This window comes from Dipodomys merriami, unplaced genomic scaffold (genome assembly GCF_024711535.1).
Source record: "Dipodomys merriami isolate MVZ:Mamm:240054 unplaced genomic scaffold, mDipMer1.0.p SCAF_21, whole genome shotgun sequence".
NCBI classification, from domain to species: Eukaryota; Metazoa; Chordata; class Mammalia; order Rodentia; family Heteromyidae; genus Dipodomys; species Dipodomys merriami.
Window position 1 is genome coordinate 5,989,173 of NW_027203493.1, and position 144,179 is coordinate 6,133,351.

At 35.9% G+C, this 144,179-nt stretch overlaps 13 protein-coding genes and 1 pseudogene across 17 annotated transcripts; all 14 read right to left on the reverse strand.

Moving 5' to 3' along the window:
* Nucleotides 1-13,322: 13,322 nt before the first annotated feature.
* On the reverse strand, nt 13,323-22,483 carry LOC138834205 (olfactory receptor 4C11-like; annotated as a pseudogene).
* A 402-nt stretch (nt 22,484-22,885) lies between these two features.
* On the reverse strand, nt 22,886-23,830 carry LOC138833894 (olfactory receptor 4C15-like). Its single transcript, XM_070032320.1, has one exon. It carries the CDS (start codon nt 23,819-23,821, stop codon nt 22,886-22,888), a length of 936 nt encoding a protein of 311 aa, XP_069888421.1. The 5' UTR covers nt 23,822-23,830.
* An 8,925-nt stretch (nt 23,831-32,755) lies between these two features.
* Nucleotides 32,756-38,319, reverse strand: LOC138833709 (olfactory receptor 4C15-like). Of its 2 annotated transcripts, XM_070032001.1 has the most exons (2): nt 38,306-38,319; nt 32,756-33,677 (listed from the first exon to the last, which is right to left on the reverse strand). In XM_070032001.1, the coding sequence occupies exons 1-2, from the start codon at nt 38,317-38,319 to the stop codon at nt 32,756-32,758; spliced, it is 936 nt and encodes a 311-aa protein (XP_069888102.1). The 2 variants fall into 2 exon arrangements, with proteins under 2 accessions (XP_069888102.1, XP_069888101.1); XM_070032000.1 differs by lacking the exon at nt 38,306-38,319 and having other exon boundaries at nt 32,756-33,691.
* A 5,934-nt stretch (nt 38,320-44,253) lies between these two features.
* LOC138834206 (olfactory receptor 4C6-like) lies at nt 44,254-45,183 on the reverse strand. Its single transcript, XM_070032954.1, has one exon. It carries the CDS (start codon nt 45,181-45,183, stop codon nt 44,254-44,256), a length of 930 nt encoding a protein of 309 aa, XP_069889055.1.
* Nucleotides 45,184-50,508: 5,325 nt separating this feature from the next.
* On the reverse strand, nt 50,509-51,444 carry LOC138833710 (olfactory receptor 4C3D-like). The gene has a single exon (XM_070032002.1). The coding sequence runs from the start codon at nt 51,442-51,444 to the stop codon at nt 50,509-50,511; it is 936 nt and encodes a 311-aa protein (XP_069888103.1).
* An 8,536-nt stretch (nt 51,445-59,980) lies between these two features.
* LOC138833896 (olfactory receptor 4A15-like) lies at nt 59,981-62,066 on the reverse strand. Of its 2 annotated transcripts, XM_070032321.1 has the most exons (2): nt 62,055-62,066; nt 59,981-60,904 (listed from the first exon to the last, which is right to left on the reverse strand). In XM_070032321.1, exons 1-2 carry the CDS (start codon nt 62,064-62,066, stop codon nt 59,981-59,983), a joined length of 936 nt encoding a protein of 311 aa, XP_069888422.1. The 2 variants fall into 2 exon arrangements, with proteins under 2 accessions (XP_069888422.1, XP_069888423.1); XM_070032322.1 differs by lacking the exon at nt 62,055-62,066 and having other exon boundaries at nt 59,981-60,925.
* A 6,291-nt stretch (nt 62,067-68,357) lies between these two features.
* Nucleotides 68,358-69,305, reverse strand: LOC138833711 (olfactory receptor 4A5-like). The gene has a single exon (XM_070032003.1). It carries the CDS (start codon nt 69,303-69,305, stop codon nt 68,358-68,360), a length of 948 nt encoding a protein of 315 aa, XP_069888104.1.
* Nucleotides 69,306-76,335: 7,030 nt separating this feature from the next.
* On the reverse strand, nt 76,336-77,283 carry LOC138833712 (olfactory receptor 4A16-like). The gene has a single exon (XM_070032004.1). The coding sequence runs from the start codon at nt 77,281-77,283 to the stop codon at nt 76,336-76,338; it is 948 nt and encodes a 315-aa protein (XP_069888105.1).
* Nucleotides 77,284-86,368: 9,085 nt separating this feature from the next.
* LOC138833897 (olfactory receptor 4A15-like) lies at nt 86,369-87,289 on the reverse strand. The gene has a single exon (XM_070032323.1). The coding sequence runs from the start codon at nt 87,278-87,280 to the stop codon at nt 86,369-86,371; it is 912 nt and encodes a 303-aa protein (XP_069888424.1). The 5' UTR covers nt 87,281-87,289.
* Nucleotides 87,290-91,303: 4,014 nt separating this feature from the next.
* On the reverse strand, nt 91,304-93,197 carry LOC138833713 (olfactory receptor 4A5-like). Of its 2 annotated transcripts, XM_070032005.1 has the most exons (2): nt 92,299-93,197; nt 91,304-91,337 (listed from the first exon to the last, which is right to left on the reverse strand). In XM_070032005.1, exons 1-2 carry the CDS (start codon nt 93,195-93,197, stop codon nt 91,304-91,306), a joined length of 933 nt encoding a protein of 310 aa, XP_069888106.1. The 2 variants fall into 2 exon arrangements, with proteins under 2 accessions (XP_069888106.1, XP_069888107.1); XM_070032006.1 differs by lacking the exon at nt 91,304-91,337 and having other exon boundaries at nt 92,274-93,197.
* Nucleotides 93,198-103,246: 10,049 nt separating this feature from the next.
* On the reverse strand, nt 103,247-104,553 carry LOC138833714 (olfactory receptor 4A5-like). Of its 2 annotated transcripts, XM_070032009.1 has the most exons (2): nt 103,655-104,553; nt 103,247-103,259 (listed from the first exon to the last, which is right to left on the reverse strand). In XM_070032009.1, the coding sequence occupies exons 1-2, from the start codon at nt 104,551-104,553 to the stop codon at nt 103,247-103,249; spliced, it is 912 nt and encodes a 303-aa protein (XP_069888110.1). The 2 variants fall into 2 exon arrangements, with proteins under 2 accessions (XP_069888110.1, XP_069888109.1); XM_070032008.1 differs by lacking the exon at nt 103,247-103,259 and having other exon boundaries at nt 103,630-104,553.
* An 8,574-nt stretch (nt 104,554-113,127) lies between these two features.
* LOC138834207 (olfactory receptor 4A5-like) lies at nt 113,128-117,640 on the reverse strand. The gene is made up of 2 exons (XM_070032956.1): nt 116,732-117,640; nt 113,128-113,148 (listed from the first exon to the last, which is right to left on the reverse strand). The coding sequence occupies exons 1-2, from the start codon at nt 117,638-117,640 to the stop codon at nt 113,128-113,130; spliced, it is 930 nt and encodes a 309-aa protein (XP_069889057.1).
* An 8,642-nt stretch (nt 117,641-126,282) lies between these two features.
* On the reverse strand, nt 126,283-127,224 carry LOC138834208 (olfactory receptor 4A16-like). Its single transcript, XM_070032957.1, has one exon. The coding sequence runs from the start codon at nt 127,222-127,224 to the stop codon at nt 126,283-126,285; it is 942 nt and encodes a 313-aa protein (XP_069889058.1).
* Nucleotides 127,225-127,235: 11 nt separating this feature from the next.
* LOC138834209 (olfactory receptor 4A5-like) lies at nt 127,236-137,285 on the reverse strand. The gene is made up of 4 exons (XM_070032958.1): nt 136,400-137,285; nt 135,148-135,179; nt 134,341-134,446; nt 127,236-127,345 (listed from the first exon to the last, which is right to left on the reverse strand). The coding sequence occupies exons 1-4, from the start codon at nt 137,283-137,285 to the stop codon at nt 127,236-127,238; spliced, it is 1,134 nt and encodes a 377-aa protein (XP_069889059.1).
* Nucleotides 137,286-144,179: the final 6,894 nt, after the last annotated feature.

Below are 144,179 nucleotides of genomic sequence, written 5' to 3' on the forward strand. Positions count from 1 at the left end.
CTACATGTAGTTAACCAATTTTGCCAGCACCATTTACTGAAGAGGCTGTCTTTCTTCCATTCTATTGTTTTAGCTCCCTTATCGAAGATTAGATGGCTATAGGTCTGTGGGTTCATTTCTGGATTTCCAATTCTATTCCATTGGTCCTGAGGTCTGTTCTTATGCCAATACTAAGCTGTTTTGATTACTATGGCTTTATGGTAGAGTTTGAAATTTGGTATTGATATTCCTCCAGCAGTGTTATTTCCGTTGAGGAGCATTTTTGCCATTCGGGGTCTTTTATTGTTCCATATGAATTTTTGGATTGCCTCTTCTATTTCCTTGAAGAATGAGGGTGGAATTTTGATAGGTATTGCATTGAATTTGTAGATAGCCTTGGGAAGTATTGCCATTTTCACGATGTTAATCTTTCCAATCCAGGAGCATGGGAGGTTTTGCCATTTTTTAAGTTCTGTGTTGATTTCCTTTTTCAAGATTTTAAAGTTTTTATCATAGAGGTCCTTCACTTCTTTGGTTAAGTTAATTCCTAGGTATTTTATTTTTTGTGGGGCTATTACAAATGGAGTTGCTTTCCTAATTTCAGCCACACTTTTCTCATTGTTGGCATACAGAAAAGCCATTGATTTTGGGGGGTTAATTTTATACCCTGCTACTTTGCCAACCCCTGCTTTCACTATATTTGATGTCAGTATAACTTATGGAGGAGATAGGGAAAAACAAGTCGTTTAAGGATACAGGTGGACCTGTTGCAACAATGAGAAGTACAAGGTCATGTCGAAAATGAGCTTTACAACGTTGGTGTGAGGGGGGAGGGGGGAGGATTGGGTTGGGGGGGTGGGGGGGAGGTAGGGAAGGGATGTGAAGGGTAAACAAAGGAGAAGGCTGCAATGCTTGATAAGAAATGTACCCATTATCCTGCCCATGTAATTGTAAACCCTCTGTACAGTATGTTCACAAAAAAAAAATAAAATAAAATTTTAAAAAAAGGAGTCAAAGAGAAAGTCAACAATCAAAGTCAACAGTCAAAGAGAAACAGGAATTGTGTGAGCAGGCTGAGAACAGACAAAGAGAAACACAGGAATTGCATGAGCAGGCTGAGAACAGTCAAAGAGAACTACAGGAATTGCGTGAACGTGAGGAAGCTAAGCAAAGAGTAATACAGGAATTGAGAGAGTAGGATGAGAATATACAAAGATCAATAGAGGCATTCATGGACTCCATAAGCAGAGAGCAGCAAGAAGTCAGGAAGACCACAAAGGGAATGCTGAATGGAACCCAACAGAGGGAATGGGAGTCCAAGGAAACCATAACCAATCAACTGTGTTTTGATAATAAGCACTAAACACCAAATTCAGAAAATAAAAAAGTTCATACAAGATCTAAAACAAAGCTCCAACAAAGAATTTGAAGCCATCAAAGCCGACCAATTAGAAGGAAAAGAATTAAAAAACAAAATACAAAGTCTGGACAGTAGGTTAGACAATGCAGAAGATCAAATCTCGGGGATTGGAGACAGCCTAGATATTATAGAGAAAGAGCATGCAACTATCCAAGACAAATCCAAGAAATATGACAGATCTATTCAACATCTGGAAGACACCATCAGAAGGCCTAATCTGAGGATAATGGGGGTAGAGGAGCACCTAGAAACAGAAGTTAATGGTCTAGGAAATTTGTTTAACAGGATCTTAGCAGAGAACTTCCCAAACGTGCAAAAAGATAGGCCTATTCAGATATAAGAAGATTTTAGAACCCCAAATAGACCAGACCAGAACAAGACATTGCACTGTCACTTTATAATCCGCACACAATCAATTCAGACTAAGGAAAAGATCCTTAAAGCTGTCAAGGAGAAAAGATCAATCACCTATGAAAGGAAACCAATTAGAATCATCTCAGATTTCTCAGCAGAGACAATTAAAGCAAGAAGAGTCTGGAATGATGTATGTCATGCCCTAAAAACAAACAACTATCTACCAAGAATACTGTACACAGCTAAACTCTCCTTCATAACCGAAGGTAAAATAAAAACCTTCCAAAGCAAAGAAAACCTGAAACAATATATCTCCATCAAATCAGCCCTACAAAAGATACTAAAGATGTCCTACACATAGAAAACCAACTAGACCACAATAAAGGCCACGAAACCACACCCAAACTGAGAATCCAAGAACCATAGGAAGAACCCAGTTGCTGCAGCCCCCAAGAAGGTAAATAACATGGCAGGAACTCCCAAATCCTCTCAGTCCTAACTCTCAACATTAACGGACTTAACTCTCCAATTAAGTGACATAGACTATCTAGTTGGATTAAAAAGCAAGATCCTTCTATCTGCTGCCTTCAGAGTCACACATTGTCCATAAAAACAAACATATTCTGAAAGTGAAAGGCTGGAATAAAATCTAACAAGTGAATGGCCCCCATAAGCAGGCAGCAGTCGCAATCCTAATATCACATAAAATAGACTTCAAATTAAAATTAGTGAGAAGAGATAAAGAAGGTCACTACATACTAATTAGGGGATATCACCTCCAGGAGTATACTACAATTCTAAATATCTATTCGCCAAACAACAGAGCACCCAAATTTATCCAAGAAACACTACTTTCCCTAAAATTTCACATAGATCCCAAGACATTATTTGTCAGAGACTTTAACACACCACTATCTCCACTAGATAGATCAATTTGGCAAAAACTAAACAGGGAAACTAGAGATCTAAACAACTGCATAGATCAATTAGATTTAACAGACATCTACTAAATATTTCACCCAGCAGCATCAGAATGCACATTTTTCTCAGCAGCACACAGAACATTTTCCAAAATACAATGGACAAGGGTCTCATATCTAAAATATACCTGGAACTCAAAAAATTAAATCCCCCAACAACAAATCCTCAAAGAAACAACTGCCCAATAAATAAGTGGATTAAAGGCTTAGAGAGAAACTTCTCTGAGGACAAAGTAAGAATGGCCAATAGATACTTGAAGAAATGCTCAACCTCTCTAGCCATAAAAGAAATGCAAATTAAAACAATATTGAGATTCCACCTCACCCCAGTTAGAATGGCTATAATCAAGAACTCTAATAACAACAGCTGCTGGAGGAGATGTGGACAAAATGGAACCTTACTGCATTGTTGGTGGGAGTGTAAACTTCTCCAACCATTTTGGAAAGCAGTATGAAGGTTCCTCAAAAGACTCCACTTAGAGCTCTCCTATGACCCAGCCATCCTACTTTTGGGTATTTACCAAATGATCACAAACAAGACCATACTAAAGCACAACTATGTTTATTGCAGCATTATTTACCATAGCTAAGATATGGAACCAACCCAGTTGCCCCTCAGTAGATGAATGGATCAAGAAAATGTGGTATATATACACAATGGAGTTCTCTGCCTCCATCAGAAAGAATGACATTGCCCCATTTGTTAGGAAATGGAAAGATTTGGAAAAAATTATATTAAGTGAAGTAAGCCAGGCCAAAGAAATATAGGTCCCATGGTTTCCCCTATTCCCAAAAACTAGTATATGTCTGAGACAAACAGAAACTGTCAGACAAGCTGATATTAGGCGAAATGGACCCCAAGATAAGGATTCAAATGTTTTTTTTCTTTCTTGCGATTGTTTCCAACATATTTATAAGATGATTTCTTTGTTGCTTTGTATGTACCTCCCCCGGGGTGTAAGGCCTGCTTTCACTGTATTTGATGTTGATATAATTTGTGGAGAGGAAGGGAAAAAACAAACTGTTTAAATAAGGTTACACGTGTATGCATTACAACAAGATGTACAAGATGTTATGGCAAAAAATGAACTTTAGAACTTTGGCAGGGTGGGAGTTGTGGGTGTCGGGGTGGGGGGTTGATAGGGTGGTGTGGGATGGGGGGGCGGAGGGGGAAGAGATGGGGAAACAAAGGGGAGGCAACATTCCTTGATAAGAAATATACTCACTATCTTGCCCGTGTAATTGTAACTCCTCTGTATGGTATTTTCACAATAAATAAAATAATATAAAATAAAATAAAATATCTAAGAATTAACCAAAGATGTGCAGGATCACTATCATGAAAACTTTACAAAAATCTTTAAAAAATACATTGAAGCAGATTTAAGGAAATGGAAAACATTCCATGATTCCAGATTGGAAGAATTAACATTGTGAAAATGGCAATTCTGCCCACAGCAATTCACAGACTCAATGCAGCGCCCATCAAAATCTCAAAAACATTCTTCAGTGGTATGGAGAAAGTAGTCTAAAAAATTCATATGTAATAATTGGAGATACTGAACAGCAAAAACAATTCTTAGCAGGAAGAACAATATTGGTAGACTATAAATACCAAACTTTAGCCTCTATTTCAAAGCCATAGTAATAAAAAACAGCTTGGTACATGCACAATAATAGGCCTGAGGACCAATAGAATAGAAGACCCAGAAATGAAACCAAAGACCTATAGCCACCTAATATTTGATAAAGGTGCCAAAACATGGGTTGGAAGAAAGAGCCTTTTCCACAAATGGTGCTGGGAAATTTGGCTTTCCATTGGCTGAAAACTGAAACGAGAACCTTATGCATCATCCTGCCACAGAATCAATTCAAAATACATGGAAATCTTCAATGTAAGGCCAAATATAATGAAAATATTACAGGAAGAGATAGTGGAAACTCTAGGGCTCTTAGGAACAAGTCAAAACTTCTTAAGTAAAGATTCAGAAGCACAACCATTCAAAGAAAGACTGGATGAATGAGATTGCATGAAATTGAACAGTATTTGTGTGGCAAGACATAGCTAGCAAGATAAATAGAAAGCTTACAGAATGGAAGAAGATCATTACTAACTATGCATCAGACAAGGACCTCATATCTAAAATTTACTTAGAGCTCAAAAAAGTGAATCCCCAAAATAAACTCTCAAAGAAATAACAATTCAATTAATAAATGGGCTAAAGACTTAAAGAGAGACTTCTCAGAAGAAGAATCACTAAGAGACAATGAATAAATGTTCAACATGTCTGGCCATAAAAGAAATGCAAATCAAAATAACACTGAGTGAGATTCCATCTCACCCCAGTAGAATGGCCATAACAAGAATACTAACAATAACTGATGCTGGTAGGGATGTGGTCAAAAAGGAGCTCTACTACACTGTTGATGAGAATGTAAACTTGTTCAACAACTCTGGAAGCAGTATGAAAATTTCTCAAAATACTAAACATAGAGCTTCTGTATGACCCAACAATTCCACTCTTGGACATTCATCCAATAGAACACAAATAATGCCATACTAAAGCACAACCATGCTCATTGTAGCATTGTTTATCACAGCCAAGATATGGAATCAACCCAGATATCCCTCAGTGGATGAATGAATCATGAAAATATTATGTATATACATATAATGGAATTCTGTTCTTCCATCAGGAAAAATGATATTGTACCATCCATAGGGAAATGCAAAAATTTGGAAAAAAATTATTAAGTGAAGAAAGGAAGATCCAAAGAAACATAAGTCACATGGCTTCCCTCATTTGTGGTAGCTAGAATGTGCCTATAAATCTACAAGTAAACACACTGAATTGTTCAAAATAAACTGAGACATGAAAAATTATTCAGGTCTCTAAGCATTCACACAGTGAGACCAAATGAGGATGTTCTTAGGAAGGAACACAAAGGTGCTGAATATATGTGTGTCTGATCGTATAAAATAATATTTATCAAAATGAACTCCATGAAATGGAAACGAGGGTTTTTTTCTTTGTCTCTTTTTTTGCTTTGTTTTCCTTTTGTCTTGTTTGTTCACTTATCTGCCTTTGAGAGGACAAGAGGTAGCATAGAAATGGAGGGACAAAGGGTGAACAAATGAAGGAAAGATACTAGACACTATGTTGAAAATGACCTATACTATTTGTAAGTGGGGATAAGAGAGAAATACTGAGAGAGAGTGAGGGAAGGGGTGACATTGTTCAAAAAGAAATATACTCTTGGCAAAGAAAATTGCTAACAGGATAAATAGCCACAGAATGGGAAAAAGATTTATTTAACCATAATTCTCTGTGCATCATCTTTAATATTATTGCATATGAATATCAGCACTTTTGAAATTCTGACTTTTGAGTATTCATGTCAAACACATCTTCAAATTGATTTCCTGTAGGAACAATTTTTTTATTATCATACATTAATTGTACAAGACGGGTGTCATTGTGACATTTCTACACATACACAATCTCATTTCCTCAGTACTCTCCCTGACCCCTTCCTCTTTCTTGAAACAAATTCAACATATTTCATTATTCTATTTTTATATTTGCAAACATATTTATCCTCATTCACCATCCTTCCTAGCCCAAACCCCTCCTGAATGCATTCACCCACCCCACCCAACACAGACTGTTTTCATTTCCTGTCATTCATTTTTAATGTGTATCAAAACCAATCAAAGGGATTTATTATGATATTCACTGTTACATTTTGCTCAGAATAATCCTCTCTATTGCTTTCTCTCTCCTCCCACCTTTATTGATAAACCTCATTTATATTCTGTCTTCACACATAATTTCAGTGTATCCCAAAATTACTCATCCTCTTACTTGACCCTTCTCCCTTTTCCTTCCTCCATCCAAATATCCTATCATCTAAATAAGACATGTGATAACACTCCCCGCTGGCTTTTTGCCAGCCATGACTTTTGTCTGGACTGGCCTGGAGTAATGATTCCCCTATCTTTGTATCCTGAATAACTAGGATTAAACACATATACTGTAACACCCAGGATTTTCTCAATTTGTTTTATTGAGTTTTTAAGTTCTAACATTTCTGTGGTGTCCTTAGATCCCAATACTCTTTTTTTTTAATTTTATTTTATTTTATTTGAGAACATACTGTACAGAGGGGCTACAATTACATGGGCAGGATAATGCATACATTTCTTACCAAGCATTGCAGCCTCCTCCTTTGTTTACCCTTCACCTCCCTTCCCAGCCTCCCCCCTCCCCCCACAATAGATCCCAATACTCTTGACGTTGCTCAGACATCTTGTTGACACATCTTGAATTAAATGTCTTCTTTTATTCAACTATTGGTTTAAATCTTCATTGAAGTCACTTATTTTGTCTGTGAGTGTGTGCAGGCACTAGGGCTTGATTGTAGGGACAATATGGCTGGTACTCTATCACTTGAGCTACACTTCTAGGTTTGGGGTAGTTAATTGGAGGTGTGTTTATGGATTTTTCTGCCTGGACATCCTTTAAACTGTTGTCAGATTTCAGCCTCCTGAATAACTAGGATTATTCACATGAGCAATTAGCACCTGGCAAAAACCACTTATTTGTACAAGAAGAATTTTAAGATTTTATCTGGTATTTGAACCATTTTAGGTTTAGTTATAGAGGCATTATGAGCTTTTGAAGGTGTTGTATGTCCTTTCTTTTCTTCATTCCCTGTATTTCTATGTTATATTTGGTACAACTTGGGATGAATAACTCTTCTGATGCTTTTCAGCTGGAGATGAAAAAACATTGGTATTCTCTTTAGGATTTTCTAAGCTCATTATTCTCCATTAACCTTTTCTCTCACTGTTTCCCATACATAATTTCTTACCAACAACTCTCTGCAAGACTTCTCTTGCCAAGATGACCTACATGAAAGGCATTAGAGTTTTTCTAGTCATTTCCATTTCAAGAAATTCTGGTAGTTCTGAATATGAAATACACTTTTCTCTTCCAAAATAACAATGATGACTTTTCACATCCTTTGTGCTTATATGTAACATATGTTGACTTCAAACAAAAAAAGGATTTTATTCTAAGACTTTTTTTCATTCCATGTCTTGCCTTTACTAAAAGTGAAACTTTGAAAAGCTTTGGCTAATTACCTTTTTGTCTGTACATTTTTCATAGTATGTGAGAACAATGTAAATGTAAGACATGATGATATATTAAAACAAATCTACTTTTAATATATCAATATATCTTACATTATAGATATAAGATAGATATTCTATTTTAATGTATTAAAACTGCATAATATCATCATTTAATAATGTTTCTGAGATCAAATGGTGGACATAATCAATCATGTTCATAGAAAACTGAAAGAAAAGAATTTTCTACATTCCCGAAAGAATTTTAAAAATAATTACATACAATATCTGCATCCTAAAAGTTATGAGTTTGTTGCAAAAGGAATAATGAAACAGGTTTCCTTAGTTAGATTTACTGTCGGGCGCAAGTGTGGACATTGGAGAGAATGGAAAAATGACAAAAACATTCCAAGTTACATCTAGAATGTTCATCAATATTTGAGAAAGAAATTCAGGCATTACAGCAAAATATGAAAATTCCAGTGACTATCTGTCATAGCACTATTACGGAGAGTTGATATGGTGGTATACACTACTGCTCTAGCTCTTGAGGAAAGAAATATCTGAAATGACAAACATGTTTAGATATTTAGCTCTTCAGGCTATCAAATGCTGAAGTCTAAACTGATAACTTTCCTGTATACAAAGCCTTGAGCCGAAAATACTCAAAGAAACAAGTGCCTGGACATTTCAAAGAAACACTGAATGCTTTCTCTCCTAGAATATAGCCTTGGATTAAAAGTCTAGCCATGTAGAATAAAATCCCCTGCTTGGATATGATAATGAGATGGGCTGCTTTTGCTCTCTTATGGATGTTTGAGCCCCAAACAACTTTGAGTTCTAAAACTTTGAGTCTAAAATAGGCTCACAACAATATAACAAAAGACTGTAGGAAGGCAGCTAGGTCTGCCCATTTGAAATGTAACATTCATATTTCAAAAGGCTGCTTAATGAAAAGATACAACTTTAACCTATTTCATATTGAAAACTGCAAAACAGTGAGTTTGTTAATAGGCAGTGGACATATGCCAAGTATTTCTCTAGGGTGTAATTGGTTGGGGTCATAAGCAATACTGAGATGACGAAGATGTCCTAGCTAGAGATATCTTGCAACTCCAGTTACTGATCCTGGCTCATGCAGCAGAATAGGGAAAAGTACACACCCAGAGGTGTCTAGTTCACTGTGGTGGTTAGCTTTCCCTTGGTCTCTAAGGCTGATGCAACACTTAATTACTCAAAAAGTCTGCTGCCAAAACCATTTTCACACAAAAGGGAACTTTGTTTGGAAACTCCCCAGTGATAAATTTAAGCTGCCAGCAGTTTTTGGCAAGGAAATTCAGAACTGAATTTGATTACTGAACAGCAGAAAAATGGCTTCTACTGGAAAGATGACAATTTCTGAAGCCATTCTCAACATACTTGTATGCGACTGCTGACTCCAATCGTCTGTCCAGTCACAAAACCTCTTTCCTTGTCCCCATCCATGAATTCATGATATGAACTCTCTCCAGGCCATTTTGTTGATATAATGCTTCCACATTCTCACTCATGTCTGTGGGTCCATGGGAATTTTCTATTGTGTGTATATGGTTCTTCAGAGTATATCTTGCTGTATTTCTGTAGAGCAAGTTTTCAAGCTCTGTAACAAAGAAGAGTGAAGAGTATGCTCTTGTCTCATTCTTGGCTTTCAATGAAATTCTTTCATTCACTCATTATTGTTAGTTGGCTATGTATTTGTTGTATATGCCCCTTATTTTGTTGAAGTAAATGCCTTTTATTCCCAGTTTGTTCATGACATTTATCACAAAGAGATATTGACTCTTCTTAAGGATTAAGGAGTTTATACTTGTGACCTTGAATTTCTAAACAGGTGTTCTACCACAAGACAAATCTCCAGACATTTTTACACTGTTTCTCTTCCTACCTGAGTTCATGCCACCTATATTTATGGTTGCTTGGAAGTTAGCCTAAGGATAACAGGTGTACATCATGGCAATCTAGCTATTGACATGAACTTCTTTAACCAGGCTGGCCTTGAACTGCTGTCAGCCCTATCAAATGACAGAATATGGTTTTTCCTCATGGATGAATAAAATTCCACTCCCAAGGGTGTTTCCATGCATGACTCTGGTCAATAATGGAGCAAATAACATGAACATGCATGTGCTCTTATTTTGCAAGCTTTGGGATAAATGCCCAAGAATGGTAACATTAGATTATGGGTAGTACATTCCTACCCACAGCATAATAGGGTTCTTTTTCCCTGAATCTTGCTAGTATGTATTGTTCATATTCTTCATGATGGCCATTCTTACTGGAATGAGATGAAAACCCAATGTTATTCTGAAATACAATAACCATTGTTGTCTATGTTACATGCTTTTGCTTTTACTGTTCATCCTGAAAAATGAATTTCTCAAGAATATTGTAGCATTGGAAACCTGAGAACACAGGATGATTTTAAGATCATTCTTGTCTTCTAGCAACAACTTATTTGAGCAGAGGATGGTGTCAAAATGTTAAACACAGATTAATATCCTATCTTCAAGACAATTGCCAATTGTCATGTTATTTATACTTACTATATTTTTTCCTTCTAATCTCTCCTTATTCCTAAACTTTTCCATTTGCTTGAACTTTTTATGAAACCCTCTTATTATATATTTTTGTTGTTCGGGGTGGGGTGGTCATGGGTCTTGAACTCTGGGGCTGGGCGCTGTCTCTCAGCTCTTCAGTTCAAGGTTAGCACTCTACCTCTTGAGCCACAGCGCCACTTCCAGTTTTCTGAGTGATTTATTGGAGATAAGAGTCTCACAGACTTTCCTGCCCAGGCTGACTTTGAACCACGATCCTTAGGTCCTGAGTAGCTAGGATTACAGGCATGAGCCACAAGTGCCCGGCTTCATTGTACATTTTAAAGCTAATAAATCATAAGAAATTTGAAATATTTATCAATAAATGTTTTAAACTAATGAAACATATTCATATATACATGTGACTATATTAATATACATTATACATGTGTGTGTATATATATATATATGTGTGCATATTATAGGGACAGCCAGCAACTAATATTTGAAGTAAAGTCAGGATGATGATCAAAACTGCTTCTAGGCTGCTGCAGCCCCCTGTGGTAATGAGATCAACTCCTGACTACAGATGGAATAAAGTCTGGAGAGGATACAGAATAGACCATTCACACAATATTGAGCTAAAACCTAACACTGTTCAGATTTTCAGAGAAAAAAAAGAAAGAGAAAATAACTACTAACTTAAAGGCCAAAGGAGAAGCTATTACAAATAACTGACACATTACAACTAAAACTGCAATTTTTATTTGAAAGGTAATCAATCACATTTGCAGGAAAATAAGCTAAGCCAATGTCGTGATAAATATTCAGACAAAGATCTGTTCTTAGAACAATGTAATATTCCTAAATAGTGACAAGAATAACTACATAGTATCCCTATCCCTACTGAGATTACAATTTAGTAATGATTTCTATCTCAACTTTCATTTTCTCTAATTCACTTGAACACAAGGGGGCACACAAATCATGTAGGAAGTGAAGTCACAAATCCTGGAGCCTAATCAAGACCAATTTTAACCTCACCAAGGAGGGTTTATAAATTTACCATTGTCTTCAGAAGTTGTTAATAGAGTGTGTGATATTTTAACCAAGATGTGTTCTTTCCTATGAGTTTTATTTGGAGACCATATAACCAATCTCCCTTTAAGGTCATGACCTGAATCTCAAATGAGTTCTTGAATTTACTACAGCATCAGATTGCAGGTCCACAGTTCATTCATTCCTTCACAATCCTAAAGGACCATTTCACATCTTTCCTGGAATTTCTAGAACATTGTACTGCAGTTTAGACTTTTAATTGCTTGTTCTAGTGGAAGATAGAGGCCAATGTTGATTTTAGGTGAAGGGGTAGGAATGTCAGAGCCACAAATGAGTTGTGTTACTGTATCAACAACCTAAATTAAAGATTGGAATCAAAAGAGAAAAAAAGAAGGAAGACAAGGAGTGAGGAAAGGAGGGAGGCTGGGAAAGAAGGGAAATGAGAAGGGGATTCAATAAGAGACCTGAAATCATTGGTTAAACAATTTTTGGATACCTCTTCAGCAGTTGATTCTAATCAGAGAGGATATACAGCTCTTGACTAATCAGAAAGGTTATCTCTTTCATGGCTCATGGAGTCTTAAGGTTTCATTGTTTCTTTGAGAACAACATAAATTCTCTCTAATTTTACTCAAATTTAATAATTAGGTGAATTTCTGTCACTCACTTATCAGGCTAGACACATGACAATGAAATGCTTTCACCAAGTTTTTATACTCTCTGATAAGTCTATACCATATCATAGGGATAGACGAATAGAGAGAGGAATGTAGGGTGAATGTATACCTTGAATGTACATCTGTCAAAATGGAATCTGGAAACTGGAAAGTAGGTGGGAATGGAATAAATGTGCTGAAGAGAAGTATGGAAAGGGTGATGATTGAATAGCTTTGTATACATATTTAAAGATAAGTTTAAGAATTAATTTAACAAAGTTATTCCATGTTAATGAATCTTGGATTGCAAAGATTTTAGGTTACAAGTTATATGATCAGGGAATGCCTTTGTGGTTTCCAAATCTGAATGGACCAAAACAAAGTGCTATTAATTATAGTTGTCATTCTTAGATTTGACTTAGTGGATAAATTTACAGCACAGAAGTCATGTTCAAAAATGACAATTATTAATTCAATCAATTACATTACATTAAGTATATACATACCTATTACTCTTACACTATGCCAATAATTCATATTAAATGTTTATTCTATCTGTAAGCAGTATTTTTGTACAAATATGTCATTTGGATTTATGAACTAGAGTTTGTACTTACATTTTAAATCTGTGCTAAAACACTTTGAGAATATTAAATTAAATAAATCAGCCAGATATCAGTGGCTCATGTCTGTAATTCTCACTAATCAGAAGACTGAGATCTAAGGATCGTCTCTGAGATGTAAGATTCTACTCTGGCAACACTTGCCCATGTCTGAATTATTTATTTATTTGATTAATTTAAAAATATTCATGTATTTGAAAAATACATAATATCATGTTTTCTTTTCATTTTCTTGTACAAATTAAAGGAATAATTCTTGGTGAACATGGCATTGAAATCACAAGCTAGGCACTGCAATAATGTGACAGAATTTGGTTGTGGGATGATGAAGTCTCTGAGTGTACATTTTAAGTATAGCTAAAATTGTCCTAAAAACGTAAACCACAGAGTAAACTTTCTCACATGAACTTGAAAATGCAAAGTTGAGATGCACTAGTTCTCAGTTTTTGATTCCTGGGTGTTCCCAGAAAATCTAATTTCTCTCATATTCATACAACACTAAGTTGCTACCAAAACATTCATTAAAATCCATCAACTGAAGTCATGCTTTCCTACACCATAACTTTCTCATGGCATTTTTTACTTCTGAATTTCTCACAGTATAGATCAGAGGGCTGAGCAAGGGTGTTCCAATAATGTAAAACACAGCTACAATCTTGGCTCCTGGAAATGTAGTGACAGGGTGAGTATAGGTGAATATGCATGGAACAAAGAATCAGACAATAATGACAATGTGGGAGGTACAAGGAGAGAGGGCCTGTCTTCTTCCTTCTGCACTTGGATTACTCAGAGAATGTAAAATGAAAATGTAGGAGATAAGAAAATTTACAAAACTTACTAGGCATATAGCTTCACTACTAAACACAATAAGCAGATTAATGGTGTAAGTGTCCATGCAGGCAAGTTTCAACAAAGGTTTCATGTCACAGAAAAAGTGATCAATAATATTGGGGCCACAAAAGCCAAGAATAACTTTGCTGAGGTCACATTCACTAGCATACCGCACACACATGGGCTCATGATGGTTGTATACTACAGGGATTTACAAATGGCCACGTAGTACATTTCCCCATTTGTTAGGAAATGGAAAGGTTTGGAAAAAATTATATTAAGTGAAGTAAGCCAGGCCCAAAGAAACATAGGTCCCATGGTTTCCCTTCTTTGCAATATCTAGTATAGGTATGAGTCAAGCGGAAAAGGTCAGATAATGTGATGTTAGGAAAATGAACCCTTAAATATGTATTTTAATGTTTTCGTTTCTTTCATGCATGTGTTTCTAACGCATTTATAAGATTATTTCTTTGTTGCTTTGTATGTCCCTCCCCCACAGTGTAACCCCCGCTTTCACTATATTTGATGTCAGTATAACATGTGGAGGAGATGGGGACAAACAAGTCGTTTAAGGATTCAGGTGGACCTGTTGCAACAATGAGAAGTACAAAATGTCATGTCAAAACCAACTTTACAATGTCGGTGTGGGGGGGGAGGGGGGTATAATTGGGTGGGGGGAGGGGGGAGGCTGGGAAGGGAGGTGAAGGGTAAACAAAGGAGGAGGCTGCAATGCTTGGTAAGAAATATATGCATTATCCTGCCCATGTAATTGTAGCCCCTCTGTACAGTATGTTCTCAAATAAAATAAAATTAAATTTAAAAAAAAATGGCCACGTAGTGATCGAAGTACATGAGGATGAGCACAAAGATCTCCATGTACCCAAAGAGATGCCCTGAAAAGATCTGAGTCATGCACTCGTTGTAGAAAATGGTCTTCTCAGAAATGGAATCCACAATCAACTTGGGTGCTGTGGTTGTGGAGAAGCAAGCATCAGCCAAGAGGAAAAAGTACATGGGACTCGCCAGTGTCCGGCTGGTTTTAATGCTCACCATGGTGAGAGAGTTTGCCAGCAGAGTTATAAGGTAAAGAATCAAGAAGATGCCAAATACTGCTTTCTCCTTTCCGGCATCCTGAGTTAACCCAAACAGAATGAATTCAGTCACACTCTTGTTATTGATGACCTGATCAGCAGCTATAGGGAGGACATAGGTGACAAATGTGTAATTTACAAAAGAGAAGAAATGATACTTGAAGGAGGATTCTGGGCTAATCTAATGAATAGCTGGGCTCTCTTCACTGTTATGCAAAATTTAACTGCCTTATAGTTGAACTAGAATCTGTAAGAATTTTTGTAAATCTACACACACCCAGGTTTCTGCAAGTCATCTGTCAACACACAGCTTTGACAAAACTATAGCATTTGAGGAATACAATAATTACATGACCTTCAGCGATGCTGATTCCTACTTGATTGGGAAATGAAGAATTTTTCTTGTGCAGACAATTTGTCTGCTAGAAAACATAAACTTCATGTGGTTAATATAGAATGCAAATACTTGCTGTACATAACTCAAATTTTTCAGAAGAAGTTGAAGTTTTTAGATATACCATATGCACATAATAATGTATATTCATATAGTAATCTCTCATATAGTTGTCTCTGCTCTGAAATCTGAAAGACATTCCCATATGCTTAAACAATAATATTATCAGAGAATCCTTGCTGATGGAAACCTCAGTGGAGTTCACAAATATTTTTGTTTCTATTTTCTCCAAGGCCGTTAGTATCTTGATGATACATGTGTATCTTGTGTCTGGCAGTTTACTAATGGTCATAGGATAGCAAGTGCTTGATAATAATTTCATGTTGGCATACTTCAGTAAACCACTCTTAGTTTAAGTACAAAATTAAATTACTTCTACTAGAATATTGAGTTCCCCTGTGAATTGGACATAATATAAATTTTCTAATATGTCAGTAACAGTGGTTGTTTTACTGGACAGGCCATTTGTAACATATTTCGTGAATTCCCAGGATTGTCAGTCAACACTATTTACATTTGGAAAAATATGATATTATGTCCCTAATAGTAGACATGTAGTTTATGTGATTCAAATCACCACTTCATATTTTAATTTATAATTCTGAGTTCAACCTGTTACAATGATTATTTTTATATTGTCACAACTTCCATAATTTTATTACCAATGTAATGCTGTGAAAGCATGGAATTTATTGTGAGAAGTATATTTAATCATTTGTTCATGAAGATATGTACATTGTTTTCAATTTTTACTCTCGTGGATAATGCTATATATAAAATTTTACTAGCTACCCTGATGCAAGAAATAATTATCATTACTGAAAAGTATATAAAGTACATAAAATATATTCACTATTTAACCAAATAAGAAGTAAAATGCTGTATTATTCATACAGATAAATAATATGAGGACTCTGGCTAGCCATGTTCCAAGAACATGTCAGAAAAGCTTGGAAAAGGCATTTATCCATAATTCTATTCTTGATCCTTATAGAAAGATAACAGACTTCAAGTTAGGCATTTTCTCTTCACTTTCCCATCTCTCCTTCTTTTTGTCTCCTTTCTGTCACATGGAAAGGACAGTGGGGACTTGAGACTTATGGTGATTTATAAATACACCAAAATGATTATTTTGGTTTTTAAATGAAACTATGGAGATGCTCATCATGGCTTTCAAAATTTGCTTCCCTGTGCTACATCTTGGCGTCCCACTGTTCTCATGGCTCTGTTCATCCAGACTCAAACCAGGCCTGATTCTTTCTGCTCCTCATAAATACACATCAACAGATGCATAAATTCTCTGGTTTTCTATATCTCATGGAATCTGTTGCCCTTTCCTCTGCTGCAACTTCCACTTTCCATCTTTATCAGCGTGTGTGAGAGATATATGTTCCTAACAATATCCTTGGATCCTTTTAATGTCATAGTGTGTCTCCATTTTATTTTGTACCTTATAAGGCTAGGAGATAGAGTTGAGCAGAGATCAGAGAATATCTAGATCCAGATCCAGCCTTATGTTCCATGAAAATCTCTCTCTAAAACTCCATCTTCACTGCAAACTCTGTCACTCCACCCATCCTGGTGAGCCAGCACAGTCTTAGAAATCCACATACAGGTGGCAAAGAAAAACAGTCATGTTCTGGTCGTGTAGTGACAACTAATGAACAGTATTTTCAGGACTAGTCAATGAGACAAGCATCTTATACTGAAAAATAAGAAGTGAGGAACAAACAGAGAGTTTAAAGAAAGGATTGATGAGGACAGAGACAAATGCAATACAAAGTATTATTATTTTGAACAAAAAAAAAATAGTAGCCGGGTGCTAGTGGCTTATGCCTAGCTCTCAGGAGGCTAAGATTTGAGGATGGCAGTCTGAAGCCAGTTGAGGAAGGAAAGTCTGTGAGACTCTTATCTCCAATTAACCACCAAAAAACTGGAAGTGGAGATGTGGCTCAAAGTGGAGATGTGGCTCAAAGTGGTAGAGTGTTAGCCTTGAGCAAAAAAGCTTAGGGACAGCACCTAATCCTTGAGTTCAAGCCCCACAACTGACAAAAAATCATGGAAGATGGATTAGAGGATGAGACAAGGAAAACTGCTTTATACAAGAGTGAGCAAATAACCTTGATAAAAATAAAAGAGCATTTTCTTCTGGTATAAAGAGGCTTTTTTCACTACCTTACATATGTAACAGTAACATCACCTTGACAATAAAATAAAATTAAAAAGAACCATAAAAAAAGAATTTTGTTCCTCTCTTCTCCATTCTTTTTTTTAAAAGCTCAACCCCATAAAGCAGCTGTAGTGAATAGGGTGATAATAACCAAGAACAGTATCATCAATATGCAGACAGTAAGTACCATCAGCATCAATGCAAACTGACTGCCCAGGATCATTGTGTGTTGCTCATTTCCTAATCCCAAATAAAAGTGCTATAGTTATTGAATACTACTTTCACTGTGCCTGTATGTAGATCAGAATCAGGCTTGACATATCAATGAAGACAGAGATTAATCCATAAATATTGGCATCTTTCCATCATTGGGAGGAATACAGAATCATATGGCAGTGAGTGTCCCAAGACCCACTCATACATGGGAAGGAAGAGAAAGGTAATAGCTTACTTGTGCTTGAAACTTACCTTTGGTCTTCTAAGTGAAGAGGTGAAATCCATTAAAGAATTCATGGTTTCCTTGCTGGCTTTGGAAGTCCTTTGAAGATGATTTTTGGAGGGGGGTACTAGGGCTTGAACCTAGGGTGTCAATCATTCAGTTTTTTGCTCAAGGCTGGCCCTCTGCCACTTGAGCTATGCCTCCAGTTTCTGAAGATGAATTTTTAAGTAACCCTGCAACATGTAAATATTATCATAGTCTCTCTACTCTTGCTTTCTTTCACAGAACTTCTGGGAGAGATGAGATACTTACAGACTGACAGTCCCTCCTAGAAAAACTGAGTTAGACTCTACCTAAGTGTCTTAAATACTGGTATAAGACTTCTACTTCTGTTTCTAGAATCTTCTGACAAGATGAAAATACCCTCTTCAGTAGGGAGAAACACCTCTGAATTTGTCTCTACTGCTCTCACAAATATTCTCTGATAGAACATATAAACTAAACACTCATTTTTTCTTCTGTCATATATGAATAGATCTTGCATAGAACTTCACAAATGCTCAGAAGAAGAAAAAGTCCAACAGTTCACTTCCTATTTCAACCTAAAGGATATGCTAAGTGAGCTAGTTACCACTGTGATCCCAAGACCACAGTAAACCACAGAAGAACTAATCCCAGGGAAGGCTGTGAACAGAGAGATTCTGTCCCTGAGAGCCCATTCCCCACCTGTCCTAGAGCACAGCTGGCATTTATGCTACAGGGTGTTCATCCAGTCATGCTTCTTCCAAGTTACTTTGAGTTGTAGACTGTTAACTTACCCACAGCTTTAAGCCAAATCATTTGATTTGGTGTAGCCAAGCTCTAAGGCTAGGTAAAGAGCCAAATCAAAATGGAAGAATTGATTTCTACTTTTCTTATTTGTCTTTCTGTAACTTTAGTCACCTCTCCTTTCCTAGTTTCTACTTGCTGGAAAATTGATCATTAAATACATTAATAAGTCAAAATTGTTCATATTTATGAAAGGTCATTAGTCAAATATTAGTGGTACAAAATAATGTGGAGGAGTATGACATTATGACATTTTCACATGAGTATGATGTGCTTTTTTTCTCTACTACACTTTTTTTGCCCCTTCCCCTTTCTACTGATTGTTTCCTTCTTTTTTTATTAATGTGCTTGTGCTTGGCCTTGGGCTTTACCCCAAGGCCTAGGTTCAGCCCCTGAGCTTTATAGTTCAAGGCTAGTACTCTACCATATGACCCAAAGCTCCACTTTCATTTTTTTTTTTGGTGATAAGAGTGTCATAGACTTTTCTGTCCAGGCTAACTTCAAACTATGATCCTCATATCTCCACCTCCTGAGCTATGATTACAAACATGAGCCAGCAGCACCTAGCTAGCATCCCTTCTGTTTTAATGTGTTCTTTTTGTTATCTAGATTCCCCATGCGAGAGAAAATATCAGTTGTCTTTCTGAGTCTGGCTTATTTGATGTAACATAGCTATCTTTAATTCCATCCATTATCCTGAAAATGACATAATTTCATTTTTATTTATGTATAATACTTCATTTCATATGTGCATCTGTAATATTTTCTTCATTCATTCATCAGTTAATGAGCCTAGGTTTATTCTTAGAATACCTTTTAGTATCACTAATTGCAGCTCAAATTACTAATGAAAATTTGTGTTATATCTGGTAAATCAGTAGAGAAAAGAAAGATAAGCAAAAATAACAAAAGAAAGAAACGTTTGAATATCTTTTATTTTTTAATTGACAGCGATCATTCATGAACAATTAAATGTAGCATTGTAGCAGTACAATAGTGAGACTATGCCTTTGTGACTACTTTCACAGCAGAAGGTATTTATCCATTTTACTTACATCTTCAACAAACTGGCTCATCTTGATTTCTTTGTCTTCTGATGTACAGTATTTGCTTTTACTGTAAATCACTCACTTTCAGAACTATTATATTTCTTTCATACAGTTGCTGTGTGTTTGTGTGTGTGTGTGTGTGTGCACTCATATGCACTAATACTAAGACTTGAACTAAGAGCCTAGGCACAGTCCCTTAAGACTGGTGCTCTACTATGTAAGCCACAGCTCCATCAATGGCTTTTTGCTGGTAAATTGGATAGTGTTTCACTTTCCTGCCTAGGCTGACTCAAACCACCATCCTCAGATCTCAGCCTCCTGAGTAACTAAGGTTATAGGTAGTACCTCGCTCTCTTGTTGAATCTTTTGATTTGTGGATGCGTTGCTGCAATCTTTCTACATTGACCTTCACATATCATTCTTCCTGAGCACACATTGATTTCTGTGTGCAAATTTCTGCATTATGTAAGGTCGTGGTTATGTTAAGAGGTTTCATCCTATCAACCTCTTCTTAACGTATCTTATTTAGAAGTAAGATTATATTCACAAGTGTGGGGCTTAGGTTCATCAACATATTTTGAGGAAAGACAATTCTCTCTCATGGAAAATGGAGGCAATATTCTATTTTATTGGATTCAAAAGAGCTTCAGAATAAAAGTTTCTTCACCAAGAGTAGTCTTTATTTATGTGTGGGATGAGAAAATGAACAGAGAAAGGGAATATTCATAGAAAACAATGTCTGGATTTGTTATTTTTCTTTTTTAGTATAGATGGAGAAAACTTTATAGAAACAGATAATTACATTTTGTATTGTGTCAAAATATATAAAAGTATAAAAATGTATCATCATGATAGGCTGGCTAGTATCAGCAGTATCAGCTAGTATCAGCTAGTAACAGCAAACATTTTGCCAAATAAATCTCTAGTGAGTTTGTGTTAGTGATAGCTCTGAAGTTTGTTATGAGAATGTATATGGATTCTTTCAGGGAAAGTTAAGTTCACTAAGTCCCTACTTTATTGATTACATCAATAAACCAAAGGGAAAATTATTTCCTAATATTTCCTACAACTCAGATAGATAGATAGTAGATAGATAGATAAGAAGATAGATGCATAGATAGATACATGGCTCTATATATTGATTTACACCAATACAGAATAATATAGAGATAGAAAGATAGATAGATAGACAGATAGATAGATAGATAGATAGATAGATAGATAGATAGATACATACATACATACATACATACATACATACATACATACATACATACATACATACATACATACATACATATATACATAGACAGATAGATTTATATGATTATAGAATGATAGGTAGATCAATTATCCATATAAATTATATAGCAGACAGAGAATGATGAGTACTGTTAAAACTAAAGTTTGTGTGGAAGATGCTCAATGAAAGCAAAGGTAGAAAGTTTATTTTAAAAATATAGACAAAGGAAAGTACAAATAAGTGAGCCATCATTATATTATAAATATATAATATTCTATAGACTCTAATCTTAATCCCTGTGGTCTTCCCCAAAAAGATAAGGGAAATTTATATTTCTTTTTTCGTGTCTACACTGAGGAACAAAACTAAGAAAATGCTTTGTTTTATTTTGAAGGTAGCACGTAATATTAATTGATAAATTTATTATTTAGCATTTTTGCCCACATTATATAATTCATGAGTATTTTATTAGTGCGTTTATAATAAAACAATCGGATTTTTTTTCAGGTCATGGAGCCTGAACTCTGGGCCTGGGTGCTGTCCCTCAGCTCTTCAGCTCAAGGCTAGCACTCTACCACTTGAGCCACAGTGCCACTTCCAACTCTTTCTGTTTATGTGGTGCTAAGGAATTGAACCTGGGGCCTCATGCATGCAAGGCAAGCACTCTACCACTGAGCCACCTTCCAAGCCCCACGATTGGATTTGTTTATCTAAATACATTTATGGAGCCATATGGCTATCTGGAACAAACAAACCTTAAATAAGACATCTAAATTTGCATTTTATAATGCTATGACAAAGAAATTGAAAGCCCTTAGTGTAAACAAGTTTATTCTTTTTAATGACTAGGATCCTATATAAATTAAGATGTCCAGTTTTATTTATTTGTTTTAGTCATTCAGTGTGTTTACTTGAAGATTTATAGGCACATGCTAGTTACCACAAATGAGGGAAACCATGAGCTGTAACCCCTCTGTATATCAACTACACAAAAACAATAAAAACAAATAAACAATTTTATTCTTGGAGCCACAGTGCTGTCTGGAACTAACAAACCTTAAATAAGGTAGCTAAGCTTAACGATCTATGGGCATTGATTATTATTTCAACAGAATCTTTTGTATTTACACAGTCCAAGGCAAGAAAATGAAAAATATCATCCAGGAAATGGAATTGTACACTCCTCTTAAAAATCTATGCTTCAATTTGTGGTGTCTCTGGCTATAATTTCTCTGTAAGGAGGGAATTCACCTTCAATCTGGTGTTGCTGAGATAGCATTATTTCAAGAGGTTCCTCTGATTGTATGCAGATAATACATATTCATTTCTGGCTCCCTTACTGGATCTGCTCTACATCTTTTCTCATAGCACACTGGTGCTGATGGTATGATTAACTGACAGGACAGCAGCATTTCATGCACAGGACTGGGATATCAGATTGTATTTCTTGAGGAATTCAAGAAGAGAATCTTGAGCTCTTCAGCTTCATTAAGAAGAAACACTGTACCCGATGATCTATCATCAAGTCGTGTACTACAAGATCACTCAAAGTTGAGGTTCTTTGAGTTATTGGTGTCTGCCTGTTCTCAATCCTCATGGTTTTCCATCAGTACAGAGAACCCTTTTGTATTTCCCCCCCACTTAAAAGTTTGACTACATTTCTGATCCTCATAGCAAACATAGATTTGCTTCCACTCACAAACATTTTGGAAAATCTGAGGTGAATGGCAAGTAGTCAGGTACATAGCCTCTATTTTCATTCTTTCTTGAGTTACCAGAGAAGAAATTTTCAATTGGGTTGTCTTTAATGTATGCTTATCTAGTTGCTCAAAGGGGAGGCCTGAGGTGAAAATGAATGCAACATTTCTACCCCTCAAGGAGAGATTTTTCTATAGAATTTTCCTCTAGAGTACATTCTTTATCATGGAAAACCCACAAAGTGTACATCGAAAGCATTTTGACATCTTGAAACACAGGTTTCTTTATTTTAAAATAATGACTATTTTTCGTCATTCACTACTACCAATTTCATCCACATTTTCCTCATGGCATTTTTCATGTCCTTATTCCTGAAAGTATAAATCACAGGATTGAGTAAGGGAGTTAGGATGGTATAAAGTATGGCCACCATTTTGTCAGAGGAGAAGGCAGACGGAGGCCTTGCATATATAAATATGCACGGGACAAAGAACAAAACCACCACAGCAATGTGCGATCCACAAGTAGACAGAGCCTTCCGCCGCCCTTCAGCACTGTGAGCTCTCAGAGAAAACAAGATGATACCGTAGGACACAAGCAGCAAGGAAAAGATAATAATGCAGATAGACCCACTGTTGGCCACCACCAATAGACCGAAGACGTGAGTGTCAGTGCACGCAAGCTTCAGCAAGGGGTACAAATCACACATGAAATGATCAATGATATTGGGACCGCAGAAGGGCAGCTGGAGAGTAAAGAGAATCTGTATGATGGAATGCAGGAAGCCACCAGTCCAGGCTACCCCCACCAGAATGCCACAGAGCCTCCAGTTCATGATGGAAGAGTAGTGCAAGGGCTTGCAAATGGCCACATAGCGGTCATAGGCCATGGCAGTGAGGACAATGACTTCCACAGCAGCAAGGAAGTGCTCAGCAAAGATCTGTATCATGCAGCCTTCAAAGGAGATGGTTTTCCTCTCATAGAGGGAGTCTGCAAGCATCTTCGGTGTGATGACAGAGGAGAAGCATGCATCCAGGAAGGACAGGAAAGTCAGGAAGAAGTACATGGGGGAGCCCAGCAGTGCAGGGCTGCAGACAATGGTCACCACAATGAGCATGTTGCCCCCGACTGTTGCAATGTAGACAAAGAAAAATACAACAAAGGCTATTTTCTGAACTTTAGGATTCTGTGAAAGACCCAAAAGGATGAACTCAGTCACCAGGCTCTGATTTTGCATATTCCTCAAGGAAAGAGCAAAGATAATACAGTGATCGTGTCAATCTGGAGTTATCTAAAAACTTGCTTCCATGGTTTATAAGGTTTTAGGCATCATAAGTTGGTGCATCCTCATGCAGACTCATCTTCAGTATTTATTTGGCATTGAAAATATAAAGAATAGAAATATATTGAGAGTGGTACTTAGGTATCATGGAGAATGAAATTAGACATTACTTATCAACACACCAGAGTAGCCACCTTCTCAGTACAGAGCCCGACAGCATGCACATGCAGTATTGGAGAAAATTATTTTTTTATTTCAAGGGTCTGTTTTGATCTGTCATTGTCAATGTGTTTCCTGAGCTCAGTTGTTGAAAAGTGTTCTGGTTATGATGAAACAAAGATTATTGTCTCTTAATTGACCTGCCAACAGCATAGAATGACAGAGGAATAGCACCCACCATCAATGACAGTCAGGGGCCTTGTTTAGCAGCAGTTGAAGAATTTAGGAATAGTTCAGAAGTCATGTGAAAATTCCATTCTTTAACTTCTATAAAACTTTGTCACACTGTGGGGGAAGAACACACAAGAGAAAAAAAATCATATAGTACATTTTAGATGCAATGAAAACAATAGCAAGAAAGAAAAAACAAGCTGTGTCCCTACCTTGGAGTTCATTTTACTTAACATTATATTATAAAGTCATATGTACATAACTTTTGACCTTTTCTGCTTGTCTTTGACTTATACTAGTTATTGAAAATAAGGGAAACCATGGGACCTATGTTTCTTTGGGCCTGGCTTACTTCACTTAATATAATTTTTTCCAAGTTTTTCCATTTCCTAACAAATGGGGCAATGCCATTCTTTCTGATGGAGGCATAGAACCTGTTTTCACTGTATTTAACATTGGTGCCCTGTATCCTGTATATACATTTTTCTAACTTGGGGAGGGGAAAGGAAATAACAAAATGCTGAAACAAGGATACAGGTTGACCCATTGTAACAATGAGATGTACAAGACACTATGTTGAAAACAAACTTTACAACTTGGGGTGGGGATTTGGGGAGGTTGGGAGGGAAGTAATAGTAGAGGAAAAACAAAGGAGTAGGTAACAATGTTCGATAAGAAATGGACTCATTACCTTACTCATGTAACTGTAACCCCTCTGTACACTAATTTTACAATAAAAAAAAGTTTGTCACAAAATGGGCTAAAATGAGCTCATTCTCTATAAAACAGAATATGACTTGGAAAAGAATCTAGCCTTACACTTAATGCATAAGTACTTACCAAGTTTGAGATTTCAGTTAATTCATTTGTATACACTTGCTTACCACACAGTGTGCTTAGTTATAGATTTATGGCACATTCTAGCTACCACAAATTGGGGAAACCAGGCCACCTGTTTCTCTAGAAATGCATGTTTCCACCATGACAAACGCTGGTAAGTGGTTGTGGTTGTCCTCATCTTGTCATTTATTTGCAAATGAAAAATTGTTTGATGGATTGCAATGCATAAATGGCATTTTTTGCATTCACAAATTAGAAGATTTAATATTGTTAAGATGGCGCTACTCTTCAAAGCTATCCAGAAAGGTAATGTCCCTATTGAAACTTCAACAAGCACATAAATGGCATTTTTAATGCTTAACACTTTTAAATGTCTTTAGTAATCCCTATATATAATGTTTCTGCCCTCAGACCAACCTGCATATACTCCTATTTCAGATTGCCTCATGATTAAAAAAAAATTAAGAAGTAGAGGTTGGGGCTGGGAAGGTGGCTCAGTGGTAGAGTGTTTGCCTTGCATGCATGATAACACCACATAAGGAGAAATAAGCTGGAAGTGGTGCTGTGGCTCAAGTGGTAGAGCACTAGCCTTGAGCTGAAGAGCTGAGGGACAGGGCTCAGGCCCAGTTCAGGCCCCACAACTGACCAAAAAAAAAGAAAAAAAAGAGGTAGAGGTTGAAAAAAAAAGCCTGTACTATTCTAATAGGCCTTATCTAACTTCTTAATCTGGTAGATTTTAAGGACAATACCATTGTTGAATTAGATTAGATGCCTGTTTTTCAAATAAAAGAATTTCCAAAATTCATTTTAAGAGACTATAGTGTGCTTGTGGTTTGTGATGACATGTTTTTAATTTCAGCCATTTAAAATGCAATTTTTCTGATAGTGCTGAGTTCTCATTGATTTAAACACAACACATAAAATTTTAATGGTGGGAAATAGTTAAAAAGCTAGTCAAGAGTAATGTATCCATTAGCATACCAAAAATCCTGACAAATATACCCATGATAATCTTAGATAACAAGGTCTTATGAAGCTGTCAATGTATTATATTTAAAACATCGACTAGCCAGCTGGCTGCCAGTGGTTCACACTGTAATCCTAACTACTCAGGAGGCTGAGATCTGAGGATCATGGTTTAAAGCCAGTCCATGAGACTCTTATCTTCAATTAGTCACAAAAGAAAGCCCGAGTAGAGCTGTAGCTCAATAGGTAGAGCTCAATTTTTGCACAAAAGGAGCTACCAACAGACCTCAGGCACAGAGTTAAAGTTCTCAGGACCAGGTTTTATAAAAAAGCATCTACTGTTTTATTTCACTTAATCTAAAATTTCTCCAAATAAAACATCAAGTAGAAAGAAAAATGTGTTTACTCTCTGCTATTGCAAAGATCGCAAACAGTTTCATGGTCTAATAGTCATGTGCCATTAAACAAACCACCCTGTTCCCAAGCTCTCTGATTCCACAGATGTATATGTGTTTTATGTACTTGTTCTTTTAAGAATAAAACAAATACTGTAGCCATGCACTGCCGGCTCATGCCTGTAATCCTAGCAACTCAGGAGGCTCAGAGCTAATGACTGTGGTTCAAAGCCAACCCCAAGCAGGAAAGTCTGTGAGATTCTTATGTCCAAGTAGGTACCAAAAACAGTGGAAGTGGAGCTGTGGTTCAAGTGATAGAGTGCTAGCCTTGAACAAAACATCTCAGAAACAGAACCCAGGCTGTGAATTCAAGCTCAGGACCAGCATACAAAAGAAAAAAAGCAAATACTTTGAATATTGAAATCATCATTATTCTCAGCAGTCTTTATATGCACAAAGATGAAAATTGAAAATGCATGCTCTAATAAGTACATCCATCCTAAAATTGCACTGTAATTGGTTCACTCAAGTAATAGTTTAGGAAAACACATCAGAAAATAATTCCAGAATCCTAAATATGCTTGTATTGTTTATACTAATAACATGAACTCTAAAAATTTATCTAAACATCAGAAGAGATGAAGACAATTTTATATTGGATGCAGATACATTGGCAATGATATTGAATAATGAAAATTGTATATGATAATATGTGTATGTAAATTTCTTTTTTTTTTGTTTTTGTTTTTTTTTTTGTTTTTGTTTTTTTTTTTTGTCGGCCGTGGGGCTTGAACTCTGGGCCTGGGAGCTGTCCCTCAGCTCTTCAGCTCAAGGCGAGCGCTCTACCACTTGAGCTACAGCGCCACTTCCGGTTTTCTGGTGGTTTATTGGAGATAGGAGTCTCACGGTCTCTCCTGCCCGGGCTGGCTTTGAACCGCGATCCTCAGATCTCAGCCTCCTGAGTAGCTAGGATTATAGGCGTGAGCCACCAGCGCCCGGCTAGTGTATGTAAATTTCTATCACATGCTGTTATAAGTAAAAATATACTAAAATATAAATGACCAAGTTTTTCAGAACATACTGTGATAAAGCAGAAGATCAATATTTAAATATAACTTTTTAACCTACAAACAAACAGATAAAATTCGACTTTTCATTTGTAATATGTATATCATGTTGCCATTATCAAGATACTTGAAATTAAAGGTCAGGATTTAAACCTGGAGCAATTTTCTTTCACCTAAATTTCATTAAAAAGATGCAGTATTTGGACATAATTCACAACATCTTACAATAAGAATATTAACTATTGCAAACCTTCCATAAATAGATCATATCATGGACCAAGTTCCTATTTCCCTATACTCTGATAAGAAAAATTTCACATCTATAGTCTCTTATAAGAATGGTTTATTAATTACATTGCTCCCAAAACATCCTATGGCCTTACTTTTTTCAACAGTCCTATCTTTGAATATGATAAAGCTGTGCCTGAGATTGTTCTGAGTTCCTGGAGCCTGAACTCCGAAATGAGCTCTGCACCGTCTTTTTGGTGGTAATCTTGGGGAAGTCCTTGTTTCCCTACTATCTTCCTGTACCACAGTCTCCTTTCCATTAGTTTCAGCAACAGAAATAACTTCATTCTGCAAATCACAGAATTTCTGTGACATATTTAAAATAGTCTGAGTTATCAAAGAGATTAATGGTAAGTTTAACATAGCAAAGTAGTGTTTTATGATTATATATCAAGCAATAAATTTCAGATGAATTTATATGTGCATACTGGTCACATTTACATGCCATTTACAAAAAAAGCATTTTTTAAAAACAATTTCTTTTGCCAGTCCCAGGGCTTGAAACCTGGGCTTGGGTGCTGACCCTGAGCTTCTTTTGCTACAGGCAAGCACTCTACCTCTTGAGCCACAGTGCTACTTACAGTTTTTGTTTTATGAGTAGTTTATTGGAGATAAGCCTTTCTTGCCCAGGCTAGCTTTGAAACACAATCCTCAGATCTCAGCCACCTTGAGTAGTGAGGATTACATGCATGAGCCAACAGTGCCTGGCATAAATAAGTATTTTTATTAAAAGTACTATTTGTAATTATGATTTTTTAAATTCTTTTAAGTTTTTGTACCTTTAGTATAGAATTATTATTCACCAGTGGCAATTGAAATACAGTCCTTTTCATGACTACTGAGTCTTCAGATCCCAAATCCTTTTCTCTCCCCTCAGTGCTATTCTACTGATTTCTCTAAACAGCTCAACTTTATACTTTGACTGCATATGAAATGTGGAGGAGAACATATCCTTTCTCTGCTTCTACTGGTGTTCTTCTAAATGAATTCTGGAATGTCTTCTTTTCTGTTGTCTTAGTAATTTTGGCTTATGATTCGAATAAAGAGCAAGTTACAACAATTAACACTTGTTTTTCTCAACAATGCTGGGGCAAGAATCTTGTCCTATTTATGAGAACAAATACAGTTGGTGAAAATTAAGTGAACTGGAGTTAAATGAAAATAATCTACTCTGTGACTTGAATCATATGTTTTTGCCTTCAATGTCCTCTTCTTCAGTATCATTTATTAATGGGGTGATGTGAAAAGAAAGATTTGAACATTCTTGATCAGTGTCTCTGAATGCTACAGTAGAACTTGAATCTACTATGCTCTAATATCTATATTAAACTTAGTCTAAAATATCAATATGAGAGGATGACTAGAAGATAAATTAGAAAGAAGGGATGACGTTCTGTTTGAGAATGCGCATTAAAGTACTCGCTTGCATTTTTATATTTGGCTTCACTTTGAAGGTAAAAAGTTAAAATAAGTTTCATTTCATGAAACTTGAAGAGACAAATGGTTTTAGTGTAAGAGAGCAATAAAGAAGAAAGGGATGGAAGGAAGGAGAAAGAAAAGAGTTGGAGAGAGAGAGGGAGAAAAGAAAGAGAGAGAAAGAAAGAAAGAAAAAGAAAGAAGGAAGGAAGGGAGGGAAGAAGGAAAGAAGGAAAAAAGAAAGGAAGGAAGGAAGGAAGGAAGGAAAGAAGGAAGGAAGGAAGGAAGGAAGGAAGGAAGGAAGGAAGGAAAGAAGGAAGGAGGAAGGAAGGAAGGAAGGAGAAGGAAGAAGGAGGAAGAGGAGGAAGGGAGAGAGGGAGAAAAAGAAAGAAAGAAGGAAATAATGGAGAGAGGGAGCCAGGGAGGAAAAGGAAAGAAAGAAAGAGGAAAAAAGGAGAAAGGAAGGGAGAGAGGAGGAGAAAGAAAAGTGGGAGGAAGGCAGGAAGGCAGGAAGAGAGGGAGGAAGGAAGGAAGGAAGGAAGGAAGGAAGGAAGGAAGGAAGGAAGGAAGGAAGGAAGGAAGGAAGGAAGGAAAGAAGGGGAGGAAATGGACTTGTGAAATAACTATTATTTTGCTATCTATTGGGCACTATTTGTCAAGTATTATTTTCTGATACCCAAATATGTCATTTTGTTCATTTCCATATCCATTGATTTTAATAATACCTGTTCAATAAAGATGAAGAGCCTCAAGGCCAGAATTTATGTAACTAACTCAAATATACCAAAATATTGAGTAAAAGAGAATATACCAAGAGATTAAGTAAAAGACCCAAGTATTGCATTAAAATAGTAGCCTGTCCATAACACATAATACACACACACACACACACACACACACACACACACACACACACACACACACACACACTTTAAATCACTTAATCACAACTTAAAATCAGATCTGAAAATTCCATTAAAAAGTTCAAGTTATAAATCTCACCACATATAATTTCTGGGAACAATTTGATGATAACCATCTATACCTTCTATGGAGAAAAGTTCATCCAGTGCTGAACAAACTGATCTTCATCTTCAACTCCTATTATATCTAAGAGAGATGAAGAGCATCTCTGGCCATCAAGTTGGAGAATGTTTGCTCTGCTTCTCCAGCATTGCCATTGACACAATAAAAGAAAAATGAAGAAGCAAAATTTCCTCCTTGGTTTCCAACTGTTATTAAAACTTTTCCCAGAGAGGTCATGCACCTGTAGAATTGATTCTCAATTTCCCCATAGAGTTTGGAAATTTTCCTTCAGCATGACTTTTTAAGACACAATAATTGTGTCAGTGCTTTCATTTGTTGCAATGATTATAAAATATTGATAAATAACTGATAAATAAATACTGATAAATAACATATAGCCTTTTATCTTCTCCCCTCTCATATTCAATAATACAACATGACATTGTGAAAGTGCATGGCACTTTTAAATATCTTTGATAATCCTGAAATGAATCATTCCACACCTCTGATTCACCTGTATTTACTTCTCTTTCAGATAATACCAGTATCCAAAGGAAAACATACTGAATGGCGGATTGTAAGAAGACAAAATACTTATTTCTGTAATAAACTGCTGCTGTATCTCCACTTTCTCTTAATGTTAGGAGAGTAATAAGATTTTTTTCCTTAAAATACTCCTTCCATCTGATAGAACCAAATCAATAATTTCTTTTTCCTGTACAGAGATTGCAGCTTTACTGCTAAAACTTCAGCATTGCAGACTACAATGTGTTCACAGATTATAATTTTAAGTCTGCTAAAAGCTGATAGTCTATAATGCACTGTGTTGTTCTAGATTGAACTCTACTAACTTGAAAGGTCAGTGGCAGGAAATAAAAACATATTTCAACATAGTGGATAGTAACATATTTGTATTTGTTTATGGTTATAACAAAAAAATATAAGAGCAAAATTAAGGAAAAACTAGGAGAATTTTACTGGGATTGTTCATATGCAAATTATGTGTCTTCTTATTTCAATAGTTTAATGGATATGTCACTTTGTTGATTGCTTCTTTTGCTGTGCCAAAGCTTTCTCATGTAATGAAATCCCAACTATGTGATAGAAATAATATAATGTAAATTGTATTTACAAATTACAAATTGCAATTTGTAAAAGGGATCTGTAAGCTACTAGGGTTCTATTCAGAATGTCTTTTAACATGTCTCTATATAGACAGAAGGATAGATAGATAGACAGATAAATATATTAATATATATTTATTTATTTACATATGCATTTACATGTAAACATACATAATGCATATATGCTTGATATATATCTATATAAGTGTGTTTCCCTATGTTTTAATACAATATTTTCAAAGTTCCAGATTTTACTTAAATATATTTATTCATTTTAATACGTTTTTGTATGGTCGAGGCCTTAGAATCTACTTTTAATCTCCTACTTGTGGATATCCATAATATTAAATTATTAGCCATTTTCATGCTGATATCCTATGAGATATTTAAATATTTTACTGTAAATATTTTTTGCAGAGGCCAAATGACAATTTCAGTTTTAGAAACTTTATGAGTATGAGATATAAGCCGTATGTAAATTTGAATGCTTTATTCAGTGAAAATTGTCCAATGAGAATTATTTTATTAGGGTACAATAAGGCCAAGAAACTAAAAATCTCCAGTAGATTAAAAATATAATTCTCCTTTGAAACATGCTTTTACTTCTATGATATCTCTGGATTTTATTTCACCTTTAGGGATAGAAAAAGTCAGCTCACTACATCTTTACCTGAATGTGATTTTTCTGATAATGTGTATCTTGACAATCCATCATGGTAATACTTGTCACTGATGAATCTTTTCTACAATCCTCAATACCTTTTCTCCAAAAGATGGTTGAATGAAGTGATCACCTGACACACGACAAATTCTGGTACACTGAAATGGGAGAACCAACTTCTATCTCTGAAATAATATAAGTGGCTCAAATTCTGTAGCAAGTGGCAATGGACACATCTCAAATGATGAAAACATAAGACACAGAAATACCTGTACACTGTGAATATTCTTTCTGTCTTTCCTACATTCTTGTGGGTTTTTATCATCTAAGACACTGAGATCACTACCCTGAATCAAAATGTATTTCCATTGGAAAAAGTTGAAGCTTCTGTCTCAATGCCTTAGATATTTTGTCTGTCCTCTATAAGGTTTTCAAAGCATGAAGTTCATCATCAACAATTCAGCAGCAAATTTTTTCCACTCTTTTTGTTGGTTTGTTTGCCTAGTGGATTTTTCAGTAAGTTTAAAAATTCAATTCCCTCAATTTCCTTACAAACATTAAGCTGCAGATATTTGCTATAAAAGAAAAAGCATCATTTTCCCACCTCATGACTATAGAACCGAATTCTTTCCTCTGATAATGACCAGCTCATGGCGTTTTTATCTAAGACATTCTTATTTCTTTAGTCCTTACATTATTTCACAGTTTAAAGGTTTTTATCTTTCATCAGAGACCACTATCAACCTCTTCCACGTTTTTCTCATGGCATTTTTTACTTCCTTATTCCTAAAAGTGTAAATCATAGGGTTGAGCAAGGGAGCGAGCATGGTATAAAATATTGACACCATTTTGTCAGAGGAAAAGGAAGTTGGAGGCCTTACATATGTAAAGATACACGGGACAAAGAACAAAACCACCACAGCAATGTGAGATCCACAGGTAGACAGAGCTTTCCGCCGCCCTTCAGCACTGTGAGCTCTCAGAGAAATCAAGATAAAACCATAGGAGATGAGCAGCAAGGAGAAGATCAGAATGCAGATAAATCCACTGTTGGCCACCACCACAAGTCCAAACACATGAGTGTCAGTGCAGGCAAGACTCAGCAAAGGGTACAAATCACAGATGAAATGATCAATGACATTGGGGCCACAGAAGGGCAGCTGGAGAGTAAAGAGAATCTGTATGATGGAATGCAAGAAGCCACCAGTCCAGGCTACCCCCACCAGAATGCCACAGAGCCTCCAATTCATGATGGAAGAGTAGTGCAAGGGTTTGCAAATGGCCACATAGCGGTCATAGGCCATGGACGTGAGGACAATTACCTCTGCACCACCAAAGAAGTGTTCTGCAAAAAGTTGCACCATGCAGCCTTCAAAGGAGATGGTTTTCCTCTCATAGAGGGAATCTGCAATCATCTTCGGGGTCATGGCGGAAGAGAAGCATGCATCAAGAAAGGACAGGAATGCCAGGAAGAAGTACATTGGGGAGCCCAGCAGTGTAGGGCTGCAGAGGATGGTCCCTACAATGAACATGTTGCCTCCGAGAGTTGCAATGTAGACAAACAAAAACACAACGAATAGTATTTTTTCAACTTTTGGGTTTTGTGAAAGCCCAAGAAAGATGAATTCAGTCACAATGCTTTGGTTTTTCATGATTCACAGGAAATGGGACTCTAAAAGGGTGATTTTGCAATTCTGCAACTATGATAAAGATACACTTTAAGTTCAAAATAGTGTTATGATCAACAGTACAGGGCACGTAGAGGCAGAATTATGTCGAATGCTTGTATTATCAATGGGAACACAAAATTAGGAATTTAAGAAACTAGCCAATTAAAACTTGGTCAGAGTTGAGGTAAAGATAAACTATTGAATACTTTAATTCAGTGAGATCTTTTACATAGAGGTCTTACAGAGGTGGATAAATTCCATTTTGGATGTAATGAATGATAATTTACTTTTGAAATTCTGAAGTGAAATGTTGACAAACATTCTGAAACATCTTCCACACCATGAGATAATGAAGACTGTAATTAGCCATGTCTGCCATTTTGAAGGAACAGGTTCAAGGGTCACTAGCAAGCCAGCTTTGATCTGGAAAACATCATACCTACACACAGAAAAAGAAATTATGAGGCAATTGAAAAATCACAACCACTCTTAAAAATTTTTCTTTAAAAATCTACACTGGGTCTTTTCATGAATCAGCTTGTTTGTTATAAAGGAAAAAGATCTACATAAATAATCCTAGTTACAAACAGCACAAATATATACTAAATATTGAAGTTTGTTTTTTCATTTACCATTTAAAAACTAGAACCAGAACACATAAAAATGCAAAGGCTACAGCCAAGTGTATTCATAATGACTAAATGAAATAATGCTTGGAAAGTAATTATAGTACACAGGACCACTGATGAGGAACAGTCTAGATACTCTAATCCCTATTTATTTGTGAGATACTCATGCCTTAGAAGGTTATGCTAAAGCAAACAACAACTGCCTGAACTGGGAAGTTAAACAGAACTTCTGTCCCTATACTCAAGTCCTTCCCACTAGACCAAAAAGGAAAAAAGAGTAGGATTTTCACCTTCTCTTTAGAGAAGGAGTTGACTTTCTAGAGTTTCCATCCAATTATGAATATTAAAGTCTCTGGTTCCTCTGTGTTTTAGTTGGGGCATCTTGAGAAAAAAGAATCAGAGAAAATGATGGAGAATCAAAAGGTTATAGGAAAATAGTCACAAATGTAAATTGATAATAACCAAGTAGGCTAGTGAAAGAAAAAAATGATTTTTTTGTTTGGGTTTTTTTAACTGTATTTTTTTGTCTTTTCTTTTTTGGTACTGGGGATTGAACCCAGGACATTGCACTTGATAGGCAAGCACTTTGTCCCCCAAGATAAGTATTCAAATTTTTTTTGTTTTTTTTTTTCCTTTCATGCAATTGTTTCTAACATATTTATAAGATGATTTCTTTGTTGCTTTGTATGTCCCTCCCCCACAGTATAACCCATGTTTTCACTGTATTTGATGTTGGTATAATTTGTGGAGGGAAAGGGGAAAAACAAATCGTTTAACTAGAGATACAGGTGGACCCATTGCAACAATGAGATGTACAAGTCATTATGTCGAAAAACGAACTCTACAACTTTGGTGGGAGGTGGGGGGAGGGTCGGGTGGGAGGAAGGGAGGAATATGGGAAGGGATACGAAGGGGAAACAAAGAGGAGGCAACAATGCTTGATAAGAAATGTACTCGTTATCTTGCCCATGTAATTGTAACTCCTCTGTACGGTATTCTCACAATAAAAAAAGAAAAAAATGATGTCTATCATCCAGAATAGTAGCTATATCAATCTTCTGACCATTATTTATATGATGTGACTTAGTTTGGGTGAATATAATTCCTCAAGACACATACTGTTCACATTTTTGTTACTTTCTTAAAAAGCAGATATGTTCATCTCCCAACATTATACTGAAGGTCAAAATATGAAAATATGGCTTATAATAGTGTACCATTACCAACTTCAGTTATGATATCACATATAAAAACCAGTTCCCTCACTCATAGTAAGATTTTTCCATTCATCTTTCACTGGTAGATGTGGCTTCAAATAGTGCTTATATTCTGATGTGTTTATTTTGATGAAATATATCAGCCAAGTAGGATATGTGTATGTATAAAATGAATAATGATGTTACTCTGAGAAATAAACTTCTATGAATTTCAAATCACAGTTGACAGAAAAAATTAAATTGATAATAAAACAAATGAATGTGATTTGTACATTTGTTTCTGTCTTACATTATTTTTTTTGTATTCTTGTCATGCCCTCTCAGAGGCTGGAAAAGTATTCAACCACTAATATATTCTGAACCCTTTCTCCTGCTTACTTTAAAACAAGCATTGCTACTGTGTTCTCAACTCCATTCCTACATGGTATCTTTAGTATAAACCCAAATCATGTGCCAACAAGCACCACAAAAATAAGAATATAAGGCAAATTCTAGCCTCCAAGAAAAATCAAAACAAAGCACCAATGTAATCAAGATAAAAGAAGGACTACTCGCCATGAGTTCTCCTTTCATAAATTTAACAAGAATGTCTCTGCATAGAGATCTTATGAGATGGTAATAAAAAACATGAGAGCTCTCAGAAACACAGAAGACAAGAAGAATGCATAAGCTGCTACCAGTTCAAGTCCAGCCCAGGCAGAAAAGTCCACAAGACTCCATCTTCAAAAGAACCAGCAAAAATCTGGATTTGAAATGTGGCCTAAGTGGTAGAAAAGCAGCCAAGCAAGCCTGAGGTCCTGTTTTCAAATAGTGATTCTGGTTAAAAATAACAATAAATAATGAAATATAAAATAGTTATATGAGCATTTAGAAGATGAAGCACTTGTATAATAAGTGAAACAAATAAGATAAAAGAAATACTCTAACAAGGCTGATCATTTGAACGAACAATTAATTCAATTTGGCAAGGTTTAAGGCAACATATCAAAATGGTAGATATTTAATTGTGATAGCTCTCTGTCTGGCATCATAAGAATATTTAAAACTGAACAATGAAGCTCAGAGAAAGAATGTGAAGTTGCAAGGCTACAATCAACAGGCTAAAGCAAAAAGTCTTAGAATGAATGCTGAAGTTATTCTAAGCTTTTATCAATGATCATGTCATGTCCCCCTCCCTCTGTGCTTCTACTTTGACATGAATTTTAAGTCCATATTCTCATATAGGTAGCAACATATTCTGACATCTTTCCTAGACTATCACATAGACTTTTATTTCTTCTTAACCAGGTTATTTAATATGCTGAATCTGCACTGGAGGTCACTCAGGGCCTCTCAGTATGATCTGCAGACCAAGGCCCATATCTTAGACCTGGGAAGTTTCCCTCCCTGGACCCCAGTATCTACTTTTCCTATTATTTCCATCTCATTAGTTCAAGTAACAAAACTGACTCTGGAAAATCATAGAATTTGTTTCCATTGTTTTTAAATGTACATGTATATATATATATATATATATATATATATATATATATATATAAACACAACAAAACAAAGCTAAAACAATGATTTAGTGGTAAGGTTATCCTTTTAAGCAGTGTATTTTGCAAAACTGTTTTCAAGCAAGTAAATCTCATCCTTTTGAGTTGTGCACCCATATTTAGGCCTCAGAGTCACATCTGCATACAGTTTATTAAAGAATATTATGACACATTAAAAACTAAATTAAGCCTGGGCGCCGGTGGCTCATGCCTGTCATCCTAGCTACTCGGGAGGCTGAGATCTGAGGATCATGGTTCAAAGCCAGCCCAGGCAGGAAACTCTGTGAGACTTTTATCTCCAATAAAACCACTAGAAAGCCAGAAGTGGCGCTGTGGCTCAAGCGGTAGAGTACTCGCCTTGAGCTGAAGAGTTGAGGGACAGTGCCCAGGCCCAGAGTTCAAGCTCCATGACCGACAAAGAAAAAAAGTAAAAAAACTAAATTAAAATCTTATAAATAATTACTTTCTCTGTTAAGTTCCTTAATTCCATCTATTCTTTTTTTTGGGGGGGGGTTGCACTAATATTATTTAATCCACTCTATTTCTGATACAGAATTATTATTCATTAGTGAAAGGTTTATTCCTGCCTGTCTAGATAAGCATATTCCTCTTGGTGACTATTTGGGAACTATGTTCTCTCTGCAGCTGGGTACCACTTCCCTCCTTTAATGATATTCCATTATTTCTGTTTCCATTTGTCTTTCTTGACTGATACCTGAACCTTGTCATTCATTGTTCTAGTGTTTTAGGTTAACAGCATTAAAGCAAACAGTGCTTCATCTTTTCTCAGTTTTCCTGAACAACTATGAGGCAGATATCTAGTGTAATTTATAACATCAAACCCAATTAACAAAAGTTCAGCAGGCCTAGTTACATTAGAAGGCTCTACTGTGTGACTGTGGTCACTCTCTTACCTTTCATGTACTTCTCTTGGCCACTTGTTAGTTTGTAGAAATTGAAAGTGCTACATTGTGCTTCAGTAACTTCACCATAGTACAACTTGAATTTGCTTTTAACACCAACATTCTTCACATAGCCTCTGAAAGTTCCACTGTTAGTCTAAACTGTCAAGAGGAAGAGGAAGATGTGTGTTAGAAGATGGCAACATGAATGAGCTGTTTTGAAAGGACATGGAAGGGAAGTGGGGCCACATTATTCACAATTGCATTTCTAAGTTGTTTAACTTTAAGTTGAAGATAACAGCCTGGAGACAGGTTTAACTTCATTAAACTCCAAGGAGTAGGAGCTCGCAATCACCCCACCACTTCACAGATTTGATTATTTGGAATGGTGTCTGTTGTTTATTTACACTTACTATGTATCAGGTGCTATCATATGCACTACATGTATACCATGTTATTCATTTCTCTCCTTCCTTGGTAAAACAATCTCTACAAATCTTGATCTTGATGAAAAAATTCTATATCTTGATCTTTAATAAATAAATTCCCATTACATTTGAAGAGGAGTCTGAAGGCCAGAAGATTATATAATGAGCCCCAGTGCTTGGAGTTATTGAAAGGCTCAAGCGTAGTATGAGTCACTTGAATACCATACCCACACTGAGTCATATTTTAACATTGTGTCAAGAATGCACAAATATGGAACCCAGCATATATTATTTCCTTAAAATACAAATGATGGCAATCACCTACTTTCTGCTGAGAAAAGTCCATTCTGTGTCTGGCCACACTGTGAAAGGTGTTTCCATGTCTTCTTTCTCATCTCAGACAAGGACAGTGAGCATCTCTGTTAATATTTGCACTGCTATTCAAGGGATGTATTCAGAAGAAACTGAAGAAGCCCAAAGTTTCTTCTTTGACTTCCTGCTAGAATTTAAAAAGGTTTCCCGGAGAGTTCATGAACCTGTTAGCCACACCCACCCCAGGACTTGGAAATTTTCCATCAGTGTGATGTCTAAGACATAATTATGTGTGAATGTTCCCTTACTCAAGTGTCTACCAAACTTGGATGTCCCCAAACAATTAAAGGGTTTATTTTTTTTTCTTTTTAAACTTCTCCTACATTTCTATTGAGAGATTATTTCATTTCCTGTCATGTCCAGCAATAGGATGCTGTGCACAATGAATGGGAATATGTTTCTCTTTGCAGGATTCAAGATAAGACTGAATTAAGAGCAGAGTTCTAGGATAAGGTGGCATCAATCCAAAAGGGAACATATATTGTTTAGGAGAAGTATGGCATTATCTAAAGAATAACATTTACATTTACATGTAGAAACACTTACATATTGACCAAACTGTCATGTTTTCTGTAGTGTATGAACAGACACAAACCCAGCTAAGTTGCAACGTTGAACAATTTAACCAGTCTTCATACAGTCTAGTCATCTGTAGTCATCTTAGAATACTCTGTTCAACCATTGAAATGGTATCTCTGTATTTCCTTAGAACAAATTATTCCACTCCAATTTTTCGGTCAGTCATGAGGCTTGAACTCTGGGCTTGGGCTCCACTCCATTTTAAACCACTTTTCTTTATACTGCACAATTTATCAGATTTCCTGTGTGTGCTGGCTTCTTCTCACTCTCATAGACACTCACTTAATAATTATCACTCCTACCAAACTGATGACAAGCTAATACAAGAAAATGGGAACAGTCATTCTTTAACTGGTCATGTCAAATTGACGGGTTTTATAACTGAAGTCCAGAACTACACAGCCTCTGGCCAGGACATCCCTTAAACTATTTGCCATAAGCACTGCATCATTCCAAAAATGAGTTGCTTTCTGCCATATCTACATTATTGCCTTCCACACAATGCTACCACCACCCAGTAGAACAGAAAAAAAGATTTGTCCACCAATACTGAAAACTTCCCCATATGTGCAGTTCAGGCTTGTCATGACCATGGTTTAAGACCAACACAAGGTTATGTAAAATCATCCTATCCAATTTCAGCAAGACAAGGCAGGAACGCCAGGCAAGTCAGCATTATAGTAAAATGTCCTTGAGAGATCTTGAAGGTGGTAAGTGCACTACTCCTACAAAACTACATGGCAATTCAGCATGGAGATTATGACCATGAAGGAGTGACCTCCCTGGGTGCCAGCAGGAAGGACACAAAGGATAAAACATGCTGTGACCACCCCACCAACTGCAGGTCTATAAGCCCTAGCATTTCAGTCATTGGTAGGTGAAAAAGCTCATGAGGAGCTCACGCACATGGTCAAAATCAGAAGTCATCCAGAGCCCATTGATAAGCAGAACACTGAACTTTTCATATGTTACCCTAAATCTATATGCTTATAGAATTCTAGTAACCAATGTAATGTAACCTTATGGAAAAAAATGATGAACTAGCCTATTGGAGCCATTTGCATGATTAAACTGAACTCTTTCGATGATATTATTGGCTACAGAGCCTGGTGTATCTTAGGTACAGTAGCAAGAAGCTCTGAAGACATCTGGTTGACCTCATGAGTAGGATGTTACATTGGAAAAAGTGCAGAGGGGATAATCTGGGATGAAATCCATTCAGTCAAGTCTTGGCTGGAATAACCTATGTGGAGGCACTGCCCAGTCCCTGACACTGAAAGAAAACTTAAAATTTTCAACATAATCCAGGGTTTGGAGTCAAGAACAGTCCCTCATGTAGTCAAGTCTGAGGTCAGAACTGCTTCAAGTATTGGTTCTTCCATTCTTTTAACATGTAGTGATTTAGTTGTATAGATACCAGCAGAATGTAGTCTAGGTCTATGGAGCAAAAGCTCTGTGGTAAGAACATTCCTGGTAAATAACAGGACCAGAGAGGCAGCAGCATGAATGGAAATGTCCCATTGAGAGATCAGGGATGTAACTGGGTAGCCAGAACCCAGCTGTCAGAACTTGAGTAATTGTAAGGGTTTAGCTTCTACTCTAAATGATATGGATAGATGATATAATCTGACTTAGAGTTTGAAAGACATTTCTGAGTGCTGTGCTGAGCTCGAGTCTTGCAGCAGGCCATACTAAGAAGAAATTCTGCAAAGAATGTGCGTAATGAACAAAACTACTCAGCATGAATTAATTCAAGAGAACAAAGAGAAGAACCACTGGAATCTACCAGATCATTAGTAATTTAATAATTTCATTATAGGTAGCAGAGTAGTTCTTACCTATGTATAGAAATTAAAGCCCTGGACCTACATTTGACACTCAAATTTATCAAGCAGACTATAAATATTTAAAACTAAGCATCTCATGGTCCTTTCACTTCCTTAGTTTTGTAAATGACTTAATTTTTAATGGTCTGTATTCAGTTTTACACAGCCCAAAATTATCATACTCTGAAGGTCATTTTCTTCCTGTTTAACATAGGCAGGGTTAAAAAAACATGAAATGAATTCAGGTACTTGACTCTAGAACACAGTTATAGGAAAACCAAGATTGTGTTCACTTATCAATCTAGCCATGTGTTGAGATATTTAATGGGATTCCTGAAGGCATTGAGAAGTCCATGTAGGAATCCAATTTTAATCCTGTTCTAATGGAGTCAGATAGGTGTCTATGCCCTTTGCAAACCTGGAACATATTCCCTGATCAGAGCTCCACTCAGCCTTCCTATCCCATCCCACCACGCATCCTCTTATAGCAACTCTGTGCACTGACAGTGTGCACCATCTTTACTTTAGGCTCCTTTCTGAACAGACCTGTCTCTCTTTTACCTTGAGCCTTCTTCCTCTTGACACGCTCATGGATGGTTCTGTCCCATCATTGAAATATCTCCATTTACAAATTCTCCCACTGAAACCCAGCCCCTTCTGCCTAGCTTGAGTCTCCTAGTTTGCCATGCTCTACTCTACTGCAGTTTTCTGAGAACCAGCTACTGCTGCATGAGTCTCTAGTTTTCAGTTTGTAAGTTGTCTCCTGCAGTAAAATATAAGCTCCAAAGCAAAAGGAAGAGATCATGCTTCATTCACCACTCACTGCAAACCCAGCTCCCAGAAGGGTATATGAAGTTCCATATAAATACCTTCTCTTCAATGGATGAATGAATGTTCAATGTGTTTATTGAACATATCTGGAGATTAGTAGAATAGATACCCACTGAACATAGATAATTTATTTAAAAATAAAAGTTATTATTTAAAAATTGCTCTACAGTTTTTTAAGGATACAGGTGGACCTGTTGCAACAATGAGAAGTACAAGTTGTCATGTCCAAAACGAGCTTTACAACGTCGGTGCGGGGGTGGGGGAAGGGGGGAAGGAGAAGGATTGGGATGGGGGGGAGGGGGGAGGCTGGGAAGGGATGTGAAGGGTAAACAAAGGAGGAAGCTGCAATGCTTGGTAAGAAATGTACGCATTATCCTGCCCATGTAATTGTAACTCCTCTGTACAGTATGTTCACAAATAAAATTAAATTAAATTAAAAAAATTGCTCTAAACACTGCAACTGATCCTGTAATAATTAACATCACAAATAACAACCATACTTATTTTAATAAGAAAGCAGAATGTTAATAAACTGCTTATAAGTTTGCTTTCCCTTAGGCCATCAATATCCTTCTGCTTTAAGAAAAAAACAGTGAAATCATGGAAAAGAAATATCCTTTGCATTTGAAACCCCAAATTTCACATAAATTATCGAAATTATTCCCCAAGTCTGTGTAGTGTTCTCATCCCATAGTAAATGCATAATTTCAAGATACAATATTTTGTGTATACATAGTACACAGGATTGAACCCAGAGCCTCTTATGCTAACACTAGACAAGTGCTGTATCCCTTGAGCTACATTCCTCAGAACTTATTTTTATGTTTCTTCTGAGACCAGTCCTCACAATTTTGCCTGAGATGGCTTAACACTCCTAATGTTCCTGCCTCTGTGTCTACCCAGGAGTAACTGGGATTACAGGATATACCACAAGGGGTCATTGAAAATTTTGGTAGGGTGGTAGCCTCTCTTAACTCCAAGAAATGGAAACGAGGGCTTTATTTTACTGTTTGAAGTTCCCCTCTTTCCCCTATAATAATTTATTCCCTTTTGTCATTGTTTTTGATTGCTGTACCCTTTGTCTTATATACCAGTTTATCTGACGTGGAGAGGGGAAGGGGAAACACAGAATTGTTGGGACCGAGGATGAACCAATTCAGTAGTGATACTCACTAGACACTGTTTTGGGAATGAACTGTACAACCTGGGCAGAGATGGGGATCAGAAGGGGAGAAACTGGGAGAGATTGACAAAGGGAGTGACACGGTTCAAAAGAAAGATACTCAATATATGACTTATACAACTGTAGCCTCTGTGTGCATCACCTTTATAATAAAAAATTTAAAACTATAAGCAAATAAATACATAAATGTCACACATAAGAAAATAAGATTGCTTCTTAAAAGAATACTTGGCAGTGTTCCACCTGAGCAAAAATTGTAATTCCTGAAATGTGTTTTTATTTCTTCTCTCCTCTTCTTCCTTTATAATTCTCTGAAAATATTCTAAGGCAACAAATCCCTGTGAATATTTCTCAAACACATACTAGGTGACTAGGTTTTGTTTTTGTTGTTGTTTTTTGGCCACTGGAGGAGATCTGGCATGAATGAATAAATACAATCCCTGCTTTCACAAGAGCTACAATTTTGGGGAGTGAAGAATACAAAAGTGAAGGAATATTTTACAGTATAATTTGTGATCATAAATTGTAAGAAAATAACTTAGATGGTGTAGAGGTAGAAAATAACAATAGGGAGTGACTGGAACCATCAGGAAATCTCTCTCTCCTTCTCTATCTCTGTCTCTCTCTTTCTCTCCCCTTTTCAAGAAGAGGTTCATCTGCAAGTGTCCAACAATGACATGAAATTAGTCGGGAAACTCCTCTGAGAGACAGCATTCCATCAGAGAGAAAAGAAAATGCAGGAACAACCATAAACTAGGCACAGGCAGATACACACATATACACATATGTTATATACACGGATATATACACATATATATAATATATTTTTGAAGTATGCTTAGAGCCTTGTGAGAGTTTGTAGAATGAAAAGTTTTGCTGACATAGGAAGTCATCTGGTTAGTCAGAACACTGTGGTGTGTTGACTTGCTTTTGTCCTTAAAAGTTGCCATGGATGGCTGTGTGCCCAATGGGTTGAAGCCACTGGAGAAGGTAAGCTTCCCCTGGATTCATAGGAAAGATGGGTTCACTGGCATGTAAGTTAGTGACTGCCCACAGTCCTATGTTTCATCCAGAATTTCCTCAGGGCCCTTTTCACATCTGCATTCCTCAAGGTGTAGATCAGAGGATTTAACATCGGTTCCACCACAGTAAAGGACACAGCCATTGCCTTGTCTATGGGGTAAGTGACCACAGGCCTCATGTACAAGAACACACAGGGCACAAAGAACAAGACGACCACTGTGAAGTGGGAGCTGCATGTCGAGAGAGCTCTGCGCCTCCCTTCAGAGCTGTAAGCCTTCAGGGAGCAGAGGATCACCACATAGGAAGCAATGAGGATAAGGAAGATGGCTGTACACATCACCCCACTATTGAGGATGACCAAGAGACCCAAGATGTGAGTGTCCATGCAGGCCAGTTTCAACAATGGAAACAAGTCACACATAAAATGATCGATGATATTGGGGCCACAGAAAGGAATTTGATACATGAAAAGAAGCTGGATTGTGGCATGGAGTGATGCCCCCACCCAGGCCCCGGCCACCAGCAGATAACACACTCGAGGACTCATGATGGTCATGTAGTGTAAGGGTTTGCAGATGGCCACGTAGCGGTCATAGGCCATCACGATGAGAAGGATGATCCCTACACCACCAAAGAAATGTTCCGCGAAGAGCTGGGTCATGCAACCTCTAAAGGAGATGGTCGTTCTCTCAGACAGGGAATTGACAATCAACTTGGGGGTAATCACTGAGGAGTAGGTGACATCCATGAGGGCTAAGGAAGTAAGGAAGAAAAACATGGGTGACTGCAGACTAGGGCTTACAGCTATGGTGACCACAATGAGTAGGTTTCCCAGTACCGTGGCCGTGTACATGAGGAGAAACAGAGCAGAGAGCGCTCTCCTCAGCTCTGGATTCTTTGTGATACCCAGCAGAATGAATTCAGTCACATTGTGTGCATTTTCCATTTGTGGTTTGCTACCCAAATGCACGCTGTCCTGGGAAATCTGCAAAAGGAATAGCATTTTTGATTAGTAATGATTGGGTAGGCTGGACCATTTTTTGGCACTCTGTTGTACTCTTTTAACTTTTCTTTCATCCAGCTGTTGCTCACATCAACTACAATAAGTCTCATGGCAGCTTCACCCTCCCCCTTCCAAGTCCCAGTCTCCACAGCAACTTTATCTCTCACTAACTTTTCCTTCACAGTGCTTTCCCAGTTTGTGGCACTTGAAATACGAAGTGATTCTTGCATTGGGGAAATTTTTGACCACTAGAAAATGGTCACCTTAATAAGATCTTGGAATGACGTCCGTCTCATTCTCTCCAATGCCTCCATTCTGTTTTCCCCAATAAACGTCCTAGATAAGACCTCAACTTCAGCTTTTTGATCATTGAAAGGTAGATTCTTTCATTTATCAATAGATATATCTAATAGCTTCAAAAATATTATGCATGTTTCAAACAGTTCTACTGTGCTAATTGAAGAGCTATAAGACAATTCATATCCAAAACTCCATTTTTTAATGATTTATCTTTCCACTCATGTTTGCTTTCTAAAATGTCATTATTAACTACATTATTGTTTTATTATTATGCTTGTTTCTTGTAGAGGATGATGCTATGAGGTATATTTTTCCTCTTAGAGATTCAATTCTGAGGCTTAACAGGGTGAAAAAATGACAACAGAGCTATTAAACATTAATGCCAAATTCAAATGTAGATTTTCCAGGGTCCATTAACACTAATAATAATCCATATTGTTTTTCTATGTTGATATCACCAGTGCAATACTAATGACATATTTTCTTTCATGATATAATTTCATTATCATTACACTCCAGGGAGATAATTTTATCATTACTATACCTATTACTGTACCATTTGACATCCCATCAACTCAGCCTGAAATTGAAAACCCTCTCCAATATTAATCAATCCTCTTTTTGGTACATCTCCCTTCCTGACAGTAAAACCTTTCTTTTACCACCAGAGCACATATCTAAGGCTGTTGCAGACAAAAGACAGGATTCTTAGTTCTGAAGAGGTAGCGCTAATTAATTCTCTATCCAGGAGGCCATTTACTGAACACAAACAGAAACAAACCACACAATCGAAATCAAACTCAGTAAGTGCTTGTTATGACCTCATGATTTTCTCTTAATTCACACACAAATATACAAGATGGGAACTGTTATCTTGATTTTTAGATGAAGCAAATAATGTATGGAGAAGTCTTAAAACTTGATTAAAGCCTTTCAGTGGGTGTGTGAGTGAGTTCACTATACAGGCTCCTAACCTCTAGGATCTTGATCATCTGAGAATATTGTCTAGCTTCAGAGTTTCCTGAGGATAAAGGAAACATTGGGTATACATTGTCTGGAGAGTATGATTCGGATTTTCATTGTGACACCTTCCCATTCCATATGCTTAACTCTGACTATACGCTAGTTAACACACCTTTACCATCCATCTCCACCCTCCACTCCCCCCTGTCCCCCCCTCACCACTTTCATCCTGGATCTGTGTGACACTCACCTGTAGAGATTGCATATTACCAATCACAAATGTCTTCTCTGTTCATTTTTTAAAACTTTCATATTGGTTTTATCTTTTTATGGGGATGCTTAACCAAGCCTAATTTATCACCTTTGCATTAAATTTTAATGCTGTGTTGGATACATCCTACTCACTTATTTCAATCTGTACATTTGAATTCTTTGAAGGTAAACTTCACAGAACCTTTTGACCCCCTCAATGCCAGGGTCAGCTTTTTAGCACCAGAAATAAGCGTGGCACTATCAGACTCTGGCTGCTATTCCTTTCACATTCTAGACCCAAATCCCCTTTTGCCCATCTTTACCATTTCCAGTCTTAGACATATGTAATGAAATGCAAGAGCGAAACATACCTTGTGTTTTTAATTTAGTGTTGAGTCACTGCCAGCAGATCCTCCTTCTAGTATTAATTGTGGATAACTTGACAAAAGAAACTGAAGCACATGAAACTACAAATTCTTGGTAGCCATAGGGTCTTCATCCTGAGACAATAATTCATATACACAAATGAATCAAGTCAGTAAATTCCTGGTAGGTTTAAAATATAATTAATGGTGAATGTATTGAATGATTCGATTATTTCAACAGCCTCAAAATCAGTATTCAAGTAAAAATTTAAGGCCACTTCCAAATCTCAGTGTAGTATTCACAGATAGCAACCTGATGGTGTTAATAAATAAAAAACAAATACTGCTCAGAAAAACAATTTACAGCCATTTCAAAACGACCATAGAGCTAGTCCCAGATGACATGTGATTTTTCTTCTTTAGGAGATCGAGGAAGCATAACTTCTAAAACAAGTCAGAACCTACCCAGGAAATAGTACAGTCATTCAAGAAGGAGTTCTTTTGATTGAAGTAACATTTCTAGTGATTTTAAAATCACTAGGAATCTCAGTGTCCAAAGGCTTACACAGGAAACAAACCTGTGATTGAAACTGAAATTTCCTCTAAGTAGGCAAAGTTGCCTACCAAGATAGCCAATAGTAAATCTGATGTAAATCTGCCGTATTTGGCAGTAGGGGGAGTTTATAATTTGTAAACATTTTCCACTTTGCATTTTAAGAGAAGCATCTTAATGAGATACTCATTGAGAAAGGGACCTGTGGTAAAACAGGACACAGCACCACCTACAAATGACCCAAATTTCCAGCTGTGCACACTTGCATCATTCTGGTTGCATCCCTCTGCAGCGCTGTCTCCACTAATCAATGCACCAGCCAATTCCCATCCACCTCTGCGGTGATAAGGTTTCCCCAGGGACAGCAGAGCTCGACTGGAACTGGGCCAACTTGATGGCTCTTTAGCAATGAAGTATGCTTCATTCAATCAGCTCCACAGCTGAGCTCTGCTCTTTAGTAATGGAATGGTTATACTATGTTCCATCTGTCTGATCATATAGATAAAAGAAAGGAAATAGTACTTCTCTTGGCCACTTAGCAAGTACCCCACATCAAGGAGTTCTGTCCTTTAAGTTTAAGTAAAAGATTAAATTTATTGTTGAAAGATGATTTTATTATTGAAGACTACTATGGTATTATTAAAGATTATTATAAGGTTAAATGTATCTTTGAAAAAAGTTTCCTGGAGAATTAGTAAACAAGGAAATATATTTCTATTTTAAAAATATGAGTCACAAAAAAATAGGAACAGGCAGGGCATGATAGACCATACATGTAATCTCTGATACTCCGGGGATGAAGAGAAGAAGGTTCATAGTTCAATGCCAGACAGGAAAAAATTGCCATTGAAGTCCCAACTCAACAAATAGGCACGATATAGAGGTTCATGTCAATAACCTCAGCTAAACAGGAGCTGGTCTCAGTATGAGAGTGGCCCTGGACAAGATGTTAAAACACTATCTGAAAAGAAAACAATAATAACCTCAAGCAAATAGAACTAGAGGCATGGTTTAAGTGGTAAAGTACTTGCCTAGCAAGTAAAGATATTAGTAAATAAAGGTCCCTCTCCTACCCCCCAAAAAACAACAAAAAAGAAAAGAAAAATAGAAGCAGATTTAGAGGACTTTCAAAATATTTGGCCTATTTTTGTTCCAAGAAGAAAACTCATAGATAGTTTATAGATTGCTTCTGCTATTCTTCCTTTTGCATGTCTCCCATTTTATATACATTCATAGTGCCCCAAAATGCAAACTAAAAAAAATCAATAGTGATTATTTCACTTTCCTAGTGCCTACCCTCCATGTATCCATCTGAGAATTTGTTGCTTCTATTTTATTAGTACACATTATCACAAATTTATTGGTTTTACTGTGACTTTATTATTGTTGTGGTGGTGGTGGTGGTGAATTTTTTTTAAAATTTATTATTAATAAGTTTTTTATTGTGAAAATACCATACAGAAGGGTTACAATTACATGAGCAAGGTAATGAGTACATTTCTTATCAAGCATTGCTGCCTCCTCCTTTGTTTTCCCTTACCTTCCCTGTCCTACCACCCCCCCACCCTCCCCATCTTTGATACTTACTGTGACTTTTGAATGCATATGTATTATGCACTTTGGTCATATTCATCACTGATATTAACATTTCTTGTTCACCCTTCCTCTTTTTCCCCACCTATCCCTCTGCGATTTTCAAGCTTTTTTTTTTTTAATAAAACTAAGATTTCACATATGAGAGAAAACCTGTAATACAATGAGAGCTCACTTCATCTGTGGATTTTTCTACACATGGTTTTGACCATGAACAGTCCAGAAATAATTTTTAATTAAAAAATAACAACCTTAAATCCCATTACACAACTCAATTGAGGCAGATGAACCTTCTATCAGTTCTGTGTTAACATCAACAAGTGTAAATCATTGTGTGAGCAGCTCAGGCATTTCCCTACCCTTATGTGAATGTTATGAAATTATGTCTCCCATAGAGCAAATGGTGCCCCCCCCAAAGCAAAGCAAAAGGCGCCCCCCAAAGCAAAGCAAATGCAATGTCCTTACTTAAGTGGTACTGCAAGCAGCTTAGATTCTCTAAAGGGCAGTAGAGGAAGTTTATCAGCATGGCATTACTGTGAAAATGAAATGCAGTAGTGAACTCGATGTATCTTAAGCAGTCATAGTTTTCCCTTCAACAGTAGTATCCTTGGAACCATATAGCCAAGGATAGCAAAGATCTATAATGCAGTTGTCTTTCTAAGCCTGGCTCATTTTATTTATATAGTGATAGCCTATTGTACCCATGTTCCTGCAAATGACATTATTTCTCACCCCTCTTTATGGTTGAATAATACTCTGATGTGTATGTGTGTGTGTGTACATGCATACATCTGACACACTTTCATCATTCATCCCTTGTTAACAACCTGGGCTGATCTGATTCTTTCCTAACTTGTAGAGCCTCTTTTCTAATTTTGTTAGAGGCCAATAAATATTTTTTAAATACATAAGAGATCAAAGTTCTAAGGAAAAGCTAATTTATCACATGCATGAAGAACTTAGGCAATTAACGGCATGACTCTGGAGAAAACTCATCCTTTAGAATCCTCCAAGGACAGTCTTTTTATAAATCTTTCCAGTGAAAAATCCAGAATCTATGCATATAATCATTGAGCACTTAATAAAGCACATTAAAAGCTGTGCAGAGGCCTAGTCTCTCTGTTCAAAACATGTTAGTCTCTGGGGTTTAGTTCTGAGTGTCTCGACACTGTTCTGTGAACAATCATTAGTTCGCTTGCACACTTCCTCACAATTTATGTACACGGCCACCTCCTTGCCAGTCTAAACAGGCCACATTCCTCTCCTCTTCCACAGACTCCTCATGGCGTTTTTCACCTCTGTGTTTCTCACTGTGTAAATGATAGGATTCAACATGGGGGTGAGAATGGCAAAGAACACAGTCACCAGCTTGTCCACGGGGTAGGTGACCACGGGGCGCATGTAGGTGAAGATGCAAGGCACAAAAAAGAGAACGACCACCGTAAAGTGGGAGGCGCACGTGGAGAGGGCTTTGCGCCTGCCCTCAGAGCTGTGGGATTTCAGGGAGCCCAAGATGACTATGTAGGAGACAAGTAACATGGAAAAGATGAGCAAGCACATGGCCCCGCTATTGGCCGCCACCACCATCCCCAGCCTGTAGGTGTCTCTGCAGGCGAGTTTCAACAGAGGGAAGAGATCACACATGAAGTGGTCAATGACATTGGGGCCACAGAAGGGCAGGTGAGTCATGAAGAGAATTTGCACGGTGGCATGCAGAACCCCTCCTATCCAGGCTACCACTACCAAGAGACGACATAAGCCCGGCCTCATGATGGTCATGTAGTGGAGGGGCTTGCATATGGCCACATAGCGGTCATAGGCCATGACAATAAGCAGGATGATCTCTGAGCCGCCCAGGAGATGCTCCACGAAGAGCTGAGTCAGGCAGCCACCCAGAGAGATGGTTCTCCTCTGGTAGAGCAGGTCCACAAGCATTTTAGGGGTGGTGACAGAGGTGTAGGAGGCATCGATGAAGGACAGGTAAGTGAGAAAGAAGTACATGGGAGCAGAGAGCGAGGGGCTGAGGGAGATGGTGGTGACAATGAATAGATTGGCCAGCACAGTGAATAAGAAGATGAATGAAAAGACAATGAAGAGGATTTTCTGCCAGTGAGGGTTCTGTGTGAGACCCAAGAGGATAAATTCTGTCACGTTATTTGGAGGCATGAAGTGATCCATTCGGGAACTGAAACCTTACCGAGGCCAGAATCATCTGTATAGAAAGATGAAGAAACATGATCATTAGCCATGATAGGATGATAGGCTGGATTTCAAAGGACAGACAGAAGATAGTCTCTATAACTGTGAAGCAAATTCATAGCCTTCCTTACTCCATAACTGCTTCAATTATTCATATTCAACTTCCCCTATGATGTTCTCTGTCCCTCCATAGACATTGTTGTATTTATCTCCCATAAAATATCTGGGGCTGGGAAGGTGGTTCAGTGGTAGAGTGCTTACCTTGCATGCATGAGGTCCTGGGTTCGATTCCTCAGCACCATATAAGCAAAAAAGCCAGAAGTGGCACTGTGACTCAAGTGGTAGAGCACTAGCCTTGAGCTGAAGAGCTGAGGGACAGCATCCAGACCCAGAGTTCAGGCACTATTACTGAGACACACACACACACACACACACACACACACACACACACTCACACACAGTATACATATATATATATATATGGTAGTATATATATGTATATATATAAGGTAGTGTATAGTACTCCTTGTATAATTTATAGAGGAGTTACTGAGCTATCTTCCAAGAGATAAGTATTTTCCTTCTGTTTCCATCTTACTTCACTAGTCATTCCAGTCTCCTCTTCTTCTGAATCCTCTTCCACATCTGTGTTCTCTCAAATTACAACAAGAAGTATTTTAGAAGCATTAGCTGCTGCATACAAGTAAAAAAAATGTTCTCTCTTCCAGAATTTGCCTTTTTGAACCCAGAAGTTTGGGAAAGAAAGACATGGTCAAGACATCGAGGAGCAGCAAATTGCCTAAGTATTTAGACACAGACTCTTCCTGCCATGGGTCAAAACACAGATGCTATTTTTGTCTTTTCCCTCTCTGTGCTGAGGGCAGTGTCTCAACCATACTGTCATCTACATCAGGTGATGAATAAACCTCTGGAGAACTCACACATGGCACATTTCCATGTCCATCTGTGTGCAAGAATGCACCTGCTTCCCTCATCCACCCTCCAAGGAGTTCAAGTACTAACTTCCTTCTGGTCACTTATGCATACTATTTACTTCATGAGAATTATTAATGAACTTTTGAAAAGGCAAGTAATTTCAAAATCTTGACATCATTTATAAGGCATGAAAGTGTTCATAACTTCTAAGAAAGTGTATGTTGTTGAGTAAATGTTGGTTAGTTTGATGTTCTTAATTCTTTCTGAATTATGTTCCAAACGTTATTTCTCATTGTTCAAGTTAGTAAATTTATCACCTCAGTAGGTGGGGTTATTAGACACACACACACACACACACAGACACACACACACACACACACACACACACACACACACACACACACACACACATAAACATTATGCTTTATGGAGGTTTTTCAACCCAAGATGATCTAGTAGGCAAAAGAAGCCTTTATTTTAAAAATGTTTAAATAAATAAAAAATGTTTAAATAAAAATTGCATATAGAGAAAATAGACAGCTAGATAACTACAGGAGTAGAAGTGTATACATATACCTGCAAACACACATACACATTAAATACTTCTAACAGTATCTATTGCATGTTCATATGTGAATGTAAAACATTTCTACCAGATGCAATTAATAATCCCTCCCCTGACAGATTCCTTTTTGTCTCCATACATGAAATAAATGGTCAGCTCTAGTTCTTTAAATATGTGCTATGAACATTCTTAGGTCTATTTCTCCCCTAGCACCCCCATCCACTACTCTTAGTGAGATGTTATCTGTACATAGACTCAGAAAGACTCATCATCATTTGAGGACCTAAATTGCCCAAAGAAATATAGAGAAAAATGTAGCTATAATGAGATTCATTCCATAAAGACATTTTCCTTTCAAAGTTGTCAGGAACCAAAGATGAACATCTTTCCTTTACACATCTGTGAAAAGAAACCATAGCTACTTTATTGCATTCCCTCATTCTGAGTCACCTCCTAAACAGATTAAAAGCCCAGAGTACATCAAGTAGGGCAATAGCTGTGAGTTAAAAATAACTATGAGGAAATGAAAATCATTTAGTCTTTTTTATTTAACTTCGTAAAACTAGTTCTGGAAATAAATCCAAAGGAAATTGTTTTCAAGGAGAAAACGTATAACACTTTTATCAACATGATAAGGGAATGAGAATACTAGAAACTGTATAATGCTCATAGCAGAGAAATGAATGAGTAAAACACAGCACATCCCTTAAAAGGGTCTGTAGATTTTAACAGAGATGTTTTTAAAATCTGTGTAATATAGGAAAAGCCTTATGTTGTGTTAGTAAATGTACACATTACCTTGCTCATGTAATTGCAACCCCTCTGTACAGTATTTTCACAATAAATAAAACAAGGGAAATTGTAATGTATATTTGATACGTATGATTCTTACCAGTTTAAATATATATAAATTGGAGGAAAGACAATGAAATATTACTTCTAAGGTGAGATTTATGATTGATTCTATTTTCCTTAGTGTTTCATTGGCTAAAGAAAAGAAAACTTAGATTGGTAAGGATGTGAGATTGATTATATCATTTTTATTGCAATATAGGAATTATATACACTATAGAGTTTCATTATGACATTCCTATTCATGCCTACAATATATTTTTACCAGTATTCACTGCTTCATTCTGTACTCTTATTCTCTTTCCCCCTTTCTTTCCCTTCCACAGTCCTAGTATATGATGATAAATTTAAAGTCTATTTAAACCCAAGATTCCACATTTATATGATTTCCTCTTTTTAAAAAATCTCACCTATCAATTTATTGAACATAACTCCATGTGCAGGACTCCAAATGGCCATTTGTCCATAAAGAACGAAGCAAAGTTGTAAGCTCAAAAATGCCTGCCCCTCAGCGACAACAAATCTTCACTGATTTATAAACAGCACTTTTGAACAATGCCGTTCTCTGGAGTCTTACCCAATGATGCTACATACCCTGTTTGCAGACAAACTTTCTTAGCAGTAGCTAATTGAACCTCTGGAGTATTTCATTACCATAAGCACATCTCACAACAACCCAATTACTTCTGCTTTCTTAACCGAACAGTGCAGAAGAACAATGTAGCATTTGTCTTTAATTGTGAGGGTTTTTTTTCCCCCTTTGGTACACAAGAAGGTAAATCACTGTGTCAAGAGGAAGTAAAAATAAAATAAAAAATTGAGAGAGGGGTTAACATTGTTCTAAAATAAATGTACCCATTGCTTTACTTACTTTACTTACCCATTTACTTTACTTTACCCATTACTTTACTGTAACTGTGCCCCCACTGAACATCACCTTTACACTAAAAATATTAAAATAAAATTAAAAAATCAGCTGCTACTGAATTTGGATATTTGGTGACAAATTAGCTTACTGTTTGTATGAGGACTGGATAGATGATATTGTATAGACTGAATGTTTAGCTGCCTTTTGAAATTTTTGCTTTAACATTTTGTTTGTTGAAGAATAATCTTTAGTTATCATACTTTAAAGTGGGCATTATGGGACCGGGACAGGCTGTATTATTATTAAAGCACCACTGGCAACCAGTGCAGTTGACAGAATCCCTCCAAAGCAGTTGTTTCTCATGCCATGTCCAGAGTGAGATTAGCATGGTAATAGTAAAAAATAATTACCTTTCTTGAATTATGGTCTCCTAAAAGTTTAATTCCATGACATTGAATTAAACTCAGTTTAATCTAATAACATAAAATGAAAGAAGCTGTCAATATTCCCACTTCACAATATGGGAGGCTAAGTCAGGAAAGCAGGTTATCATGCACAAGGGAAAATAATGGCTATGGCTTCTAATTCTTATGCCAAATCCTTGTTCTTAAGATTATTGGGTTACAATGAACCTATTGTAACACTTTCATGCTGTCATCATTTATGAGGTGCATTTAAATTACCTACTAAATAAAAGAAATAGGATGTACAGAGGGATTGCAGTTAAATAAGTCAGGTATTGAGTACATTTCTTTTTGAACAGTGTCACCCCTCCCCTCATTTTTTCCCAGGTTTTTTCCTCTCAATCCCCCTCCCTCCTCAAGTTACATAGTTCATTTCCAACACGGTGGTTAGTAAAAATATTTTTTAATCAATTGATTTCAATTAAACTCAAGAATAATCTATATAGCCCCACATTCACTCATCCATATTCCAATATGCTTTCCAAAATAAGGAACATATAAGTTGTATTGAACTGAATCTGAGAATACAGTCGTGGTGAGAAGTATACATTGGAGTAAAAAAGAAATTAAGAAAACTGAAGCCACATCACTGAACTGAACTTGAATAAATGCTTGAATATTGCATGGTCATGATAATATTTGTGTTAACAGGAGCAGGGGAGTATCAAGACACAGTAAATTATTTACTGGTTACCACTAACCTCTCAAAACCCTTCCAATTTGACTTCTAGTTCAAGTAAAATACAATAATATTTGAGGTAAATATATGAACATGAGTAGAATCAAATAGCATTGTACATCCTCTGAATGAACTTGATTATAGAAGCCAGTAATTTACTGGAATGAGATAGTGTCACAGTAAAAGTAGTCCCAGGTCTCTTGGTCCCAAGGTTGCTGCTCTTATTCATCATTAATTGTGCTTCTACAGCCTTAACATGTCGTTAACTATTGTTACAACAGAGATTCCAATTTTGTCAGTAACACATTTAGTAGCTACAAAGTGGGAAGCTGGATCATCAGAGGTAGTGATATAACACAGTAGAAGCATGTGTACTATGGAAAGACTGTACTTGAAAAGATCCAAATTGTATAGTTCATTTTTTGCATAAAGTATAGCAAATGCAATTATTTTATAATTTTATTTTAGCATTAACATATATTTGCAGTATGCGGGGGGAGCTTCATTGTATTATTTCCATGCATACATGTAGTCTATACTGAACTGACTTACCCTTCCACCTTATTCATTTTCTGTGGCTTTATCAACACTTCTTTGTCAAATGTCATTCAGTGGGTTTTATTGTGGTATATTCACACACACACACACACACACACACACACACACACACACACACACACACACACAGAGTACCCTTTAATCCCTATCACCTTTCATTTTAAAAACAAGAAATGCTGAATGTGTTCCATAAGGTAATGAGAAAGTATTTTTCTTTTAATTTCCTTCATTCCACTCTGTCTTAGATACAAGTACACCATACAAAAGTCTGAGTCCCAACTATTTTTATGTACAGGCATATCATGCAACTCTGCAATTAAAATTAAGAAAATTTTCAGTTGCTTACAAAGCAAGAGATTGGGCTGATCAATACTACCTACTTTGTGACAGAATTTGTAATCCTTGAAAGAAATTCAAGCATCCATCAAATTTGAATGGAAAAGAATGAAAATCTGACCAATGGTCCCATCAACCCACTTGAACTTCATTTTCTTCTGTCAACAAAAACTAATAATAATAATATTATTATTATTATTATTATTCCTTCCTTGCAAAGTGTTTTATGAGTCAAGTGAGGTCAAAGAAAGGTTCCGAGGTCAATTATGTTATAAAAATATTAAGTGGAAAGATCCAGAAGCAATTCATTAATCTCAAATTGCATGCCATTCTTAGTAACATGAAGAAATCTCACATCATCCCATTTGGTCCATTCCAGGGCATAAATCATGCACCTTTCTGGCATAGCCACACAGCCTACTCTACTTGAACACAAGGCACTGAATTACCTAGCATGAGATCACAATTCTTATATAACTCCGAGTTCACTTAAAAATAGGTTTGGAGGACACAATTCCACTACCATATATTATGATAGTTGTTTTATTATTAATAGGTGTTAGCTTCTTACTGTATTTAGAAAATGACCTTCATCACCGATATGCACGTATATGAAAAGCGTAGTAGGTAGAGATGAATAAAATCCATGAATTCAGTTATTACCAATTATGTCTTAATGAGTTTAGAAGTGGTGGATTAACTTGTAAAAATAATGTTCTTCATAACAAGGTGGAAAACAATATAGCTATTTTTAGCTATATATTGTGCTTTATCTGATATGCTGGAAGAGAAGAAACGTGGCACTTTTTTGTCAGTCGTGGGGCTTGAACCCAGAGCCTAGACACTGTCCCTTACCCTGAACTCTTTTGTTCAAGGCTAGTGCTCTACCACTTTGAGCCATAGCTCCATTTATGGTTTTCTGGTGGTTAATTGGAGATAAGAATCTCACAGACTTACCTGCCCCAAATGGCTTTGAACTGCAATCCTCAAATCTCAGCTGGGATTACAGGTGTGAACCATTGGCAACCTTTACATGCTATTTTCTTATTTAATAAAAAAGATATCATGGCAAGTTGCTACAATTATTTAATTCAGGCCCTTAAAGGATGCTGAACTTCCTTGATAAAGGGTTACTAGACCTTTGTAGGAAAAAACAATCACAAAAATCTAGCAGACATGGAAACACCTGCCTATACTCCCAGGTTACAGGAATTAGCAGTGAGAAGATCACTGTCCAAGGATAAAATGTATGAAATCTTAAATGAAAAACTAAATGAAGAAAATAATGTGCTGAAGGTATCATTGAAATGGGAGGGTGCCTGCCTAGTAAGTTTCAGTGTGATTTCAAATTCCATTACTACTCAAAATTATAAAATCCATATATTCTTACTCTCTATGCTATTTTCTTTGGACTCTTCTGTTTTAATATATTTGTGATTTGTTTCTAATTGAAGTCACATAGAAACAAAGTATACTATTTAAGAACAAACACCCTCTGGACCTCCCAACCCAAGCACATCGTATGGATGATAGAAATGTCATAGGGGAAGCCCTTACCATGTGGAATGAATACATACCAAATTAACAATATCTAGAGTGCATTTAGTTTTGTCCACTGACAATAAAGTGAAAATGCATGGGTGGCTCTTTTCAAAATCAGTTGAAAAGCTGGAGGCATTTGTGTGGCTAAGTACAATTTCCACATAAATTTAGAAAATTATGAAAAAATACCGATTTTCCATCTTAATATGTATGTTCTGGGTTGACTTTTCAACAAGACAATATGGAATATCAACTTTTAAAAGAGTGATCTTGGTAACATAGCACTAGGTCTTCAAACGGACTACAGAGTAACCAAAAACAGAAGACACCTTTGACTTACCAATTAAGTCAAGGTTAAATAGTTTCCAGAGGATAATGAAAGCATTAATTATGTAAAATTTTGCAATATACACTTAAAGCATTTATCATTTATTTGTTGAAAGCTTAACAAGTATACCCAGAGAGGTAAATTGAATGTAGAGAAGTTCAATGGCTCCACTGTGAGTTAAGAAGCTTCACTATGTAGTCCATTATTGGGATGAAGTCAATTGTCCTAGATGTTCAGAATAGCACTGAACAATATTTCTGCTTTAATGTCTATCAGAATATGTGAAATCTATCACAACCGTACACTTCCTGGACACCTTGATTCTATCACAATGTGACATTAACCAAAACTATTTCTTATGAGTTTATTCTCAGCTATAAATATATTCTATTAACCTTTAAATCAATCCATTTGTCCAAAACATGTGATTACTATTAAATTAAAAATGTTTTTAAAAAGTGAATTGTTAGGTATAAAATATACATCACTTGGAATGAAGAGAACAAGTCTTATTTTGGTCACATTTTTATATGCAGAAAGGTTTCACAAACAAGAATAGATTTTCGGAAGTGGCGCTGTAGCTCAAGTGGTAGAGCGCTTGCCTTGAGCTGAAGAGCTGAGGGACAACGCCCAGGCCCAGAGTTCAAGCCCCACAGCCGACCAAAAAATAAATAAATAAATAAATAAATCATTAAAAAAAAAAAAAGAATAGATTTTCAACATTCTACCCAAAGAAAGAAAAGTTGATGAATTACTGAGTGTGAATTACTGTTATTAGCTTATTTGGATCTCCCCATAGTGAGTACATACTAAAATATTTTATAACTATAATAATATAAAATAGTTATAATTATAGATATATTATCCTATACCATTATTAATAATATGAATTTATATATTAATTATGTTCCATATTAATGTTTTGCATCTATGTTATATATTTTATATACTAACATCAATATGTTTTATATTATTAAATAAGTGTTAATAGTATATTGGTAAATACATAATGTATTAATATGGCATATTATATCAGTTATATCTTAATATATACACATATTGTCTTCTACAAACATATGCAATTATTTTTCAGTGAAATGAGTTTTAAAATATAAATGAACAGAGATAAATGATAAATCCAATAGCAATTTTCCATCAAAGATTCTTAAACACCAAAGTATGTTTACACATATAAGCTATAAAACTCATAAAATTCTTCCTCTCCGGAGGTTTGCATAACTAACATCTTCCACTTGTTAAATTCACATGGAAGTCTCAGAATAAGCAGGCTACACAGTCACAAAGGAAGTGATAGGCGACATGCGATTTCAGGCAGTGAACATAGTCCCAGACTGTGTAAAAGAATGCAGTCTGTTCTGCGTGAGGATTACAGCCCTCTCCCAACTAAAACCACGTTTTTATTCCACAGTTTCCTCATGGCATTTTTCATTTCTGCATTCCTCAGGGTGTAGATTAGAGGATTCAGCATTGGGGTTATGAACGTCAAAACGACTGTCACGGACTTGTCAATGGGAAAGGTGGAACTGGGCCTTGCATACAGGAAGATGCAGGGGACGAAGAATAAAATAACCACAGTGATGTGCGATGCACAGGTGTAGAAGGCTTTGCGTCTCCCTTCCAATCCGTGAGACTTAAGAGAGTTCAATATGATCCCGTAGGACACCAGGAGAATCAAGAAAGTGAGGGAACAAATCGCTCCTCCGTTAGCTATCATAGAAACCCCAATGAGGTAGGTGTTGGTGCAAGCAAGTTTCAGTAAGGGATACATATCACACACAAAGTTGTCGATGACGTTGGGACCACAGAAAGGGAGCTGATAAATAACAAGGAACTGAACCAAAGAGTGAAGAAAGCCTCCCATCCAGGCCACCAATAGCATAAGGACACACACCCGCCGATTCATGATGGACATGTAGTGAAGAGGTTTGCAGATGGCCACATATCGGTCATAAGCCATCACCACCAGAAGGATGACTTCAGCACCAGCGAAGAAATGATCTATAAAAACTTGAGTCATACAAGCCTGGAAGGAAATGGTCTTTTTCTCATAGAGCAAGTCTACAATCATTTTGGGAGCAATGGTGGTCGAATAGACAGTATCAATAAATGATAAATAAGCAAGAAAAAAGTACATAGGGGAGCCCAGGGACTGGCTGGCCATGATTGTCACCATGATGAGCATGTTGCCCAGTATTGTCACTATATAAATGAATAAGAAGGTGACAAATAGAACTTTCTGCCCCTTGGGATTCTGGGTAAGTCCCAAAAGGATAAACTCAGTCACATTGTTCTTATTTGCCATGTATTCTTCTGAAAGTGGTGCTCTTCCTCGTTTTACTCACTGAGATCTACCGAGAAAAATAGAAGAAAAGAAAACGAATAGGTAATTAATTCACTTATATGTCGTTGCAGGCCATCCAAGTTTCAATATTTGCCTCTAGGATGTTTCACCACAATTTCCTGAATCTAAGAATAAAATGCATGGTCACTAAAAAAAACGTTGTGAATGCTCATTAAATGCTCATTAAACTTACCTTGAATTTCAGCATTTATCAGAGGACAACTGAGCACAGATAAAGATATTGAATTTTCTTCAGCCAGGAATGTTCAAAGAAAACAATGGGTGTTTTGAATACACACGTACACACACATAAACATACACTCACAACAGTGCACACATTTACTCACAAGCAGAACAATTAGGAACCAGGATTATTGAAGGAAAAAAATGAGTAATAAAGTTCAAAGTGAATCTATTAAATTTGTTTAAATTGGTTATGGTTACCTAAAATTAGAATAAAGGTTTTAAGCAACACTATGATATAATACAAATAATTCTGTACTATTTGTGTGTAAATATTTGTTTGTTTTAACCCAGTAATTTTAGGAAAATCTTCTCCCACCTTAGATTGTTTCTTGAAATTGCTACTACCTTTCTAGTTATACAGTTATCTGAGTTCTTACCATTGACAACATTATCCTAAATAACATGATAGTATTTTTTATCATGCAGATTCACCCTGTTCTAAAGGTGATTATCAAATAATTATTGAATGAATCATTTTATTCCTGAATTATTATTGTTGAAAGGCCAATAAGAAGTTCACTCTTGAGTAAAAATGAATCATTTCCTTGATTCCCAGATATTTTGAGATGCTAATCTTCTGTGTAATGTGCACAGTTCATGTTGGAATACTTAATTTCTATATTCTACCACTTTAATGCCTACATTTCTTAGTGTCTGCTTTTGAGAGTCTGAATATTCTATCCTTTGCATTTTTAGAAAGTGAGCTTATACTTAATCACCTGAAAATATGAGAGTGTTTATAGAAAGCTGAGAGAAAACTGAGAAAAGAGAGATTAAAAAATAAAAATGGTCCTAAATTGAATGAAAATTACGATTTGTTGGGGGATGTGGTATGTGAACTGAGTCTAGAGACAATCTCCTCCATAAGCTGTCAGTCCGGAGGTACTTAGGGAGAAGGAAAGTACTAATACCAGTGCTTGCTTCTTGGAATCTTTGTACTCCTCAGTAAAAGAATAATGCAAAAATCATATTCTAAATTTTGATATCTGTCAATAGAAAATAACTTTCTCATGTAACTATGACCCTCTGTATAGTATCTTTACAATAAAAATGTATAAAAAAAGAAAACAAACTTTACAACTTTGTGGGGAGGTGGGGAAGAAAAACAAAGGAGGGATTAACAATGCTCAATAGGAAATGTATTCATTGTCTTATGTAACTGTAACCCCTCTGTACCATATTTTTGCAATTATATATATATATATATATATATATAAAGAAAATAACTACCATAAGTACTCACCATTCATAAGAGCTGTCAGCATTTAGAGGTAGCTTCTATAAAGGTTTCTCATGTTGACCTCTTGTGTACTTATGACTCTTTTATGATTGTGGGACTTGAATTCAGGGCCTGGACGCTGTCCCTCTTTTGCTCAAGGCTAGTGCTCTATCACTTTCAGCTCCAGTTTTCTGGTGGTTAATTGGAGATAAGAATCTCATGGGGACTTTTCTGCTGGGCTGGCTTTGAACCATGATCCTCAGATCTAAGCCTCCTGAGTAGCTAGGTGTGAGCCAGCAACTCTCATTTTTTCATAGCATTTTGTGTTTTATAAAATATATCTATCCAGCACTAGTTTCAAGTACAAAAGCTTAAAGTGCCCCAGGCCCTGAGTTCAAGTTTGGGACTCACACACACACACACACACACACACACACACACACACACACACACACACACACACACACACACACACACACACACACACACACAGTTATTCAGCAGATAATATGCATATTTCCTATTGTGATGAATTTTCTCTATTTTAATATGCATTGAAATTAAACTTATACAACTTGTAGACAATTATTTGTATGCTACTTAATCTAGTAATACTTACAAGATGGAGAAAGTACCTGTGTTAATTTTATTCTTGATTCTGACATAAAAAATTTTAATTGCATTAAAAAGCCTGTTTCTTAAGAAATATACAAAATACATTCAAAGTAAGCCTGTTTCTTTTTCCCTACTCAAAAACAGTGAAGAGTGTTTATAAATAGATTACCTGGCTTTTCAATATTCTCTTTGATCACTTGTTCCAAAGCCACACTTTTGAAACTGTACCATAGATCTGGAAGCTTGGTATCTTAGCTTGATGAAGATCAGTCAAAACTGTTACCCTCGGTCCAGGCATGTTCTAGAGAGGAAGGGAGAAAGCAGAGCACTGAAGCTATAAATGCTTTCTCACATAGATATGTATCTCCTTTAGTGTCCCTTAGTGTCCACAGACCTTTTCCATGTTCTTTCACTTGCAGAACACTGTATGGCTTAAGTTCTGGATTTATCCAGAGCTATCTTCGACAATCAACACCAAAGTTGCTTGATGAATCATCGTATCTGATCATTCTACTTGACAACACATCTCAAGAGTTAATGGTAAAATTCATTGTTTATTGCCCGAATTACTTGAATGCACCTGGTAACAGTTTGGGTCAATTGTGCATCACACAATCAAAAATGGACTTTGTTGTGTATTCCTACAAAATTGACAACACTGTATTGAGAGTCTTGTATGCTAGTGGCTTTTATTTTATATTTTCGCTGTAGCATTAATAACTTGGGAGAGTCTCATGGGTAGCAGAAGGCATGGCTGGGAATTTAATAAGTAAAACAAAATATTTAACTCATAACATCTTTCCTGAGTTGTTCAAAGTGTCCCCAAAGCTACCTGCTGCCATTAAATTCACTAAGGACTCCTATCCCCAAAAGCCCTGACATCAACCATGCAATGAGTTCTATATGGGCAGAAGCTTTCCCTGGACAATCATTTCAGGACAGTTAAGTGTAAAAAATAGCAATCTAAAAGCAATTCTTATTAAAAACATAATCCAAAAGTTGTGTCTATAAGGACAATTTGTTTTCAGTAAATTAGCATATGTCTAAGATTTTCAAATTGAAGAGTCAAAGAAAAGCATAAGGCTTCGTGCAGGTGAAGCACACTTAAGGAGAATGTCACAAAATCATCACCAGTACATGTTTCTTGCCAACTCCAATGAGATTATATCTGCATGCATGTTCAGTTCAGTTGCAAAATAAATTCTCTGGAAAAGAAATTTTTTAAAAAAAGCTAAGTAAGGAAGTGGTGCTGTGGTTCAAGTGGTAGAGCGCTTGCCTTGAGCTAAAGAGCTGAGGGACAGCACCCAGGCCCAGAGTTCAAGCTCCAAGACCAAAAAATAAATAAAAAATAAAAATAAGTAATTAAGACCTATGATTAGAAAGATGAAATAACATAAAAGTAAGATTAAAAATCATGAAAGTATAAAGTAAAATAAAATACATAAATAAGACAAAGTAACATGACTATCCAATAAAAAATAGAATACTGACCCTTGATTTTTATACATTCTTTATACAATGAAGTTCTTTTCTCTAAATCTCTCTACACATCCTCCAAGACTATCATAAAACCAAACATGTGATATCATGCATTGGTAAACACTCAGTTAAAGACACCAAGAATAGTTCTTCAGAACCACAGATTGCTTCCTAAAAAGGAAAATCAACATTGTTCAGAGAGGAGAAGGAAGGAAGCCTGTGGAGAATGGAGACAAGGAGGGATAAGCAGAGCTCTCCAGAGGGATGGCTCACCACCAGAAACACCACAGAAGAAGGAGTAAATTGCCCAAACTTTAAAATCACAAAAGATGTCTGATCTCTGATAAAGCATGCATACAAGAAACGAATAATGCATATACTATTCTCAAAAACAGATCACTTTTTGAAGTGATGAGAATGACAAGAAATGAAAAGTAGTCTTGGAAGACACAACAGGAGAAAATTTTTAATGGAAATAAAGGGACAAAATGATCACACTTTGGAAATAAATGATGACAAAATCTCAACATTACCTTTCATTTCTCCACTCACAAATTTTACTATGTACAAAAAGTAGAAAGGAAATAACACTGATCCTGATGCATTGTATTCATAAACCAATTGGTTATATAGCACCTCCTTTATACAGCCACTTAAAGATAATAAAAAATTAAAAATATTTCTAAGATGTATCAGCACTTCAACAATCACTGCAAATAATCACAAGAACAAATATGTGGAATCATGTAAATGTCCACAGATAGATAAATGAATAAATAATTTGTATATAAATGCAATGAAAAATTAAGTCCTTATTTATGTGGAACTAAAAATATCTCAGATCGATATTAAAAATCAAACTAAAAGCTATAATTAGGGTGATGGACAAATGATCAAAAGACAGAAAATTTCAGTTAAACAAGAAGAATCACACACACACACACACACACACACACACACACACACACACACTATAAGGGGGACTTATTGGAAAGAAGGGGAAAGGAAGGAGGGAGGAGGATAAAATTAAGAGTAAGAATGAGTAAATCTGATCAAAGTACATTAAAGACATATACAAAATTAATTTCCTTATGATGTTCAATCACTCTATTATAAAAATCATAAGCAAAAATAATCATAATCAAATTGATAAGCCAATTAACACAAACAAGAAAATCTATTCACGAATTTTACTCATGTAACTGTAACCCCTCTGTAAGCATGTTTACAATAAAATAAAATTTTAAAAAAGAATCTATAATACAGCATTGTAGCTAGAGTGAATTAAGGCACAGTACAGGAAGTGAAGCTGTGGCTCAAGTGGTAGAGCACCAGCTTTGAGTAAACAAGCCAAGGGCCTGGTTTCAAGCCTCAGTCCCAGCTCAAAACCAAAATAAAACAAAAATCACAATACAAAAAAATATACAATGACACAAGTTAAGCCACCCAATTTTCAAAACCCCCACCTGGGCCACTATCAACAGGAGGCTTCAAACACATTCATTCATGATGGTCAAACAGTATGGTGGCTTATAAATGACCACATAGCAATCAATACAGGTCAGTACCATCAGAAGAAAGACCTCAGCACCCCCAAATAAGAGTGGTATGAAGAGCTGTAAGCTGCAAGCTGGGAAAGGAAATCATCTTTTTCATAGTAAAGCTGTGAACATCTTGGGGGAAACCACAGTGACACAAAATACATCCAAGAGTGACCCGTAGGTGAAGAAAAAGTACATCAGGAAGCCTAAGGAAGTTGCTAGCAGTAACAGTAACAACAAATGTGTGGGTTATCCTTTATTGTCACAGTGTAGTTGAGATGAGTAAAATCATGAAAAAGAATGGTTTCTGTCTATCTAGATCCTGTGGGAAGATCAGGAGAATGTATTCTGTGACATTATTGCTTTGCCTTATTTACTTTTCTTTAACTTTTCAGAGATTAGCGCTCAGGAGAACAGAACCTAGCATGAATATTATGTGAAGAGGAACATTTTGGAGTATATTTTCATCATTATCCCCCAGTGTTGAATACACAGTAAACATTTAATAAGTATTTGTTAAGATCCTACCTATAGTCCAAGCTACTCAGGAGGCTGAGATCTGAAGATCCCAGTTTGAAGCCCAGGCCAGAGAGGAAAGTCCATGAGACTTCTATCTCCAGTTTACCACCAGAAAGCCAGAAATGGAGCTGTGGCTCAAGTGGTAAAAATGTGAGCCTTGAACAAACAAGCTCAGGGACAGCACCTGGACTCCTAGTTTAAGCCCCAGGGATGGTATCAAAATAAATAAGTAACAATAATATAATCACCATCATCTGTTGATTATCTATCAAATAGATGTCTAGACCTTTCCTGAACAATTTTATATCTCCTCTGAAAATTTTGTTCAAGGCTAAGAGATCAATGGCTGTATCTACACCTTACATGAGTGTTTATACAAAATAATAATGGTCAAACATACAATTAATATTTATACTCACAGTAAGTCTTTATATAAAATATGTCATGTCAACAATATTGAACAGGAAAGTGTTTTTGCTACCAACAAACTTACTTTTTACTGGTGAGAGGTAACTATAGACATAGGAATAGTCAGTGTCAGTCTGTTGGGCAGTTAGTATTTGTTGGAAATAATTTTGCACCATGATGTGTAAAGCACCAAAACTAACACCTGATCTGAAATATCCTGATAAATACATTTGCATTCCAGAATACATTACTACTCACATCATTTTATTTCACTTTTGGAGGCACAGGCTCTTCAGATGGCCCCAAACATACTAGATATCTATTTTCACAGGTACTGGAATTACAGGCATGTGCCAGCACACCTGGCAATAGTAACATTTTTCAGCACATACAGTGTCCTATACCATCAGAATTTCCAAAACTGAAAATACAGAGATTAAGCTAGACATGGAATACCTACAGAAAGTTGCCGTGCTGACAGAAAATGAACATTAAAATTCTTCAATCACCCTTGGGCTTCCCAAAATTTACCTAAGTATTACATGAGTTGACTTCTCATTAATTTTGCTCATATGGAGGTTTCAGATGTATTTTTTTTGTTTTTATTTTTTATTTTTTTTGTGAAAATACCATACAGGGGGGTTTCAATTACATGGGCAAGGTAATGAGTACATTTCTTATCAAGCATTGTTGCCTCCTCCTTTGTTTCCCTTTCCAATCCCTTCCCATTTCCCCTGCCCCCTCCCCCGTCCCCCACACCAAAGTTGTAAAGTTAGTTTTTCGACATAACATCTTGTACATCTCAATGTTGCCATGGGTCCACCTGTATCCCTATTGTACATCTCAATGTTGCAATGGGTCCACCTGTATCCCTATTTAAACTATTTGCTTTTTCCCTTCCCTTCCACAAATTATACCAACATCAAATACAGTGAACGCATTGGTTATACTGTGGGAGAGGGACATACAAAGCAATGAAGAAATCATCTTATAAATATGTTAGAAACAATAGCAAGAAAGAAAAAACATTTGAATCCTTATCTTGGGGTTCATTTTGCCAAACATCAACTTATCTGACTGTTTCTGCTTGTCTCAGACATATACTAGTTATTTTTTAAGTCTCATTTCAATATATAGTAAAAAGATAAACTTCAAGGGGATCATAGTTTTTTTCTTTATTTTTACAATGATAAATACCTATATCTTTTATTTTTCTTCAGTAATTTTTTATAAGATTGACCTCATTCTCAAAAGATAATTTCACTTTTGATAGCTTCATAAAAATAGAGTATTCTTAGACAATGCATGGAGTTTATGTAATCTTTTGTTAGAAATAATGGCCAATTTGTGGCATTTTACTGTAGAATGTAAATGTTCAGGAAGGGAGATGCATTCTTATGGCATTTGTAACTAGTTTTCTACCCCAGAGTTTTTTCATAGCATTTTTCATCTCTGAATTTCTCAAGGTGTATATTAAAGGATTTAGCATGGGAGTAATGATCGTAAAAACTACACTTATGGATTTATCAATGGGAAAGTTGGAAACTGGTCGAACATAGATGAAAATACAAGGAACAAAAAAGAGGACAACCACTGTGATATGGGAGCTGCAGGTGGACAGGGCTCTGCGCCTCCCCTCCTGACTGTGAGATTTTAGGGAGTTTAAGATGAATCCATAGGAGATGAGTAGAAGGACAAAAATGACCATGCAGATGGCTCCACCATTAGCAACCACAGTGAGGCCTATTAGATAGGTGTCAGTGCAGGCAAGTTCCAACAAAGGGTACATGTCACAGATGAAGTGGTCAATGATGTTGGGACCACAGAAAGGAAGATTGTACACGAAGACAAATTGAACCACAGAGTGAGCAAACCCTCCAACCCAGGCTATTACCACCAGGAGAATGCAGAACCGTCGATTCATGATGGTCAAATAGTGCAGTGGCTTACAGATGGCCACATAGCGATCATAGGCCATCATCACCAGAAGGAACACCTCAGCACCCCCAAATAAGTGCTCTATAAACAGTTGACCCATGCAAGCTGGGAAAGAAATGGTTTTTTTAGAGCATAGTAAGTCTGCAATCATCTTGGGTGAAGTAGCAGTGGAATACACAGCATCCATGAGTGACAGGTAAGCAAGGAAGAAGTACATCGGGGAGCCCAAGGAGGGGCTGGCAATAACGGTCACCACTATGAGCAGGTTGCCTACCATTGTCACAATGTAAATGAGTGAAAACAGGATGAATAAGGCTTTTTGCACATCGGGATCCTGAGTGAGGCCCAGGAGGACAAATTCTGTGACATTGTTCCTCTGTCCCATTTATTCTTCTATAAGGCGTGTAGGATGAAAGCTCAGAACCTGCCATAAAATTGTGGACAAGACCATGAATCCATTTTTCTCCTAGAGCATATTCTCATTTTTTTCTCCTACAGTGGTAAGATCACATTAAACATTAAATCGAGTTCTTCCAGAAAGCCCAATATTCTTTCCCTTGGGCAATTGTGTAACCCTTCAAATGATTGTGCTTGGGGCGAAGAGCTTAAAAAGTATTTCTGTGTCTTATAGTTTATACAAAAGAATAGTCAAACACACAAAAATCATATACTAATGACTCCTCATTTAAACTAACAGGTCATGGCAAAAAATTCAGCAATGGTGTCTAAAGAATTTTTTTTTTTTTTTACTGTCGACACATCTACCTTGTCTTGAGGATAGATTAACTCTCATATACAAGAACTCCATGTGTCTGTTTGAGTTGTTACTAGTCGTGAGGCCTAACTTTGATCTTAATATGTAACACATATATGATATATAATCCTTAACATAATTATATATTACATGTACTGTTATATTTATATATTGTGATGCATTATATTTTATATATTATATATTTATTATATATAATTATGCACATAATTATATATTACTATATAATATATAATATATTTGATCAATATATAATTAAAATACCTCACTGAATGAAATGTTTCCCTGAATCCAATTTCATTCCACTTTGCATTAGGGAGTCCTTCTTTACTGAGTCAAAAATTCTCAGTCTTTCTCAAGTGCTCATTAAATCTCAAGGCATTTAGGAGTTAGATCATATCAAATAACTAGACAAGTGTTGAGGATATTTCTGCCTACAGAAATTGCTTGCTATGATTATGACTGCCAGGTCATAATCCAGGATGAATTATTCTATCCATGACATCCAGGCTTATATCAAATTTGTAATACATTTACCTTCATTACCCAGAGCTTTCAGTAAATTCTTTTAATAAATCTGAACAAACTCAGGGCTTTGCCTAACTAATTAGTTCAAACATAGTATGCTTTCTTTCAGAATTCTTGGTGTAATCTGGAGAGTGTGAATGCATACAACAGAAACAGAAACAAGGTAGTAAACAGTATGCATGGTTGTATACATAGGATTCTAAGTCTTAGTTCTCATATAGGAAACTTTAGTGACTAGATTCCAAAAATTATCATTATCAGGAGAAAGTTCAAATTCATTGTGAGAAGAAAGAGGGTTGAGTTTGTTTCTAAAGGTAAATACAAACATGTGTCAGTTTGAACATTAGAAAAAATAGTGACTGAGACAATTGAAGAGTGCTTTCCAATCCAACTAGCTACAGGATTTTGCAGCCCAAATTTTACTGAGTAGATATTTCCAGGTTTATTTTCATTACTTGTAACACACTAATCAGGAGTACCTAGGGTATAGAGACTATTGTGACCCAAATAACAATGTTAAGTTTCACAGTCATAGTGTACTAAGATAGAGCAAAGAGACCCTGGAGGGAGGTATGGGGGGGGATTGGAACACAGTGCTAAAAAAATGAGGATTCTAGGACTGTATGGCTTGTGTTAAACTGCCAGGTTAAAACACTTGTTATGTACACAACCTTAAGCAACTCAATACAAATCTGTGTGCATCTGTTTTGTGTTTATACTGTAAGCCACACATCCTATCTATTCTTTCTATGATTTTTGTTTATATTACATTCAGATAGTGCCTAGTCCACTACTATATACCTGAAAAATATAGCTAAAAGATGTCTGCTATTACTACTCTTGGATGTTTTATTGTGAATATGAATCAGAATAATGCATCAGGAGGCTTGTCAATCAATAAGACCACAACGCTTTCAGGATATAACACCAATCACTCATGCCTACCTTTTGGGGCATAGTATGGAATGTACTCATTAGGAAATCTTATTGGGTTAAATGAACATAAGAGTAAAGCTTACCTGTGAGTGAATATATTTTGACTAGAATCCAGCAGAAAGGTTCCATGCACAGGATCTGGTGGCAGGTGAGGACAGGTGCAGAGAAAGTCTGTGATTTCCTTAGAAGCCATCTGTTAGAATTCTTCTGCATGTCTTACACCTGCTACAACTTCCATTTGATTCAGAAAGTCTGTTATCACTAAAATTGCAAAGTGATAGAGGCACACACCTATGGGAGAACATAAGGCTGCAGCATAGTCCATGTCAAATTTTCTTTGCGTTATATTTCACTTTCTGCCTTGTGTTTTCTCCATCATCAAGGTTAAACTAGATCAGGACAACCATCCTGTGGCCTCACCATTTACTTAATTGAGTAAAATCTGTATACAAATTGATAAATGATGTCAAGTATTCAGTTTAGTTTGCTAATACCTAATGGTTAAGCTAATGCTTAATAAAATTTAGCACAGGGATTTTTCAAACAATAGTATTCATCTTCCCAGTTCATCCCAGGAATCAAGGACTTCTGCAAATTTCTTTAAGCATCGATAAAAGTAAAAGTAAACACCTGGTGGTCTATTTATCAGCTGAGAGGTACTCCAGAGGTAGGATGAATTAGTTTCCAAGAAACATTGATTATACCAGGAAAGTAGTTCTTCAATTTATATGAGCAGGTATAGCCTAAAGCTTTTAAAATCATCCATAATTTATAAGGAAGAGACTGGAAGGTGTTAGAAATTATTAGAATATTTGGAACACATTCAAATAAAGTAATCTCTCATGAATAGATTTCTTCCCTTGTATAATCCCTGAAGGATAAAGATTTGGATCTTGTCAAGAGTAAAGAATGGACAAACTAGGAAAAACATCATGTGACCTGGAAGTTTTGAAATTTAAGTTTCTTGATTTAAACCATGAGTTTTATGTTATAAAAATTTATATAGAAATATTATTAAACTGGACTTGAGAGAAAGAACATTCCCAGAATATACTAGCTGATTAAAAAATGAAATACTCAAAGAGCCAATAACACAATCAATAAATGGTCAAATGGGCTAAATAGATATGTCTTGGAAGATGAAGTTCAAATGGCCAATACATTCATGAAGAGGTGCTCAATGTCTCTGGACATACAAGAAATGAAAATCAAAATGATAGTGCCCGTGGTTCAGTCCTATAATTCTAGCTACTGGAGAAGTTGAGATCTAAGGATCACAATTAAAAGAGAGTGTTCAGGGAAGTCTCAGATGCTCTTATCCCCAATTAAACAGCAAAAAGCCAAAATTGAGCTGTAGCTCAAGTAGTAGTCTGTCAGTCTTGAGCCAGAAAGCTAAAGGCCAATATCCAGGACCTGAGTTCAAGCCCCAGCATCAGCATACAGCAAACAAAACAAATATTGAAATTCCATCTAAACCCCAGATAGAATGGCCATCATGAAGAATATATATAACTTACACAATTTATGCAAATGCCAAAGGGATGGTAAAACACTGTTGAGGTGACTGTAAATTAGTATGTCTATGGAAATCAATATGGCGATTCCTCACAAGCTAAAATTGAACTATCCTAAAATCCAGAGATCCCACACATGGGGGCATCTATCTGAAAGTTTGTAAATAGGACACAACAAAGGCATCTACACAACCATGCTCAATGCAGAACTGTCCACAATAGCCAAGTCATAGAAATATCCCAGATGCTCTACAATGGGTGAATGGATTTTTTAATGTAGGTTTTTTATGCCTGTGTGTACAGACTTTTATTGAGTTAGCAAAATTTCATCTCAATAAATAATATAGTCATGATGTTTCATGTCTATAATTCAAGATACTAATAGTATAATTAGAAAGTTTGAGGAAAATATTGAATTTCTGAAACATAACCTACATTACAAAGAATTATAAGGGTAACCTTATAAGTGGTTGAGTGATTTCCTACAAGTGTGAGTTCCTGAAATCAATATCACAGTAGCAACAAAAATAATAACAAAATAAAATAGGATAATGGGAAAATACTGAAAAGTCAGAAATTAGAAAAGACCGAAAACAAATCAATGTCAGATAAAAACATCAGTAGCAAGAATGTCAAATTAAAATCACAAGGAAAAGTCATATACTGTTAAAATCAAAAAAAAAAACTCAAACATCTCATAAGATCAGGCATTGGCAAGCTGAGTGATCATATGAATGCTGGGATGATTGAAATGACAACATAGACTAACAAAAAGTGGAATATTAGTTTTATTTTCATCTTCTAGTACTTGTGCTCAACAAAGTAGTAGATAACCATGATGATTCTTGATCAGTATTACCAATTTCATCATTTTCTCCCAACTCTCCTAAACCCACTCCTTCCCTGGATTTTCTTAATTTTGTAGAATGTACATTGAATTCTATAACTGCATTTTCACCCCCCTTCCTCTCATCTTTTAACAATTCCCCACATACACCCTGCTCCTTCATCTCATCATCCCCCTTTCGAATACATTTCTTGATGTTTATTACATCATTTAGCCAGGCATCAATGGCTCATGCCTGTAATCCTAGTTACTCAGATCTGGTTACTGAGATCTGGGGATCGCAGTTCAAATTCAGTTCAAAGCCAGCCCAGGCAGGAAAGTCCATGAGACTCTTATCTCCAATTAACCACCAGAAAACCAGAAGTGGAGCTGTGGCTCAAGTGGTAGAGCATTTGACTTGAGCTGAAAAGATCAGGGACAATGCCCAAACCCCAGAGTTCAAGCAAGAAAAGAATTACATCATTTGAGTTCTCCCCTGAATCTGCCACAGCCTAGTTGGTTCACGTGTGTACACTTAGAAATCACCCCGAAGTATATATTTATATACTTACAAATGAGAGTTTTCACATGTGAAAGAAAGACATATATCTTTCTCTTGACTTACTTTGCTTAACACATATTTTTTCAGGTCTTTCCATTTCTATGTAAATGATGCAATATCATTCTTTCTAAAGGATAAGTAAAAGTCATTGTGTATGTACACCACATTTTCTTAATTCATGCATTTATTGAGGAACATCTGGGCTGATTTCATACGTTGGCCATGGTGAATAATGTTGCAATGAACGTGCTAGTACTGGTGGCTTTACTGTAGCCTGTTCATAATCTTTAGGATAAAGGCCAAAAGTAGAATAAAAATAAGTCTTAGTGTATTTCTATGTTTAGTTTTTTGAGGGAGCTCCATGTTGTCTTCCAGAGTAGTTGATCAAGTTTACATTCCCACCAACAATTAGTGTATTAGGGTTTCTTTTTTGCACCTCCTTATCACATATAAAATCACCATAGAAGGACTCTATTGTAATGGAAGCCTCAGTAATTATGAAATTCATTGGGATATTTCTGAAAAAATACTTACCGACAAATTATATGAAATCAAATAAATAGATACAGAAATATGCTTGGAACTTATTACTTAATAAAACCAGTCATACAATGAACACTGACAAGTATGTTGGGGATGATGAACCCTATTATTTATTGTTGTTTGGACAGTAAACAAGTTCAAAGACTATCAAGGCAATTTGGAGATTTCTCAAGAGAAAAACTAAACTTAGTACTATGATCCAGTGATTACCACTCTTAGGTATTTATCCAAAAGATATACTTGAAAGATATTCCAAAGGATATACAAGTATATCCGAAGGATATACTTGAAAGATATTCCATTTTGTACCATTGTAAATCTATTCAGTCACCTATAATGTAATGATAGTCCAAGATGGCTGCATTATATAAAATTTTAAAACATATTTCAGAACAAATTATTTAGATACATAACTAAAGAAATGCAAACAGAACATATGTAAAAAAACTTACATATTTCTGTCATTTATCATCATGAAAAGTAGTAAGAAATTCAAGTGCTTACCAAATAATGACAAAGATGTACGTGTAAATGGAGATAAGAATCAAAACAATATGCTTACAACTCAGATTAGTTTTCTGCAGCATAAGGGTTAACAGAATCAAAACTAGAGGGCTGGGAAGGTGGCTCAGTGGTAGAGTGCTTGCCTTGCATGCATGTGGCCCTGGGTTCGATTCCTTAGCACCACATAAGCAGAAAAAGCTGGAAGTGGTGCTGTGGCTCAAGTGGTAGAGTGCTAGCCTTGAGCTGATGAGCTATGGGACAGCGCCCAGGCCCAGAGTTCAGGCCCCATGCCTGGCAAAAAACAAAACCAAACAAAAAAAAGAATCAAAACTAGAAATAATTTTCATCATCAATTGCTCTACAAACTAAAAAAATTCTTCAGGGCTAATATCTCAATTTATTTGGTTTGATTTCATTTGAGTTGTGTGTGTATATGTGTGTGTGTGTGTGTGTGTGTGTGTGTGTGTGTGTGTGTGTGTATGAGAGAGAGAGTCACCCTATAGAACTCCAGCTAGTCTTGAATTTGCAATAAACCCACCACAGTTTCCAACTATATGGAATAAAACCTAACTCTACTAATTTCTCTAATGAATATCTGCCATGTGATTTCAGAATCTACAAATATATATGAATTGATATAACTAGGAAAGTGATCACAACACAATATGTACAATGCAACTACAAAATGTAGTCATGCAGACAGAATAATAAGTAATGGTAATTAAAATCTGAAATCACACATTTTTAATTTTTCTTTTAGAATAATTTCCTTACTCATATGACATTTCTAGTATATGATTACCACAAAAATTAAAGAAATATATTTTCCACTTGCCTTAATCATTTCTTTTTTCCATTCTTTCATTCCAAACATTTATCTAAATATTATCCAAAGTATTTTCTCATGAGAGTTTTGAAACACAGTTTATATTCTACTTTAATGGACAAATTCATCTAAACTTTCATGTTCATAAATGATTAAGCAAACAAAGCATCAGTTTGAGCTTAGTTGTATGTTCTGCATTTTACCTTTTATAATATAACTACCTATACATTTAATACAGTCCCTTAGTTTTCTATAAGATCCATCTTAATCTCAAAGAAAATTATTCTTTAATTTCTTTGTAAAAGTAAAATAAAAACCTTTTCTACACACTATACTGAGATAACTACCACAGCTCTTATAAGAACAAACTAGAGTTTCTGCTTCCAATTTAATAGCAATTGTATTCAATGTGGAGAATGCATCCTTACTCTGTCTTTAGCTGAATTTCTGCACCAGAGCTTTTTCATTGCATTTTTCATCTCTAAGTTTCTCAAGGTGTATATTAAAGGGTTCAACATGGGTGTGATGACCATGAAAATGACACTAATGGACTTGTCGATGGGAAAGTTGCACACAGGTCGAACATACATGAAAATACAGGGAACAAAAAGCAGAACCACCACAGTGATGTGGGAGCTGCAGGTGGACAGGGCTTTGCGCCTCCCCTCCTGACTGTGAGTCTTAAGATTGTTCAGGATGACGCCATAGGAGATGAGGAGAAGAATGAATACCACCATACAGATGGCTCCGCCATTAGCAACCACAGTGAGGCCTATGACATAGGTGTCGGTGCACGCGAGTTCCAACAGTGGGTACATGTCACAGATGAAGTGGTCAATGACATTGGGGCCACAAAATGGAAGACTGTACACAAAGGCCAGCTGAACCACAGAGTGTCCAAATCCTCCAACCCAGGCCACCACCAACAGGATAATACAAACACGCCGATTCATGATGGTCAAATAGTGCAGTGGCTTACAGATGGCCACATAACGGTCATAGGCCATTATCACCAGAAGGAACACCTCAGCTCCAGCAAAGAAATGCTCTGTGAAGAGCTGGCCCATGCAAGCTGGTAAGGAAATAGTCTTTATATCAGAGAGAAGGTCAATGATCAATTTGGGTGAAACAGCTGTGGAATAGCCAGCATCCATGAGAGAGAGGTAAGTCAGAAAGAAGTACAGAGGGGACCCTAAGGAGGGACTGGCAATAACAGTCACCACGATGAGCAGGTTGCCCACCATTGTCACCATGTAGATGAGTGAAAACAGGACAAATAAGGCTTTTTGCCCATCAGGATTCTGAGTGAGACCCATAAGAACAAATTCTGTGACATTGTTCCTCTCTGTCATTATGGACTCTTCTGTCAGGCTGGCTTCAGAGATGAGACATCAGGAGATCATTACCTGTCAGGACATTGTGAAGAGGACCATTAGTTCAATTCGCCATGCTGCGTGTCTTCACCTATATCTACTTCATTGGTGACCCCACATTACAAAAGTTATTGTTTGTCTAGCTCATGTTACAACTATCCCTTTGTCTTCACAACTCCACTCAAATTATTTCATTTGGCTTCCAAATGTTTAATATTTCTACCTCTAATGTTGAGTGCTACCTCATGTTGAAGATGTTGGTATAATTTGTGGAGGGGAAGGGCAAAAACAAATTGTTTAACTAGGGATACAGGTGGACCCATTGCAACAATGAGATGTACAAGTTGTTATGTCAAAAAACGAACTTTACAACTTTGGTGGGGGAGGGGGGAGGATCGGGTGGATGGAAGGGGGGCGCTATGGGAAGGGATGGGAAGGAGAAACAAAGAGGAGACAACAATGGTTGATAAAAAATGAACTTGCTATCTTGCCCATGTAATTGTAACTCCTCTGTATGGTATTTTCACAATAAAAAATAAAAATAAAAAATCCACCTTTCTTCAAATATCAAATATCTGAATAGATATCAAATATGTCAAATGTCAAATACATAAATAAACATTGCTACCTCTCTAAGTTTGTAGTATTCATGAGTAATGGTTTTCAATATGACCTGTGAAGCGTCAGAATATAACTGTATGATGTTTTATCCCACTGTATAAAATTACATCCACTGGACATGGTATTTGGTGTGTCATGTCTTAAGAGACATTCAATCTTTATGTGAACTGTTTATTAAACCTCATTCTATTGGCTTGTAATCTCAGCTACTTGGAAGGATCAGAGAGGAAAATTGAGGTTTCAAGTCCATCACTGGCAGAAAAGTTCAGGGGCCTCCATGGCAGCCCATAGCTGGCTAGGTGGGAAACACCTGTCATCCCACACTAGAAAGGAGCCTGAAACTGGCCTGCCAAGGCTTGAAAGGTCTGAGAGATGCCATCTCTATGGAGGGGAACCCAATACAGCCATGTATGCCTGAGAGTTAGGTGATGAAAGAAAGCCTAGAATATAGGTAGCTTGTGGCTCAGGTACATGCCAGAGCAGAAAGCAAGATCTATTCCAAAAATAACCAATAAAAAGTTGAGTTTCAAATTTGATTCACGAATGTTGTAGCAGCCTAGCAAGCATGAAGCCTGAAATCAAATTCCACTATTAGCCCAAATAAAAAATCTCAAGGTGGTAGTGTTTGAACTGTGTCAGCATGTAAGTGCATGGGTGTTTAGCACATTGATGCCTGGAACAGTTACTTCTTGGACCTGTGATATTTTTCAGGAACTGTCATTCTGTCCACTGCAAACTTGTTTGTACTCATTTTATGACACATTTTATAGTCACTATCCTGATTCTCTGTGCTTTTTAAATTAAACTGGATTCCTGACTTTTTTCAGTCATGGGTCTTGAACTCTGGGCCTGGGTGTTATCCCTCAGCTCTTCAGGTCTAGGCTAGCTCTCTACCACTTGAGCCACAGCACCACTTCCAGCTTTTTCTGCTTATGTGGTACTGAGGAATTAAACCCAGGACCTCATGCATGCAAGGCAAGCGCTCTACCACTGAGCCACCTTCCCAGCCTTTGGATTCCTGACTATTAACAACTATTGAAGTAGCATCTAGTTTGTAAGGAAATCATCTTTGTCAGATCTTTTGGGGAAAGTTAGTAATAAGAATGGAAAAAATTAAGCTGAAAGGAGAAATAGTGGATATTGGTTCATGGTTCATACGTTAGACTTCCTAAGTCCTACTGATCAGGAATAGAACAGCAGTTTGTTTATAGGGTTAATTGGGTGGGGGGGCAGGGGGAGGATGGGAAGGGATGGGAAGGGAAAACGAAGGAGGAGGCTAAAATGCTTGATAAGAAATGTACTCATTGTCTTGCCCATGTAATTGTAACTCCTCTGTACAGTATTTTCACAATAAAAAAATTAAAAAATTAAAAAAAGAATAGCACAATCCCAATAGAAGGCCACTCATTTGAGTTACTTTCTATACATAATTATAATTATGTATGTGTCTATTTGTGTATAAAGATGAAAAATACAATTGGATAATTTCAACATCCTGTGTATTCAATCTGCCTAAAACAGTTCAGCCATGACTTTTCAACTCTGACAATATTTTTATATTTTATAATCAAGTATAAACTTCCAAGTGTATTCTTACTTCTTATAAAAAGTCAGCTAATATTAAATGTACAGTCATGCCATAACTGTAGTAGCCAAATTTAATAGTGCTGTTTATCAGCCATCAACTTAAGACTGACAGATAGAGAGAGACAGAGACAGAGACAGAGATGGAGAGACAGAGAGCAAGAGAGAGAAAAGGAGAGAGTCATAATGCACAGTGCTACATATCTGGATAAGTAGGGCTCTAGATCCTCATAGCTAATGTTCAATCACCTGCTTGGCAGTCTGAGATGTCTCAATAGAATTCCATGTACATGTTTCATAAGCTTTTATCTTGGGGACACATAGTATCTACCATGTTTCTTTAGTTTCGATGGCATGTAAATAGTTGCTAGAATCCTGCAACTACAAAATATATATATTTATATTTATGTATATAATATATAATATATATATATTTCTAGCTTATTACATACTTTCTGGCAGAATATTTACCTGTGAAGAAATACATTTTGGCTAGAAGTCAGCAAGAGGATTCCATGCACAGGGATTTAGTAGTGGAAGAAGATGTTGGTAGGGAGGGTCTAGATTTCTGTAGAAGCCAGCTGTTATGAACCTTCAACATGTCCAATTCCCATCGCTGCTTCCATTAAAATAGTGTTTTCCTAAGTCCATTCTTTTAAAATCAAAGGTATTCCCGAATCTCTCCACTCTCATCCTACAAAATGGAGAGTTTCTGCAGCCTTCTATATATACTACATACAAATATACATTATATAAAAACACCATGCAAGACTAGATAGCAGCTGAAGATCTATTCCAGCACAGTAGATGAGTTTGCAAAACAAATCGCTTCACTCTTCTTCCAGGGAGATTTCTTCCACTTTTATGTTCAGATACAGCCTATGACTTTTTATAAATCATCATTCTTTTACATGAGAGCAATTATAAGGTGATTGTAGATTGATTTATTGGAATAAGTGGAACAAATTCAAATGAAGCAATTCCTCATTAACAGGAAGTAATTCCTAGTTGGTTCATCCTTGAACAATCCCTAGAGGATAAAGACTTAGGTCTTGCCAAGATAAAGTAACTAACTTCCAAATTATATGAAAAAAATCTTTAATGAGAATAGATCATTTCTAATCTACAGAAGTTACCCACACATGATTTCCAATTATGAGACAGATGATAGATAGATATACATAAATTTATGCATATATACACACACATATATATATATATATGTATATGTATATGACAAATACTAGTTAAACTAGCTCAAAATGTTCCTCCTTACATAGCCACACCACCGGATAAGACAGGATTACATCATCATGATAAAGCACCAAATAACAAAGGAAAAGTTCAACACAATTATCAATAAATAAAGACTTCAAAGTAGGAACAAGGATTCATTGGTTACAGAATGGTGGTGGTTACCGAATGGTGGTGTTAGCAGTCTCGGAAACAAGATTCATCTTTTATACACACACACACACACACACACATGCATACACTACAAATACAACTGTGTTTGCATTGGAAAATGTAAACACCATCTTGGGTTCTGAATCTGGATAATAACCCCAAGGTGTCTTGACTGATTGGCCTGTAGTTGGTAGAGAAGAAAACACTGAGGATGATGGGTCACATGATCAGAGTCAAAGCCATCTCCCAAAGCAAAAGCAGATATGAGTAAGTCTAGATCAGACCAGAGCCATTTGCTCAAGCAGATACAACTTTGAAAAATGATTGATGGGTAAATTCAGCTGTGAATTATTTGCTATTAGCAAAATCCATTAATTTTACTATAAGAAAAGTCAAAAAACTCAAAGTATTTTTAAAATAAAATTTTCAGGCATAATTATGGTCTAAATAATAGTGTTACATGGTACATGTATGAATAATAAAAATAACAAATAAATCAAATTAACATATCACCTCACATAAACTACCTATTTTTTCTCTTATTGTCAGGAAAGAACAGCTATAATTTACTCATGTAACCAAATTCCTAAGAACAATTCACCATTGTAATCCTCTTACTGCTCATCCTCTGTCTGCTAAGTGGTATCATTTGCTATACATTTCCCAATTTTCTCTGTATCATACTCCTTCACATCCTAATATCTCTTTTTACTTCATTTCTTTTCTAGATTCCCACATATATGTAAGATTATATAAAAGTTTTTCTTTCTGTATCTGACATGAATTACTTATCCTAATGTTCTCTAGCTCCATCCATGTTCTGAAAACTGTGAGATATGCATTTTTATTGTTATTGTAGAGTTGATATCAGAGGGGTTGCCATTATATATAAATCAGGTAATGAGTAATGAATACATTTCTTTTTAAACTATGTCTTCCCTTCCCTCACTCTCTCCCAAATTTTCCCTCTCTTCCCCACCCACAAGATGTACAGTTCATTTTCACATAGTGTCTAGAGAGTAATACCATTTCATTTGTTCACCCTTTGTTCCACCTTTGTGCTCCCTATTACCCTCCAAAATACATACAAACTAGCAAACAAGAAAAAAGGAAAAGAAAACAAAAACAGCAACAGCAGCAATTAAAAAATCTTTTTTCTAATTATATTAAGTGAAGTAAGCCAGGCCCAAAGAAACATAGGTCTCATGGTTTCCCTTATTTGCAATGACTAGTATATGTCTGAGTCAAGCAGAAAAGGTCAGATAAGTTGATGTTAGGGAAATGAACCCTAAGATATGTACTCAAATGTTTTTTTCTTTCATGGGATTGTTTCTAACACATTTATAATATTATTTCTTTGTTGCTTTGTATGTCCCTCCTGCACGGTATAACCCCTATTTTCACTGTATTTGATGTCAGTTTAATTTCTGGAGAGGAAGGGAAAAAACAAATTGTTTAAATAGGGATACAGGTGGACCCATTGCAGCAATGAGATGTACAAGTCGTTATGTCGAAAACAAACTTTACAAGTTTGGTGGGGGGGGGAGGAGGATTGGGTAGAGGGGATTGGGGGGGAAGATGGAAAGGGATGGGAAGGGAAACAAAGGAGGAGGCTATAATGCTTGATAAGAAATGTACTGATTATCTTGCCCATGTACTTGTAACCCCTCTGTACAGTATTTTCACAATTAAAAAATTTGAAACAAAAAAAATCTCTTTTCTTAGAGTACATTTCATAAAATATTATTTTATATGATCATATACACATAGCCATTGAACCTTTGTGATCTGCTCCTATGCATATTCTCCTTTGGCCTCAGGGTGTGAATATCAAGAGACCTATATAATTGATCAAGTCCTAATGTGTGTACATATACATTCATATACATATATATTCATAACAATTAATATATTATTTTAATCACTCAGTATGGTTCCTTGTAGGTCTGTAGGCAATTGTAGCTATCACCAATGAGGGAAACCATGCAACCTATGTTTATGTGACTCTGGTTTACTTCACTTAATACAATTTCTTCCAAGTCTTTCCATTTTCTTATGAATGTTAAAAATATCATTTTTTCTGATGGAAAGCAGAGAATGCCATTGTGTATACAAACCACATTTTCTTGATCCATTTGACCACTAATGGGCAGCTGGGTTGATTCAAAATCTTTGCTAAAGTAAACAATGCTGCAATGAATATGGTGGTTCTGGTCACTTTAGTGTGGCCTGGTTTGTAGTATTTGGATAAATACCCATGATTGGGATTGCTGGGTCATAGGGAAGCTCTATGTTTAGACTTTTAAGGAACCTTTGTACTTCTTTCCAGAGTGATTAACAAGTTTACATTACAACCAACAATGTAGTAGCATTGAACTTTTCTTCATGTATCTATTGGTCATTCTTACTTCTTCCTCTGAAAAGTCTCGTTAAGTCTTTAGCCCATTTATCAGTTGAGTTGTTGAGTTTTTGAGAGATTTTGGGGGAGGGGTTAATTTTTTGAGCTCTAAGAATATTTTAGATATGTGGCCCTTATCTGATCCATAGCTGGTAAAAATCTTCTCCTATTCTGTGGGGTTTCTCTTGATCTTGTTAGCTATGTCCTGAGAATATACTTTTTTATTTGAAGAATATTTAATTGTTTATGTATATATGTGTGTGTATACATATTTATTTAATACATGCTTTCTTTCCCATTCTTCTATTCATTGCAGTGCCATTGCAGGTAATACTGTAATGAACAGAGGAGGTCAGATAGTTTTTGATGCTATTTTTTCTCCTTTCATATGTCCATAGAGGATCAGGTGCCTTTTGACTAGCTCCTAGAGATGAATTGAATATATGCAATGAATAACATTTAATGATATGAAAATAAATTATGTCTCACTAAGCCACAATCATTAATGTGATAAATATTATTAGGTTATGATAGATACCTTGAGAAACTACTTCAAAGAGCTTTGAAAACAGTTGCTAGCATCAATGACTGCTCAATATCATGTAGAGAATACAAAGCAGAGATAGACACAGATCCCAGTGCTTTGACATAGATTTATCCTGAAATGAAATTTTAGTTTTCCTTTAGACTTAAGGAAGCCATAAATGGAAATACTATCAGGCTATTGAAATTATATGATTTACTCCCTTAAACTACAATCATTGAACCAAGTTGTATATAAACTTCCCCCATGGCAGTATTCATAAAATGACTAAAAGGCGCATCACATAGATTTACTCTGGCCTTGGCTATCCACAGAAAACACACAAGAAAGTGAGAAGTCCAACTGAGCTTTTCCAAGGACAATATTTGAATGAAGACTAATTAGTGTTCCAGCTGAGAATTATGATTTTATTATCTGTGATGAACTTAAGGTTCAATTTATCTACTAAGATAATTTGGATAACAATGAATTGGAACTGTCAAAATGTGGCTAGGGAATGAGTGAGCAGCTTAACAGCTAAAGGAATGTCAAAAGTTCTATAGGATAGTCATTAATTTAGGATTATGTAAAGCATGGAGCTTAAGTTTTATTGGAAATCTGAAGCACTTACTACATCACACAAAGTATCATGAATGGAACTCCAAGCACTTCCTCACACTCTATGCTGGAATTGCTCCTTACTCTTGAAGGGTTCAGGCTATTTTGTTTTATTGGGAGAGCAGGAATATGGTTCATTCTATGAAAATGAATCATCAAATGAATATTTGAAGGGTGGGGAAGTCAAATCCAACATATCCACATTATAATGAATTTTGTGTCTATGTGCTGGTACTGGGCTTGAAATTAAGGCCTCCCACTCCAGCTTCATTTCTTTGCTCAAGGCTGGCACTCTACCACTTGAATCACACCTGCACTTCTCAATTTTGCCTGCTTAATTGAAGATAAGAGTCTCATGGACTTTTCTGTCCAGGCTGGCGTTGAACCTTATCATCAGATCTCAACCACATGAGTAGCAGAATTAGAGGCATGAACCATCAATGCTTTGTTTATTTCTATTATTATCATTACTATTTGCATTTGCATGCCTAATAATGGAGGAATAAGTTATATATAAACTCTGATACAAGTAATGCTTGATATCAGTAAATACCATAATGTCTGTAATGAATGTGAAATTATACAAGCTATCTGCACAAAATATTGATGGGGATAAAACTGATACAAAGTGTCTACTATTCTATGATTTGCTGCAGAGAGCTGATTTTCCCTTGGTCTGAACTCCACCTAAATCCACACTAAGCCGTGAAATCAGGAAAAACTAAATTTATTTGATGATGCATTTGCGCCATTTGTGGAGGAAAATGCTACTTAAATATAATCATGTCACAAATTTTCACAAACATTTTATAAAGCAAGTTGTGGTAAAAAAAAAAAAAAGAAAGAAAGAAAAGCACAATATATTATGGTAATATTATACTCAAAAATTGGCATTTAATTAGTGAAGAATCTTGAAATGTTCAAACAAAAATAATAAATTCATTAGCCTGATTTGCATAACATATAATGTATATAAAAATAGCATACTCTACACTATAAATATCTACAGTTCTTATGTGCTAATCAAACTTTTCTTAACATTTCAGGGAATGGGAATGCTAATTAATCTGGTTTGATAATTGCACATTTACATAATTATCTAACTGTACTCAATCATGGGTGCAATGAAAATAAAAATAAACCATAAGCATATGTAATAGTAAAAACTAAATTGGAGCAAAAATAAAGATTATATATTTTGTAGGATTTTTCCTTGAAAATGATAGGTTGCATCTGGTCTTCAGTTCCACATTTGTATGGTGTAGCTCTTCAATTATGGATTATATTAATTTTACATAAAAAGCATCTGGTCCCTTTCAGATGGCCACAGACATGAGACAGATATATTGAAAACTTTGCAAATGTATTATCAGGTATTTTAAAGTACATAGGAAGATTAATGGGTTGTCTTTATTTTTGAGAAAAATGTATCACAAAGCTTTCCTCCCAGAGAAATACATTATTTCTGAATATGGAAAGGAAAATTATGTTTTTATATACCTCCATTCATATTGGGTATATATGTTAGGTGAGAAAATAACCAAGAATTTACATAATTGATTCTTTGAAAATCTGTAATAAACACTATTAATGGTGAAAAAGTATAACTCTAATTTTAAAAAGATACATAAACAATCTTCCATTAAGTAAAACAAATTTAATTGTGGCACATAAATCTCGAGTCCCTACAGAATCATTTTATAGCCCCCCTCATAGATCAATGCTTTCTACAGGTTCTGAATATCTAAGACAAAAAAAAAATGACACCCCCCAAAATATTTAACCAATGCTTCTCATTATGCGGATTTTATACCTGAGGAAATTTAATTCCAGTGAAATAATCACACATGGCATTCCTGAAAGGAGCAGCTCATCATTGCAGACAAATGCCACATTTCTCGCACTACTCCTTTTCATTTTTTAGTCCAAAGCTTCTTCATGGCACTTTTAATCTCAGCATTCCTCAGAGTATAGATAAGAGGATTTAACATTGGGGTGATGATAGTGTAAAAAACAGTCAAGGACTTGTCAATGGACAAGGTGGAAGGAGGTCTCACATACATAAAAATGCAAGGGACAAAGAAGAGGACCACCACTGTGATGTGGGAGCCACAGGTGGACAAGGCCTTGCGCCTCCCTTCCTGGCTGAGATTCTTCAGCGAGTGCAGAATGATTCCATAGGAGATCAGCAAGAGCATGAAGATGACCACACAGATGGCTCCATCATTGGCAACCACCGTGAGTCCAATCACATAAGTATCTGTGCAGGCCAGTTTTAATAGAGGGTACATGTCACAGATGAAGTGGTCGATCACATTGGGGCCACAGAAGGGAAGATTGTAAACAAAGAGAAGTTGCAGGATTGCATGCAAAAAGCCCCCGATCCAGGCCAATAGCAGCAGCAGAACACACACTCGTCGGTTCATGATCATCAGATAATGCAAGGGTTTGCAAATGGCCACGTAGCGGTCATAAGCCATGACGACCAGCAGCAAAATCTCAGCACCACCAAACAAATGTCCGATAAAAAGCTGGCTCATGCAAGCTTGGAAGGATATCGTTTTCTTCTCATACAGTAAGTCTATAATCATATTTGGAGTAACTGTAGTTGAATAAACAGCATCCATGAAAGATAAATAGCCAAGAAAGAAGTACATGGGGGCATCCAAACTTGGGCTCACCAGCACGGTCACAACAATGAGTAAGTTGCCTGCCATTGTCACAATGTAGATGAGCAAGAACACAACAAATAGTATTTTCTGACCCTGAGGGCTCTGAGTGAGCCCCAATAGCACAAACTCAGTCACATTGCCCCTTTTTTCCATATGTCCTTCTGATAGCCCTCATGTCAATGGTCAGAAAAAATCATACACAAATACTATTATCAATTAGTAACATGTGAGATACAGAATAATTTAGTTGTTCATTCCTAAAACAGGTAAATAGGCATTATGCTTTATTATGTTCCAAAACTGTCAGAGATAAGAATACAAGAGGTACTAAAATGTGATTCCTTACTTCGTTCTTACAGATTAAAAAAGAAAGAAAGAACATATTAGAAAGTTATGTGTGGAAAGAACAGAATATAGAGAAATGAGTCTCCCACGACAAGCTTTCAATCTTGTAGCCAATAAAATTGTCCAAATAGCTGGGTGTCAATGGCTTAACTCCTGTCATCCTAGCTACTCACAAGGCTGAGATTTGATGATCACAGTCCAAAAACGAAATAAGACAGAAAGTCTATGAGACACTTACCTCCAATTAACCTCCATAAAATTGGAAGTAAAGCTGTGGTTCAAGTGTTAGAATGCCTACCCAAAAAAGAAAACTAAGGGATAGTAGCACCCAAGTTCTGAGTTCTAGCTTCAGTACTGGCAACCAAAAAAAAAATGTACACATACCATACTATAAACAAAAATAAAGTACATGAAGAATGACGATCAATTCAAGCATAATGTAGTCTACGTTCAGTTTCAAGTTAATGAAGTAGAAATCATTTTCTAATTCAATAATCATAAAACCTTCACTAAGACCTGACATTCAAAATGAGAATATTTGACAAATTTAGCCTTTACAAAAAGTTACCATAAAGTAAAAAATTAACAACAGTAGTTCAGATTGTAGAGACTGTGTGTAGAGTTAATGCATAAACAAAAACCTCTAAAAGAAGCAATAAAGGACAAACCTACAGAATAGTGATAATGCCATGTATCACCAACTAATAAAAATATATCTAACTGTTCAGTATACAAATTATAGGAGGCTTAGTTTTGTCTGGAAACAAAAAAGTACAAAATTAAATACACGTGATATCTAATATCCTTCAGACAGACAAAAACTGATAAAGTTTAGAAAGTGGTGGGCACTATCTTAAAGGTAAAAAAATATAAATTGCAACCATATTTTCCTACACTACTAATGAAAACATAAGTTTTACTTTTTGTAAATAATTTGACATTCCACAGTGAAAAAATATAAATTCATACAGCTCTTATCTCAACATTTTAAAATTTATTCTAAAATTTTAAGAAAATTAAAGCCCTTAGTACCTAGAGAGTTGCATGTCATGCTATAGCACTGATCATTTTTTATCATTTTTATCACGCTTAAGAACACTACCCTTGCATTTTCCTCTCTACTTTTAAATCATCAACTTTCTCTTCTAGAGTGCATATCATCTGCCAGTATGTTTCTATATAGCCATGTTTTCAAAACTGTATCTATAGGCCTCACATCTCTTTCAAGTAAATATCTGCATAACTGTTCTTAAAACCACTCCCTCATTTTACAAAGTCCTGTGCTCAATTTTAGTCTTTCCCTTATTGGCCTACCATCTTATGAATTGAAATAACAATTACCTTGGGTTCTTGAGAGTCAGTTATTCAACTTATGAGACATCACCCTAATTCTTAACATACTAACAATGCTTACAGAAAATACATTGATTCTATCAAAAGATTTAGAAACACCTGCCTAATAAAATATCATTTAATGAACTACACTTGACATTACTTTCTAAGAATACTGGGATTATGGCAATTGAATTTGTGCTGGATTTTTATAATATCAAAACATCATTTAAAAGTGCTAGGAATTTGAATTAAGATGCATACTGTCTAGCACTCACAATGGACCCATGACGTGTATGATTATCAGAATCACATAGAAGAAGTTTTAAAAGAACGTTCCTGCTGTTTGTTGCATAGCATAATGCCTCGCTTAGAATCTTACCTATAAACATACTTTCTGGGTTACTGGTGGGAAGAAACTAGTCAGCCAGTCCAAAGTCTGTGCTGTGATACCTTTTCGTGGGTCCCGTGTGACAACAGCTTCATGGACTTGATGCCAGCTCTGAATGGACAGAGCAGAAGGACACATGAAGCTTCACTGGACCTTGAAATAGGTCCACCTGCTTCACGGGACCTTGAAATAGTTCTCACCATGCTTGTAAAAACTCTGCTTCATCACACTTCCATAGGAGAGAATGACATTTTTAATCATTGAGATTTTTTTAAATGAATACCAGAAAATATTCTCTGAGCTCAGGAATTCTAAGTCTTCATTATGAACAAAGATGCCTGAGATCTTCCTTCAGACAAAAATGGTCCTAATCACTCAGAAAAGGGAAGCATTTTGAAGTTAAATAAGGTGATGTTTGTAAGAGAAGAAAAACCATAAATTTGTGTTTTGTACTAAAGTTCCATATCAATAAAAGTGTAACAATAAAATGGCTTTTAAAACTTTTTCATTCTGACCTGTCTTCATACATCTTAGCTGAAGTTCAGACTACCCAAAAGATGGAGAACAATACTAAATTTACTGAGTTTACCATTCATTTTACCACTTCAAATCCTTAAAAACCCAGTCACAGGAATGCTGATATTGACATGCTCTGAGGTAAAGGCAAAAAGTCTGTGAACATCTCATCTGTATTTGAACTTTGGCACATATGCTAGAATCATTGGATGATGCATCACTAACTCCTTAATTAAATTCATTGGGACCTTAATCATAATTCTGAGGGTAGATTACACTTCTCCAGAGATTGCACAAGAATGACTAGATTTAACAGAAAACCCTTGAGGAAACTATGATGAGTGGGAAACTGGAGGCCAAATCATCAACATTGGGAAGTCCAGTCCAGGAAAAAAATTAAACATAAAAACCCTCTTGGTAAAAATCATGACCACAACACAGGTAAATAGGATGAGTGCACTGCTCCATCTGAAACTTCTCAGCTGACATCTAAATTGACAACCACAGTATGAGCAAAACTGACTTCAGAACAAGTCATTAAAAACTTGATTCAAATATAGTTGAAGCAAGATTTCCCTTAAGAAAAGAGTTGTTGCTTCTCACATAGCTTCAAGCAAGCAGTTGGTAAATTAGTACTCAAATAGGAAAAGAGAAAAACACATGAGAACTTATCAGTACTCAAATATTAGCACTCAAATAGGAAAAGAGAAAAACATATGAGAAATTATTCTTCACATTTTAAACATTCTAAAACAGTAAATACACACAATACAATAACACACATTTTTATGCTGTTCCAAAGTATTTAATTCATAAATAAAACATATCAAGTATTAAGGAAGTCAACCAGAAATTGATACCAAAATATAACTAATTATTATAAATTAAGAAGCAATCTAGGTGCTGGGAAGGTGGCTCAGTGGTAAAGTGCTTGCTTTGCAGCACCCAGCACCCTGGGCTTGATTCTTTAGCACCACATAAGCAAAATAAGCCAGAAGTGGTGCTGTGGCTCAAGTGGTAAGGTGCTAGCCTTGAGCTGAAGAGCTGAGGGACAGTGCCCAGGCCCAGAATTCAGGCCCCACGACCAACAAAAAAAAGCAATCTACATAAATTTGAAACACAAGAATCTAACTTTTAAAACTCTACTGAAATATATTTTACATGTAAAAGCAGCTACAAAGAAATTTTAAACTGCGTGATGCAGTAGAGGACAATAGTAACATTTCTATGTTATACTTTTCCAGCTCTGTAGGTGCACAATTGTCTTTTTTTTTTTTTTTTGGTACTGGGGATCGAACCCAGGACGTTGCACTTGCGAGGCAAGCACTTTGCTACTGAGCTACATCCCAGCCCTGTAGGTGCACAATTGATATATAATCAATTTGCTTTTCATAAGTGACATTGCAAAATGATTACCATATTTAAACTAATAAAACTATCACCTTGGGCAAAAACTGTTTTCTTTGATTTGCTTTTGTGTTTAAGAACACTGAAGCTATTTCTACTAAATTTTAAGTACATAATACATTCTTACCTGTAGCTAGTATGTTGTCATATCAATGCAGAAATCATTTATCTTTTGTAATGAAACTTTATAACTCTCCAGTCATTGCCAAAAACCTTTTCCTCTCTGTTTCCATGCTATATAAGTAAGACAATGGCTACTTCGACAACTGGTATACAATTATTATAATGCCTTCCAGATCCATACAGAATATTTTTAACACAAAGCTAAATAACATTCCATTGTATACATTCTTTATCCATTCATACAGTGTCAGACACTTCATCATATTATTGTAGTGGTTATCCTAAATAATGTCATATTGAAACCAAATGTGCATATATTTTAAGTCCTGTTTTATTTCATTTAAATAAACACAGAAATAAAATTGCTAGATTACACAATAAAAACAGGACCAGGAAATGTGACTCACTTTGTAACATACACTTATCAATCAAACAAGCAGCCCTTCTTTCAAGTACTAATAACAGCAGATAATAATCTCCAAATAAAAAGCATGGCTGGAGGTATGGATCAAGTAGTAGAGTGCCTGCCTAGAAGCATGATGCCACAAGTTCAAACCTAACACCAAAGGAGAGGGAAAAAATCAACTAGAAATTCTTTTCATCACCACCTATTTCCAACATTAAAAAAAAACTGTACACTGGTAATATCTCATTTTGTTTTGCTCTGTGTTGTTTCACTTTCCGTCACCTTGTAGTTGGAGACTGCATCTCACCAAGCACTACAAGGGGGCCTGGAAGTCCTAGTCCTCTCCTCTCTCTCTTACAGTAAGTTGAAAGGTAGAAAGCTTCAAGGTGATGCTAGTTGGACTTTTCTACCTGTTATAGGGGAAAATATTGCTATGTCTCATTTGGCTTCCTTAATTTCATGTAAAATGTATTCTAATCTCAAAAGATATTATTACATGGTTTTCAGTGAAAAGAACCAGATCTAGAGAATGCATTCAGTTGAGTAACCTTTTGTAAGAATTCATTGTCTGTCTGACGTTTCTGAATTAAGAACAAGCCTCTTCGCCATGGGAGATGCACGCTTCCTCAACCGGTGGTTAACTGTCTACACCAGAGTTTGTTCATAGCATTTTTCATCTCTGAATTTCTCAAGGTGTATATCAAAGGGTTCAGCACAGGAGTGATGATCATAAACACAACACTGAGGGACTTGTCGATGGGAAAGTTGGAGACGGGTCTCACATAGATGAAAATACAAGGAACAAAAAAGAGCACCACCACCATGATGTGGGAGCTGCAAGTAGACAGGGCTTTGCGCCTCCCCTCCTGACTGTGAGTCTTCAGAGACGATAAGATGACTCCATAGGAGATGAGGAGAAGAGTGAAAATGACCACACAGATGGCGCCACCATTGGCAACCACTGTGAGGCCTATGACATAGGTGTCAGTGCACGCGAGTTCCAACAGTGGGTACATGTCACAGATGAAGTGGTCGATGACATTGGGGCCGCAGAAAGGAAGATTGTACACAAAGACTATTTGAATAATAGAGTGTCCAAAACCTCCAGTACAGGCCACCATCAACAGGATAAAGCAAACCCTCCGATTCATGATGGTCACATAATGCAATGGCTTACAGATGGCCACATAGCGGTCATAGGCCATCATTACCAGAAGGAACACCTCAGCACCCCCAAATAAGTGCTGTATAAAGAGCTGACCCATGCAACCTTGGAAGGAAATGGTCTTTTCAGCATAGAGTAAATCCACAATCATCTTGGGTGTGATGGCCGTGGAATACACAGCATCCATGAGTGACAGGCAAGCAAGGAAGAAGTACATTGGGGACCCTAAGGAGGGACTGGCAATAATGGTCACCATGATGAGCAAGTTGCCCACCACTGTCACAATGTAGATGAGTAAAAACAGGACAAATAAGGCTTTTTGCAGTTTGGGATCCTGAGTGAGGCCCAAGAGGACAAATTCTGTGACATTGTTTCTCTCTGTCATCCTTTGTCTTCTATGGGGCTTGCATCACAGATGAGGGCTCCAAAGAACACTTCCTGACATCATGAGCAGTATTTAGAATCCAGTGTGTCATACAGAATATTTTGTAAATTTCTTCTACAATGCTGAACACATATTAAACTCTTAGTATCAAATAGAATGGTCTTCCAAAGAGGTCATGAGACCAGCCCCTGACATTTATTTCTCATCTATAGACCAACAATGAGAAGAGCTCAGCTGATATCAGAAAAGCAACTCCTTTTGTAATAGCCCCACAAAAGAAAATACTTAGGAGTTAACTAAAGAAGTGAGGGACCTCCAAGATGAAAACCTTAAAAACCTGAAAAAGGAAATCAAAGCAGAACTTAGAAGTGGAAAAATCTCCCATGCTCCTGGATTGGAATAATTAATATCATGAAAATGGCAATACTTCCCAAGGCTATCTACAAATTCAATGCAATATCTATTAATATTCCAACCTCATTCTTCAAGGAAATAGAAGAAGCAATCCAAAAATTCATATGGAACAATAAAAGACCCCGAATAGCAATAACAATCCTTAACAGAAAGAATAGTGCTGGAGGAATATGAATATCAAACTTCAAACTCTACTACAAAGCCATAGTAATCAAAACAGCTTGGTACTGGCACAAGAACAGACCTCAGGACCAATGCAATAGAATTGAAAACCCAGAAATGAACCCACAGACCTATAGCCACCTAATCTTTAATAAGGGAGCTAAAGAAATTACAATGGATAAAAGACAGCCTCTTCAGTATATGTTGCTGGCAAAACTGGTTAACTACTTGTAGAAAACTAAAGCTAGATCCTTATATATCACCCTGCACCAGAATCAACCCCAAATGGATCAAATACCTCAGAGTCAAAGCAAACACCCCGAAAACATCACAGAAAGGAATAGGAGAAACCCTAGGTCTCCTTGGCACAGGCTGAAATTTTCTTTTTTTTTTTTTCTTTTTGTTTATGTGGTCCTGAGGAATCGAACCCAGGGCCTCACGCATGCAAGGAAAGCACTCTACCACTGAGCCACCTTCCCAGCCCCATAGGCTGAAATTTTCTTAATAGAGACCCAGATACACAACAACTCAAGGAAAGGATGGACAAATGGGATTGCATGAAACTGCAGAGCTTTTGCATGGCAAAAGACATAGCTAGCAAGATCAATAGAAAGCCCACAGATTGGGAGAAGATCTTCACTAGTCGAATGATTTTAATTATGGCCAGAGTTTAAAGTAAAACAGACAAATACCCAACCATTTTTTCATGTATTTAATAAGTCATGGCTTAGAATTTATCAAAATTTTGTATAGATCTCCACAAGAAGAGCATGGAAATGCTTCTTGTTGCCAACTTAACTCTCTAAATATATGAAGAGACAAGGTCACCTCTTCTAGTTTGTAGTATTTGTGTTGTTTAATATGATCTGGGTAACACTATAAACAACTAAGAAACATTTAACTGAATAAAGTTGCACTCCAGTATTCATAGGGGTCAATATTTCACATATCTACAAAAAAAAGCAGCCTTTGTGACTTGTCCATCAAATCAGGATAAATACACTGGACTTGAAGTGTGCTTCCTGGAACAATTTCTTCATATCACATTTTCAGGAACTATAATTCTGTCCTTGTAACTTTACCTGTGTAAATTTTACAATGCGCATCCACTCATTGCCCTTATTTTCAGCAAATATTTTTAACTAAACTGAACATTATCATGATTTTTAACAGATATTAGATTAGTAACCCCTGTATTTTGCTGGATTATTTTTTTAGATTCTTTGTGCTAAGACTCCAATAAATGATAGAGAAAATAAAATGTAAAGTGAAAGGTAGTGAATAATTAAGTATTATATATATATATGTATATATATATATATATATATATATATATATATGGTTTCTGGACATAGTGCTCAAAAATGGAAGGTCACAATATTAAAACTACAACCTAATAAAGAAGAAAAGACCACTTGTTTTTGTTCTACTTCTAAAGGTAAATATGAGTAAGGTCAAAAGTTTTCACATATAAAGATAATGTGATTGAACTAGACAATTTCAGAAATCCTCTTCAAATTATTTACAAGACTAATTCATATAGTCCTATATTTTCACATTCTACTAACATCTTCATATTTTTATACTTTATACAGAGCAATTTCCAAATTTATCCTTTCTACTAAACAACACAAGCCAATAGTTAATGTGACATACTGACTACTATAACCACATCAATTCTAAAAGACTCTTGGCCACTAGGTAGTTAAATAGACCCAAAACATCCCTGGAGAGAGAGAGGCACGATTATATGGAATCAGCGTCTATACTGTAGTGTTGAACTCCCAGGGCCATTTATTTGCAGTCTATGTGACTTCAACAATTTAGAAAACTTTTCTGAGCATGTTTTATCATTTTTTTCTGTGAGGACAACATAGCATATAGCAATTATACATGTAAGTACATACAATATTGCTTTGTACCTAAAAAGTCTAGCTAAATGCTATCTGGCATTAATGTTCTTGAATGCTTTACTATAAAGCTTAGATCAGAAAAAAACTCATAATCTCTCTCATTTTAACACAAATATTGACATATTTCTGAATATAAAGAATACAGTATCTATAAATCATACAGTCTATTTGTAGGATAGAATAAATTTATATCTATTAGGAATATATATTTTACTATAACATTAAGAGTTAACATTGACCTGTAGAGAAATATATTTTAACAAAAATCCAGCAAGATTAGATGCGCATGGATTTTATAGTGGAAGACACATGCAAAGAGAGTCTAAGTATCATCAGAAACCACCTGATAGGAACTTGCTTACTTACTTGCTTGCTTGCTCATCATTTCTCTTTTCCTCTTTTCTTTTCTTTTTGTTTTTGCTTTTGTTTTTGGTACCAATCATGGGGCTTGAACTCAGAGCCTGGGCACTATTCCTGAGCCTTTTTGCTCAAGGCTAGCACTCTGCCACTTGAGTCGTAGCTCTACTTCTGGACTATGGTAACTGATTGATCTTAAGAGTCTCTTCAGATCTCGGACTCCTGATTAGCTATGATTATATGTATAAGCTACCAGTACTCAGCTCTGATAAGAGCTTTGTACATGGCTCATTCCTATCACTACTTTTACCTGACTCAGGAGGTGTCATTGTTGAAGCTATAGCCTGGCAATGGCACATTAAGAACATGAATCTACCAAAAGGGCTACAGTTCATTCTTCTTGTGCTATTTCATGCTTCCTGTGGTTTTTGTTCTGCTCCATCAACCATGCTGAGTTTGATCAGTATACTAAGCTATTATCTCCTTAACAGAGTAAAAGCTGAGCATTTTGAATATATTGTTTGGTGTTTCAAAAATTTAACACTTTACAAAAAACTAACAAATAGTAATAAGGGATTTTCAACTGAAAATATTAGGTCAGTAGTTTTCTAAAGAAAAACTACCCTAGATCCTACATGACAGGATTTTTTTCTAAACATAAAGCAATGCTAAACAAAAGGAATTCCAAGCTATGGAAACAAGAGGTTTCTCTTTGTTGTTCTTGTTTTTAATGTACTATATGAAGCAATTTCTTTTTTCTTCATCTTTGTCTTCCCTATGGTTTAATCCTTGTTGTCACTGTATTTGATGTTGGTACCTTTTGTATTGTATATACATTTATCTGAATTAGGGAAAGGAAGGAGAACAACAAAGTGGTGAGACAAAGGAAAAGGGTAAACCAATGCAACAGCCATACTCACAAGACACTATGTTGGAAATGAACTGTACATCTCAGGGAAGGTGTGTGTAGGGAGAAATGGGAGGAAAAAAGGGGCTAACAATGTTTGACAAGAAATATACTTATGTATGTAACTGTAATAACCCCTCTGTATCTCACCTTGACAATAAAATTAAATTTAAAATGTGTATAATATATAGGGCTTTACAGTCATTTTTGAATAAATGTAATCACTTTTATAATTTTATGTCTCTCTGAGTAACATTGGATAACATACAATGCTAGGCATCATTTTTTTTCCTTTGGAGACAGACTAAATTCTTGTTGAACCCATGTTAAGATTCACACGTTCAAGTCCATATAATGTTTCAGAAAATAATACACATAGGGTCCTCGGAGCTACCACACTGGTATATTATGTAATTGTGAATTTTTTAATTCAGGTATGTCTAAAAGAATTATAGTGCTTTGTTATCATACTATGCAAACTACAATACCCCATAAAATAAAATAATAAATCCACTTGTTTTCATATATTACATATAATGTAATCATATATAACTATATGTAATATGTATTCATATTTTATATATTATATAATATTCTATATCACATATATCAAGGATCACTCTTTTTATATTGTATGTTATCATGTGTGTTAACATACCCTATATTTATATTTTATGTGATATATATATCATATATTTCATGGATCACTCATTATTTGCCAAAAATAAACACCAACAAAGTACCATAAATATATATATATACATATGTGTATATATATATATATATATATATATATATATGTTTGTTCTAAGTACTTTCTAGCTTTGCTAGCTGTACTGGTTTAATTTGGGTGCACGTAATGACAATTGGTGATATTTAATCCATTGGCTGTATTTCAATATAGCATACAATTTTTCACCTGGTATCCATTGTCATTTTCCATGAGCTCACATTTTGGGTCTTGTTCTGCTTTCACTCAGGGTGGCTCAGCATGTTAGGGAGCTGTGTGCTCACAGAACTCAGGATAGCCTGAGGCTGATGAGAAGATCGACAAAAGGCTCCAACTGTCCACAGTTCCTGTCCAGGCAGGTTTTCCTCATCTGTCTTTAAGAGAAAAATGTACTGGATGCCTCAGATATAAAAACATTTAAATTTCAACATTCACTGTGTAAACATCTGAAGATTCTCACGCATTGGAAAACTTGCCTCATGGAAAACAGTTTTATATTCTTTGTGACCAAAACTAACCTAAACTAACCTAACCAAGTGTATTTTTTGGTAGCACTAATAAACAGATGCAAAATTTCAATATCAAAATCAGTTATATAGGTTTTCTTCTTAATTGTGTTAAAGCAAGAAAAAATGTTTACTTTCTCAACATTTAAGTTGATACTTGTTAAGATAATTAACAAGACAAAGGCTGGTATTCAATTAAGTGTAAAAACTGATAATGGCTGTTTCTCATAAGAAAGTGAAACTTGTCAATCCTTTACTCATTCAAATGACACCTTCCTAAGTAAGGTCTCTTCGTTCTTAAATATAAACATAACCCAATGTCTCCATAATCCCATTTCAAAAAATAAAAACTTCTACAAACAAACCCATCTATAAGAAATGATGCATACAAAAAGAAAACATGACACTCCTAGGATCTCAAGACAAGCCGCCACCTGATTTTTACCCGCCTGGGTAAAATCTGAGTTTTTAAAAAATCCTACTGGGTCATTCTAACAATAAAATAAATCTTCCCTTTATATGTATGTGCAAGCTAGGAGTTTTACATGGTTGCTATTATTAATGAGAGATATGATAAGGTCATTATAGATTTGTTTGTTGCAATATTTGGAACAAAATCAAATGAATTCATTTCTCTGGGGTAAATTTCTTTCTTTGGACATCCCTACTGAGAAAACACTTGGCTCCTACCAAAAAAAGTGTAGCTAGCAGATAAAATCATACGAAAATCTTCTAAGGTAAAAATTCTTCACTGTGTTTATTAATAATGTATGGCTTTCACATCATCAAATAGATAAAGAAGGAGATATTTGATCCAGCCTGAAAATATGTAATCCAGCCACAGTCCCCTTACATAATCACCCCAACCTAACCACTGTGAGAAGTTACTGCCCAAGAAGCTCAGAGGCTCAGTGGCACAGTGCCTTTTAATTGAATGAATCATGAAAATATAGCAGTATAAAAGAATTCTGAGTTCGATCCAAACACATACATTGCTTTGGAACACCATGGAGGTGGGATTTTAAAACAGTTGGGAAAATATTAATATTCCTATAAGAAGGTTCAACTGGGAACAAAGCCATGGCTCAAGTTGGTGGAGCACCAGCCATGAGCACACAAGCCAATGGGAGTATGAAGTCCTCCATCCAAAGCATCTTTTCTTTCTTTGTTTTTCAAGGCTCTATTATGGCATGCAAATGAATAAATAGCCTGGCAAGAAGGCCTCACATCTGCAATCCTCCATACTCAGGAGGCTGAGATCAGAGGATCATGGTTTGAAGCCAGCTTGGGCAGAAAAGTCTGTAAGACTCCATCTCCAAAGAACTATCAAAAGTCAAGCTGGTGGTTTGACTCAAGAGATAGAGTGCCAGGTGGAGCAAGCAAGCTAAATGAGAATAAGAGGGATTTTATTCAAGACCTGGAACTTATACACACACACACACACACACACACACACACACACACACACACACACACACACACACAAAAGTGTAACTAGAAATGTAAGATTCTGCTCCTGAGTTCCAAATAACTTTTAAAAGATTAATCAGAAAATATAAAACCACAATAATTTTATATGTATTCAAACTATAAAAGTATGTAAGGATTTTTTATGGAATTTTGGTTGCTCAAGCCTTTAATCCTAGCCTCTCAGGAAAATGATCTCTAGAGCACCATGGTTCAAATCCAGCTGGGGCAAAAGAGGGAATGAGACTATATAGCCAATTAGCTAGTGAAATGCCCAGCTGCAGGTGTGGCTCAAGTGTTTGAGCTCAGGAACTCTGAGTCTTGATTAAGAATAAAGATGTTCGAATCTTCCTTCAGACAAAATTGGTCTTAATCATTCAGAAAAGGGAAGTATTTTGAGGTTAACAGAGGTGAGGTTTTAAGAGAAGAAAAATCATAAATTTGTGTTTTGTACTAAATTTATATCCCATATCAATAAACATGAAATAATAAAATGGCCTTTAAAACTTTTTGATTTTGGCCTGTCTTCATACATCTCGGTTGAAATTCAGATTACCCAAATGATGGGGAATAACCCTAAATTTACTGAGTTTACCATTCATTTTACCACTTCAAATCCTTAAAAACCCAGTCACAGGAATGCTGATATTGACATGCTCTGAGATAAAGGCAAAAGGTCTGTGAACATCTCATCTGTATTTGAACTTTAGCACATATGGTAGAATCAATTGATGATTCATCACTAACACTTTAATTAAATTCATTGGGACCTTAATAATAATTCTGAGGGTAGAATACACTTCTCCAGAAATTCCACAAGAATGGTAACTACAAATGACCAGTTCTAACAGAAAACCCTAGGAAAAATTATGATGAGGGAGATACTTGAGATCAAATCATCAACATTGGGAAGTCCAGTCAAGGAAAATATTGAACATATAAAAACCTTCTTGGTAAAAACATCAGTAAATAAAGTGAGTATACTGTTCCATCTGCAACTTCTTAGCTGAGATCTAAACTCACAACCAGAGTATGAGCAAAACTGACTTTAGAACAAGTCTTTAAAAACTTGATTCAAAAGCCCACAGATTGGGAGAAGATCTTCACTAGCCATACAACTGACAAGGGTCTCATATCTAAAATATACTTGGAACTCAAAAAATTAAATAGCCCAACAGCAAATCCTCAAAGAAACAACTGCCCAATAAATAAGTGGGCTAAAGACTTGAAGAGAAACTTCTCTGAACAAGAAAGGAGGATGGCCAATAGACACATAAGAAATGCTCAACCTCCCTAGCCATAAAAGAAATGCAAAACAAAACAACATTGAGATACCACCTCAACCCAGTTAGAATGGCTATAATCAAGAACTCTAACAACAGATGCTGGAGGGGATGTGGACGGAAGGGAACCTTACTTCATTGTTGGTGGGAGTGTAAACTTGTTCAACCACTTTGGAAAGCAGTATGAAGGTTCCTCAAAAGACTTCACATAGAGCTCCCCTATGACCCAGCAATCCCACTTTTGGGCATTTACCCAAATGTTTACAAACAAGACCACACTAAAGCTACCAGCACAACTATGTTTATTGCAGCATTATTTACCATAGCTAAGATATGGAACCAACCCAAATACCCCTCAGTAGATGAAAGGATCAAGAAAATGTGGTATATATGCACAATGGAATTCTATGCCTCCATCAGAAAGAATGACATTTCCCCATTTGTTAGGAAATGGAAAGGCTTGGAAAAAATTATATTAAGTGTAATAAGCCAAGCCCAAAAAAACATAGGTCCCATGGTTTCCCTTATTTGCAATATCTAGTATAGGTATGAGTCAAGCAACAAAGGCCAGATAATGTGATGTTAAGAAAATGAACCCTTAGATATGTATTTTAATGTTTTTTCATGCATTTGTTTCTAACACATTTATAAGATTATTTCTTTGTTGCTTTGTATGTCCCTCCCCCACAGTATAACCCCTGCTTTCACTATATTTGATGTCAGTATAATTTGTGGAGGAGGTGGGGAAAAACAAGTCGTTTAAGGATACAGGTGGACCAGATGCAACTATGAGAAGTACAAGTTGTCATGTCGAAAACGAACTTTGGTGCCGGAGGGCGGGGGTGGGGGATTGTGGGGGGGGGACAGGGGAGGCTGGGCGGGGATGTGAAGGGTAAACAACGGAGGAGGCTGCAATGCTTGATAAGAAATATACTCATTATCTTGCCTATGTAATTGTAACCCCTCTGTACAGTAAGTTCAAAAAAATTAAAATTAAATTAAAAAAAAACTTGATTCAAATACAAATGAAGCAAGTTTTCCCCTAAGGAAAGTACTGTTCTTAGCACATAGCTTCAAGAAAGCAATTGGTAAATGTATATTACTACTAAAATAGGGAAAGAGAAAAATATATGGGAAATTATTCTCCATATCTTAGTATTCATGATACATTCAAATATGTAAATACACACAGTACTATAACACACATTGTGACCCTGTTCCAAAGTATTTAATGAAAAACACATAACAAGTAATAAGGAACTCAACCAGAAATTGATACCAAAATATAACTAATTATTACAAATTAAGAAGCTATCTACATGAATTTGAAACATAACACTCTAACTATAAATCTCCACTGAAATATATTCTACATGTAAAAGCAGCTAGAAAGAAATCTTAACCTGCATTGGATAGCAGTCATAGTTCAATAGTATCGTTCTTATGTTATATTTTTCCAGCTCTGTTGGTGCACAATTGATGTACGATCAATTAGATTTTCATACGTGACATTGCAAAATGATTACCACAGTTAAACTAATAAATACAACTATCACCCTGGGTAAATACTATTTTCTTTGATTTGCTTTGGGTTTTAAAACACTTAAGTTATTTCTATTAAAATTTTAAGTACATAACACATTCTTAGTGTAGCTCGTATGCTGTAATATCAATGCAGAAATCATTTATGTTTTGTATTGAAACTTTGTAACTCTCCAGTCTTTGTGAAAACCATTTTGGCCTCTGCTTCCATGAGGTTGACTATTTTATATGCTACATAAATAAGACAATGCCTATTTTGCTTTCATATCTGGCATACAATTTATTACAATACCTTCCAGATCCATATAGGATATTTTCTAATACAAAGCTAAATAACATTCCATTGTAAATTTTCTTTGTCCATTCAGCCAGTGTCTGACAGTGCATTATACTATTGTAGTAGTTATCCTAAATAATGCCATATTGAACACAAATGTGCAAGTCCTGTTTTACTTCATTTAAGTAAGTACACAGAAATAGAATTGCTAGATTACACAATAAAAACAGTACCAGGAAATGTGACTCACTTTGTGACATACACTTATCAATCAAACAAGCAGCCCTTCTTTCAAGTACTAATAACAGCAGATAATAATCTCCAAATAAAAAGCATGGCTGGAGGTATGGATCAAGTAGTAGAGTGCCTGCCTAGAAGCATGATGCCACAAGTTCAAACCTAACACCAAAGGAGAGGGAAAAAATCAACTAGAAATTCTTTTCATCACCACCTATTTCCAACATTAAAAAAAACTGTACACTGATAATATCTCATTTTGTTTTGCTCTGTGTTGTTTCACTTTCCGTCACCTTGTAGTTGGAGACTGCATCTCACCAAGCACTACAAGGGGGCCTGGAAGTCCTAGTCCTCTCCTCTCTCTCTTACAGTAAGTTGAAAGGTAGAAAGCTTCAAGGTGATGCTAGTTGGACTTTTCTACCTGTTATAGGGGAAAATATTGCTATGTCTCATTTGGCTTCCTTAATTTCATGTAAAATGTATTCTAATCTCAAAAGATATTATTACATGGTTTTCAGTGAAAAGAACCAGATCTAGAGAATGCATTCAGTTGAGTAACCTTTTGTAAGAATTCATTGTCTGTCTGACGTTTCTGAATTAAGAACAAGCCTCTTCGCCATGGGAGATGCACGCTTCCTCAACCGGTGGTTAACTGTCTACACCAGAGTTTGTTCATAGCATTTTTCATCTCTGAATTTCTCAAGGTGTATATCAAAGGGTTCAGCACAGGAGTGATGATCATAAACACAACACTGAGGGACTTGTCGATGGGAAAGTTGGAGACGGGTCTCACATAGATGAAAATACAAGGAACAAAAAAGAGCACCACCACCATGATGTGGGAGCTGCAAGTAGACAGGGCTTTGCGCCTCCCCTCCTGACTGTGAGTCTTCAGAGACGATAAGATGACTCCATAGGAGATGAGGAGAAGAGTGAAAATGACCACACAGATGGCGCCACCATTGGCAACCACTGTGAGGCCTATGACATAGGTGTCAGTGCACGCGAGTTCCAACAGTGGGTACATGTCACAGATGAAGTGGTCGATGACATTGGGGCCGCAGAAAGGAAGATTGTACACAAAGACTATTTGAATAATAGAGTGTCCAAAACCTCCAGTACAGGCCACCATCAACAGGATAAAGCAAACCCTCCGATTCATGATGGTCACATAATGCAATGGCTTACAGATGGCCACATAGCGGTCATAGGCCATCATTACCAGAAGGAAGATCTCAGCACCCCCAAATAAGTGTTGCATAAAGAGCTGACCCATGCAACCTTGGAAGGAAATGGTCTTTTCAGCATAGAGTAAATCCACAATCATCTTGGGTGAGATGGCCGTGGAATACACAGCATCCATGAGTGACAGGCAAGCAAGGAAGAAGTACATTGGGGACCCTAAGGAGGGACTGGCAATAATGGTCACCATGATGAGCAAGTTGCCCACCACTGTCACAATATAGATGAGTAAAAACAGGACAAATAAGACTTTTTGCACATAAGGATCCTGAGTGAGACCCAGGAGGACAAATTCTGTGACATTGTTCCTCTCTGTCATCCTTTACTCTTCTATGGGGCTTGGATCACCAATGAGAGCTCGGAACACTTCCTGAAATCAAGAACAGTATTTAGAATCCAGTGTATCATACAGAACATTTTCATCACTTTCTTCTACAGGGGTGAACACATATTAAACTTTTAGTATCGAGTAGAATGGTATTGCAAAGGGGCCAGAAGATCATCCCCTGACATTTCTATTATTCCTGAAATGATATGCTTTAGAACCTAGCATTTAAAGAAAATCAAATACCCAACAGTTTTTTCATACATTTATTAAGATGATATAAGGTCATCTCTTTAAGTCTGTAGTATTCATGATTCATGATCAATATGATATACAAAAATATCTGAAAAAATATTTAACTAAATAATGTTGCATCCCAGTACCTATTAGGGAGTAATATTTCATATGTCAACAAAACAATCAGTCTTTGTGAATTGTTCATCAAGTCTGGATAAATACATTGGACTTGAAATGTGACATCAGAGTTCTCAAGCACTGAACATGCTGCTTCCTGGAACAATTTCTTCCTATCACCTTTTTCAGGAACTATAATTCTGTCCTTTGTAGCTTTGCCTATGCCAATTTTACAGTGCACATCCACTCATTGCCCTCATTTTCATCAAATATTTTTAACTAAACTGAACAATATCATGATTTTTAACAGCTATTGGTTTAATAGCATCTTTATTTTGCTGGGGTATTTTTTTAGATCTCTTGTGGTAAAACTGGTAATAACAATGGAAAAAAATAGAAAGTAAAGTGAAAGATAGTGAATAATGAGGTATGCTTTATATATAAGACCTCCTTAGACATACTGCCCAAAAATGGAAGATCACAATGTTAAAATCACAACCTAACAAAGGAGAAAAGACCACTTGTTTTAGGTATGTTTCTAAAGGTAAATATGAGTAAGCTCAAAAGTCATCCCATATAAAGATAACATGATTGAACTAGATCATTTTAGAAAGCCTCTTCAGTCAAACTATTTACATGACTAATTCGTGTAGTTCTATATTTCACATTCTATTAGCATCTTCATATTTTTATACTTCATAAATAGCTATTTCCAAGTTTATCCTTTCTACTAAACAACATAAGCCAATAGTCAATGTGACATATTGACTACTCTAACCAAACATCAATTCTAAACGTTTCTCAGCCAGTAGGTAATGAAATAGACCCAAGACATCCCCAGAAGGAGAGAGAGAGAGGCATGTTATATGGAATCGGGGTCTCTGCTGTCATGTTGAACTCCCAGGGCACTTATTTGCAGTCTACATGACTTGAACAACTTAGAAAACTTCTCTGAGCATCAGGCATCGTTATTCTGTGGTGACAAACATAGCATCAACCAGTTATACAGATCAGTACATACAATATTGCTTCATACCTGGAAAGTCTAACTAAATGATATTTGTCATTAATGTTCTTGAATGCTTTAATATAAAGCTTGGATTGGGGGGGGAAGTCATCAGAATCATCTCATTTTAACACTAATATTGACATATTTCTGAATATAAAGAATACAGTAACTGTAAATCATGCAGTCTATTTGTAGGAAAGAATGAACTTATATCTACTAGGAATACCTGTTTTACTAAATAACTGTGAGAGTAACTGATCTATTTTAATGAAAACACAGCAAGATTAGAAGCACATGGATTTTATAGTGGACAAAGACACATGCAAATAGCGTCTAGGTATCTTCAGAAACCACCTGATAGGAACTTGCTTACTTACCTACTTGCTTGCTCATCATTTCTTTCTCTTTTTCTTCTTTTCTCTTTTTTTATTGTTTTTGTTTTTGGTACCAGTCATAGGGCTTGAACTCGGGGCCTGGGCACTGTCCCTGAGCTTTTATGTTCAAGGCTAGCACTCTACCGCTTGAATCATAGCTCCACTTCTGGACTTTTGGTAATGAATTGAACATATGAGTCTTCTCAGATCTCAGCCTCCTGATTAGTTATGATTACAGGCATAAGCTACCAGTACTCAGCTCTGGTAAGGGCTTTGTACATGGCTCATTCCTATCACTACTTTGACCTGACTCAGGAGGTGGCATTGTTGAAGCTACAGCCTGGCAATGGCACATTAAGAACATGAATCTACAGAATGGGCTGCAGTTCATTCTCCTTGTGCTATTTCATGCTTCCTGTAGTTTTTGTTCTGCTCCATCAACCATGCTGAGTTTGATCAATATACTAAGCCATTATCTCCTTAACAGAGTAAAAGCTGAGTATTTTGAATATATTGTTTGGTGTTTCAATAATTTAACACTTTACAAAAAAACTAACAATTAGTAATAAGGATTTTCAACTGAAAATATTAGGTTAATAGTTTTCTAAAGAAAAATTACCCTAGATCCTACATGACAGGATTTTTTTCTAAACATAAAACAATGCTAAACAAAATGATTTCCAAGATATGGAAACAAAAGGTTGCTCTTTGTTGTTCTTGTTAATATACTATATGAAGCTATTCCTTTTTCTTCATCATTTCCCCCCTATGGTTTATCCCCTGTTGTCACTGTATTTGATGTTGGTACCCTGTGTATTGTATATGTATTTATCTGAATTAGGGAAGGGGAACAACAAAATGGTGAGACAAAGGACAAAGGGTAAGCCAATGCAACAATGATACCCACAAGACACTATGTTGGAAATGAACTGTACAACTGGGGGGAGTTATTGTGGAAGAGGGAACATGGGAGAAAAAGAGGAGGGAGGGGCTAACAATGCTCGACAAGAAATGTACTCACTACCTTATGCATATAACTGTAAGCCCTCTATACATCACCTTGACAATAAAATCAAATTTTAAAAAGTGATACCACAAATATTGTATATAGGACTTTACAGTCATAATCATATAAATGCAACCAATTTTATAATTTGATGTCTCTCTGAGTAACATTGAATAACCTATGATGCCAGGCATTGTTTTTTTCTGTGCACACACATTTAGCCTAAATGCTTGTTGGACCCATGCTAAGATTCACACATTAAAGTCCATATAATGTTTCATAACATGATATACATGGGGTCCCTCAGAGCTACTACACTGGCATATTATGTAATTGTGAATTTTCTGATTCAGATACGTCTAAAAGAATTATACTGCTTTGTTACCATACTATGCAAACTACAATACCCTATAAAATAAAGTAATAAATTCACTTAGATACTTGTTTACATATATCATATATAAGATAATCATATATAATTATATATAATATGCGTTTATATATTATGCCCTATATAATAGTCTATATCACATATATATATATATATTGAGTCATTCTTGATATGATGCATGTTATCATGGTGATAATATGCTATATTTATTATATATATGTTACATGATATATATATTTTATATATATATATATATCATGGATCACTTATTATTAGCCCAAAATAAACACCAACAAAGTATCATAAAAATAAGCAAATATATTTCATATGATCTAATTAATTTCTATGCTTTGCTACCTTTACTGGCTTAATTCAGGTACACGTAATGACTATTGGTGATATTTAATCTATTGGTTGTATTTCAATATAGCATACGAATTTTCACCTGGTACCCATTGTCATTTCCCATGAGCTCACATCTTGGGTCTTGTCCTGGTCTGGAAATGAATGCTTCATTCACTCAGGGCAGCTCAGCATGTTGGGGAGCTGTCTGCTCACAGAACTCAGGATAGAGTGAGGCTGATGGACAAAATGGTTCCAATTGTCCACTGTTCCTGTATCCCCAAGCAGGTTTTCCTCATCTGTCTTTCAGAAAAACATGTTTTAAGTGGAAGTGCCAGATATAAAAGCTTTGAAATTTCAACTTTTACTGCATAGACAGCTGATAATTCCCACACATTGGAAAACTTGCCTCATGGAAAACACTTTTATATTTTTGTGATTAAACTGATGATTAGCAGAAACTAACCTAGCCAAGTGCATTATTTAGTAGCACCAATAAACAGATGCAAAATTTCAGTATTAAGATCAGTGATATAGGGATTTTTTAAGTTGTGCTAAAGCAAGAAAAAAATCTTAACTTTCTCAACATTTAAATAGATGTTAAGAGCATCAACAAGCAAGCAAAACCTGGTATTCCATTAAGTGTAGAAATTGATTATGGCTGTTTCTCATAAGTAAAACTTGTCAATCCTTTATTCATTCAAAGGACACTTTCCTAAGTAAAATTTCTTCCTTCCTAACTAAAAACATAAACCAATGTCTCCATAATCTCATTCCAAGAAAATAAAAGCTTCTGTAAACAAACCTATCTGTAAGCAATGATGTATAGAAAAAGAAAACATGACACTCCTGGGATCTCAGGACAAGTCACTAGCTGAGAGCTACTCAAGCCTGGGTGAAATCTGAGTTTAAAAAAATCCTACTGGGTCATTCTAACAATAAAATATATCTTCCCTTTATATTTGCAGGCTACAAGTGTTACATCATTGCTAGTATTAATGAGAGATACAATAAGGTCATTATAGATTTGTTTATTGCAAGATTTGGAACAAAATCAAATGAATTCATCTCTCTGGGGTAAATTTCTTTCTTTGAACAATCCCTAGTGAGAAAACACTTGGCTCCTACCAAGAAAGTGTAGCTAGCAGATAAAAATCATATTAAACTCTTATAAAGAGATAGCAAAAATTCTTTACTTCATTTATTATTAATGTATGTCTTACACATTATAAAATAGATACAGAAGGAAATATTTGATCCATCCTGAAAATATTTAATACAGCCCCAGTCCCCTTACATCATCACCCCCAATCGAACCACTGTGAGAAAGACACTGCCCAAGAAGCTCAGAGGCTCAGTGGCACAGTGCCTTTCATTTGAATGAAACATGAAAAGATAGCAGTATAAAAGAATTCTGAGTTCGATCCAAACATATACATTGCTTTGGAACAGCATGGAGGTGGGATTTTAAAACACTTGGGAAAATTATCATACACCTTTTAAAAAGTTCCAACTGGGAACAAAGCCATGGCTCAAGTTGGTGGAGCACCAGCCATGAGCACACAAGCCAATGGGAGTATGAAGTCCTCCATCCAAGGCATCATTTTTTTCTTTGTTTTTCAAGGCTCTATCATGGCATACAAATGAGTAAATGGCCTGGCAAGAAGGGCTCACATCTGCAATCCTACATACTCAGGAGGCTGAGATCAGAGGATCATGGTTTGAAGCTAGCTTGGGCAGAAAAGTCTGCAAGACTCCATCTCCAAAGAACTATCAAAAGTCAAGCTGGAGGTATGGCTCAAGAGATAGAGTACCAGGTGGAGCAAGCAAGCTAAATGAGAATTAGAGGGACTTTATTCAAGACCTGGAACTTACACACACACACACACACACACACACACACACACACACACACACACACACACACACACACACACACACACACACACACACACGCAATTATAACTAGAAATGTAAGATTCCACCCCTAACTAAGCTCCGAATAATTTTTTAAAGTTTAATCAGCTCCCTTATCGAAAATTAGATGGCTATAGGTCTGTAGGTTCATTTCTGGGTTTTCAATTCTATTCCATTGGTCCTGAGGTCTGTTCTTGTGCCGTTCAAGCTGTTTGGATTACTATGGCTTTGTAGTAGAGTTTGAAATGTGGTATTGATATTCCTCCAGCACTGTTCTTTCTGTTGAGGATCGTTTTAGCTATTCGGGCTTTTATTGTTCCATATGAATTTTTGGATTGCCTCTTCTATTTCCTTGAAGAATGAGGATGGAATATTGATAGGTATCACATTGAATTTGTAGATAGCCTTGAGAAGTATTGCCATTTTCACGATGTTGATCTTTTCAATCCAGGAGAATGGGAGTTTTTGTCACTTTCTAAGTTCTGTTTTGATTTCCTTTTTCAAGTTTTTAATGTTTTCCTCAAAAAGGTCCTTCAGTTCTTTGGTTAAGTTAATTCCTAGGTATTTTATTTTTTGTAGGGCTATTACGAATGGAGTTGTTTTCTTAATTTCAGCCACACTTTTCTCATTGTTGGCATACAGAAAAGCCATTGATATTTGAGGGTTAATTTTATACCCTGCTAGTTTACAAAGTTTTGAATCAGCTTGAGTAATTATTGTAAATGTATTCTAACAATAAAAGTATGTGAGTTTTTTATAGAATTTTGGTTGTTCAAGCCTTTAATCTTAGCCTCTCAGGAAGATGATCTCTAGAGCATCATGATTTAAATCCAGCTGGGGCAAAAAATGAATGAGACTATATAGCCAATTAACTAGCGAAATGTCCAGCTGGAGGTGTGGCTCAAGTGTTTGAGTACCAGCCTTGTTTAAGTAAGCGACACATGAGTAGGAGGGCCAGAGTTCAAACATTGGTATTTTGGTAACTATGAATTGAGTATATTCTTCTACCCGTGGAATTTTAAAAAATAAAGTATTGACAGATTTGGCTACAAAACTATTGAAATGTTACTAAAAATTCTATAATTACTTTATGTCATTGTAGCATCAAGAGTAAATCACCAGCTAGGAAACTATAATTACATGCACACCATCAAGGAAAGTTGTTTCCTACATAATGTGATCACAATATTTGTGTGGCAAAGATAACCAATCATAGAAATCTTGTCAATGTAGCTTGGTAAGAAATGTATGCATTATCCTGCCCATGTAATTGTAGCCCCTCTGTACAGTATGTTCTCAAATAAAATAAAATACAATTAAAAAAAAAGAAAGAAAGTTACAACAAAATATAACATTATAGACCAATAAAAAAAAAGAAATCTTGTCAATGTAAACTGAATAAAACCATCTTAAGCAGGTTAAATAATAGTCTAGATTAAAGTTAGTGAAGATGAATTAAACAATCTTTTAGTCAAATTACCAATTGACTTGACAATACAGCTTCTATGAATACACTCAATCATATTCAAAAAGTTTGTTGCAGAATTATTTATCATGGAAAATTGAAATACATTGAAGAATACTGAATACATTAATTTTTTATATCTTAGTAAAGTAATATATAATAAAGAGAAAGGTGAAAATGGAGTATCTTAACCTCATGTTAATAACATGAGGTAAATATACTCCGAGGTAAATACCACCTTTTTTTTTACAGATATGTAACCACTTGTGTTCCTTTGCAAATATGCTTATATTGGGCAAAAATAAATATTAGATGAAGATTAGAAACACATTATAGCATTTTAACTTGCAAAGCTCTTGAAGGCTAGAGAGTGATGAGCATCATTTTGGAATTAGTATGCATGCCATTTTATCATATATTTTAAGATGTAAGATTTTTACACTAAAATTCATATGCCATGTAACTGGTATCCTACATAGATGGTAGTCTAAAATATAACAACCTAAAATATAATACATATACTATAATATAATGTATCATTTTAACTAGTATAATAAAAATAAGAGAATTTCAAAAATCATCTAAAAATAAATGAAAAACAAACATAAATACATTTGTTGGAATCATTGATTTAATTTTATTTTTTTGGCTTGTTTATTTGTGTGTATATGTGTGTGCATTTGTGTGTGCCAGTCTTGAGGCTTGAATGCTGAACCTTGGTACTTTCCCTTGAACTGACATGATCCACTAACGCCCAGCTTTTAACTTAAAGTAGTTAACGTAAAACATTTTAAAAGTATACTATATTGACAACCATTCCAAGCATAAGTTTACCAACTTCATAATAATTCAAGAAAGTTGCATAAATCTAGTTGATTTTTGAGTGACCAAAATACTCTAATTATTACATTTAATAATTCTATTATTTATTGACTCATTATGACAGATGCATTACATCTTTCCAATACATTGATGATATATTATAGAAGAGAAAGTGTGATTAATACCCCGACATATCCTTCATGTTTTATACTTACCATAGAATAATGAAGAGAACGGAATTTAAAAGTTGATTTGGGATGACTTCTCAGCAGAAGGGGTGTGTGCCCAGCAGAAAAATAACTGTTTTTGTGGTTGGTGATTTGCATATGTGAATGACTTTATGTGAATTTTCTTGCATATGTGAATGACTTCATGTGAATTCTTCCTGGGGACCTCCTTCGCCACATTTTTAACTCTGGGTTTCTTCTCTAATCTTTTAAATAACTTTACTATATTTAAGTAGTTGTACAAAGGACTTGCCATGCAAATGCGCAGTTTATGAATACAGTGTCTCTCCTCTTCCGCCCCTCCCACCCCACATCACTTTGCTTAACCTTTAGGCTTGAATTTCTGCCATTTAACAAAGTAGTTTAAGTATGCAATGTATCTTGACCTGTGTCATCCCTTCAAGATCTTCACCCCCTCCCTTCAGCCAACCCTTTCCCTTATTTTTTTCAATTCTGTGGTATATACAATGCATTTTTGGCTGCATACTACAACCTTTCCTCCTTCATTTCTCCATCCCTCTCTCATTGCTCTCCCTGATTACTTACTTTTTGGGGATTTCACTTAATCTTTCTAGAGAATTATACTATGTGCACTCTGCATAGTCTATTCTACTTCAGTTAATTCATTTATAACTGCTTTCATACTACCCAGTGTGTTTACTTACTGATTTATAGATACAATCTAGGTACCACAAATGAGGGAACCATGCAATCTTTGTTTCTCTGGGTTTGGCTTACGCTATTATTATTTTTTCCAAGACTTTCCATTTCCTTACAAATGGTACAATATTATTCTTTCTGATGGATGGGTAGAATTCCATTGTGTATATACACACTACATTCTTCAATATAATAAAGGCTATATATGACAAATATACAACCAACACTATAGTTAATAGTGAAAAATATAAAGTCATTCTCCCTAAAATCAGAAACAAGACAAGGGTGTCTTGTCTTCAATATACTATTGGAAGTCTAACAAGAACAATAAAGTAAGAGAAAAATGTAAAGGGTATCCAAATAGAGAAAGAAGAAGTGAAACTATCCTTTTTGGCAGATGACATGATTCTGTATTTAAAGGACCCTATAGACTCCTCCCCAAGCTACTAGAGTTGATCACAAAGTTTGGCAAAGTAATAGGGTATAAAATTAACCCACTAAAAATCAGTACAGTAGCTTTTCTGTATGCCAACTATGAGATCAACACTGAAAGCAACTCCATTTATAGTAGCATCAAAAACTAAAGAAAAGAAAGACAGAAAAACTAGGAATTGACAGCCAAAGATATAAAGGACATGTGTTCAGAAAACTTTACAAATTTGAAAAAGGAAATTGAAGAAGATTTAAAGAAATGGAAAGACTTTCCATTCTCCTGGATTAGGAGAATTAGCATCATGAAAATGACAATACTGCCCCCACCAATTTACACAGTCAATGCAAAACCCATCAAAATCCCAACAACATTCATTATGAGACAGAGAAAGCAATTCAAAAATTACTATGAAATAAAAAAAAAAGATTCTGACAGGAAGAGAAATCTTTAGCAGGCAGAACAGTGTTGGAAAGATAATAACAACAAATTTCATCTCTGGGTTTCGTTTTTATTAATAAGTTTTTTTATTGTGAAAATACTGTACAGAGGGGTTACAATTACATGAGCAAGGAAATGAGTACATTTCTTACCAAGCATTTTTGCCTCCTCCTTTGTTTCCCCTTACCATCTCTGACTTCCAATCTGCCCCCTCACTCCCCCCCACTCACCCCCACCTTCACTCCCCCCCCCCCCCGCATCCCACCCTCCCCCCCACCCCCCCACCCCCGCCAAAACTGTAAGACCCAGAAACACAACAAATCAAAGAAAGGTTGGACAGATGGGATTGCATGAAGTTGCAGAACTTCTGCATGGCAAAGGACATAGCTAGCAAGATCAATAGAAAGCCCACGGATTGGGAGAAGATCTTCACTAGCCATACAACAGACAAGGGTCTCATATCTAAAATATACCTGGATCTTAAAAAATTAAATCTCCCAACAACAAATCCTCAATGAAAATGCTCATAATTTACCACTCAGTGGGGAAAAATCTGTAAATGCTTGCTGAATGCTCCACTGAAAGGTAACATCTGTTTCTGCCCACACAACCAAGATATAGGTTGGGACAAATGTTTGGGGGTAACACATTTTTTTTTTTGGGTCCAGTCGTGGGCCTGAACTCTGGGCCTGGGCGCTGTCCCTCAGCTCTTCAGCTCAAGGCTAGTGCTCTACCATTTGAGCCACAGCGCCACTTCCGGCTTTTTTCTTTTTGCTTATGTGGTGCTGAGGAATCGAACCCAGGGCCTCATGCATGCAAGGCAAGCGCTCTACCACTGAGCCACCTTCCCAGCCCAAGGGTAACACATTTTTATAGGCAAATACCACAGTCCTATGTATGGACGGTAAGAATAAATCAGAATGTTTCATGTTTTTCAAGTTTAACCAATATTATAATAAATTAAGTAGAGATCTGTCATAAAACATTAGAACTTATTGCAAAGGAGTGATTTTTTTTAATTTTATTGTCAAGATGATGTATAGAGGGGTTACAGTTACAGATGTAAGGTAGCAAGTACATTTCTTGTCAAACTCGTTTTTGATTATGTCATCATTTATCCAGCAAATCCAAAAGTATTAATTGAAAAATATCTCATATAAAATAAAGGAGTTAAGTGAAATATTTCAATATTAAACTTTCTTGAATACTCCACAGTCATTTGGAAAATATAATGCAGAAAGTACATATTTTATTTACTTAACCCAAATAACAAACATAGTCACAAATAAGAATGTTAATATCTATACAATGGAAAAAAAAAACAAAGAAAAACACTGAAAGATTAAAAGGATTTAAACAAAGATATTTCATTATTTCTAATAGGTTCATTGTGTTCAGGATAAAACTATACATTTAATATACTGTTAGTCAAAAACCTTTCTAGATTTATAGAGTCTTCTAAAATTATTCCAAAGAGGAAAACGTTAATAAGAATATTGAATGGGAAGCATGTCATTACACATTGCTGTAATATTCACTTAAAATAATTCAAAGGGACAAAGAAGAAGGAATTTTGTCAAAAAATTCAATGCTTATTCTACAAAATTAAGAAAACTGAGGGAAGGGATTAGGGTGGGAAGAGTAGGGGAGAATAATAAGAGATAACATTGATCAAATTTCATAGTATTTATATACAACTTTGTTTAACTCCTCTGTACAAGTACTTAAAGATAAAAATAAAAAAGAAATAATCTATTGATAAACTTAATATAGTTTAATCTGGGCACTGGTGGCTCAATTTGTAATCCTAGGTATTCAGGAGGCTGAGATCTTAAATTCATAATTCAAAGTCTGCCCAGATTAAGAAACTTGGTGAGACTCTTATCACCAATGAACTACTCAAAAAAGCCTGAAGTAGCACTCTGGCTCAAGTGGTAGAGAATTTACCTTGAGAGAAAAGAAGTTCAGGGACAATGCCTAGGCACAAGTTCAAGCCCAAGGACAGGCAAAAAAAATTAACATAGTTTAGAAAGAGATATGTAAACACTAGAATGTTACCATAATGAACACAGCATATCAGATAAATGAAGAACTATTTTTAATGTCAAAAATGCTTCCAGGACAGCAAGAAAATGATTATTATGATAGTAACAAAACAAATATCCCTATTGAAAACATCTTAAACCCACAAAGTCAATATTCTCACCATAAAAAATATTAAGGTAATGGGTATGTGAATTAGCTCTATAAACGCCTGTACTATTTGAAATCAGAATGCAAGCATCATACTATGTACTGATTCAGGGATTAATTCATAAAATGTATAAGAAATATATTTTAAAATAAAGGTAAATTAGAAATTCTTACTATTCACACTATATAATGATACTGTAAAGATGACTAAGAGCCTGGGATCAGTGGTTCACTTCAGTATACCTAGCTACTCAGGAAGCTGAGGTCTGAGGATGGAGGTTCAAAGCCAGTCCAGGTAGGAAAGTCCTTGAGACTCTTTTCTCCAATTAGTTAACAAAAATAATGGAAGAGAGCAATGACTAATGTCATAGAGCATAGCCTTGAGCAATAAAGCTTAGGAATGGTGCCTATGACCTGATTTCAAGCCCCAGAACTGCTGAAATAAAGAAATCTTTGTGAATGGTATAAAAATAATCGGTATAACAAATATCTACAAGAATGTGCATGGTGTTCAATATGGTTTTCCAATTCTTGTTGATACCTCGCCCCAAAGCCTTCTCATGGAATTTTTCATCTCTGTATTTCTCAAGGTATAGATCAGAGGATTCAGCATGGGGGTGACAATGGTGTAGAAAACAGTCAAGGATTTATCAATGGGGAAGTTGGAAACAGGTCTGACATACATAAAGATGCAGGGAACAAAAAACAGGACAACCACCGTGATATGGGAGCTGCATGTGGACAGGGCTTTGCGCCTCCCCTCGTGACTGTGAGTCTTAAGATTGTTCAGGATGACGCCATAGGAGATGAGGAGGAGAATGAAGACCACAGTACAGATAGCGCCAGCATTGGCAACCACAGTGAGGCCTATGACATAGGTGTCAGTGCACGCAAGTTCCAGTAATGGGAACATGTCACAGATGAAGTGGTCAATGACATTGGGGCCACAGAAAGGAAGACTGTACACAACGATGAACTGAAAGGCAGAGTGTCCAAATCCTCCAACCCAGGCCACCACCAACAGGATACTACAAACCCTTCTATTCATGATGATCAAATAGTGCAGTGGCTTACAGATGGCCACATAACGGTCATAGGCCATCGCCACCAGAAGGAACACCTCAGCACCACCAGATAAATGCACAATAAAGAGATGGACCATGCAAGCTTGGAAGGAAATCGTCTTTACTTCACAGAGTAAGTCCATGATCAATTTGGGCAAGACTGAAGTGGAATAAACAGCATCCATGAGTGACAGGCAAGCAAGGAAGAAGTACATCGGGGAGCCCAAGGAGGGGCTGGCAGTAATGGTTGTCACAATGAGCAGGTTGCCCACCATTGTCACAATGTAGATGAGTAAAAACAAGATAAATAATACTTTTTGTACATCAGGATCCTGAGTGAGGCCCAGCAGGACAAATTCTGTGACATTGTTCCTCTCTGTCATCATTTACTCCTCTAGAAGGCTGCTTTAGAGATTATAAGTCATCACAATAGGAGTTTTCAGGAAATTCTGAACAGGACTAGGACCCTGTGCATAAGGAGGACAGCATCTTTGAGTCTACCACATAGGGAACACACAGCAAATATTTAGTTCACATCTGCTGAGTTCCTCTTCCAAGGAGCATAGCAACTCTTCTTGGGGACAATTCTATTTCCTCTTGGATTACCTGGTTATGCTACAGGCATAGGCTTCTATCCCAAAGTCAGTAGTGCTATAGAGAGAAGAATAGAAAAAGGTGTGTTTGTCATTTATATATATATATATATATATATATATATATATATACACACACACACATATATATGTATATATATACAAATATATGTATATATACGTATATATACATATATTTGTATATATATACAGAGAGAGAGAGAGAGAGAGAGAGAGAGAGAGAGAGAGAGAGAGAGAGAGAGAGAGTCAATCATGGGGCTTGAAATCTGGGCTTGGGCGCTGTCCCTGAGCTCTTCAGCTCAAGGCGAGTGCTTGAGCCACAGCATCACTTCTGGTTTTCTAATGGTTTATTGGAGATAAGAATCTCAGGGACTTTCCTGCCAGGGCTAGCTCTGAACTGTGATCCTCATAACTCAGCCTCCAGAGTAGCTAGGATTACAGACATGAGCCACCGGTGCCAGGCTTGTGATTTATATATTTAAAACTACGTATATAAAAGAAGTTACCACTTGACATAGATCTCAGCAAATATGCAGGGAAAAAATTTTCCTTATATGAAACCTATAATAGAGGAGTGTCAATAATTTTGCACTATATAACTAACATGAATTCAGTTCTTCATCTTACTATATTTGTGGAGTGTAACTTTATAACATGATCCATGTAGCACCAAATTTTTCACCTGTCCTGGAATACCAATTTCAATGCTATAAATGGCTCTATTGGAAGTTTCAAAGTATATCTAGCATTTGGGTCATGCTAGTATCTGAACTTAAGGCCTAATGATTGTTAGGCAAGGGCTCTATCACTTGAGCCACGCCTCCAGAGCTCATATCAGTATTAATAAGAGTAATTAAGTCTCAGGAAAATTACTCTGAACTGTATCAAAAAACTCAAAAATTAGTTAGCTCCCTGATAGCTATAACCACTACTAAATAAGATCTTGATTGTCAGTTTTATCAAGAACTATAATTCTGTCCATTTCATTCTAGCTTATAACAATTCATAACATAATTACTTACATTCCCTGTTGGGATTTATAGCAATATTTTTAACTAACCTATTTTCGCAAACATTTAAAACTAACCCATTTCTCTCATCTAAGTTTCTACGTATTTTACTCGGTACTTTGAAAGCTCAAGGTAGACCTTCAGTGTCAAGATTCAAAAAATATCAGTATATTAAAGGAAAAGCACACAAACACACAAACACACACACACACACACACACACACACACACACACACACACACACACACACACACACACACACACACACACACCACAGTTAGAAAGCCTGGGTCTGAGTCATTTCTAAGTATAATTACAAAGTAGTCCCATTGCACACATTGTAAAATATAAGGTTACAAGAGACGAATTCAGAGTCCATTAACATCCTACTACCTACAGCATTATAAGAGGAACCCTACCTTTTTGTATGTTGACTTCTTTTTTTATAAGTACCTAATCAAATAACAATCTCCTAGTGATTTATGTTTCCTGCCTGAAAAATGTTCAGTGATAAATGGGATGTAATATATACTGTAAGCCATGAATTTCTATCAGGATTAATTCAGAGTGTAACTAGAAAGGATGCAAAAGAGTTTGGCCAATGTTGAGCAATATGGACTCTGAAACTTCATGGCTTGTATTGCAATCCAAGGTTCATTCATTTGCTATCAATATGGCCTTAGACAACATAACTCCCTGGTGCCTGGCTTTTCCTTTTTGCATGTGGACACTCATAATATTCACAGCTCAGTGGGTTATTATACTCTTGTTAAGATACAGAGTTAAAAAAGCACTGTTCAGGACCATATGAACTCTAAATAAATGATATTTGTTATTAATATTTTGACTGCTTCCCAATGAACACGTAGACAATAAATCATGAAGATCATTGTCAATGCAATGAGAACTATAGAAGATTTATGCAAAGTCTAGCATGTAAAGAAAGTGTATCTATAAGTCATGAATGCCCTTTTAGACAGACATAGAATAAATTTTATGTCCTAGTAATTACCTATTTTACCATATATCAGCACTATAGTAATATATTCCTATGAAAATATGTATTTTGACTAAAAGCAACTAAGAAAATGTCTTTTGTTGGAACTCTATGGTAGAGAATATGTGCATAAAGTAATATAAATTTTAGTTGTTTGTTTTCTTACATATAATGTATGTTACATATTGTATGTACCAAATAAATACAACATATATCATAAATAAATATACTAATATTATATATTAAACTTCAAATAAAGATATTCATATTATGTATCAATAAGATAATCCATTAATATTATATGCTATTCGTATATAACTATATCATATATAACTATATCATATATACTATATGTGATGATCTATATCATATTATATATGATCACTCATTATTTCTCAAAGATAAAATCCTATAAAGTGTCAAGAGAAAAAATCATTTGTATGTTCGAGTTAATTTCTGTGTTTTGGTAGCTTTTTTTATTTAGATGCATGTAATGACAATTAGTGATATTCAAACCATTGGTAGTATTTCAATGTAGCTAGAAATTTTCACCTGGTATCCATTGCATTTGCTATGAGCGCACGTCCTGGTTCTTGTTCTGGTCTGGGCATGAACGCTGCTTTCACTCAGGACAGCTCAGCATCTTAGGGAGTTGTGTGCTCACAGAACTCAGGATAGCATGAGGCTGATAAGAGGATCGACAAATGGCTCCAAATGTCCACTGTTCCTGTATCTCCACGAAGGATTCCCTCATCTGTCTTTCAGAGAAAAACCTCAGTGAACACCTCAGATATAAAAGCTTTTACATTTCAACATTTATGGTATAGACGCCTGAAGATTCTCACGCATTGGAAAACTCTTCATGGAAAACACTTTTATATTTCTGTGACTAAAACGGACATGGATTTTGTTCTTAGTTGTGCAAACGCAAGAAAAATATTTTTTGTTTTCCATCATTTACGTGTTAAGACAAAGGCTGGTATCCAACTAATTGTAAAAACTGATGATGGCTGCTTATCTTAAGTTAAAGTAAAACTTGTCAATCCTGTAGTCATTCAAATGACACCTTCCCAAGTAAGGTCTCTTACTTCCTAAATAAAAACATGCCCCAATATCTCCATAATCCCATTCCAAAAAATAAAAACCTCTATAAACAAACCCATTCATAAGAAACAATACAGTACATACAAAAAGAAACATTATTTCTGGACAAGCAACCAGTTGAGACCTACTCAAGCCTGGGTAAAATCTTAAATTTTTAAAAAAACTGAACTGTCATTCTAACAGGAAAATAACTCTTCCCTTTATTACCTGCAGGCTAGGAATGTTACATGATTGCTATTATTAATGAGAAATACAGTAAGGTCATTATAGATTTGTTTATTTGATATTTAGAACAAAATCAAATGAATTCATCTCTCTGGGGTAAATTTCTACCCTTGAACAAGCCCTAGAGAGAAAACACTTGGCTCCTACCGAAAGAGAGTAGCGAACTGAAAATTCCATATGAAAAGTATATAATGTAAGAATGAAAGTCTCCACTGCCTTTATTAATTATGTATGGCTTTCACATTATGAAATAAATAAAGAAGGAAATATTCAATCCAGCCTGAAAATATTGAATCCAACCCTAATCAAATCCACTGTGAGAAAGACGCTGCCCAAGAAGCTCTGGGGTTCAGTGGCACAGTGCTTTTCATTCGAATGAAACAGGAAAATACTTTAGTATAAAAGAATCCTGATACCTTTAGTGTGACCTTGTTTGTGTTCCGTTGGATAGATGCCCAGAAATAGGACTGCTGGGTCCCAGGGAAGCTCTATGTTTACTCTTTTGAGGAACATCCATACTGCTTTCCAAAGTGGTTAAACAAGTGCACATTCCTACTAACAGTGTAGTAGTATTCCCTTTTAGCCACATCCTCGCCAGACTTTGTTCTAGTTCATTTTCTTGATAATGGCCAGTCAGCTGGGGTAAGGTAGAATCTCAGTGTTATTTTGATTTGTATTTCTTTTATGACCAGAGAGGTTGAACCTTTCCTCATGTCTAGTGACCACTCTTACTTCTTCCTCTGAAAATTCTCTCTTTAAGCCTATAGCCAATTTATCAATGTTGAGTTTTTGAGGGGTTTTTCCAGGGGGAGGGGTTAATTTTTAGAGCTGAAGGATATTTTAGATAGGTGACCCTTGTCTGATCCATAGCTGGTAAAAAGTTTCTCCTAGTCTGTGGGGTTTCTACCTATCTTGTTAGCTATTTCCTAAGAATATGCTTTTTTTAGCTGAAGCATATTTTATCACTTAAATGAATATATATACATATATATATGCTTTTCCCCATTCTTCTGTTAATTAGCATGACAGTTGCTTTCATACTTTGGGCATTTCGGATAATATTGTAACTGACGGAGGTGCTCATATACTTTTTCAAGGTATTGATGTTTTTCTCCTTTCATATGCCCATAGAGGATGAGTGCTTTTGACTAGTTTCTGGAGATGGACATTTGAATATATTGAATGTATGACATCTAATGATGTGAAAATAAATTATGTTTCACCAAGTCACAACTACTAATGTGATCAATATTATTGAGGTGTAACTGTAACCCTTCCGTATATCACCTTGACAATAAAGTTTAAATTAAAAAAATTAGAGTTGGGAACCAATGCAACAGTGCTATACACAAGACAATATGTTGGAAATGATCTGTACAACTAGGGGGCGAGAGGGTGTGGGGGAGGGAAAGCAGGAGATAAATGAGGGAGGGGGTTTGACAAGAAATGTACTTACTACCTCACTTATGTAACTATAACCCCTCTGTACCTTGACAATAAAAAAGGAAAATATTAGTTATGATAGACACCACTGAGTTTAGAATACCTGAGAATTTGCTTTAAAGAACTTTGAAAAATAGTTGCTAGTGTCAATAACTGCACAATATCATGCAAAGAACTTACAAAGCATGATTAGGCACAGATCCTAGTGCTTTTACATAGATTCATCCTGAAATATAATTTTAGATTTCAAGTTTTCACTTGGCCTGGGCTCAAACACTATCAGGCTATTAAAATTATGTGATTTACTCCCCTAAACTATAATTTTTTGAACCAAGTTGTATACAAATGTCCCCCAGGCGGTGTTCATAAAATGACTAGCAGGCATAGCACATAGATTTACTCTGGCCCAATATCCACAGGAAACACATAGAAAGGTGAGAAGTCCTAATGAGCTCTTCCCATGACAATCTTTGAGTAAAGTTTCATTAGTGCTCCAACTGAGAATTATGATTTTATTATCTGTGATGAACTTAAGGTTCAATTTCTCTGCTAAGATAATTTGGATAAGAATGAACCGGAACTATCAAAGAATAAATAGGGATTAATGAGCAGATTAATTGGTAAAGGAATGTCAAAAGTACTATAGGACAGTCTTTAATTTGGGATTATATAAACCATGGACCTTAAATCTTTTTTTCCCATTAATGCTCTTTACTTTTATTTTTGTCACTGAAGATCTTTCTTCTTTATTATTGTGAAAATACTGTACACAGGGTTACAATTACATGAGCAAGGTAATGAGTACATTTCTTATCAAGTATTGTTGCCTCCTCCTTTCTTTCCCCTTCACATCCCTTCCTATCTTCCCCACCCATCCCCCCCCCCGCCCCGCACCAAAGTTGCAAAGTTCATTTTTTGACATAATGTCTTGTACATCTCATTGTTGCAATGGGTCCCTTAAATCTTATTGGAAATATGGAGCACTTACTATATCACACAAAGTAGTGTGACTAGAACTCCAATCACTTCCTCCCATTCTATGCTGGAATTTCTATTCATCCTTGAAACGTTCAGGTTATTTTTTTATTGGAAGAGCCAGAAGTGTCTCATTCTATGAAAATGAATCATCAAATGAATATTTGAAGGGCGGGGAGTCAAATCCAACATATCCATATTATAATGAATTTTGTGTCTATGTGCTGGTACTGGGCTTGAAATCAAGGCCTTCTAATCTGGTTTTGCTTCTTTGCTCAGGGCTGGCACTCTATATCTTGAACCACACCTGCACTTTTGAATTTGGGGCTGCTTAATTGGAGATAAGAGTCTCATCAGTTTCTCTGCCCAGGCTGGCTTTGAACCTCAATCATCAGATCTCAGCCACGTGAGTAGCAGGATTGCAGGCAGGAGCTATCAATGCTTAGCTTATGTCTATTATTATCATTACTGTTTTATTTGCATGTCTAATAATAGAGTAATGTTATATATAAACTCTGTTACAAGCAAATGCTTGTCATTAGTAAATATTATAATGTCCAGAAGGAATTTGAAATTATATAAGGAATCTCCCCAAAATATTGATGGGGATAAAAAAATGATATAAAAATCTCTATTATTCTATGATTTGCCATGAAAAACTCATTTTCCCATGACATGACTGCTACATAAATCTACGCTAAGCAGTGAAATTGGGAAAAACTAAATTTATTTGATCATGAGTCACAAATTTTCACAAAGATTTTATATATCAAATTTTGGTTAAAAAAAAGGACAATATATTATGTCAACTTTATACTTAATAATCCACATTTAATTAGCAGAGGATTATGAATTGTCCAAACAAAACTAATAACAAGCTCATGGAAACACTACTTACCCTGATTTGAATAACATATATTGTATACATATATGAAAATAGCACTCTGTCCCCATAAATACCTACAATTCTTATATGTTAATCAAACTTTCCTTTAACATTACAGGGGATGGAAATGCTAAATAATATTTTTGATTACTGTACGTCATATATAATTATCATACTGCATCCAATAGTAGGTAAAATTAAAATAAACATAAACAACAAACATGTAATTGCAAAAATGAAAATGAAGAAAAAATAAAGACTATATATTTTGGCAGAATTTTCTTTCTTGCAAATGATAGTTTGCATCAGTTGTTCAGTTCCATGTTGTATGGTGTATCTCTTTAATTATGGATTATATTAATCTTACATAAGAAAAGCAGCATCTGGCCCCTTTTAGATGTCCACAGACATGTAAATAATCATGTGACAGACATATGAAAGTTTTGCAAACGTATTATCAGGTATTTTAAAGTACAGAAGAAGATTAATGGGCTGTTTTTATTTTTATGAAAAATATATCACAAAGCTTTTCTACCGGAGAAACAAATTATTCTTGAATTTGGAAAGTAAGGTTGAGTTTGTATATATCTCCATGTCCATTCAGATTGCTTTTCATACATAGTCTCCTCTTGTCAAACTTTGTCTGTTAAGCAATGTGAACAGACTACATATTCAAACTATCCTACATGTACAAACAGAAAATATGTACTTTGAAGATCAAAACAATCAATTCATATTATGTGTGTGTATGTGTGTGTGTATATATATATATATATATATATAAGGAGATAAAATACCCAAGAATTTTCATATTTGATTTCTTTAAAAATCTGTAATAAACACTATTGATGGTCAAATAGTATTAGCCTTATTTTACAAAGAAACATGAGTAGTCTACCATTAAGTAAAATAAATTTAATTGTGGCACATAAATCAGTAGTCCCTACAGAATCAAATATATATCTTCCAGATTGATATAGAATATTTTTAATACAAAGCTAAATAACATTCCATTGTATATTTTCTTTGTCTATTCAACCAGTGCCAGACACTTCATTGTATCAGTGTAGTGATTATCCTGAATAATACCCTGTTAAGTCCTTTTTCATTTAAATAAATACATAAACATAGAATTGCTAGATTACACAATAAAAACAGGACTGGGAAATGTTGCTCACTTGGTTGCATATACTTATCGATCAAATATGGAGCCCTTATTTCAAGTCCATAACAACAACTAATAATCTCCAAATTTAAAAAAATCATGGCTGGAGGTAAGGATCAAGTAGTAGAGTACCTATCTAGCAAGCATGATGCTATTAGTTCAAACCCAGCACCAAAAGAGAGGGGAAAAATAAACTGGAAATTCTTTTCATCATCATCTATTTCCCATATTTTTAAAAAAAAAACTCTACACTGGTAATATCTCATTTTATTTTGCTCTGTTTTGTGTAATTTTCCCTTGTCTTGTAGTAGGAGACTGGATCTAAACAAGCACTACAAGGGGGCCTTGAACTCCTAGTCCTCTCCCCACTCTCTTATGATAAGTTAAAAGATAGAAAGTTTCAAGGTGACTCTAGTTTGACATTTTTATGTGTTATAGGGGAAAAAAATCAGTGTCTTCATTTCAGCTTCCCTAATTTCATATAAGATGTAATCTCATATAAGATGTAATCTCATTAATGAAAAGAACCAGTTCTAGGGAATACATTGAGTTGAGTAACCATTTGTAAGAATTCACTGTCTGATGTTTCTGAATTAAGAACAAGCCTCTTCACTGTGGGAGGTGCACGCTTCCTCCACCGGTGGTTAACTGTCTACACCAGAGTTTGTTCATAGCATTTTTCATCTCTGAATTTCTCAAGGTGTATATCAAAGGGTTCAGCACAGGAGTGATGATCATAAATACTACACTAATGGACTTGTCAATGGGAAAGTTTGAGACGGGTCTCACATACATGAAAATACAAGGAACAAAAAAGAGCACCACCACCATGATGTGGGAGCTGCAGGTGGACAGGGCTTTGCGCCTCCCCTCCTGACTGTGAGTCTTCAGATGATTCAGGATGACACCATAGGAGATGAGGAGGAGGATGAAGACTGCCATACAGATGGCGCCTCCATTGGCAACCACTGTGAGGCCTATGACATAGGTGTCTGTGCATGCAAGTTCCAACAGTGGGAACATGTCACAGGCAAAGTGGTCAATGACTTTGGGGCCACAGAAAGGAAGATTGTACACAAAGACAATCTGAACCACAGAGTGTGCAAAACCTCCAGTACAGGCCACCACCAACAGGATAAAACAAACCCTCCGATTCATGATGGTCACATAATGCAATGGTTTACAGATGGCCACATAGCGGTCATAGGCCATCATTACCAGAAGGAAGATCTCAGCACCACCAAGCAAGTGCTCTGTAAAGATCTGGACCAAGCAAGCAAGGAAGGAAATAGTCTTTACCTCACAGAGTAAGTCTACAATCAACTTGGGTGAAACATTAGTGGAATACACAGCATCCATGAGTGATAGGCAAGCAAGGAAGAAGTACATTGGGGACCCTAAAGTAGGGCTGGCAATAATGGTCACCATGATGAGCAGGTTGCCCACCATTGTCACAATGTAGATGAGAGAAAATAGGACAAACAAGGCTTTTTGCACATCAGGATTCTGAGTGAGGCCCAGGAGGACAAATTCTGTGACATTGTTCCTCATTGTTTACTCTTCTATGGGGCTTGCATGACAGATGAGGGCTCCAAAGAACAGTTCCTGTCATGAAATTGTGAACAGTATTTAGAATCCAATGTGCCATACAGAACATTTTCATCACTTTCTTCTACAATGGTGAACACATATTAAACTTTTAGTATCAACTAGATTGATATCCCAAAGGGGCCATGATACCATCCCCTGACATTTTTATTATTCCTCAATGATTTTCTTTAGAGCCTAAAGTAAAACAGACAAATACCCAACAGTTTTCTCATGCATTTAATAAGTCATTGCTTAGAATTTATCACACTGTTGTGTAGATTTCAGAAACAAGATCAGGAAAAGGCTTCTTGTTGCCCACTTACTTTCTAGTGATGGCAGTTCCTTCTAAAGATGTGAAGAGATAAGGTCACTGCTTCAAGTTTGTAGTATTCATGGATCATGCTGTTCAATATGATCTGGGTAGCACCATAATCAAATAACTAAAAAGAAACATTTAACTGAATAAAGTTGTACTCCAGTGTTCATTAAGGGGCAATATTTTGTATACCAAAAAGTCCAGTCTTTGTGACTTGTTCATCAAATTGGGATAAACACACTGGACTTGAAATGTGACATCAGAGTTCTCAAGCATTTAACATGCTGCTTCCTGGAACAATTTCTTCCTATCAACTTTTTCAGGAACTATAATAATGTTCTTTGTAGCTTGCCTGTGCCCATTTTACAATGCACATCCATTCACTGCCTTGATTTTCAGCAAATATTTTTAACTAAACTGAACAAAATCATGATTTTTAACAGCTATTGAATTAGCAACACCTTTATTTTGCTGGGGTATTTTTTTCTTTTTTTTAATTGTGAAAATACCATACAGAGGGGTTACAATTACATGGGCAAGGTAATGAGTACATTTCTTATCAAGCGTTGTTACCTCCTCCTTTGTTTCCCATCCCCATCCCTTCCCACCTCCCACCCCCTGGCCAAAGAGGAAAGAAGGATGGCCAATAAACACATGAAGAAATGCTCAACCTCTCTAGCCATAAAAGAAATGCAAATCAAAACAACATTGAGATTCCACCTCACCCCAGTTAGAATGGCTATAATCAAGAACTCTAATAACAACAGATGCTGGAGGGAATGTGGACAGAAGGGAACCCTACTGCATTTTTGGTGGGAGTGTAAACTTGTTCAACCACTTTGGAAAGTAGTATGGAGGTTCATCAGAAGACTCCACATAGAACTCCCCTATGACCCTGCTAGGGTATTTTTTAGATATGGTAAGACTACTAATAATGATGGAGAAAATAGTAAAGTGAAAGGTAGTGAATAATGATGTATGCTTTATTTGTAAGACTTCCTGTGACATAGTGCTCAAAATTGGAAGCTCACAATATTAAAAATCACACCCTAACAAAGGAGAAAAGACCACTTGAATAAGCTCAAAAGTCTTTACGTATAAAGATAATGTGATTGAACTACACAATTAAAAAAAATCCTCTTCATTCAAATTATTTGCAAGACTAATTTGTGTAGTTCTATATTTTCACATACTATTAACATCTTCATGTTTTTTATACTTTATACAGAGAAAATCCCAAGTTTATCCTTTCTACTAAACAACACAAGTCAATAGTCAATGTGACATATTGACTACTCTAACCACATCAATTCTAAAAGACTCTTGGCTGTTAGTTAGTGAATAGACCCAAAACATCTGAGGAGAGAGACAGGCACGATTATATGGAATCAGGGTCTATGCTGTCGTGATGAAGTCTGTGTGACTTCAACAACTTAGAAAACTTCTCTGAGAAACTGTTTCATCATTTTTCTGTGAAGACAAACATAGCATCTTCCAATTATGCATGTAAGTACATACAATATTGCTTTGTACCTGAAAAGTCTAACTAAATGATATCTGTCATTAATGTTCTTGAATGCTTTACTATAAGGTTGGATTGGAAAAAAGTCATCATAATCTCTCTCATTTTAACATGAATATTGACATATTTCCAGGGTATATAGAATACAATACCTGTAAATAATGTAGTCCATTTGTGGGATAGAATAAATTTATATCTATGAAGAATATCCATTTTACTAAATAACAGTGAGAGTAACATTGACCTGTAAAGAAATCTATTTTATGGATTTTACCATGGAAGAAGACACATGCAGAGTTGAAGTATCTTTGGAAGCCACCTATGGGAGCTTGCTTGCTTGCATATTTGCTTGCTTGTCCTTTTTCTTTTTCCTTTTTTTTTTTTTTTGTACTAGTCATGGAGCTTGAACGTAGGGCCTGGCCAATGTCCCTTGGGCTTTAGGCTCAAGGCTGGCACTCTATCATTTGAGCCATAGCTCCATTCTGGCCTTTTTAGTAACTAATTGGACATAAGAGTTGGGGAAGAGGGAAGGGAAGGGATGGTAGGTGAAAAACAAAGGAGGGGTAACAATGCTCCACAGGAAATGTACTCATTACCTTACTCATGTAACTGTAACCCCTCCATACAGTATCTTTACAATAAAAAATATATATTAAAAAAGTGCATATAAACTTTCAGAACATAATAGACATAGAGTCCCTCATGATTTACTACACTGTAATTATAAATTTTATAATTCTGGTATGTTTAAAGGAATTACAGTGCTTCGTTACCATACTATGAAAACTACAATACTCCATAAAATAAAATAATAAACCCATTTAAGTATTTGTTTAAATATGTCTTATTTATTATATCATTATAAATATCATTATATATAATATTTAATATCTAAAATATTTATTTAGTATATAATATTCTAGATCACATATTTATCATGGGTCAATCATATATGTTAGTATATATATTAATATAATATAGTTTATATTTATTATAGCATATATGCTATATGATAAATATTATATTATATATCTCATGGATCACTCATTATTTGTGAAAGATAAACACCAGCAAAATGTCATGAAAAAATATATTTGTATGTTCTAATTAATTTCTGTGTTTTGCTAGCTTTATTGGCTTAGGTCAGGTGCACGTAATGACATTTGGCGATATTTAATCCATTGGTTGTATTTCAGTATAGCATATGAATTTTCACCTGTTATCCATTGTCATTTCCCATGAGCTCACATCTTGGGTCTTGTTCTGGTCTGGAAATGAACACTGCTTTCACTCAGGGCTGCTCAGCCTCTTAGGAAACTGTGTGCTCACAGAACATAGGATAGGGTGAGAGGATCAACAGATGGCTCCAACTGTCCACGGTATTTCCACTCAGGTTTCCTCATTTGTCTTTCAGAGAAAAATGTCCTTAGTGAACGGTTTTAAATATCAACATTTATGGTAAAGACAGCTGAAGATTCTCATGCATTGGAAAACTTCCTTCATGGAAAACACTTATATTTTTGTGACTAAAACTGACAATTAGTGGAAATTAATCTAGCCAAGTGCATTACTTGGTAGAACTAATAAACAGAAACTTTCAATATTAAAATTAGTGACATAGATTTTCTAAAGCATGAATAAAGTCTTTAGTATGACAGTATTTTAATGGATACCTGCTAAGATCATTAACAAGCAATACAAAGATTGGTATTCAGTTAATTGCTAAAATTGATGTTGGATGTTTCTCACAAGTAAAGGAAATGTGTCAATGCTTTAGTCATTCAAATAACCTCCTCCTAAGTAAGTTCTCTTCCATCCTAACTATAAACATATCATCTCTATAACACATTCCAAATAATAAAAACCTCTATACAAACCCATCTATAAAAAATAATACATACCAAAAACATGCTGTTTCTGGATAAGCAACCAACTGAGAGCTACTCAAACCCACATAAAATCTTGTTTTTTAAAAACAAAAATTTTGATGTTTTTTAAAAACGAACTGTCATTTCAACAGGTAAATAACTTCGTCCCTTTATTGCGTGCAGGCTAGGAATTTTATATCATAGTTATTATTAATGAGAGATGCAGTAAGTTCATTATAGATTTGTTTATTCAATACTTGGAACAAAATCAAATGGATTAGTCTCTGGAGAGTAAATTTCTTTCTTTGAACAATCCCTTGAGAGAAAATACTTGGCTCCTACCAAGAGAGAGTAGCTAACTGAAAAAGTCATATGAGAAACACGTAATGTAGGAATAAAAAGTCTCCACTACCTTTTTAATCATGTATTTCACATAATGAAATGGATAAGGAAGGAAATATTTGATCCAGCCTAAAAATATTTAATCCAGCCCTAGTCCCCTTACCTAATTATACCCACTCTACCCACTGTGTGTACCACACTTCCTAGGATGCTTTGAGGCTCAGTGGCACAGTGCCTTTCATTTAAATGAAACATGAAAATACTTCAGTATGAAAGAATCCAGACAGCTCTAGTGTGGCCTTGTTTATGTTCTGTTGGATAAATGACCAGAAGTGGGGTTGCTGGGTCATAGGGAAGCTCTATGTTTACTATTTTGAGGAGGCTCCATACTGCTTACCAGAATGGTTGAATAAGTTTATATAAGTAGCATTCCCTTTTGGCCACATCCCCACCAGCATCTGTTATTGTTAGTTTTCTCGACAATGGCCATTCTAACTGGGGTGGGGTGGAATCTCCATGTTGTTTTGATTTGCATTTCTTTTATGGCCAGAGATGTTGAATATTTCCTCATGTATCTATTCTTACTTCTGAGAAGTTTCTGTTTATGTCTTTAGCCAATTTACTAACTGGGTTGTTATTTCCTTGAGGAATTATTTTGGGAGGATTACTTATTTGAGCTCTAAGTATATTTTAAGTATGAAGCCCTTGTCTGATTCACATCTGGTAAAAAAAAATCTCCCATTGTGTGGGCTTTCTATTTATCTTGGTGGCTATATCCTTTGCCATACAGACTTCAGTTTTAGACAATCCCACTTATCCAGTCTTTCTTTGACTTGTGATTCTGGAATTTTACATAGGAAGTTTGAACCATACGAAAGAGCCTTAATGTTTCCTCTACCCATTCCTGCAATATTTTCATGGTATTTGGCCTTAAATTTAGGTCTCTGATCAGTTTTGAATTGATTCTGGTGCAAGATGATATGTGTAAGGATCTAGCTTCAGTTCATTACAGCATTGTTTATCATAGCCAAGATATGGAATCAACTCAGATGACCCAAGCAAGAAAATGTAGTTCATATACACAATGGAATTAAAGCCATCTCTCAGAAAGAAGAGTATGATACCATTCATAAGGAAACTTATAAGGAGGGGCACAGAAATGGAGGGTCAAATGGTGAACAAATGCAGCAGTGCTACTCACTAGATACTATGTTAAAAAGGAACTATCCAACTTGAAGGTAGGGACAAGTGGAAAAAACTGGAGAGTGGGAGGGAAGGAGTGATATTGTCCAAAAGGAAATGTACTTTATATCTGACTTATGTAACTATAAACTTACTATACATAACCTTTAACATAACAGAAAAAATAAATAAAAATAAATTTCAAATGTCACATAATGAAAATCAAATGACAAGAAAAAGCAGCAAACACTAAATAAATAAACAAATATAATCCTGTGTTATACCAAACACATACATTGTTTGGAACATAATAAAATTAGGAATTCGAAACAGTTGGGAAAAATAATTATACACCTATAAAATGGTCCAACTAGGACTAGAGGCATGGCTCAAATGGTAGAGCACCAGCCAAGAACAAACAAGCCTAGCAGGAGTTTGAAGCCCTGAGTTCAAACCACATAGGCATAGAGGGAATGCATCTGTAATCTTACCTAAGGAGGATGAGATCAGAGGATCATGGTTTCAAGCCAGCTTGGAAAGAAATGTGTATGTGTGTGCATATGTCCCAGGCCCGGGGTTTGAACCTGTGCCTGGGTGCTGTACCTGAGCTTTTCTTCTAAAGGCTAGCACTCTACTATTTGACTCACAGATCCATTGCTAGCTTTTTGCTGGCTAATTGGAGATAAGAATCTCATGGACTTTCCTTCTCAGGCTGGTTTCAAGCCAAGCTCCTCAGATCTCAGCCCCTTAGTAGGTAGGAATACAGCATGAGCCACTGGTTCCCTAGTTTTGATTCAATTTTAATTAGTTAAAGGTTGTGAAAATACAAAGGAGGAGACAACAATGCTTGATAAGAAATGTACTCATTACCTTGCTCATGTAACTGTAACTCTGTACAGTATTCTCACAATAAAACACTTGTTAGATAAAAAATTAATAAAATATTTTTAAATTTAGATATATTGAGGACTGTCCTAAGTATAGGTTTTCCAATTTTGGAATAATTTAAGAAGGTTGCATAAATGCAGTAGGAATTTTTGACAGACCAAACCGAAGGAGAAAAAAAAAGAAAAAAGAACTCTAAGTATAATCATTGTTATATTTAATAGTTTTTATCTATTGTTTATTGACTCACAGATGCATTTCCTTTTTATATGTTGATAATATATCATAGAAAAGAAAGTGTAACTATAACACAACACAGCCTTCATATTTTATAATTACCATAGAACAATGAAGAAAATGAATTTTTTTTCTTTCAAGTCTTTAATTTCAACAAATTGAAAGAATTCAGCTACTTCCAAGATTAGGAGCAATATTTACAAGAATAATTTGAAAAAAAATTTTTTTGCTAAACAGAAAAATTCTCACTTGCTAGATTTATTATTGGAGGATGAAATAGCATTCTTGCATTAAAACTTTTTACTTGTAACAAATATAAAACAAGTATGGACAAAAGTTAAACTGTAGGTCTGTCCTTTGCTTCACTTGTGTCCAAGTTTCCTCTGATGACTCTCATTTTCATTCTTTTTAATTGACAGAGTATTCTAAAACTCAGTCTTTACTTTTTCTTCCCTTTAGATTCTTGTCCCATAAGTGATTTTTACCGAATCCAGTTGCTTTGGCTATCAGTTAATGGATGGATGAATCTAGAACCGATTTTCACAGCCAACTGGAGAAGGTTTCTCAGCACAAGGGATATATGCCCAGCAGAAAATAATTGTTCTCATGGTAGGTGACTCACTTATGAACTCCTTCATGTGAGTTCTTAAAGACCTCCTTTGCTGCATTTTCAGCTCTGAGTTTCTCAGCATGTGGATTAAGAGGCTGAGGCCATATAAACATACTCGTGATTGATCGTTCAGTGGGGAAAATCAGCAAATGTTTGCTGATTGCTACACTGAAAGGTGACATCTGTTCCTGCCCACACAACCAAGATACAGGTTGGGACGACTGTTTTTGAGTAATACATTTTTATAGGGAAAGACCACAATCATCCCCAGGATGCTAAGAATAATCAGCACTCCATGTTTTCTAATTTTAATCAATACTGTAATAACATAAGTAGACATATATCACAAAGCATAGAACTTACTACAAAATGTTGATTTTTTTGATTATGTGATCATTTATCCAGAAAATTCAAAAGTATTAGCTATAAATATCTCCTATAAAATAAAATAGTTAGAAGGAAATGGTTTCATGTAAAACTTTTGGAAAACATAATGCAGAAAGCAGGGGCTGGGAAGGTGGCTCAGTGATAGAGTGCTTGCCTTGCATGCCTGAGGCCCTGGGTTCGATTGCTCAGCACCACATAAGAAAAAAGAAAAAAGCCGGAATTGGCGCTGTGGCTCAAGTGGTAGAGCGCTAGCCTTGAGCTGAAGAGCTGAGGGATAGCTCCCAGGCCCAGAGTTTAGGCCCCATGACCCGACCAAAAAAAAAAAAAATGCAGAAAGCAGATATTTTATTAACTTAGCCCAAACAACAAACCTAAGCACAAATAAAAATGTTAAAGATCTATACAATGGAAAAAAGAAGAAAATGAAATACTGAAACAATAAACAGATTTGAACAAAGATATTTCATGATTTCCAATATGATAATTTAATTTGTTCAGATAAAATTATACATTTAATATACTGGTAGTCAAATACCTTTAAGATTATAGGCTTCCGAATTTTTCGTAAAAAAAAACCTTCCTAGATTGACAGAGCCTTCTAAAATTCTTCCAAATAGGAAAATATTATTTTTTGAGAATAGTGAATGGGAAACATTTCATTACAAATCAATATAATATTGAATTAGACATAATCACTTCAAAGAGAAATATAATCATAAAATTTAATGCATATTCTACAAAATTAAGAAAATTAAAGGAAAGAATGAGGTTGGCAGGGATACGGAAGAATGAAAAAACTCATTGTATTTATATACTACTTTTATGGCAACTCTTTTGTAAACTACTTAAAGATAAAAATAAAAGTTAAAGAAATGGAAAACAAGGGCTGGGAAGGTGGCTCAGTGGTAGAGCGCTTGCCTTGCATGCCTGAGGCCCTGGGTTCGATTCCTCAGCACCACATAAGCAAAAAGAAAAAAGCCGGAAGTGGCGCTGTGGCTCAAGTGGTAGAGTGCTAGCCTTGTGCTGAAGAGCTGAGGGACAGCGCCCAGGCCCAGAGTTCAGGCCCCACGACCGGACCCCCCCCCCAAAAAAAAAAAACACAAGAAATGGAAAACAAGATAGCCAATTGATAAACCTAAGATAGTTTAGAAAGGAATATACAAATATTTTAATGTAAAAAAATGAACATAACCTATCAGACGAGAAAATATTTCTAATATCTTAAAATATTTTCAGGACAACACAGAAAATGATTATTATTATAGTAACAAAAATATCTCTATTTAAAATGGCTTAAAACCTAGAATGTAATGTTCTCAACATAAAAGAATCTTAAATGATATAATGGCTATGTAATTACTTCATTTTTTATTTGAAATGAGAAATTCCAATTTAACAAAATAAATGATAGTGTAAAAAAATAACCAATAGCCTAGTACCAATGGCTCACTCTCTAATCCTAACCACTCAGGAAGGTGAAGTCTGAGGATGGAGGTTCAAAGCCTGTTAGGGCAGGAAAGTCTCTGATACTCTTACCTACAATTTATTACCCAAAAGGCTATAAGTGTCGTGGCAGTTTAAGTGACAGAGCACTAGACATGAGCAAAAAAGCTCAGGGAAAAGGCCTGGGTCCTAGCTTCTCTCCACAGCATGGAGACACAAATAAAGACAAAGAACCAAAGAAACTGAGAGGTCTTTGGGGTCCATCTAATCAATATATTAGAATTAGTACCATGTTCAGCATGGTTTTCTAACTCTTGTTGATACTATGCCCCAAAGGTTTCCCATGGAAGTTTTCATCTCTGTATTTCTCAAGGTATAGATCAAAGGATTCAGCATGGGGGTGACAATGGTGTAGAAAACAGTCAAGGATTTGTCAATGGGGAAGTTGGAAACAGGTCGAACATACATGAAGATACAGGGAACAAAAAACAGGACAACCACTGTGATGTGGGAGCTGCAGGTGGACAGGGCTTTGCGCCTCCCCTCGTGACTGTGAGTCTTAAGATTGTTCAGGATGACGCCATAGGAGATGAGGAGAAGAATGAAGACCACCATACAGATGGCGCCACCATTAGCAACCACAGTGAGGCCTATGAAATAGGTGTCAGTGCAGGCAAGTTCCAACAGTGGGTACATGTCACAGATGAAGTGGTCAATGACATTGGGGCCACAAAAAGGGAGGCTGTACACAAAAACAATTTGAACAATCGAGTGTCCAAAACCTCCAGCCCAGGCCACCACCAATAGGAGGATGCAAACTCGACTATTCATGATGGTCATATAGTGCAGTGGCTTACAGATGGCCACATAGCGATCATAGGCCATCACCACCAGAAGGAACACCTCAGCACCCCCAAATAAGTGTGCAACGAACAGTTGGACCATGCAAGCTTGGAAGGAAATCGTCTTTACCTCACAGAGGAAGTCTGAAATCATCTTGGGTGAGATGGCCGTGGAATACACAGCATCCATGAGTGACAGGTAAGCAAGGAAGAAGTACATCGGGGAACCCAAGGAGGGGCTGGCAGTAATGGTCACCACTATAAGTAAGTTGCCAGCCATTGTCACAATGTAGATGAGTAAAAACAGGATGAATAATACTTTTTGCACATCAGGATCCTGAATGAGGCCCAGGAGGACAAATTCTGTGACATTGTTCCTCCCTGTCATCATTAGTCTTCTTGGCTTTAGAGATGACAACACAGGACAGGAGAGCGTGTCAGAAAATCGAGGACAGGACTAGGAACTGTCCAGCAGGAGGACAGCACCGCTGTGTCTACTACCTACAGATGTGACCATGATCTCCTGTATCACGGAACACAACATCTTTACATCTTCCAAGTGGTAAATGCACAGAAAATGCTTAGTTAGCATCTACTGGGTTCCTCTTCCAAGAAGCACGACAACCCTTTTTAGGGAGAATTCTATTTTTTTTCTTGGATTGCCTAGTTTGCTTACGGGTACGGGGTTTTTTCTCAAAATGAGTAGGTTCCTAAAGAGAAGAGTAGAAAAAAGTTTATTGGTCATTTATATATTTAAAACTACTTATATAAAAGAAGCTACCACTTGATCTTCACAAATACACAAGGAGAATTTTTTTCTTCTTTTTTTATGAAACCATCACACAGGAGTGCCAATAATTTTGAAATATATGACCAATATCAATTCAGTCCTTCATCTTACTATATTTGTGGGAAGAAACTTTGCATGATCAGTGTAGCACCAAATTTCACATCTGTACTAGAACACCCATTTAGTGCTATAAATTGCTCTATTAGAGGTTTGTCTTTCAAATTTCAAGGTATATCCAGTATTTTGGTAGTACTGGTGTTTGAACGCACAGCCTCATGACTTCTAGGAAAGTTCTCTATCAATTGAGCCACAGCTCCAACCCTTATATCCAGTATTAATAATAGTAATTAAATTTCATGAAATTTGACTCTAAACTATATCAAATAATTCCAGAATTAATTACACTCATAGCTATAACCACTACTAAATATGAGCGATACCATTTTCACTAGCCTACACCAATTTTATTTACATTCCCTGTCCAGATTTTTAGCAATATTTTTAACTAACCCATTTTAGCAAATATTTAAAACTAACTCCTTTCTCTCACCAGCTATTACATCAGGACCTGAGTTTTTATTTATAAGCTTTACTAGGTCCTGGGCAAGTTCAAATAGAAGTTCAGTGAGGAGATTCAAAAAATCCAGTATATTAAAGGAAAAACTTGTCCTCCTGGGTCTCAAAAAGTATTATTCACCCTGTTTTTACATCTTGTGTGTGTGCATGTACACACACACCAGAATTAGAAAGCCTGAGTCTCAGCCATTTGTAAGTATAATTACAAATTAGTCTCAATGTGCATATTGTAAAATATATGGTTATAACAGATGGATTCAGAATCCATTAAACATCCAACTACCTACAGCATTATAAGAGGAATTCTTTTTCTACCTCTTTTTATTTTTATTTGTTTTTATATGTGCCTATTCAAATAGCAATCCCCAAGTGCACTATTGATTCCTGGAAAAAATGTTATCAATAATAAATGGTATGTAATTTTGCTGTCAGGGTGTGGCCCAGTGGCTCTGGAACCTCATGGCTTATGCTGTGATCCAAGGTTCATTCATTTACTATCAGTGTGACCTTGGACAACATAATTCCCCCGGTACCATACTTCTTCCTTTTTGCATGTGTACATTCATAGTATTCACATCTCCTTGAGTTATTGTTCTGCTGTTAAGATACAGAGTTAAAAAGAACTGCCCGGTGAACTCTGTTTAAATGGTATGTGGTGCTAATGTTTTTGAGAGCTTTGCTATAAGCCTTTTGATGGGAATCTGCCTTGCTCTTGTAACCCAATGCTGCCTTCCTTGCCCACTTCCCCCCACGCCTCTGGGGCTTTCTAAATGTCCATATTGCCTGTGGGAGACCATCTTCAGTAGGTGCCCAAACCCTCCTGCTCTGTACTCCATGTATTCCCGACTCTGTCTGGTGTTACCTGGTACCCCTCTACAGAAATGATTCAATCCAGATCTCATCTGCTTTAAGTCTCTTCTTTCTCTCATCTTGTCCGCTTGATCTTTACTACCATATGCCTAACATCTCTATTCAAAATTATCATGATGATTTTTGCCAATGCAATGAGAACTATAGAGAAGTCTTAGACATTGCCTGGTATGAAAAGAAAGTGTATCTGTAAGTCATGAACACATTCTTAGACACAGAATAAAATTTTATGTTGTACATTTTACGTATATCAGCAATATAGCCATGCATTCTTGTGAAGAAATGTATTTTGATTGACAGCAGCAAAGAAAATTCCTTTGTAGGACTCTAGGGTGGAGGATATGTGCATAAAATAAAATAATAAATAGATTTACTTGTTTACATATATTATATATAATATATTACATATTATATGTATAATGAGTAATTCATGATATATACATATATACATATATGTATATATATTTGTCAAAGATAAAATAAATACCAATAAAGGGTCATGAAAAAATGAATATATTTGTATGTTCTAATTCATTTCTGTTTTGCTAGCTTTATTGGCTTAATTCAGATACATTAAATGACAATTGATGATACTTAATACATTGGTTGCATTTCAGTAAAGCATAGAAATTTTCACCTGGCATCCATTGTCATTTCCCGTGAGCTCACATCTTGGGTCTTGTCCTGGTCTGGAAATGAACGCTGCTTTCATTTAGGGCAGCTCAGCATCTTAGGGAGCTGTGTGCTCACAGAACGAGGATAGTGTGAGAGGATCGACAGATGGCTCCAACTGTCCACTGTTCCTGTATCTCCACGTGGGTTTCCTGATCTGTCTTTAAGAGAAAAATGTCCTAAGTGGATGCCTCAGATATAAAAGCTTTTAAATTTCAACGTTCACTGTGCAGACAGCTGATTATTCTTACCCTTTGGAAAATATTCTTCTTGGAAAACACTTACATTTTCATGACTAAAAACTGACAGTTTGTAGAAGGTAACCTAGCCAAGTGCATTATTTGATGGCTCCACAGACAGACACAGAAATTCTATATGAAACTCGGTTACATGAGTTTCTTAGTCGATTGTGCTAACGCCACAAAAAGTTCTTTAGTTTGCCAACATTTAAATCGATACCTATTGAGATCATTAACAAACAAGACAAAGGTATTCAGTTAATTGTAAAAACTGATATTGGATGTGTCTCACAGGAGAAGCAAACTTTTCAATCCTTTAGTCATTCAAATGACATCTTCTCAAGTAAGGTCTCTTCCTTCCTAAAAAAAATATATATGCCAAGATCTCCATAATCCCATTCCAAAATATAAAAAAAGCCATTGATAAGAAAAAGATGCATACACAGAAATGGAGGGACAAAGGGTAAACAAATGCATCAGTGGTACTTACTAGACACTATGTTGAAAATGAACTATACAACTTGCCAAAAAGAAATGTACTCTTTACCTATCTTACGTAACAGTAACCCCTCAGTATATCACCTTTAAAAATAATTTTAAAAAAAGATTTTTAAAAAGAAATTATGCATACAAAAAGAAAACACGACACTTCTAGGAGCTAAGAACAAAACACCAGCTGAGAGCTACTCAAACCTGGGTAACACCTGAGTTTTTTCTAACAGGAAAATACCTCTTCCCTAAAATTTATACATGCAGGTTACGAGTTTTACATCATTGCCTTTATTAATGAGAGATACAGTAAGGTCATTATAGATTTGTTCATTACAATATTTGGAACAAAATCAAATGAATTCATCTCTCTGGGGTAAATTTCTTCCTTTGAACAATTCCTAGAGAGAACACACTAGGCTAGAAAATACAGAGAGTAGCTAATTGACAAAAATCATATTTAAAAAAAACCTTATAAGGTTATAACAAAAAGTCTCCACTGCCTTATTAATAATGTATGCTTCCACATTATGAAATAGATAAGGAAGGAAATATTTGATACAGCCTGAAAATATTTAATTCAGCCCCAGTTCCCTTACCCAATCACACCCAACCTAACCACTATGAGAAAGAGACTGCCCAAGAAGCTCAGAGGCACAGTGCCTTCATTTGAATGAAACAGGAAAACACTTCAGTATAAAAGAAGGCTGAGTTAGATCCAAACACATGCATTGTCTTGGAACATAATAAATTGGGATTTCAAAGCAGTTGGGAAAAAATAATTATACACCTCTGAAACATCTAACTAGAACTAGAGGCATGGCTCAAGTAATAGAGCAATAGCCATGAGCAAGCAACCAAACAGGAATTTGAGGCCCTGTCTTCAAGCCACAGCTATGGCAGAGAAATAAAGATTTAGCCAGATCATGGTTTGAAGCCAGCTTGGGCAGAAAATTCTGCAAGATTCCATCTAGAGATCGATCAAAAATCCAGGCTGAAGGGATGATTCAAGAGATAGAGAACCAACATTGAGCAAGCAAGCCATGTGAGAATGAAAGGTACCTTATTCAAGCCTCAGAATCGGTAAAAAGAAAAAAAAAGTCTAAGTAAAAACTTATTAAAATTCTGCCCCTAGCTAAACATTTTTTTTAATTTTATTTTATTTTATTTGAGAACATACTGTACAGAGGGGTTACAATTACATTGGCAGGATAATGCATACATTTCTTACCAAGCATTGCAGCCTCCTCCTTTGTTTACCCTTCACCTCCCTTCCCAGCCTCCCCTCTCCCCCCCACCCAATCATACCCCCCTCCCCCCCCACACCGACATTGTAAAGCTTCCTAGCTAAACATTTTTAAAAATATAAAATCACAAACTGTGATTTTAAAATGTATGCAGACAAAAAGTATGTAAGAATTTTTCATGGGATACTGGCGACTCATTTAATCCTCGCTTCTCAGGAGGCTGATGTGTCTAGGATCATGGTTCAAAGCCAACTGGACAAAACAGTGCATGAGACTATGTAACCAATTAACTAGCAAAATGCCCAGCTGGAGGCATGACTCAAGTGGTAGAGGAGCAGCCATGTACAAGAAAGGTGAACAAGAATAATAAGGCCTGAAGTCAAACATGAGTTTTTGGGTAAAAGTGAATTCATATATTCTTTTAAACCAGGAATATTTTTTTAAATACTGATAGATTTGACTATAGAAATATAAAAATGTGGGCTGGGAAGGTGGCTCAGTGGTAGAGTGCTTGCTTCGCATGCATGAGGCCCTGGGTTCGATTCCTCAGCACCACATAAACAAAAAGAAAAAGCCGGAAGTGGCGCTGTGGCTCCAGTGGTAGAGCGCTAGCCTTGAGCTGAAGAGCTGAGGGACGGTGGCCAGGCCCAGAGTTCAGGCCCCATGACTGGCAAAAAAAAATATATATGTGTGTGTGTGTGTGTGTGTGTGTGTGTCTGTGTTGTTACAAATTCTATAACCATTTCATAGTTTTATAACATCAAAAGTAAATCACCAGATAGGAAGCTTGCATACTGTAAAGAACATTTTATACCTATATCATTTGATATATTTTATATATTTTATACCTATATCATCACAAAAATCTGTTTGGCAAAGAAGAAATCTGATCAAATAATGTAAACCGAATGCAAACCATCTTAAATAATGTAAGCTGAATGCAAACCATCTTAAATGGGTTAATTAATATTCTAAATAGATAAACTTAGCGAATCTCAGTGAAAGTAGACAAATGAAAACAACCTTTCAGTCAAATTGCCACTTATTATATTATCATTGTCAAGGGCACTTTGCTGAGAATGAGACAATCAAGTATTCTCAAAGACTGGTCAGTGACGAATCTGTCAACAGATTCATGGATGGTTTCATGCCAATCTCCATGAATACCAACATTTAAAATGTGTGTACCTACTGACTCAACAATACAGCTCCTATGAAGTCAACAACCATATCCAAAAAGCTCATTGCAGAATCACTTATTAAGGGAAATGTTTACATGTTGAGGAATACTGAATGCATCAATTTTTGTAAATCTTAATAAAGTAACATCATATAATAAAAAGAAACCTGGCATTAAAGTATATTTATGTGAACTCATATAAAAATTTTCAAGATACTAAGGATAAAAAAACAAGTTTTATATAGAGAAATGTAACCACTTATACTGGATAAGAATAAGTGCTTGATGAATCTTAGAAATACAGTGCAGCACTGGACTCTGAGAAGCTGTGAAAAGTCTAAAGAGTGATGAGGATTTTTTCAAGTTTTATCATTTTGTATGTATACATTTTATCTTTACATTGTATATTTAAGAGATAAGTCTTTTCACTGAATACTCACGTAACTGAAATCAAATAGACATAGTATTCTACAAAGTAACCTATATACAATGTGTATCTTACTCTGTTATCTTGTATGATAAAGAGAATGAAAATTTCAAAAACAATATAAAAGTAAATCAAAAATAAAAATGAATGCATTAATTGGAATCACTTGGTTTAATTTTATTAATATTTGTGTGTGTGTGTGTATGTGTGCATGTGTGTTGGGGGAGTACTTTTCCTGGGAATTGTATCCTTGTGCCGAGTGCTATCCCCTTAGCTATTTTTGCTCCAGGCTTTCAATCTGTCACTTGAACCACAGCGCCACTTCTGGCTTTTTGCTGGTTAATTGGAGATAAGAATCTCATGGACCTTCCTGCCCAGGATGGCTGCAAACCACAGTCCTCAGATCTCAGCCTTCCAAGTAGCTAGGAGTACAGTCATGAGCCACTAAGACCCAGCTTTTCCATTAATTTTATTCAATTAATCTAAAAATGCTTTAAAAGTAAAATATATTAAGGGCCGTTCCAACTTTGGAATAATATCAAAAGAGTGAATCAATCTAGTAGGATTTTTGACTAAGACAAGAGAACATGCCCTAAGTGTAATTATCACATTTCATGGTCCATTATGTATTATTTATTGACTCACTATTACAGACGTGTTATGCCTTTCTAATACACTGATAAATAGATAACAGAAGAGAAAGTGTGATTAATAACACAACATACCTTCATATTTTGTACTTGTAGAGCAATGATGAGAACGAATTTCAACAGCCAATTGGAGATGGCTTCT

Bases quoted from the DNA above. Each gene is read 5' to 3' on its own strand.
- LOC138833894 (XM_070032320.1), bottom strand. From the start codon at position 23,821: ATGCAAAATCAGAGCCTGGTGACTGAGTTCATCCTTTTGGGTCTTTCA.
- LOC138834206 (XM_070032954.1), bottom strand. From the start codon at position 45,183: ATGGAAAATGCACACAATGTGACTGAATTCATTCTGCTGGGTATCACA.
- LOC138833710 (XM_070032002.1), bottom strand. From the start codon at position 51,444: ATGGATCACTTCATGCCTCCAAATAACGTGACAGAATTTATCCTCTTG.
- LOC138833711 (XM_070032003.1), bottom strand. From the start codon at position 69,305: ATGGGACAGAGGAACAATGTCACAGAATTTGTCCTCCTGGGCCTCACT.
- LOC138833712 (XM_070032004.1), bottom strand. From the start codon at position 77,283: ATGACAGAGAGGAACAATGTCACAGAATTTGTTCTTATGGGTCTCACT.
- LOC138833897 (XM_070032323.1), bottom strand. From the start codon at position 87,280: ATGGAAAAAAGGGGCAATGTGACTGAGTTTGTGCTATTGGGGCTCACT.
- LOC138833713 (XM_070032005.1), bottom strand. From the start codon at position 93,197: ATGACAGAGAGAAACAATGTCACAGAATTTGTCCTCTTGGGCCTCACT. The intron at 91,338-92,298 runs GTGTAGACAGTT...GGAAACAGAGAG, and splicing joins AATGCTATGAACAAACTCTG to GAAAAGGTTTTTGGCAATGA.
- LOC138833714 (XM_070032008.1), bottom strand. From the start codon at position 104,553: ATGACAGAGAGGAACAATGTCACAGAATTTGTCCTCCTGGGTCTCACT.
- LOC138834207 (XM_070032956.1), bottom strand. From the start codon at position 117,640: ATGATGACAGAGAGGAACAATGTCACAGAATTTGTCCTGCTGGGCCTC. The intron at 113,149-116,731 runs GTATCAACAAGA...TGTGGTACCTAG, and splicing joins TGAGAAGGCTTTGGGGCGAG to ATTGTATCTATAAATCAGTA.
- LOC138834208 (XM_070032957.1), bottom strand. From the start codon at position 127,224: ATGAGGAACAATGTCACAGAATTTGTCCTCCTGGGCCTCACTCAGAAT.
- LOC138834209 (XM_070032958.1), bottom strand. From the start codon at position 137,285: ATGACAGGGAGGAACAATGTCACAGAATTTGTCCTCCTGGGCCTCATT. The intron at 135,180-136,399 runs TGGGAAACCTTT...AAGGTTTTTTTT, and splicing joins TACAGAGATGAAAACTTCCA to TACGAAAAATTCGGAAGCCT. The intron at 127,346-134,340 runs GTATGTTTATAT...TCACCATTGTAG, and splicing joins CACTGAACGATCAATCACGA to AAGAAAGTGATGAAAATGTT.